Source organism: Panicum virgatum, chromosome 5N, assembly GCF_016808335.1.
Source record: "Panicum virgatum strain AP13 chromosome 5N, P.virgatum_v5, whole genome shotgun sequence".
NCBI lineage: Eukaryota > Viridiplantae > Streptophyta > Magnoliopsida > Poales > Poaceae > Panicum > Panicum virgatum.
In genome coordinates this window covers 62,467,087-62,575,528 of record NC_053149.1, presented here as the reverse complement: position 1 = coordinate 62,575,528, position 108,442 = coordinate 62,467,087, and the positions used below count along the sequence as shown (strand labels likewise).

General features: G+C 46.5%; 11 protein-coding genes, 1 long non-coding RNA gene and 2 pseudogenes across 38 annotated transcripts; 9 read left to right on the top strand and 5 right to left on the bottom strand.

Moving 5' to 3' along the window:
• The first annotated feature begins 4,275 nt into the window (after positions 1–4,275).
• Positions 4,276–7,361, top strand: LOC120673180 (carboxy-terminal domain RNA polymerase II polypeptide A small phosphatase 1-like). The gene is made up of 6 exons (XM_039953909.1): positions 4,276–4,776; positions 5,606–5,734; positions 5,822–5,942; positions 6,036–6,117; positions 6,633–6,786; positions 6,875–7,361. Exons 1-6 carry the CDS (start codon positions 4,456–4,458, stop codon positions 7,007–7,009), a joined length of 942 nt encoding a protein of 313 aa, XP_039809843.1. The 5' UTR covers positions 4,276–4,455; the 3' UTR covers positions 7,010–7,361.
• Positions 7,362–7,522: 161 nt separating this feature from the next.
• On the bottom strand, positions 7,523–9,641 carry LOC120673179 (pentatricopeptide repeat-containing protein At5g39980, chloroplastic-like). The gene has a single exon (XM_039953908.1). It carries the CDS (start codon positions 9,596–9,598, stop codon positions 7,613–7,615), a length of 1,986 nt encoding a protein of 661 aa, XP_039809842.1. The 5' UTR covers positions 9,599–9,641; the 3' UTR covers positions 7,523–7,612.
• A 912-nt stretch (positions 9,642–10,553) lies between these two features.
• Positions 10,554–15,646, bottom strand: LOC120673613 (serine/threonine-protein kinase MRK1-like). The gene is made up of 8 exons (XM_039954549.1): positions 15,109–15,646; positions 14,160–14,765; positions 13,177–13,471; positions 12,806–13,085; positions 12,437–12,544; positions 11,847–12,125; positions 11,488–11,631; positions 10,554–11,136 (listed from the first exon to the last, which is right to left on the bottom strand). The coding sequence occupies exons 1-8, from the start codon at positions 15,401–15,403 to the stop codon at positions 10,963–10,965; spliced, it is 2,181 nt and encodes a 726-aa protein (XP_039810483.1). The 5' UTR covers positions 15,404–15,646; the 3' UTR covers positions 10,554–10,962.
• Positions 15,647–20,979: 5,333 nt separating this feature from the next.
• On the top strand, positions 20,980–29,049 carry LOC120675043 (replication protein A 70 kDa DNA-binding subunit-like). The gene is made up of 7 exons (XM_039956134.1): positions 20,980–21,039; positions 21,247–21,320; positions 28,067–28,216; positions 28,336–28,606; positions 28,689–28,791; positions 28,876–28,962; positions 29,046–29,049. The coding sequence occupies exons 3-7, from the start codon at positions 28,073–28,075 to the stop codon at positions 29,047–29,049; spliced, it is 609 nt and encodes a 202-aa protein (XP_039812068.1). The 5' UTR covers positions 20,980–21,039; positions 21,247–21,320; positions 28,067–28,072.
• On the top strand, positions 28,932–31,105 carry LOC120676428. The gene is made up of 9 exons (XM_039957690.1): positions 28,932–28,962; positions 29,046–29,127; positions 29,244–29,376; positions 29,458–29,612; positions 29,735–30,223; positions 30,317–30,389; positions 30,484–30,560; positions 30,673–30,763; positions 30,868–31,105. Exons 3-8 carry the CDS (start codon positions 29,347–29,349, stop codon positions 30,746–30,748), a joined length of 900 nt encoding a protein of 299 aa, XP_039813624.1. The 5' UTR covers positions 28,932–28,962; positions 29,046–29,127; positions 29,244–29,346; the 3' UTR covers positions 30,749–30,763; positions 30,868–31,105.
• A 3,034-nt stretch (positions 31,106–34,139) lies between these two features.
• Positions 34,140–39,401, bottom strand: LOC120676892 (probable 2-oxoglutarate-dependent dioxygenase At3g111800). Its single transcript, XM_039958225.1, has 4 exons — positions 39,263–39,401; positions 38,282–38,836; positions 36,448–36,781; positions 34,140–34,749 (listed from the first exon to the last, which is right to left on the bottom strand). The coding sequence occupies exons 2-4, from the start codon at positions 38,806–38,808 to the stop codon at positions 34,480–34,482; spliced, it is 1,131 nt and encodes a 376-aa protein (XP_039814159.1). The 5' UTR covers positions 38,809–38,836; positions 39,263–39,401; the 3' UTR covers positions 34,140–34,479.
• Positions 39,402–43,627: 4,226 nt separating this feature from the next.
• LOC120672668 (calcium-dependent protein kinase 3) lies at positions 43,628–59,023 on the bottom strand. Of its 2 annotated transcripts, XM_039953191.1 has the most exons (7): positions 58,200–59,018; positions 52,911–53,054; positions 52,689–52,841; positions 51,799–51,914; positions 51,517–51,684; positions 44,178–44,408; positions 43,628–44,091 (listed from the first exon to the last, which is right to left on the bottom strand). In XM_039953191.1, exons 1-7 carry the CDS (start codon positions 58,855–58,857, stop codon positions 43,942–43,944), a joined length of 1,620 nt encoding a protein of 539 aa, XP_039809125.1. In that variant the 5' UTR covers positions 58,858–59,018; the 3' UTR covers positions 43,628–43,941. The 2 variants fall into 2 exon arrangements, with proteins under 2 accessions (XP_039809125.1, XP_039809126.1); XM_039953192.1 differs by lacking the exons at positions 52,689–52,841; positions 52,911–53,054 and having other exon boundaries at positions 43,638–44,091; positions 58,200–59,023.
• A 1,174-nt stretch (positions 59,024–60,197) lies between these two features.
• LOC120674300 (selT-like protein) lies at positions 60,198–64,852 on the top strand. The gene is made up of 4 exons (XM_039955468.1): positions 60,198–60,464; positions 60,569–60,639; positions 62,277–62,592; positions 64,493–64,852. The coding sequence occupies exons 1-4, from the start codon at positions 60,288–60,290 to the stop codon at positions 64,682–64,684; spliced, it is 756 nt and encodes a 251-aa protein (XP_039811402.1). The 5' UTR covers positions 60,198–60,287; the 3' UTR covers positions 64,685–64,852.
• Positions 64,853–70,124: 5,272 nt separating this feature from the next.
• Positions 70,125–75,296, top strand: LOC120671839 (protein FAR1-RELATED SEQUENCE 12-like). 4 transcript variants are annotated; one of them, XM_039952094.1, is made up of 5 exons: positions 70,125–70,426; positions 71,591–72,595; positions 72,677–72,770; positions 72,887–74,574; positions 74,649–75,296. In XM_039952094.1, the coding sequence occupies exons 2-5, from the start codon at positions 72,435–72,437 to the stop codon at positions 75,085–75,087; spliced, it is 2,382 nt and encodes a 793-aa protein (XP_039808028.1). In that variant the 5' UTR covers positions 70,125–70,426; positions 71,591–72,434; the 3' UTR covers positions 75,088–75,296. The 4 variants fall into 4 exon arrangements, with proteins under 4 accessions (XP_039808028.1, XP_039808027.1, XP_039808029.1 ...); XM_039952093.1 differs by lacking the exon at positions 70,125–70,426 and adding an exon at positions 70,437–70,594; XM_039952095.1 differs by lacking the exon at positions 70,125–70,426 and having other exon boundaries at positions 70,843–72,299; positions 72,461–72,595.
• A 3,476-nt stretch (positions 75,297–78,772) lies between these two features.
• On the top strand, positions 78,773–81,590 carry LOC120674265 (probable phytol kinase 2, chloroplastic). Its single transcript, XM_039955416.1, has 6 exons — positions 78,773–79,164; positions 80,379–80,446; positions 80,520–80,651; positions 80,745–80,860; positions 81,053–81,167; positions 81,242–81,590. The coding sequence occupies exons 1-6, from the start codon at positions 78,841–78,843 to the stop codon at positions 81,417–81,419; spliced, it is 933 nt and encodes a 310-aa protein (XP_039811350.1). The 5' UTR covers positions 78,773–78,840; the 3' UTR covers positions 81,420–81,590.
• Positions 81,591–83,194: 1,604 nt separating this feature from the next.
• LOC120675999 lies at positions 83,195–88,295 on the top strand. 23 transcript variants are annotated; one of them, XR_005675586.1, is made up of 7 exons: positions 83,490–83,769; positions 83,928–84,004; positions 84,091–85,027; positions 85,247–85,303; positions 86,162–86,259; positions 86,605–87,907; positions 88,005–88,295. It is a non-coding gene; the product is annotated as an uncharacterized LOC120675999 (long non-coding RNA). The 23 variants fall into 23 exon arrangements; XR_005675579.1 differs by having other exon boundaries at positions 83,195–83,769; positions 84,091–85,303; positions 86,166–86,275; XR_005675585.1 differs by having other exon boundaries at positions 83,482–83,769; positions 84,091–85,303; positions 86,162–86,782; positions 87,018–87,907.
• A 978-nt stretch (positions 88,296–89,273) lies between these two features.
• Positions 89,274–91,142, top strand: LOC120675758 (annotated as a pseudogene).
• A 591-nt stretch (positions 91,143–91,733) lies between these two features.
• Positions 91,734–93,803, top strand: LOC120674137 (annotated as a pseudogene).
• A 163-nt stretch (positions 93,804–93,966) lies between these two features.
• On the bottom strand, positions 93,967–97,617 carry LOC120674138 (BAG family molecular chaperone regulator 4-like). Its single transcript, XM_039955268.1, has 4 exons — positions 97,030–97,617; positions 95,981–96,243; positions 95,742–95,888; positions 93,967–94,517 (listed from the first exon to the last, which is right to left on the bottom strand). The coding sequence occupies exons 1-4, from the start codon at positions 97,202–97,204 to the stop codon at positions 94,320–94,322; spliced, it is 783 nt and encodes a 260-aa protein (XP_039811202.1). The 5' UTR covers positions 97,205–97,617; the 3' UTR covers positions 93,967–94,319.
• Between the last annotated feature and the right edge of the window lie 10,825 nt (positions 97,618–108,442).

Below are 108,442 nucleotides of genomic sequence, written 5' to 3'. Positions count from 1 at the left end.
ACCCCCCGTAGGGGTCCGGGACCTCCTGCGTCCATCCGGGCCTCCCGCACTGCGTGGGGGTCCGGAGCCGCCACGTGGCCCGAAGGCACGGGCTCGAGCGCGAGCCTTCCGCTGGAAGACTCACACGCCCACTGCATTTAATGCAGTTGGACAAGGCGTGCTCTGCCGACGCGGCGCGCGAGACAGCCTTTGTCAGGCCTCACTGTGCACCGCGTATTACCAAGGTGCACAGTGCAGCCGCATGTGCCACACCCGCGCAGAGCCCGTCTGCAGCATTAAATGGATACGACGGCACGACACTTTTCTATCATGCCGCCTACGCCGCAAGCTACACAGACCGCTTAAGCTACGTGGCAGGCGTCGCCAAGCATCGTCCCGACAAGACATCGCCTGAACATGATGGACATGATGAGCGAGGGACTCCAGGAGCAGGCAAAGGAATCCAGGAGAGATATCTCCTTTGCCTGCGACGCCATAATGTATGAGCAGTGCGTTATTTTTATACTATATCGTTGGGCCCACCTGTCGGGGACCCAACAGCCATGTACGCGCCCCCTTTGAGATATAAAAGGGAGGCGCTCGCTGTGCACGACAACTCTCTCCAGACAGACTCAAGATCTTGCGAACTCTCTCGAGGGAAGGCAATTCAACACACAGTGGACGTAGGGTATTACGCTCCGGCGGCCCGAACCACTCTAAATCTTGCCGTGTTCATCGTGTTCCTGGGTGAGATCGAACTAAGACTAGCTAACCCCCGAGTACACACCTTCTGGGCTAGGGCGGGTGCCTTCCGCCACCCGGCTGTGGTTTGCAGCACCACGACAAATGTCGCGGGATTTTTAGGGTACCCACAGCCGGGTGGCGGAGCGCACCCGCCTATTCCCAGTGAGGGAGTACTCGGGGAAGTACTTGGCGATTAGGCTGATCGGACACTGAGACAAGCACACAAGAACTCACGATTTAGAGTGGTTCGGGCCGCCGGAGCATAATACCCTACGTCCACTGGGAGAAGTATTGTTCTTAATTGTGTATGAACCTATCCTCTGCCGGGTCTTGGCTTTTTCCCAGCTTGAGTTTTTCTTCTAGCGGGCGCCCCCTTTTATAGACCAAGGGGTGCGGATACATAGGACGTTGGGGCCCCGACAAGTGGGCCCAACGTACTGTGCAGCATACTGCGCAGAGTACTCAAATGGCTACAGTGGTTACGAATCTTTCCTCCGATATGCTTCCATGCCCTGCTGACTCTCTGACGAAAGGAGGTCTTCTCTTGTCGTGTCAGCAAGGTGCCCGTTGGGGGAACGTAGCTTGCGGCGTGACCTGCTGAGGCTATTACGTAGGCGTCATAATGGGTGAAGCCGAGCCGTCGTATCCATCTGTTATGGCAGACTGACAGGCGCGGCGTGGGCGGCGCCAGCAGCTCCACTATGCACCTTGGTAATACGCGATCAATAGTGTCCCCTGGTCAAAGAATCGCCTCGGCTTCTGCTGCATCAATGCGGATGTCCACCTACCACAATGAATACAATGGTGGGTGAGGCTTAGTATGGAGACCAAGCGACCTTGTATACGTGTCCGTGCCTGTAGACACGTGTCGGCTCCGGACCCCCCCCCCCCCCGGGGAGGGGTGCCGATTCCTTCCCTCGGTGAGGGGTCCGGTTACTATTCAGGGGGTCCCGGCCCCCCTGTGGGGGTCCGGGACTGCGGGGGTCCGGACTTCCACGGGAGGTTCGGAACCCCCGGTTGTTCGGCTGAGCGCCTGCTTCTCCCGGAACACGTGGTGCTCCCGGACCTTTCCCAACTAGGGGACGGGTCCGGGACCGTTGTTGGGCGAACAGGGCTTCCGGTCCGCAGGGGTCCGGCCGCTGGACGTAGTTAAGGATGACTACAAGGCTCTTCTCGCCTAGACACAGTAAGAGAGGGTACCCCAGTCCTGGGGTACCGACAGATAGACTGTAAATCGCGAGACGAATCTAATGAATCTAATTAATCCATGATTAATCTATAATTAGCAGGTGGTTAACGTAGCATCACTGTTGCAAATCATGGATTAAGTAGGCTCATTAGATTTATCTCGCGATTTACAATCCATCCGTGCAAAAAGTTTTGTAAATATATTTTATTTAATACTCCATGCATGTGCTAAATATTTGATGTGATGTTTTTTAGTGTAAATTTTTAGGATAAACAAACCCTAAGTAACATTGTTTCCCTTGCAGTTACTTATTAGACTAATATACTAGGGAAACATATGTGTAGACAATGAATAGTATGACAAAGCGTAATGAATGCAGTTGAGGGACCATAATCAATAAATTCTGAATTCAAACACCTTCTCTTCTAGAAAAGGAAAAATCTCACTACAACAACTTCGTCCATGAATATGAGCACTAAGCACTTGTTGGGTTGCTGGATTGAAGTTATCATATGGATATCATTAATCATCTGAAAGAAGACTCGCAGCGGGCTATTTCTGCAATTCACTTTACAATAACACGTGGTGGATATTACGTGACCCCAGCTAGACGAGGTCCTCTGTCCCTGTCCAATCGACTTTGGTTAGGTACTTGGGGTGGCTGTACTAAACAACTATTTAAGTACTTAAATAGTATCATGACCTACACTTGCTCCTAGAACACAGTGCACAGAGGGGATCAAAGGTGCTTTGATATAGGTTGTGTTTAGTTCATTTTGCATTTTGAGTTTTTCAAAAGAATTTTTGATATTTGAAGTATTAAATATAGACTAATTATAAAACTAATTACAGATCTTGTCTATAAACTACGAGACGAATCTAATGAGCCTGACGAGAGGATCATTAGAGCATATTTACTGTAACAATTTAGTGTATAATCACGTCATAATTAGGTTCATTAGATTCGTCTCGCGATTTACAGTCTATTTTTGTAATGCGATTTATTTTTTAACTATATTTAGTACACCATGCAAGCGATTTACAAAAATTTTACGTTTTGGGTGTAAAGATCTAAACACGGCCATAATCTCCAGGAAAAGAAATGTTGAGAAAGCAATGCTCTTGGCCTTTCAAAAAAAGAAAGCAATGCTCTTGGTTCAGAGCACGTCATGTTCAGGGGAGGGAGAAAGGAATATTTGTGCCCTGCCAGCTAAATTCTGTACTCTGTATTGCAATAAACTAATAATCATTCCTCCAACTTTATTGTTGCAAGTTCATTTCCGAGGTGAGTACTCTGTATTGTTAGAACGGTCCAGCCTAATTGACTAAACTTCTTCTTTTTTTATGTTTTGCGTGGAGACTAAAACTTTTGTATTGCATGCCATTAGTCCAACAAAGACAATGTCAATCTTGATTGCTTGAAGTTTAGCATATAGTACAAGACAAGAACATGTTACGGAAATCCGCTGGACTGGATTGAACTCGTCGGCTGTGTTTAGTTCCGCGAAAAGTTTCTAAAATTTTTCACTGACGCACATCACATCGAATCTAACGATACATGTATAGAGTATTAAATGTAGTTAAAAATATAACTAATTGCACAGTTTGATTGTAAATGATGAGACGAATCTTTTGAGACTAATTACTTTATGGTTGGACAATAGTTGTCAAATAAAACCGAAACATGCTACATCAACTTTTTCACTAAGGGGGCGTTTAGTTCCCCAGGCAAAATTTTTTGGATGTCAAATCATCCCTTTGACCGGATGTCGGGAGGGTTTTTCGGACACTAATTAAAAAACTAATTTCAGAACTCACCTGGAAACCGCGAGACGAATCTTTTGAGGCCTTTGACCGCATCATTAGCACATATGGATTACTGTAGCACTTATGGCTAATCATGCATTAATTATACTCAAAAGATTCGTCTCGTCGTGTATATCCAAACTATGTAATTAGTTTTATTATTTAATTATATTTAATGTTTTATACATGTGTTTAAAGAGGAGGTGAAAATTTTTGGGTGAAAATTTTTGGGAACTAAACGGGGCCTAACTTTTCGCGAACTAAACACACCCCTCCAGCATTTCTAGCTGTACGAACAAAATGGGTCAGCATCACTGTACCACCACCATAGATATTTCCATCCATCGTAGCAAAGCGAATAACGCAGAGGCAGAGAGAGCAGGGAGGCATCAGGCCAGAACTCGTAACAGCGAAATGCGAAACAAAAAAAATGGAAACTGCGCGTGCGCGTACGATAATTACCACTCGCGGCACCTCGGCGGTCCAGCTGTACTGTCCCTGACAGGCGGGGACCTCTGAATCTACCACCAATCACCAATACCCTATTCCGCTAAGCACACCCGCACACAAAAACACCACGTACACGGGCGTGCGCGCGGAGACCGGCCACCACCACCACCACCTCCTCCTCCGGTTGCCTCCGGCCTCGCCTCCCCCTTCCGTCCCTCCTCTTCCTCCTGCTCGAGCCTCACCGACCGTCGGCCCCCACGTGGCGCGACACCTCGTCGCCGGAGGCCATGGCGGCGGCGGAGGTGTACTCGCCGACCGCGGCGGCGGCGGCGCAGCAGCAGCAGCAGCGGGGGAAGGCGGCGTCGCAGGCGTGGCAGGCGGTGGTGGGGTGGATCGGCTTCCTCCTCCAGGTCCTGCTCCAGATCCTCCGGGGCACCCCATCCTGCGCCCAGCTCCTGTCCTTCGTCGGCTTCCGCTACCCCCTCCTCTCCGGTCCCGCGGCCTCCGAGCCGTCGCCGGAGGTGGCGTTCATGCCGCTCCGCTCCGAGATCCCAGCTGACGTGGCCCCTGCACCAGAGGCTCCGCCTGAGCCTCTGGGCCGCCTCACGGTACGGAGATTCGGCTTTTGATTGGATTCGCTGGAGTTTTGGGCGTCTGGGGTGGGGAAAATGGCGCCTTGGTGTGTGGGGGGGGGGGGGGGGGGGGGTATGGGTGTCAATTGGATACTACAGTTGACTTGGGACGGTGGGAAGTGCCTGTTGATCTTATTGGAGGATGCGTCGGTATTTGGGGATGATTGAGAGTGGTTGATTGAGTTTAATCCAGAGGTTTGGCATCTTAATTCAGGTAGTTGAATTGATTGTGTTGCTGTAGAATAATTATTATCTCGACTGTGTAGCAGGCCTTCGTTGAGGATTATTATGTGTTAGAAGTTGTCATAATGACTCCCTAGCATGGGCAATTAGTTGCTGCAATTGCAAAACAAGTTCTTGCTTTATGGTAGTATACGGTTGCATTATCTCCTCTCTGAATTGGGGGTAATATGTTTCGCGTGATCTTCCTGTGAAGCTCTGGGAAATAGTTTCAGAACACTGGTTCTCTGATGCTATGTGTAGGTGGGTAGATACTTGAACTTGACATGTTGATAGGAGCTGGATTATGAGATACTATCATACCAGCTGCTTATGGGTGCTCCAACACATGGGCTGTTATACTGTAAGATATGCTCATATCAGCAAAGAACTTTAATCGCTCACCAATGTAAATGATTAAAGTTGTGCTGGTATTGCTTCACATAAATGGAGCCAAAACTGAAATGATAGTTACATTAATGCTAAGCAGTACTACCTGATCGCCTTGAAATAGAGTCTGCTTGAACAATTTTCTATTGTGTTTCTGCATCGAATATTTCTGACAACATTACGGTTCTTTGTGTAGGTAGTGCTTGATTTGGATGAGACTTTAGTTTCTGCATATGAATCATCTAGTCTTCCGGCTATTGTCCGCACCCAAGCTGTTGAAGCAGGATTGCATTGCTTTGACATGGAATGCATATCATCTGATAAGGTACCAAACTTCTACTTTTGCTCTTCGCTATGCTTAATCATTTGAATCACAACTGATACATGAGCTTTGCTTATGTAAACTTTAAAGGATGTTGAAGGAAAACAGAAGGTGAATCATGTAACTGTTTTTGAGCGCCCTGGTTTGCATGAGTTCTTGCAGAAAACTAGTGAATTTGCAGACCTTATCCTTTTTACAGCAGGTTTAGAAGGTATGTTGGCTGCTTTTCTTTTTTCTCTTCACCAAATGAGTCCGACCAATTTCGGTTCATATCCTCACTTAACCTATCCATGCTTGTCCTCAGGTTATGCTAGACCTTTAGTTGACCGCATAGATGTTCACAACAGATTCAGACTCCGTCTCTATCGGCCATCAACTGTCACCACGTAGGTTATATTGCCTTTTCTATCAATGCAATCATGTGTACCACCTCTGTGTTATTGGTGCTGCATATTCATGTGTTGAGAACTGTTACCTTGCTTATTGGGGATGTGTGCAAAATTAGTTAGCACTCCAGCACCTTTCTAACTGGAAAACAATAGTAGATCATAGCCAATGCTTGTACACAGCTATAATGATGATGTTCATTTTATGCACACCAAGTGTTTCTGCACTCCAATTTTCAACATATGCAATGTGCCCTTTGGCTGTCTTCATCTATGTTTGTTGCCTGTGTTTTTATCGTTCTTTCTGCTAAGTTGCTTCCTGAGATTCCTTTAGAAATGAACCACGGATGCTTCCTTTAGCATGCATTTTTGCGTCGATTCACTGAATTGCTGAAACTTAATATGCCTGTTTCTTGATTTTCTCTCTTCTTGCCTGACTGATTTGGTCCGGACCATAGTTTGCCAATGCCCTGAACGGTCATTTTTTCTTATATCAATGGGTTGCATGATTGCAGGGAATACAGAGAACATGTGAAAGATCTTTCTTGTGTGTCAAAAGATTTCTGCAGAATCGTTATTGTTGACAACAATCCATTCAGTTTCATTCTTCAGCCTTTGAACGGAATACCTTGTGTTCCATTTTCAGCTGGACAACATTCTGATGATCAGGTAACTGGTGATGAGCACCGATCCTTCAGGGATCTGAACTTCAACTCTCTAAGATTATACTGATTTTTCCTTGTATTAAACATTTCAGCTCATGACGGTTATATTTCCACTTCTGAAGCATCTTTCTCTCCAGAAAGATGTCAGACCTGTATTGCACGAAAGGTTTCATATGCCAGAATGGTTCCAAAAGCATGGGATCCCTCAAACTAATCAGGCAGTGTAAGTTCTGCTGCCGTCTTATGGAACTGTTTTGATAAAGGTTGAAGTGACTACCACGCCATAATTCCCCTAAGAGGGGGAGCACTTGTACATTATCTATATTCATTTAGGGTTCCTGATAAATGGAGTCACTGTTCATATGGAGTTGCCACATCCGAAGATAAGAAAATTGTAATGTAGCATAACATCAGATTTGTATTTGTGTAGTGGAGCATTTTTATATCAATTAATTGTTGTATATCAGCTCTTGTTGTAAAATTTGATTGCTGACAGTTCAGATAGTCTGATGAACAGTTCATGGGTCAACGACATCAAAGCTTACACCATGAGAACAAATGTCCTAGACATTTTTATCACCACTCCATCAACACTAATGTACTTCTGAATCTAACCATTTGATATGTTATGATAAATATTTGTCCAAGCCCAATAATTAGTGCTGATAGCATGTTGGATCCATCTATTATTCATTCGCAAAAGGAAGAAAACAAACACTAGAAGCTACACGCACCAATTATAACCAACTTTTGTCAGTGCTCTTTATTATTTTATCTGTAACATTGTCGTCAGATTCTCTGGACGTTATATTAGCGGGACATGGAGCATTTTATCTGAATTTCTGGACATCAAAACCGTTGGAGCTCCTTATCTGGCTTATTATCTGGGATGCCTTATCAAACTTGTATGCTCTCTCATAGGTGCCGGCAGCCACAAGGTAAAGCTCCCGCTTGTCGATGTTTGGGTCATGGCTAAGCTCGCCGACCAGCGTCTCCAGCGCCTCGAAGTCCTGAGCTCCAAGCAGGCTGATCATCTGGAAGTGCACCCGATCTGAGAACACGCAGCCTTCCTCCCTCATTGTCTGGTATAGTACCGCGGCCTTGTCGAATTCCTTCAGCTTTCCATAAGCATTCATCGCGGTGGCGATCGTCTCCGAGTCCGGCAACTGACCCAGCTTCCTCATTTCATCAAACACCTCGATCACATTCCGGTGCCTCCGGTTCTTGGCAAACAAGTCCATCATGGCTCTGTGCACCGACGAGTCCTTAATCTCGCCGGTGTTGGCTGCACGGCGGAACAGCCATGCTGCCTCTTCCACACGACCGGCGCTCGCCAAGATTTTGATGGCAGTCTCCTTGGGGATGCCGTCCTGATCTTTCAGGTCGTGCAACAAACGCTTGGCCTGCGAAACAAGCCCGGCACGCTCATAGCCCACTACCATTGTCTGGTACAGCACCGGGTCGATCTCCGTGCCGGCTTCCCGCAGCTTCTCAAACAGCTTGGCAGCGCGGTCCAGCTTCCCGGCCTTCACCCATATGGAGAGGATGGTGGAGTAAGTGATGGCGTTGGGCTGGACGCCATTGGCCTGCATGTCCTGCACCAAGCTCCCGGCTTTCTCGTCCTCCAGCGACTTGCCGTAGATGGCAATCATGGTGTTGTACGTCACCACGTTCGGCTTGATGCTGCTGCCAGCGCCACCATTGCCATCAGAAGCGCTGCGCATGAGACCGAACAGGTGAACTGCCTCGCCGAACAGCCCGGCGTCGCCGTAGACGCGGAGCATGGTGTTGTAGGTGACCACGCTCGGCGCCACGCCGGCCCGGCGCATGTTCCAGAACAGCCGGTCCGCCTCGCGCGCGAGGTCCAGCTGCCCGTACGCGTTGAGCACGATGTTGAACACGGAGAGGTCCGGCTTGACGCGCGCCACGGCGCGCATGTGCGAGAAGAGCGACACGGCCGCGAGGTGCCGCCCGCGGCGCGCCAGCGCGGCGAGGATCGGGGAGTAGGACTCCGCGTCGGGCGCGACGCCGTCGGCGGGCATGTCGTGGAGCAGCAGCCGCTTGGCGTCGCGGAGCAGGTCGGACTTGCAGTAGGCGGCGACGGCGGCGTTGTAGGCCTTGCGGTCGGGCCTGATCCCCGCGCCCCGCAGCCGGGAGAAGAGCGCGAGCGCCTTGGGCGCGTCGCCGCCGCGGAGGGCGAGGTGGATGAGGTTGGAGAAGAGGATGAGGTCCGGGGCCACGGCGTCATCCTCCATGAGCGGCAGGAAGGTGAGCGCGTGGTCGAGGTGGCCCGCGCGGGTGAGCGCCGCGAGGAGCGTGGAGTAGGAGAACGCGTCGGGGGTCACGCCCCTGTCCCGCATCTCGAGGAGCAGGCCGGAGGCGAGGCGGAGCTCGCCAGCGCGGCACGCGGAGCGGAGGAGGAGGTTGTAGGGGATGAGGAGCGCGGGGGCCGTGAGGTCCGGCGCGAGGAGGTCGAGCAGCGCGACGCCGCGGCGCGGCTCGGGGAGGCGGGAGAGGAGCGCGCCGAGGAGGCGCGCGGAGACGGGGCGGTGCGGGGCGAGCACGGCGGCCAGGTCGGCCGCCGTCCGCGCGGCAGAGAGCGCGGCCACGAGTGCGGGGACGTCGAGGGCGCGGTCCTCGTGCTGGCGCTGCTGCAGCTCGGCGGCGGACTTGTGGCGGTGGTGGAGGGGATGGGAGGTGGGGAGGTTGGGGTTCACCCAGACGGATTTCGCTGCCGGGACGCGGCGCGGGGAAGGGAAGGGCAGCGCGGCGGCTGCGGCCGTAGCCGTGGCCGCGGACGCGGCAGTGGGAGGCATGGGCCGTGGGCGTGCGCGGCCTCGTGGTCGTGGGGGCGGGAGTGGCGGTGGCGGTGGCGCGGCAGGGGAGAAACGGATAGGAGATTTTTGCCATTGGTGGGGACGTATCACATCGGCACAGAGTAGGATTTTTTATTTAAAAAACTTAAACTGGATTTGTTTACATAAAACCCCCTTGAATTGGATCGCGAGTACTGATGGTCATCGGATTATTTACAGAAATCCTCCTAAGGCTGTGTTTAGTTCCCATGGAAAAAAAAACTTTAGCGATGAAAAAACATTGTAGCAATTTTCGTTTGTTTGTGGTAAATATTGTCATACCATGACCTAACTAGTCTCAAAAGATTCGTCTCGCAACGTACATCAAAACTATGCAATTAGTTTTTTATTTACTTATATTTAGTACTCCATGCATGGATCATTTGCTATATTTAATGTTTCGATGTGATGGAGATGTGATGGAAAGTTTGGAAAGTTGAGAGGAGTTTGGGGTTTCTAAACACACACTAAATAATTTGGACTCTGGACGAGGCCGTGGAGATCCTCCGGAAGCTGAGGGCCGCTTTTTTTGGGTTCAGGGTCATTGTTCTAGCGGGAAGGCTTGGATTCGAGTGTGGGCCCGCGCCCTTTGCTTCCTTCCTTGCGTCTTTTTTTTTTTTTGGAACATTCCTTCCTTGCGTCTTGGATCGGATGGCAATTAGTTGTTCGGAACATTGCGGGCTTGCGGCAACCTCGAAATTATGAAATTATTAGAGGTACAATAATCTATTCAGACAAAAAAATGAGGGGGGATATTTAGATGATTTTGCGATGCTTCGTGACCAATAAGATGTTATGCTTGGTTTAAGATCACCATATGCCGTTGAACAACATACAGCAGGTCGGCCACAAACGTAGATCCAAAGTTCCAAACTGTGCAAGCGCAAACGGACCCTGGACTCGATAGAGGCACCAATGATGAAACCTTGGACATTATTTTCTCTTGTTATCATTAACGAATCAGATGGAGTACAAGAGTGGGCTTTCAACAATTGTACAGATACACACCGTGGAAAATTTCTGATATTTACATACACTGATACACTCAGGACTCACAGGGCAGGGGTTCCACACCGAGAATTACCCTGAAGACAAAAAAAAAAAAGAAAAAAAAAAAGAAGAAGAAGAAGAAGAAGAAGAAGGAATCCTGTAACCACAAAGGGCTCTACAGCTAAAGGAATAGAGTAATGTTTCATGTTAAGGGGAACTCCAAGAAAACCGATACTTTTCAGGAACTTTACAAGGCTCCAAATTAGGAGAAACACAAACTCATCCTTATGTGTGAAGAAAGCTGTCCCAAAGTAGAAGCAACGGATGGCTTCTTGTTAGTACGCAAAAGAAAGCCATGGATGTTGTAGTGCTTCATCGGCTGTTGGTCTTCTCCTGGGATTTATTTGCAACAAATAGGACAAAAAATCAACAAATTCTGAATCAGGACATTGCAAGTGTCGTCGCAAGGATGATTTCTCCGGGATCAAGTACTCCAGCTGATCTGTCTCCTGGATGTAAATAAGATAACGCATGGATGTGTTAGCATCTACTGCTGTACAACCACTAGTGATAGATATCCACATAGTGAAACTGAAATTATAATGAAAATCCTAGTTCTGTAATCACTTATTAAACTGACAAAAGGCTGTATATTTATGACTGAAGTGTATCAAACAAGAAGCCACATAATAAAGCGAGTTCAATATTTGGTAAGCCAGGAAAAAGTGCAACTAAAATTGTGAATATGAAGGAAACAATCAAAAAACAATTTGTGAAATATAGATTATTTGGTTACAGAATACTATTTAGCCTTATAATTCATAGGCTGGCAAGCAAGGATGAAAAATTAAGAATGTTACCTCATTCTTGGTAAAAAGATCGTAATCATCAGTGAAATACTTATGTGTCTCCTGTCCCAATTCTAGCATTTCCATGTCAATTGGACCGACTATCCCAATCATTTGTGCAAGCATCATGGGCACAGGCTCATTAGGAAATAACACCTGTTATATGTAAGGACAGAAGTCATAACTCATCCATGGAAAAGAAGCACCCCAACACTAAAAAAGGGCATAAATTTATAATTCAAATTGCAGTTATATGTTGGTATACCATTCAAACAAGAAAGGAGGCTTTGGAATTGCCAAGATACTATTAAGACCAGTGTGCATCAATCCTATAAGCTACCAAGCGTATGAAGTAAACAAAACATACTTACCTCACCAGTGTATAGTTCAGCAAGGATGCAACCAAGAGACCAAATATCAATCCTCTGATCATATGGTAGGCCCAGAATGACTTCAGGAGCTCGATATGAGCGTGATTGGACATAGAGGCATAAGTTGTCTGTCAAAAAGCAACTACTTCCCAGATCGATGACTTTGATTTCGCATCTGCTGTAGCTTTTGATAAGAATATTCTCTGGCTTCAGGTCACAATGAATGATCCTCAAATGATGCAAGTAAACCAACGCCTCTAAGCATTGCCGAGCTACAACCTACAAGAAAGGGAAACTTTCAAATTTCTAGAACTTTGTAACTTTCTGTATGAAACTTAATAATACTCGATACTCAAAAGTGCTACTCATATTTAGCAAAGCTACCATTTCAGGGTATCAAATAAGTTTGCTCAGTAACAGTCCAATAGTTAAAAAAAAGTGTGTGTTTAAACATGTGGCTTGTTTAATGGTTTTGGCTAAGGTGCTGACTACAGTGTGGAATGCAAATGTTTATTATGTACAGGCATGATCTCATTATAAGTAACTTCAGGAGAAGAAGAGAACATCTCAATGGAGGATGGATAACATACCTGTATCCTAGGCAAAGTAAAATACACCTCACCACCAGATTCATGATTATATTTCTGAAACTCATAAAGATTTGCTCGTAATAGTTCGGTGACGATAAAGAGGTGTTCCTGTCAATATTTGCTTGCTGTCAGCACCACACAACCTCATCAGAATTGAAAAATTCCACTAAAATCTGCCACCGAACATGCCCACAAACAATCAAGTACACTAGTCAAAGTAAAATGGTATATTGTTACAATAGATTCTTTTTAAGATATTGCAATATTGCTTGAGAGTTGAGACCTAGTCAACTAGAGTATATCCCTTGAGATGCCTTCTAAGGATCCAAACATGTTAAGTCAAAGGGAGTAACTTAGCCAAACATGTACCTGATGGTAGAAGTAGTCATAGAGGCGCAAAACATGGTGCTCATCTAGTGGATCATATTTGTTCACGAACTTCAGGAGTTTTATCTCATCCAAGCTTTGGTCGAAGAAGTCCTTATCATTTTTAATTATTTTAAGGCAAACATCCATTCCTGTCTGAAGATCATGTGCTTGCACGACCTTGCTGAATGCAGCTGAGCCTAGATATTCGGTGACATAATATCTTCCAGCTATAACTGAATTCAAGACAATAGGAAAATCTTTGCTTTCTTCAAAGCCAGTCCTGCAGTGGATGCCTAATACATCAGTATAAAAATGGATCAAACAACATACAATTCAACAAAGGAAAATCAAAGAAAAATGAGATTGCGAACCTGTTCTTGCGGTGGATAATTCTCAATTCAAATACCTCATATTCTTGGTGAAAATTAGCGAGAGCAAGACCAATATTTGTCTCTGGATCTTCCTCAGCTTTAAGAGCAGTTGAATGTTGAATATCTGAATTTAACAGCCCAACATTTTGAAACTCATATGCATCATCGCCACTTTCAGGGAAAGGTTGTACCCTATTACCTTCTTTCAGATATTCTTTATCACTACTGCTTTTCAGATTTTTTTCCCTGCTGTCATCAAGCTCACCATTGTCCATGAAATCATGTACACTATGATCTATGAAATACATCAAGAGAGTTAGACCAGCACATGAGCAGAAAAAAAACTTTATACAGGAGACCAGGATAAATGGACAACTGGCACTAAATTACACACAAATACAGTGATAGACAAACACCATTTTAACTCGATCGATCAAATAGAAGGTTGGGCCTATCCACGTTACAGAAACAAAACCATCCTATTTGTATTGTTGGCCATCCTAGGTTCAAAAATGAAGAACATTACCATTTACCAGCGTAGGAAAACTCTGCTTCTTTCAAATTCCTAGATATCATTCTGAGAAGCATAATAAAAAAAAGTACATACCGAGGAACTGTAAATATTGAATAGAAGAGCTGCTAATGTCTAGTATAACTCCATAAATATTACATAAAAGGGCTGCTATGTCTAGCATAGCATTTTTTTCTCCATTTATTAAACAACACATTAACCAAGTTGCAACAGAGATTCGACTAGCACGAGACAATTCTTGGTATCTAACCTCGTCATTTTACTATCTAATCCCCTTTTCCACCTACATTGAATTAAATAAATAAATTCACATTATCTTTAGCTGTACATTGGGTTAAAATGGACGAACCATAAAATTAACTGGCACCCAAGTTGAGCTGGAACCCCCAAAGAAATGGAGTACAACTAGGTGAAAAGAGGAACTCTAATTGAAGGCTTAAGAAGTACTTACTCGCAACAGCATCATTATCAAATGAACTGAGCATTTGAAGCTCCTTCTCCACAACACTCAGCTCTGAATCATCATCTCCTCGCCCAGGATCCCTCGGCATATCGCAATCAGGCACAACATCTCCACTCTGCTTGAACTGAAACCCATCCTGGGCACAATCATCCAGTATCTCTGTCTGGTCATCCATGATCTGGTATCTCCCGTACACGGTGGAGCTTGAGCTCCTGGCTACCTCAAGCCCGTCAATCTTGAGTCCCCCTCCACAGCAACCACAGAGTGGCGATGAGCATGTGTACACCTCAGCGCACCCCTCACAGCTGTCATTGCCAATGTGTTCGTGACGGTGGCTGTGGCCTGCCCCAAGCTTGCCTATTTCTATCAGTTCTGAGCCATCGTGAACCCCGAGTACAAACTTGTCCTCCTCTTTGCCTTCGTCATCCTCATCGTCCAGCTTGCTAGGGAAGAGGTGGTCGTCGTAGAGCCAACCCTCTTGGAAGAAGAGGTCGGTGGTGTCGTACTGGCGCGCAGTACCAAACTCCATCTCCGATGACGACGCGTCCGACTGCGAGTGCCGCGGCGACCATAGCCCATATGGGTTCAACAGCCCTAATCGCCAGAGCGAATTTCGTTCAGAACAGGAAAATGTGCAGAAATTCCGATCATTAAACGTGCCTTAAACGATAAACACTGAACCAAGCAGAGACGGAAATTAAAGTGGTTCCGAGGTTTAACAACTCTCCTACAAAATCTAAGATATCAATTATGCTACAAAATTCATCCGCGCAGAAAAACAACTGCGTTGATCCATCCATCAGCTCCGAATTGGGCCCCAAGCCAACCATAGCCGCGGAAATGTCGGCGCACAGATCGAGATTGCGCGAGACACCCACGGAAAACAAGGAGAGGAGGGTTTAAGGCTAGCGACAAAAATGCCTCGTGCCTCGGGTACCTGAGGGCGTGGAGCGCATGCTGACGAAAGCGGACGAGGACGCCGAGCCGGAGCTGGAGCCGGGGCTCTCGGGCGCCGGCGTGCTAGCGCCAGCTCCAGCGCCGCCGCCGCCGCCTGAGGCGGAGGCGGAGCCGGGCATCCGGAGCGGCGGGAGCTGGGGATCTAATGCCGCGTCGCGGGCGCCCTCACCGGCGGCGGTGCGCTCGAGGACGTCGTCGCGGAGCGCGGACGCGGCGCCCGCGAAGCCGTGGTCGGTGAGGAACGCCATGACCTGGTCCAGCCCCGGCGCCGCCATGCGCGCGCGCGGTCGGTGGGGCGGTCTCGCTCAGGCGCGTGGGCGGCGCCGTGGTGAGGTAAGCGGTTGCGTCGCCATCGGGAGCAGCGGCGGGCTTGGAAGCGAGAGGACAGAGGAGTCTTCGACTTGGAGTGACGACCGGGCGAACGAGACGGACGAAGGAGCCGAGGCAAGCAAGTCAGAGGCGCACGGGACGGGATCGCATCGCACCTGCTGCGCGTCCTCCGCATAAAAAGGTCGCCGCGGTTGCGTTTCGGCCCAGCCCCTCCGCCGGCGGTTGGCCATGTGTAGACACACACACTAGACAGACAGTACAGTATAGTTTAGCCCATCAGATTCTGTAACACCCGGGACACCTGTGTTGCCCCTGTCTTGATGGCCAAATCCGCCATTATTAAGCTTAGGTTTTGCGAGTTGAATGGTTACTAAAGTGGTCACGGAAAATTCAGCATATTGTATAGAACAAGCTAATTAGTAATTACGACGTAAAACGTAGGACATTGGGGCAAATTGTATCTTTCTTATGAAGGCAACGGTGTTTTGAAGTCACAATGTTTTCGTTTTCTCTCCCCTGCGTGGATGTACTTTCCTTTTGAGGAGTTGCCAAATGCCAATCGCGAATTTCCTTTTCTTTTGAAAGCAGCCAATCGCTCCATCGATATAAAATAATAAACGCGGTGGGGTACTTGATCCTTTTGCTTTTAAACTTTTCGACGAGGGAAAAGGAGAAGAGTCCGCGTGGAGCCCCTGCCCTATCGGCCTGGCGACGGGGGCCTCTGTTCCAGTGGGCCTGCAGGAAAAGCCAACCGACCTGGATGGCCCGCCGGGACGCCACACCTGACACCACCGCGGGTCCGCCCCGGCCCGGCCGGCTCCTCCCTCGCGCCTCTTTCCAGTTTTCCACTGCCCGCGCCGGTGGGCGCGACGCGCGCCTGGGTTGGTGGTCGGGTGCAGAATGCGCGAGGGGAGGAAAAGCGAGCCGACACGAGGCCACCGCTCCCCGCGCCCGCTCGGGCTCGGGTCACGTACGCCACTTTTCCGTGATCCGCCTGCCGGGCCCCGGGGTAGGGGACCAGACCGAGACCAATGCTCCGCGGCGCGCGGGCCGTGCGGCCGGTCGCGGTCGCGCTGGCCGCGACGCCAGTCACGCACGCAGGCCGGATCCAGATTCCGGGGACGCGCCGAGGTGGCCGCGGCCCGTGGGGATGTTGCGCCACCACCGTCTCTACTCTCTAGCGCGTTGTCTGCTCTCCGCTTCGGTGCGCGAGCGATGATTGGCCATCATGCTGTGTCTGTCTGGAGTGGCTACGACTACGATCGTTTCGGTGCGAGTGGGGAGAGACATCGGCTACCGCATCTCCATGTGAGCGCAGGAAGGAACCTTGGCGGCACGTATCGAAAGTTAGTTTTGTTTTTAACCTAGTGTTCCGTAGCAGCGCGTGTAGCCATGCTCGAGCAAAAGCTTTACATGAGGTGGTCTTTGATTAGTGAGTACTAAAATGCACCATTTCCTCTTTGCCGCGCCTCGGTAGCTTAAACATTTAGCCACAACTAACCCAAATCTCTAAACTTACTTTTCTGTCGAGTGCTGATGCTTTTATTACCAAGCTGCAGTCATTGTGACGAAACTACTGGCGCTCTGAACTTCCCCTGTAAACTTACTTCTCAAACGTAAAGCAAACTTTGAGTGTGGCAACACCACCTGCTGCTTTTTTCTACCATGTGATGCGTGCTGCATGACTTCACTGCGTTTCAAGCGCTGTGTTGGAGGGAGCACTACTGGAGTCTCCCTTTTGCACTCCCCGGCCTATCTTTTTAACTGCAAATCCCAATCACCTGGTGCCCGTCAATTAGCAGCCGCCGATCCGTAAACAGTGAGTGGGTGCTAAACATCCGATGGGATGGACTGTAGTTTGTACTTGTGTGTACACAACAGCAACTGCAGGCGAGCACCTACGCATCATCTCAGCGTCTTGGGAGAGTGAGGCCATGGAACTTTCCGAGAAAGCAGCCTCGCCGTTGATGCTGACAAGCCCACCTAATGGCGCCCCGTACGCACCATACATTCCCATTGCTGTTGCTGGGAAGTGAAGCGATGACTGGCCGTGCAAGTGTAAGCAGGTGTGATGTCGGCGCGCTGAGATGATTGGGAAAATTGGAAGTTTCTTTTTTAGATAGAGGAAAAGGAAAATGGGAAGTTATAGAAGTTCATCCTGGTGATTGGCAGAATTTGCACCAAGCTATAGCCAGAAGCAGAGACCGATACCATCTAGGACCTGACGATTTACGATTAATAAGGCAGGAGGAAGAGCTGCAGCTGCAGACAGTGAGGGCACATCGACAATGAACACACGGAGAAGACTGCAACCAAGAACATGCCGAGCAACAAAGATCCACGGGTGATCATCAGCAAACCATCTGGAGGGTGTTAGGCGCACCTTCCTCGGACAGGACATTGGAAAGCGATAACTAATTGGCGCGGTAGTTGTGGAAAGAGGACCCTTTTTTCTTTTGATATTCACTATGCTCACCTCACGGGTTTAGGAGAATTTTTTTTAAATAAACTCCCATCATAATAGTTGTATCAACCAAGGAGAAAATCATGCACCGGGAGGATAATGATTGTACTGGCACCGCACTGTCCAACGGGAGAAAACGCACTCAGCTTTGTCCCTGTGGTTGGTGGATGACTGATGGGGGGTGCACTTAATTCTAATTCCTTGTTCCAGGCCACTAGCTCCAGGGCTAATTACGTGCATTTTCAGGTCCGAAGTACCAGTTGCAGTGAATGCCAAAAGCGAGGAAAAGAGGACGTGATAACGTTGCTCCAAAGTTCTACAATGCGATCGAATACTGGATGGTAGCAGTAATGTGATCGTAAGGCACTTTGCTTAATTGGTGCCAGATGCTTTTTTTGTGATCCAAGTACCTTTGGGAGACAAAAGCGAATCTATCCTCGAGTTCCTAAAAATGCGAACCAATTCAACCAGGTCCTGAGTGTATCTTTTTGGACCACGCAATAGTACCTGGGATCCTAGCTGGGTTTCCAAGATTTATGAATGGCTGCAATGTGTTGGAGAAATAAGAGCATGGCTTATGATTCAGCCGGCTGCCGCCTGAATCAACGCCACCGTAGAGAGCAATAAATACAATAGCAGCAATGACAGCATGCAACCCAGCACATGCAGCGAACCAAAGTTCAGCGTGGTAGCAGTTCGGCCAATGAGAGCCGCATGCATGCGCATACGTTCGCTTCGGCTGGCGTTTCACGAACCGCCCGCTGCGCACTCTCTCTCCATTTCTCTCTCTGCCAGCGGTGATTTTTCTAATGTGGCACTGCTCCCAGCCCGCCTTACTTGTTTTATAATACTTGCTCTAAAGGCGAACTCAATACACAGTTCACAGAATCGCCTCAAGTTTGGGCTGCCCGAGACCAGAACCTTGAACATTTTCAAATTCCAACTCTAAGAAACAGAAAGTGGAACGCTAACTGCTTCATCGGCAGATAAAACAGAAAGCGCAGCCTTCAAGGCTGCACTCGGCTCGAACGAGCTGCGGCTCCTGGCGTCGGCGGTCGCGTGGGCCAGAGAACGACGTCGAAATCGGCGAGAGGTGACGTGACGCGGAAACAGCAAAGCGGTCGCGGCACGCCCGAGCACCGGCTGTCGGCCTGCAATCGAATCGATCTGGAGCGGGTTTGCTTTAAGTTTCAGAAGACAAGGAGGAGGCCGAGGAGGCCGCGAATTCAACCAAGAAAGTGAAGGAAATGGGCAGAGTTGCACCGAGACCGTTGGCTTTTGCAATTCCCTCCTGATGCCGATATCCTGTTACCACGGGTCCACGGATTTTACTTTATTTTGATGTTCTATGCTCGCTATACAGAGCCAGCAGCTCGGCTTCAGTCAATTGCACTGTTGCACAAAATCACAGTTCACAAAGGTGTCTGGGTGGAGATTTTACGAAAGAGAGATAGGCCCCTAGTTGCATTCAAAATTCTAAAACTTTAAAAGATTCTAAATTTTTTTAACACATGCATAAAGTATTAAATATAGTTAAATAAAATAACTAATTACACAGTTTATCTATAATTTGCGAAACGAATCTTTTGAGCCTAATTAACCCATAATCGGATAATAATTACCAAATACAAACGAAAGTGTTATCGTACTTTACATCCAAAACTTTATGCATCTAAACAAGAGCCCGGATATATGTGAGGCTCTGATGTGAACCGCACCTAATACTAAAAAGTGTACTGGACGTTTCAATGACTGAGGATCAGCAAATAGCCATTGCAGGAAAGCAGAACTTGTCTTTTCGAAGAGTACCACAGTGACAGTGTCACAATCACAGCATTTGCGCGAAGAGACAGGAGAGTACAATGCATTCCTAGCAGCATGGGTGTTTCTTCCCTGCATTTTTGTTAGTGGGTATGTCTGCCAGATGAATTGAGTGCCCACATGGAATTTATGTCCTCACCGCCTCAATGGTTTACCGCGCGCAGTCCCGCTGTTTTTATATTTAAGAACGTTAACCACTGGATGGAGATTTTGGCCCAATAGTCGAATTTTATGCACAATTTTGAGGTTTTGTATATTTAAGAACGTTAACCACTGGATGGAGATTTTGGCCCAATAGTCGAATTTTATGCACAATTTTGAGGTTTTGTTTATATTTGGGCTTACTATGGTTGACCCAGTGTAAAATGCGGAGGTCCAGATATGTTTTATCTGAATTCGTCGTCTATACATACACATTTCTAAATGTCAAAGACCCACGCTTTTTTGCGTTCTCATTGGGCCACGTCAGCAAAAAAAATATGGATCGCGTGATGTGTATCGAACGGTCTGACAACTTTCCGTCAGCCGGTCAGCCCCCCTCGCATGCTGGAATCTTCTCGCGTCCTGCTGTGTCGCGTGCTCCGCATCCCCCCCCCCACCCCACTCCACACCTCAGAGCCCACAAAAACAAAAACTTATCTTCTTTCATCCCCTCTTCCTCTTCCTGCCCTCTCTATCTCACACTTGCTCCTCCAACGAACTCCGCCATTGACGGCTTCAGCCTCCGCATGCAGCTGCTGAAGGTGAACTCCTGAGCATTTTCATTGGTCTCGGCATGCACTAACGACGAGTCTCTTGCTTCCCTCAATCTGTTATGGTCATTTCCTTCCCCCTCTTCAATACCTAGGTTTTCATAATGGCTGCCTACCTCTATTTGCTTCTTTTGCTCAACTTTTTCTTTCTCCACCAGATGCACGCCACCCAATGTTAAATCCCCAATAAATTCACCGTAGCTGTTCTCATTATGTCATTCTGCCACAGATCCAACTATATCCATTCAATTTTAGAAGGAATGCTTAGATCTGTACTGATAATGGCTACCTACCTCAGATTCGTCTTTTTACCCAAAGTTTTCTTGCTCCTCCGCATGTGAACCAACCAATCCTAGATCCGCTATTAAATTCCCCCATAGTTGTTTGGACTAATTCCCCAATGTCTCTATCAGTTTAGTTCTAGCTGTTGTTGTACTCTGCTCCACCAGTCACATTTACTAGCAGTTTTTCTTTATGCGCAGTTTGGTGTACTTCCTCTTCTGGTACGCAGAATTGGTTAGGCAAAAACAACTACTCCCTGCAGGTATACTTAAACAAAGATTAGTTGCACCCATTATTAATAACAATCAAACACAGCTTCACTTCCCCTTCTAATCATAACTGTTCTTTAAAAAATGGGATTGAAAAAAAAACTTTTCATTCCTCTGCATGTCAGTTGCATACTAAATAGTCACATATTGTTAATTCATTACCATTTTACTAATTCAAATACTAATTGTATTGTACACAGTAAGAAATGCCCTGTCCGGAGAAAAAGCCCCAATAGAATTGGTCGCATCTTCCACGACAACTTTCACATTGCTGGTAATCTACTACTGACATTCTTCAATGCTTTCTAATAATTCAAATTGCACTCTTTTTTTTTCCCAACCCATATGGTTTCAAATAGAAATGTCAAATACATTGCAGGCTGTTATCCATCTATCCTTTGCCAGAATCATGGCTAATTTATATTTTTTTAAAAAAAACTTTACATATATGTGCACAGTATCTGTATACAAACTTAAATTGGATTGGCAATAACAATAAGCATGTTGTCTTCTATTAATAGAATTCAAGTAAACAACATGCTAAAAATAACGTGACATATATACTGTTACTTACCTTCTTGGAATTTTCAAATTAAAAACTCTACGGCCATTTAGACTTAATATTCCTTATTCTTTCCCTTTGCTTACACCAGATTGACCTCCTAAAATTAGATGTCCTAACTTGCTGCTATTTAATTAAATTACCTTTCCTAATTCCTTTTGTCTAATACACATTTCTATCTTCTATTTTTTTCTCTTTCCTTTGATTGTATTTACTTTTTTATTTTTTTATAACTTTTGTACAATAGCTCTACAAAGCAGTTGTGGATCATCTGGCACTGTTACAAGAACACTATGTTTGTACATGGACCATCTCCAATCGCACTCCTCCATGCTGCGGCTTCTGAATGCCGTTTACCATATGCATCTCTCATAACTGAAATTGCAGACAGTTCGACAATATTATGTGGTGTCGAATTGGAATTGCCGCAGTTGGAACTCATAGGACCACGCCATGAACTTTTTTTTCTGGCAAACAGCATATTTAGATCTTAATGATGCATATGAAAAAGCATGCCTCAAAGCAGTTTCCTTTCTGCAGCTTTTTTATAACCTCACAATAACAAATTATTACTGTGATGGACAAATTACTTACAGAGAAGTTAGAAATGAAAATTTACCCACACTCACACCAGATTACTACCCATCAAAAGTGAACTACGTATGCAATGGTAGTAGCACGCTGCATCCCAAAGGTACACACAACTAAATATGTTCTTGCCACTTTTTCTTGAATCAATATCACTTATTTCTATGCCTAAGAATAGTACCTCACAATTACCATCAATATTTCATGTCACTTTATTTTTTTTATTTTCCCCTTTATTTTATTCCCTGTTTTATTTTTTCCCTTTTATTTTATTTTCTCTTTCCCTATCTATGTGCTTTATCTTCCTGCTGATACATTCCCCTGTAATTAATAGTAACTGTTAATCAGTTACTCATGTATCCAACTATGTAGACTAATATTTGTATCGTATCAATTACTAGACATTTAATTTTACTGTCACAATGCCAACAATTGCCAATCCAATTTAAATGTACTAATCCCTTATATGGCTAACTATTCTTGCATTCCATCTACTATACAGGAATTGCAAAAATCTAATTTTTATATATCAATATACAAGCATCATAATGATGCCTACGGCAATGGACACTTCTAATGATGAGAAAACATCATCCAGTATGTGCATTCTCTGTTTCAATATTACATATACGATATTTTAGCTTTTGTGTTGACATGATGCTCTTTGCTACTAACAAAGCATACACCCATGATAATCGGGGATGTACTTTCAAACGACGAAGGACACATGCTGACACAGGGTCCTACAACCCTTTAATATCAAATGCAGCTGACAACCGTGCTAAAAGAATGAAAATTTTAAAACAGAAACGAACTCCTAAGACAGGTATAATATAATTAAGCTTAGTACTACTAATACTCACTTCAAATTTAATTAAACTACAAATTACTAACAGATGGACCATTTTTTATTCATGTAACTTTTACACTTACAAATCCATTCATCGATGGCCACCATATTTATATGTCACATGATACTAGACGTCTTATCTGAAGCCGAGCCATCTCGACAATGCGGATATTTCACACAGGAGTATATAGATACACTAAAAGGTACTATGATGCAGACCTGCATTTACTATTTACCTAATGTACCATTAAATTTGGTAATCTCAAAATATTTAGTTCACGATTATTACCTCTTACTCTCTAATTCTATTTCCACATAAATTAATAAACCTTTTTTTTACAAAATAACTTTACTTCTCATTTGAAAAATACTTACTCACAATGTATACGCAAATACAGCTTCATATCCTGAAAGGTCTTTCTTGGGATCCCCTGATTATGTGTGCAAACACTGTGAAGCTGTATTCTGGTATCAAGAACGCATTAAATCAGATTCTTGTTACCGACAAAACAAAATCACCTATAATTCTTGCTGCAAGGGAGGGAAGATCAAAATACCACCACATCGCCCACGTCCTGAACCTTTGGCGTCACTGGCAAAATATGATGGTGGTCCTACGAGCAATAAATTCATGCGTAATATTCGGCAATACAACTGCTTATTTGCTTTTACATCAATGGGAGCAAATATAGACAGAACTATCAACGACGGCCGTGGCCCTCCAATATTCAAGATCCATGGTCAGGTTCACCATCGAATTGGCTCATTATTACCATATGATGGATCTCCACCGAAATTCATTCAGCTGTACATATATGACACTTCTAATGAAGTGCAAAATCGAATACGGGCTTTGCATCCATCTGATCAGGGAGATGATCCTATAGATCCTTCTATAGTTGAAAAGTTAATTAAGATGCTTGATGAGCATAATCCATTTGCTAAAAAATTTAGAGCTGCACGGGACAGATTACAAGGTTATGAAAATGAAGAATTTGTTATCAGAATAGTGGGTGCCTCTGAAGGTGATCCTGTGCAGTACAATCTACCAACCACAGATGAGCTGGCAATGCTTGTAGTTGGTGATTTCTCTCTTGAAAATTTTAAACGTGATATAATAATTGAGTCCAAATCTGGTCATTTGCACCAAATTTCAAGTCTGCATCCAGCATATATGGCTCTTCAATATCCACTTTTATTTCCCTTTGGTGAAAGAGGTTTTCAAGTTGGAGTTATCTACAGTGGCACCGAGTCCAACAAACGCAAAAGGCGGTCCACAATGACGATGCAAGATTATTATAGACATCAATTCCATTATAGAAAAGGCCAGCCTAATCCTTACTTATGTTATGGTCTTCTTTCTAGTCAGGCTAAAGTTGACGCTAGAGCTGCAATTGATGAAAACAGACTCTGGTACATTTTAAAAAACCAAGATAAATTCAGAATAGAAAATTTCCAAGGAATAGCAGATGCAGTGGGCCGTGGCTGTATTGATGGCAGCGAGATAGGAAAACTAACAGTATTACCAGCTTCACATACTGGTGGCAGACGATACATGATCCAAAACTATCATGATGGTGTAGCCATCTGCAGAGTTTTTGGTCCACCAGATTTCTTTGTCACATTCACTTGCAACATAAATTGGAAAGAAATAAATTTGGGAATTCTTGAACCTGAACAAAAACCATCAGACAGAGCTGACATAGTTGTGAGAGTATATAATATGAAATTAGAAGAAATGCTTGATGATATAAGGAGTGGAAATTTTTTTGGACCTGTTGCAGCAGGTATGATACAATTCCTTATCATAAACACTAAATTCTCAGTAATTTTTGGACCTGTTATACTTGAATTTCTCCAGTAATTGATAAATATTAATGTCATGGCAGCTCTACATACAGTTGAATTCCAGAAACGTGGGTTGCCTCATGCTCATCTTATCTTCTGGCTAGTGGAAGACACAAGTAATCCAACTCCAGCTTTAGTTGATCGGTTCATAAGTGCTGAAATTCCTGATCCAAATGAAGACCCTCTAGGTTATGCTCTTGTTGCAGAGCATATGATTCATGGCCCTTGTGGATCTTATAATCCTAATGCTCCATGCATGAAAAATGGCAAATGCTCCAAAGGTTATCCAAAAAACTTTCAAAATGAAACCATAATTGATCCAAATGGATTTGCTACATACAAAAGGCCTGATAATGGCCGTTTTGTCCAAAAAGGTCCACACAAACTGTCTAATCAATGGGTCGTACCCTATAATATGTATCTGCTTAAGAAATTCCAAGCTCATATAAATGTTGAGTGGTGCAGCAAAGGTATATTCATCAAATATTTATTCAAATATGTTACTAAAGGGCCAGATTGCAGCAAAGCTTACCTCCAGCGCCTTCGAAATGGAGAAGATGTCCCTGAAGATGAAGAAACACAAACAAGAAATGAAGTTAAAGAATATATTGATTGCCGATATATATGTGAACAGGATGCTTGCTGGCGGATATTTGGTTTTGATATACATCGCCACTATCCAGCTGTTGAAAGACTTCCTGTACATTTACTGGATGAAAATAACATTCTGTATCATATAAACACTAACATGGCAGAAATTATTTCAAACGACTTCTTAAAGAAAACTATGCTCACCGAATGGTTCACTGCAAATAGAACATATGAAACTGCTAGAACACTAACATATCTTGAGTTTCCTTCCAAATGGCGTTGGGTTCGCAAAACGAAGACATGGCAACCTAGACAAGGATCTAAAGGCAAAATTGGCAGACTTTATTATGTGCATCCTTCGGTTGGTGAAAGATATTACCTTAGAATTCTTCTTATGAATGTGAAAGGTGCTCGCAGCTATGAAGATATTAGGACATATAATGGCATAACATACCCTACTTTTAAAGCAGCTTGCAACGCCAGAGGACTCCTTGGCAATGATCAAGAATGGTATCATGCTTTCGATGAAGCTGCTGCATGGGCAACTTCAGCGCAACTAAGACAGCTTTTTGTCACAATGCTTCTTTACTGTGAAATAGCTGATGAGTATGCTTTTTTTGAAAAAGTTTGGAGATTAATGGCAGATGATATACAATATCAGATTAGAGAAAATATTGGCAACAAATTATATACAATATCAGAGCCCATACTAAAAGACTCTCTTCTTGATGATTTAACAACACTTTTTGCACGCAATGGTGGAAATATTCGAGAACACAATATTCCTTCCAAAACTAATCTCTCTTCTGGTCCTCGTGGCAATCGCTTAATTGAAGAAGAGTTGAACTATGATGCTACTGAACTTTTACTTAGATCTGAAGAGATGATAATAACCTTAAACGATGAGCAGTTGCATGCTTTCAATACAATCATAGCTGTTGTAAATACAGGCACACCTGCTTTCTATTTCGTATCAGGATATGGCGGAACCGGCAAAACTTATCTATGGAATACTATAGTTACTTATTTACGAGGCAATGAAAAGATAGTCTTAATTGTTGCCTCTTCTGGTGTTGCCTCATTGCTACTTCCTGGTGGTCGCACAGCCCACTCCAGATTTAAAATTCCATGTGAATTAGATGATGACACTGTCTGTGACATTAAACGGGGAACAATGTTGGCAGACCTCATACAACAAACATCTCTCATTATTTGGGATGAAGCACTTATGACACATAGAAGAGCTTTAGAAACACTTGATAGAACATTACGGGATCTACTGTCTACCAATAATCCTGACCTTCGTTCTATACCTTTCGGTGGTAAAGTTGTTGTCCTTGGTGGAGATCCACGACAAATATTACCTGTAATAGAAGGGGGAACACGTAATCAGATCATAGATGCTGCAATTATCAATTCTCCATTATGGTCTGCAGTTACGATCCTCACATTGCATAAAAATATGAGATTACAATGCCCTGATTTAGATATTAAATCACAGAAAGAATTATTAGATTTCAGCAATTGGGTATTGTCTATCGGTGAAGGAAATTTAGAATCGCAAATACCTACAGATAACTCAGATGAGATGTTAGTAAAAATTCCTGAAGATCTACTGATTAAGGGTCATGAAGAAGCCATCCCTGCTATTGTCAATGCTATATACACAGATCTTATCAACGAATACCAGAATATAGATTATTTGAAAAGCAGAGCCATATTATGCCCAACAAATGACTCGGTCGATGAAATTAATAACTACATAGTATCATTGCTTCCTGGTGATGGAAAACAATATTTAAGCTACGACAAGATTGTGAAAGCACCTGACAGCCATGAGTCATATGATATTCTATACCCAGTTGAACTACTCAACTCACTCAATGGTTCTAATTTCCCAACTCATGAGCTTACTTTAAAGGTGGGTGTCCCAATCATGCTTTTACGCAATCTGAACCAATCAATTGGTCTGTGCAATGGCACAAGACTAATAGTGACAGCACTGGGTGACATGGTAATACAAGCAACAATCATCAGTGGTACCTTTGCTGGCCGTAGTGTTCTAATCCCTAGAATACAACTTACATTAAAAAATCAGAAACTACCATTTGTGCTTCAACGAAGACAGTTTCCTGTACGTGTATGCTATGCAATGACTATAAATAAAAGCCAAGGTCAGACATTGGCTATGATTGGGATCTTTCTTAAAAGATCAGTTTTCACTCATGGACAATTATATGTTGCCATCTCTAGAGTAACATCTAAAAAAGGACTGAAAATTCTCATACAAGATGACAATGGTGAATATTCAGATACAACAAAAAATATTGTATACCCTGAAGTATTTACTGCCATAAATTACAATACACAGACAAGCTGAGATTATAACATGTTAATGTAACTACACAGTATCAAACTGACATGATTAATAGACAGGTAACTTCTACCAAAACCATTTTTTCAAGAGTTCAACCATAAATTTTATTGTTTATATGTCTTTCTTCTTCCAATGCCATACCCTCTTTGCAGCCATCCTCAATTATGTAACATAGTACTATTGACATATTGTTTTCCTTTTCAGGTCAAGATGGTTTTCAGCCCACTTTCAACCTTACAGCCCAAAGATTGGCACAAAACAATTCATGTGCGTGTCTGCAGAAAATGGGAGTATCGTGGAATCAACGAAGACAACCCCTTGCAGCATATCGATTTGGTTCTTGTCGACAGCCAGGTATACTGAAAACAATTTCCTTCATATTACTACTTCAATAATTACAACCATAACTAGATTGAGGAAAAATTACATTATATTTATTTACAACAAATATTGTAACGAACATTTCATTTCAGGGAAACACCATGTATGCTGAGATCCCAGCAAAAGAGGCAGACAAACATGGTCCGATTATACAAGCTGATAGAACTTATGTCATAAGCCGCTTCAGAGTTTGCAATGCAAAAGATGCTTTCAGATCTGTTCCTGGACCATATATGTTGGAGTTTACCTGCCATACCAAAATCAGTGCAGCAACTGAAGAAATAACTGAACCCAAGTACATCTACAACCTAACTCCATTCAGCAAACTTCCAGAGTTCATTAACGACAAAAAAAAATTCCATGGTAAGAAACAGTAACATACTTTTTCTTTTCCGAAAATAAACTTATATCATCAATAGATTTCTAATTGTATTTTAATTTCCAGATATCTTGGGCATACTCACAGAGATAAATGAACCGCAATGGATTCCATTCTCAAATCAATCCAAACCTAGTCTGCGTCGTGATATCAAGCTGAAAGATGAAATGTAAGCCAACACTGTGATGACATATTTTATGACAGTAACATCTCAATTTACTTTGTTAACAAAATTTACAACACTTGAACTCAGCGGTGAAGAGATCAAGCTAGTTCTTTGGGGCTCCAAAGCAACACAATTTGATATTATTCACTGGATGCCTTGTCAAACTTTACCGTGGTATGTCCATTCTAAATCATTCCAGATTGTTTCTCATAGTATCTTTCATGATTCAATATCCATAACCTATCTTATTTATATAGGTGAACTTAATGTCAGTGGCTACTCAGCTTGCCATTGGTACATAAATCCTGATATACCAGAAGCAGCACATCTATTAAATAGGTAGAAACAAACAAATAACTTCTTTATATGCACCTACTACTTAATATTTATTAATTCTTATTTCTACAACAAATGTTTCTTATAAAATTTGTTTGCACATATATCCAACATTTCAGCACACTGGGACAATCTTTCAAGATTAAACGAGATGGCATTCCAATTACTGAGCAAAACCAGCCAGAGCCTATTGCTGTACCAGATTTACTAACACTCAGAGAAATGGAAGAGATAGATCCTTATGAATTTCCGGTAATGAACCCATCAAACAACAAATTGAGTGCCTCCACTATATGTTTATTCCTACACTTCATCCTTTTCCTTCTAATGCAGAAAACTGGATGCCGCTGCACTGTAACTATCATCCGTTTAGCTGAAACACAAACTTGGTGGTACCCAGCATGCAATTTCTGTCGCAAATCATGTCAACAAGATGGTTCTTCCTACATATGCTTAGAATGCAATACCATTGATAAATACTCATACAAGTAAGTTTCCGCTATCATTGTCTAAATTCTCAAAACTATAAGGTAATCAGTATCAAGCACCTTCTTCTCATTTACTTCAAAATTTCATCTAATTCAAAATCAATTTCTTATTACAAAATCAGATACAAACTTCCATTCATTGCTTCTGATGGGACTGAAGAATCTGAGATGATTGCATTTGCTACTGTTGCTCATCGTATTGTTGGTAAACCAGTTGAAGCTGTGATGAGATCTTATAGAAACAGGGACAACATTCCCGCTGATATTGCAGCTATAGTCTCGTCCAAATTCACCTTTTCTAATACCATGGCCGAAGCTAGCTACCGCAACCCTAAGAAATCATACCAGGTCAATAGTATAATTCATAGCTATGGCAAGCAACATGCCCTTCCATTCCACCCTCCCAATCAAAGCCAGCTAGTAACCCAAAATGCCAACTTCTATGCCCAATCAAGTGGAAGTGTCCTTCCATCAAACACACCTAAGAGCAGTTCTGAATCACCTATCCTTGACACACCTACTAAGATGCTACCTCTAGAACAGTTTTCTCTTCAGACCCCAGCTAAAACCTCTGAGCTTCCTCCAAATGCTTCAGAAGAGAACACCAATACGTAAGATTTTGAGCTTCCATCTATTTACATTGTTTTTAGAAGGGGAAAAATTCTTTTTTGTGTACAATACTAACACCGCTATATTTTAAACAGCCTCTCTACAACACCACCTGCAACAAAATCATCCAAGAAAAGACTCCACATGTCCGAAAAAGATGATGAAGTGGTACGTCCCTATGTATACTATATAAAAAACAGCCAGACAATATTTAATCTTAGATTTTCTAAAACTATTAATTTTGGTAATATTTTTCTATCAGGATGAAGAAGAGTCACCATCTGAGACAGCAACACTTAACAGGGAGAATGATGATGAAAAAAGTTCTGATCTACAAAGGTATCATGAAATCCATGCTGTTATTTGTTCGATTTAAACTGTACTTTCAGCAGAAATAAATACATAGTTGACATACCATATTCCTTTCTGATATATCAATAAACATATACAGCTCTTCACATCCAAAAGCAATGTCGCCACCAGGGAAGCCCAGCACAACCAAGCTTCCAAAAACTCCCAAAAAATAACAATGTTAAGACAAGGTACTGCATTTTACTTTTCTTTATTAAAACATATTACACTCAAATATTTAATGAACCAATTTCCTTTTCCTTGATAACTAATAAACCAAAAAAAATATTTACAGGAAAGACTGAGAAGCTGATGAGCAAGCATCTGCAAGTGTTGCGCCATTGCCTGACCTTTGATCAACTCGGCAAAAAAGAATGATCAGACCAAAATTATATCTACTTCTCCATTGCACTACTATAAACTGCACTTTATGTTATGTACCTACGTATTTCTAGAACTTAAGACATTCTACTCGGTCTGCTTATACCAGCTGACCGACTACCTATTATATTGATAACCTTATTTAAACCATCTATTATTGAAGAGTTAAACCTTATTGATAACTTTATTTAAACAATCTATTATATTGATCATCTATGCACATAGATACTTCAATACTTTCTTTATTGCGCATCCCATCCAATATTGATAACCATCTATATATGTGCCGTATCAAAACTTTATAGTTAATATATTCTTTCCAAAGCTTATTCTTCTTTCTTGCCAAAGATTACATATATACAATTACAAAATACATAGGCGCGCGCAAGCGCGCGTAATGTACTCGTAATACAAGAGCGCAAACAAGAATTTCATCGGGGACGAGCAGGGACGAGTAATAAACATCTCAGCTGATATTGGCCCATAGCCCAGGACACATATTATCTAAACGGGCCTGTAGGCCCATGATAGATTCAGCTAAGGAATAAGGAAAGCCCACGTAGGCAGAGAGTCTATTTCCATACACTATTCATAAAAGAGAAATTGGTGTTCTTGGCTTCTTGCCCCTACTTTGCAGTGCAAGTGTAACTATACATTTATACCTATTTTTTTAAAATTTGTAATTTTAAGATTACTATTCATAAGCTAACTTAATTTTACCCCTACTCAACGTGTTTTTACCCTTGTTTTGATCGTTGACTCGAGGCAAAATTGTGTTAACTTGTTAATTGGCCTTGTTTGGTTCCCTCTAGCGCAACTTGTGCTACGAGGAAATTTTGTATGCATGGAGTACTAAATGAAATCTTTTTGCGCTACGAGGGAAACTTGCGTGAGGCATTTAATACCTCTAATTAATGATCAAACTTTGCTATAGTAGCGCAAACATGGCAATTGTAATGGTAAAGTTATAATTGCACGACAAAATAAGGGAATAGAGGCTTCTCCACTTCCCAATAGTAATATCCAAATAGAGATCCCATTTCCTTTTGTTTTGTTTTTCTCAAGATTCTTGAGCTCAGTCGTTAGGACATCAATTCATCCACTATTCCATTTATTTTTTAAAAAAACACTAGCAGAAGACCAATCAATAATTACTGATGATTTGCTCAACATGATTTGGTCGAGTTGGATTAACAATGTTCATCAATTAATAAGGCCCTTTAGGTCTTTGACGGAGGGAGCTAAATGATTATTTTAGGTTAATATATAAGTTAAAACTCCAACCAAATGCTTTGAAAAAACAATTCCAACCTCATGCTTGCAAAAGGCAATACGAATTCTACAACGCACTAGTGATGTATGGCCTGTATGGCGAATTGTTACATGGCCAGCACTTCTCCGGTGCTTAAAAAAATAGAAAGATATTTTTTTGTCCTTCGTTGAGAAGAACGAACCTATATATATCAACCTAACCATAATATTTCTCCGTTGGAAAAATGATGAAACAAACCGACCAGTCATCCTTCTTTTTTAACAAAGAAAATATTCTTACACATCGTCCCCGGATTTGCGGTGAGTTGGGCACACGGCCGGAAAATAAAATAGAGTTTACTCAGGAGCTGACCACCGATAAAGTACTGATCGCCCACATCGATCCATCATGCTGATAAGAAAGCGCCACGATCCACCGCACGGCGCCGTGCGCGCGGGCGCGGGCGCAAACGCTGGCGTGCGCGATGACGCACGGCACCGCCCGGGGGTTCGGCGCGCCGGGGGTTTGGTCAAACGCTTGCCTTGCCTCACACAAGAGAGTGTTTCTGCTGCTGTTGCCCACGTGCAGGCCGGCGCCCGCGTGCTGTTAATCTAATCCAACCCTAGCTGCGGCCGGCCGGCCGGCGACGCCGCCGCTCGAGGGTGATTTTAGCAGCCGCGAGCGGGCTCATCGACCGGCCGCGCTGGTGTGTATGGTGTCCCATCGACGATGGTTTGGGGGCCAACGACGACGACGACGAGAGCCGCGCATTTTCCACTCGATCGAGCACGAACGCATCTGGTTTGGGGGGTCACGAGTGACAGTAGCAGGCAGCAGCATATGCAGCATGTCTGAGATGAGACTGACTGACTGAGAGCTAGTACTACTAGCTAGTGGAGGTGGCCATCAGTCGCCGGTGTGCCCAGCCGGCTGGTGCAAGTGGTTTCCGATCGACTCAAAATAGACGCACATGTGGAATTGCCGCTGATGGCTGACTGCTCGATCGAGCCAACTACAGAACTACTGGAATAGCTAGCAGTAGGGCCGCCTGTAGGAGGGGAGAAGAGAAAGAACAGGCCGGCAGCGGCAGGCGCATTCCGTAGAAAAGCGGGTAGATACTCTTTCGGCCTGCCGGCCGGTGCGCTCGATCTTGAGCTGTGCTGCTGCGCCGACGTGGATCTATTGCCTAACCCCAACTTTAGCGCCTTTCCACGGTCTACCTCACTGTGTGTTGTCCGTACCTCATCAGCGCTCAGCTCCAAAGCACTCTCCACTGTCACCGGCCGGGCATCGTTATTCATATTCTCCATGTGTAGTGTAGGCAACTTTGATCACCGATCGATTGGGACCCCACAGGCAACAGCATGCGGTCCCATCGATACCTAGCTACTCCGATTCATTGTCGAGCTGAGAGAAAACGTGCTGCAGCTCCTGTGAAGATATGTACTACGGCAGTGTACTAGCCTGCTAGCTAGCTTTAACCCGTAGCTCCTGTGGCGAAGCAGTACTATCTATATAGAGCCATAGAGGAAGTCAGGGAGCCCTGCATCTCAAAGTGGCAATTGATGAAACACGGAATCTATGCTCACTGTTATAAGTACCAAATAATGTTCCAAATGCAGGGGGCTCATCCGTTCATAGACATGACGTGTGTTCCCAGCTGGTGGTCAGTGCGCGAGGCATATAATCCTGAGCCGCACATCAAAAGATTTATTTGGATAGAGTTGATCAGCTAGCTCTAGCATATTTCATTTCAATTGTATATATGCATATGCATGCATGCATGCATGCATCGATATTGTCTCGACGACAGTAGTTACGTGATCCAATAGGTCCAAATGCACGTAACAGAGAACTGGCCACTGCACCATCGAATAATGAACCGGATGCTTCGATTTAATTTTCTGATCGATCAACATGCATGCACAGTATACTGATATATGCGACGACTATATATTGCTTAAAGATATATGATTCGGCTTACAGTACTACGGTACAACAGTGAGCAGCCATGCTCATCGACTTTGTACACAGCTACTGATGCAGCAAACCAGCAAGCATACGATCATAGCAAGCGTGGTAGTAGGTCGATCGATCGGTCTTACACATGCGTTATTACAATCAGATTATACACGCGGGGAGATAAGCTAGCTAGCTGACAGCCAGCCATTAGGATACATACATGCACTACACGCCGTTGATTATTAACTGGACCGGAGCAGGCAGGCAGCTACCATACAGTAGCTAGTAAGCTGGTAGTCGTCGTCGACCTAGCTAATCTTCTGGCAATACCTGGCCCTTGAGCGCCTCGATCTGCGCCTTGCCCTTGGCGCCCTTCTTCCTGATGTAGAGTCTGTACTCGTCGAAGGTCATCGGCGGGTAGAGCTCCGCCGGCCCGCCGCCCGCGGCCACGGTCAGCTCCGGCGCCGGGGAGATGGGGACGTCGCCTTTGGGGTTGTAGAAGAGCGCGAGGGAGATGCGCTCCTCCTTGGCGTTCACGATCACCCGGTGCTCCACGCTCTTGTACAGGGAGTTGCTCAATATCTGCACATGCATGAACAGATTTAACAGTAATTAATTATATATCACCCCTTTCGTATCCAAAAGCTGAGGTCTTGGCATTTTATAAACATGAATATATAGTAACATGCGTACGTTCATACTCAAAAGATAAAAAGGTAAGTTGAAGTATTTTAATTTATCACGTAAACAGTAGCATGATGCATATAGAATTCGAGCATGAAGCTGAAGATTCCTATAGTTGGCCGTCGATCTGGTCTAGAGTTGAAGTTGTTTAGTACAGTATTTGTTATACGATTACAGTACATCTGTGTACATGTGGAGCAGGGAGATCGACTAGATGATCGACGACTAACCCTGCATATACAAGTGGAAATATACATCTCTAGAGGGCTACCCGGCCGGTCGCGGTGCACGGGACGTACGACCGGCGATAGATGAACTGGCGCTGCACCGGTGCATGTGCTTTCCGCCGGTTGCGCGATCATGATCCGTCGGTCACCGCCGTAACATGCTTGCGCGTGCGTGCGTGTTAGCTCGTCGCTGCTTCACCAGCACGGCAAGTCTATACGATTGCGCTGCTAGATGGATCACCGCCCATGCATGTGTTCTCACGCATGGCGTCCGGGTTGCGCGAAAGATCGCCGGCCGGCCGCAAGAGTTGAAGCTAATCATATCTAATAATACTATCCATTGGAAGTCAACTGCTGGAGGAATTAATAATTAAGGTTTCTAGAGCAGAATGAGTGCTGTTTCTGACATACACATATGTATATAAGATCCGTTGGATCACGTTTCGCTCTTTAATGTATATATACACTTGCGAAAGTTTATTTTTTAACCCTGAACTATCATGATCGTTCGATTTTGATCCTTAAACTACAAAGTCGGATATCCTACACCTCCAACTACCGAAACCGTTCGAAAAACAATCCTGGCCTAGACCTAAGGTGGTTTTGCTAAAGTATAATTTTCGAATTATTTATAGGATTTTACACCTCTCTCAATTAAATAATGGAGAAAGCATAGTTAATATTATCTAAAAATCGTGATATTTTGTTGGGAGGTAGCACAAGAGACAAAGAATCAATTTCAGCTAGATGTGCTACATTAGACATAAATGAATTTTTAATTATAAAATGGTAAAATTCAAAATTCATTGAATTTTAGGCCAGCTAAATCTTTGCTAAACATGCATTGGTAACTCATACTTTTTTATTTTGTTTGATAATATATTTTTAATTGATCCTATATACTACATATACATCATATACCGCCGGCCGGCCGGCCGGGTTCGATCTAAAATTTCAACCGGGCGACCGGCGCCGGATACAGCTAGCTAGCGGTACGCGTACGAGTGTGCAGCACGCGCGCGTGAACCGGCAAGACCAAATGCTTCACGTTTGTGCAACGCAACACAGCACACAGGTAGGTATTCGTGACGGTCACGATCACGATCTTCGTCGCCGACTAGCACTGCCCCTCTAGAGCTACACGACTAGCTAGAAGTGTCATTATTATTGAGCTTCATTATGTCTAGAAGCCGGACGACGACGCGCGCGCACGCTATTGTAGAAGTAGAGATCCACACACCAGTAGCTTAGGCCAACGTGCAGCTGGTGCGTGCGTGCATGCATATGCACCGCCCTAGGTATCTCCGTATCTACTCCCCGGCGCCTGGACTTAGCCGATAGTAATTAATATGCGCGCGCGGTTAGTTACCTGGACTTGGTCGCCGACGTTGACGATGAAGGCGTCGCGGACGGGCTGCACGGTGACCCACTCCCCGGCGCCGCGGCGGACCTGCAGGCCGCGGACGTGCTCGTCGGCGAGGAGCACGGTGAGGGCGCCCGGGTCCGAGTGCGCCGAGAGCCCCAGCGTCAGGTCCGGCTGCGGGCACCGCGGGTAGTAGTTGGCGCGCAGGGTCGCGCCGCACCCGGCCCCGCCGAACGCCCGCTGGAGGTGCCCCTCGTCCAGCCCCAGGCTCACGGACAGCACCCGCATCAGCAGCTCGCACAGCCGCACCACCGGCCGACCGTACTCCTCCGACACCTCCCTGCACAGATATAAATATATTATATTTATATTTATACCACACGCACACACATGCTGCTGTGTGCTCGCTGTGATCTGTTTTTACTACGTGCAGGGATCGAGCTCGATCGGTACATGATTGACATGCATGTAGTGACTACGAGTAGGAGCACGTACGCATGGTCTACTATACTACGACAGGGACACCCCTCTTTCTGATTTTAGCACGAGCGCGACCGTCGATCCTTGCAAGTTGCGATAACGCTACTATAGGCTTGGAATGGTATGCGCTGGCTCTGTGGCTCTGGACATTTTGCATGAAAGCACCATCGACCTACTTTTTGTTTCATGCACGTGCTGTATTTCGGGTGCTGAGTCACCATGGTGTAACTTATTTTCAATTGGAGTAAAGTGTTATCTACTACAATTTTGGGCTCCACGCAATGACTCGGGAACGATGGAGTTGTAATGGCAGAAGAGAAGTACGGCATGGGCAGGGACGACAGTTACATTAATTCATTTTTTTCAGAACAATCAATGCACTGTTCTATCCTAAAACGTGGCCAAAATGTAATTCAACGTACAAATATTAAGTTTAACGAAGGATAGCAAAGCTCTTTATTTAAGTATAGTTGTGTGATTTTCGCAGTGTGTCATTCAAAATCATTGTTAATTTTTTCAGGGATCGGATTTCCTTTTCCTGCACGACATGCACTTCCTTTTTATTAGTATATACTCTCTCTATTTTAATTTATATATCGCATTAGGTTTGTTCTAAGTCAAATTTGACTAACTTTGATCAAATCTAGAGAAAAATAGAGCAACAACAATACTAACCAACATATGCACTATCAACATATATTTAATGGTGGATCCAATTAAACAAATTTGGCACTGTAAATGTTATTATCCTTTTTCTATAAATTTGGTCAAAGACAAACTAGCTTGACTTTGGACAAACCTAATACAACATATAAATTAAAATAGAGGGAGTACAAGTTAAACAAAAAAGATCAGCTTTAACAACCCAATTATAACTAGGTTTAAAAGCATACTCGATCTATAGAAAAAGAATAAATTTTGTGATCGTGCCCAGATCATGAATTATTCTATCTGCTAGATGGTTGAAAATTTGGACTAATTAACTAGATAATAGTATGAATTAATGTAACATCCAAATTTTGAGTTCAACTCGATCCATGTAACATGGTCAAAAATCCAAAATTTGAGTTGAACTCGATCCATATAATAACATGCTGAAAAACTAAAAAAAGGTTAATAATCTCAGACGTTGCACGGTTCAATTCATCAAACCTACTCTTCCTAAGGAAAAAAAATCGATTTAGTTTTAACTCTTGCCTGAATCCAGAAATTATTTCATGTATTAAACGAGAGGTTCATCTCTGCCCTTAAAGATGAACGCATGTGCACGACAACATCGCAGCTAAATGCACATGGGCGAACTATAACTTGCAGCTTAGGATCTGGAAAAATGAGTACGAAAATAATGCAGAGCACGCACTTGCAGTTGCCGGGGTTGGCCGGCCAGAACTTTGCCGGGCTCTTGGCCGCCTCCGGCGCGAGGTGGAGGAAGAAGTAGTCGCCCCAGTCCAGGACGGCGCCCTTCTGCACGCCGAGCCGGCTGCCGTAGCCCTCGTACGTGCGCGGCGAGTTGGCGTAGCGCTGCTTCTCGGCGAGCGGGCGGCGGAAGAAGCCGCGCCAGGCCTCCCGCGCCGCGCGCATCAGCTCGGGGCGCACCCCGTGGTTGACGACCTGGAAGAACCCCCACTCCCGGCAGGCGGCCGCGACGGCCTCGGTGACGGCGGCGGCGCTGCCGAGGCCGGCGGCGGCGCCGTCCGCCAGCAGCTCGCCGAGGTCGACCACCGGAATGCTGACGTCGTCCGAGAGCTCCTTGTCCAGCGGCGGCGGCGGCACGGGGCGGTCGCACGGCGGCTTGACGTAGCAGCGCGGGATGGCGGAGAGGCCGCTCTCGGCGAGCGCCTGCACGCGCACCGCGGGCTCCGGCCACTCCTGCATGCAGTCCGCCATCTCCGATCCGTACGCCCGGCGCCGCGGCCTGCGCAGCAACAGCGACGAGAAGAAATTAACGGTCGGCCCGGCCTGATCGACGACGAGAGCGAGGGATGCTACAGTGCCAGACGGATATATTGCTACAGTGAGAAACGAGCTGACTGCATATGGGTTTCACGCACGCGCGAGAAAAGTGGGGAGACGCGAGCCAGCTAGGGGACCGGTCCAGACGACGACGACGATCCCGTTATAGCTCGCACGGCGCGAGGAAATCAAACGGGACAGGGGCACAGGGCACGAGATGGGATCATGGGAATGCCGGCGACGGCGACGGCGACGGCGAGGACGACGACGACTCGTGGGTTAGTATGTGGCGTCGTGAGGGTGGAGGCATGGACGCGTGCTGTGCCCATAAGAACACGACCGATCGAGCTAGAACAACACAAGAAAGAGTGGGCTGCAGAGGACGTACTGTGGCAGATAAAAAAGCTTGACTTCTGTATCTGAGCTGAGCCTGCCGCCTGCGGTTGTGCGTGCCTGGTTGCTTCGATCGGTTAGCGAGAACCAAGAGAGGGGTATATATAGCCGGAGACGAACTGATGGAGAGAGAGAGAGAGAGAGAGAGAGAGAGAGAGAGAGAGAGAGAGAGAGAGAGAGAGAGAGAGAGAGAGAGAGAGAGAGAGAGAGAGAGATCTTCGAAACGAAATGCCAGATAGATCAGAGTGAGGGAGATGAGAGAGAGAATAAAGGAAGGGGGGAGAGAGGGAGAAACGAAAAAGTTATCTGGCAGCTCTGCTTTGGTTTGTTTTGTTTTCTGTTGTGGTTGTGGCCGGGCTGACAATTCGCTGCCCTCACCTGGTCTGGTCGACCAGTTGGTTGGCCGCGGCCGCGGGGGGCGAGAGGTACACAGCTGGGCACCGCAGGGACCAAAAGGAAGGAAACGTGTTTTTTGTGCGGATTTTAATTAAGATCCTCTGCGGCTGATGCGGACTGCCGGACTGGCCGACTGCGGGGCGCAGCTGGACTCGGTTGTAAAACGTACTGGGACGGTCTCTCCACCGGCCCGAGAATTCCACGGTGACCGCGTATCTCTACATCCTAGCTGCCGCGTGATTCCAACGCCTTGCCTGCAGCTAGCACCGCCGGTACGGCGTTTATATTTATATTCTTATTGTTTCCATTTTTTATTTTCCTGTATACAGCCGGGCCATACGGGTACAGTACAGGTGACAGTGAGAGCTTCGCCGCGTTGCAACCTCAGGCGGCGGCTCATATCAAGAGTTTTTTTTTTTTTTTTTTGCGAAAGGCTCATATCAAGAGCTGATAAAAGACGCAGAGATATGGTTTGATGATAAGCTCCCAGCATGTCTTCTGCTAAACGTGCGAGCTATCCTACAGCTAGCATCCATTTAATAAAGGAATGAACTGGTTAGGCGATGCCTACTACAAGAGATAAATACTCTCTTCATTCTCTTTTGATAGCTATATTTTAAAAACTCAAATATTCATAAATAATAGCTATATTTGCTATTGGCATGAGCTATGACAATAAATAGCACTAGTAAGGAGAAGTTCCCAGTTAAAACTTCTGATGATCAACAAAAAAGTATATTGTACATTTATTATATGATAAGTAAGATTATTTTTTCTTGATTACTGTGTCAAAATAAAATATAGCTATCAAAAGAGAATGGAGGGAGTATTTTATATCGTCCTCGCAGCCTGTACAACTGGGACGAAAAGACTGGGCTGGAGCTACTGCTGATATGATCAGCCAGCCAGCCAGCTCCAACTAGCAGCTAGCTGATGAAAGGTGTGGGTGCCGGAATGAGGGGCCTTGGGACGCTGGGAATCGCTGGGGCGCTTCCCATGGACCGCCGAATGGCTGTGCTGATCTACCAGCCTAATCACCCTTTTTTTCTACTAGCCGAACAGGGCGAAGTACGATGAATGTAATTGATAGAGTATGAAATATGCATGATATTTTTATAGCTATTTTTCTGCAAATAATGTGTTTTGTCTGTGTATATGAGGATTGCCAATGAAGTGAGCCACCACTCTAAAAGAGCTCGTAGTAGTCTAACCTCAGCATCGGTATATAGACGACATTGTGAATGCTCCGCTAATGTATTGTCTTCTTATGTCCAAGAGACCAAGACCGTGGTGGCTTAAAAAAAAACTGCAATTGAATATGTAAAGTACATATACACCAAGTTTGTCCGAAGAAGGATAATTGAGCAAAAAAATTGTGAAGTAGCATGGCCAGAATCGTTTCATGGAATTCTAAAATCATAATTGCACCACCGTTGCATGTCACCACACATAAGTACTACTACCTCCCTTACAAACTATAAGTACTACTACCTCCCTTACAAACTATAGGTATATATTATGTCTAGACATATAGTAAAAACTATGAATCTAGAGAAATCCAAAATGATCTGTAAATTAGAACGGAGGGGGTATTTCTTGGCATATATATGAATATATGATCACCTTTTTTTATTTCTTTTGTCCCTTTTAAATGAATTATTCTAAAGTGTCATACATGTATCATATCTGATGTTTGCGGGGCCACACATACACACTTATTACGATTTCGGCCGGGTGGAGTGTATCCATCGTTGCAATTAGTGTCTGGTTTGCCGCGGCATGCATATCCATGCATCCTTCCCAATTTGATCGCAAGCGACCGCATTCCGCACCCCATTCTGGCATTCCTGTGATCTTGTCGTGTTGCCTTGCCTCCCGGTCGCCGCATGGGCCGATCGAGTGACGGTTACATTAATGGATGTTATGGAGTTGCTTAATTAGGCGATGGAGCCTTCTAACTGACGGCGACACCGTTATCTCCAATTCTCCACATGGCACGCACAGCTGCGGAGAGCAAATTGCCAAGTGCCGACGGAGTTAGTGGCGGCCCGGCTGGGGTCGCCGCAACCGCAATCCCCTATTACATGACAGATTAGCTTGATTCGGGATAGGGTAAAGCATGAGACGACAGGTTGGCAGAAGCCGCCAGCGGCAGCGGGGGAGCGAGACGGAGCGGCGCCGTGGCGGCGACACGTGGATGGGGACTCGTCAGGTTTTTTGTCGCGGTCCCATGCGGGATTTCGGATTGTACCCCTACATGCTGCGGCGGCCGAGTTGTCCGTGTCTACTTCATAGCCCTGATGCTTATATACCGTTGGTCCGCCGCAATCGTAAAGATATTTGCTAGCAGACAAAACAGGCCGTCGGCAGCCCGACGAGCTCGCCCCGATCGGAGGAGGTGGAAGCTGTTCCGGCTCGAAGAACAGCAGGCGAGATTCCCTGCCATCCGAGCACTGTTCAGCCCCGTGGCACGCGATCGTGATCTCAGTTTTTGCGCCACCGGCATGGCATGCTGCATGTCGCTGCCCGGCCGAGAGCAGAGCGAACGAAAGCATGGCATCCTGTTCCGGCATGGCAAGCCGTCCGTGCCGCGTGTGTAGCAGTGTAGCTCCTCGTGCGACAATTCCCCGGGAGATTGGCACGGATCCGATCGGGGCCGGGACGATCGGTGCATTGAACTCGCTCGAGGCGACTGGGGGCCGGACGCAGCCATGCTCCGCCGGCCCCGACACGTCACGTTTCGACAATGGACATAACTGCCTTTGCCGATAGACATCACCGGCCGCGGGAAGGATCCGGGGTCCTCCGGGGATGAGATCGGTCGCCACATGGCGTGCCATCCGGACCGGAGCCACCGGCGCACGTTGCGGCTGCGGCCTCGCGCTTGCCCCCTCCTCTGCGATTTGACGTCTGCCGGCGCCCCGCGGCAGGGGAGGACCGCGCCGCTGCCGCACGCCGCGTTGTCTGCGGGCGCAGTGCTGACCGGTGGAGCAGAGCCAGTTGAGGCTGTCTGGCTGAGGACTGAGGTAGTGGTAGTGCCCACTGGCCACTGCCCAGTGGCGGGTGAGGTCAACTTCAAACCGAGTCAACTTTACATGGCTGACCATGCCACTCCCAGGCGGGCCGTGCGCGCCGGCCCGCTCGTGCAACCTCCCACCTTCGTAATCGTAACACAAGTCGCGGCCGCTTTTTGACGGCGGCGGCAGTGAATAACTAGATGATGCTACTACTCGTGCTGGCGCAGATGTTCCTCGATAGTTGGTACGGTGCGGTTCGAGTAGGCAGCCACACTGCTGCCGCTCAGCAGCGGCGGCACGGCACGGCAGCTCGGGTAGTCGGGGGTCCTCCGGTTCAGTTGGGTCTAGCGAACAACGAACGGCACATGAATCATGAACGCTGTGCCGTGGTGGAAAAGCACTGAGCGCACATGGATTTGTTCTTGTTCGGCTAATTGGTGAAGGAAGGAGGGGGCGTTTTTTTTTTCAGAAAGGGGGTTTTCACTTGGCCGGCCTGCACAAGTGCAGATGCCTGTCAAATGGAGCCGTATGCTTCCCGGCTTGATCTGGTTGTGGTTCCCGCCGGGAATTCGGCCACATTAGCCTTACCAAATTATGCTCCACGGCTGGTGCGGCCAGGGGTTTGTGCCTACTTGTGCACTCCAGCATGATGCATCACCGGTGAAGCATTACCCTGCTCCGGAATTCTGTCACGTGGCTGAATGCTGGCGGCCGCTGGTCGCCGGCTTCTCGGTCACGACTCACGAGAGCATCAGGGTCAGAGCAATTTGCTTGGCAGATAGAGCGGCATCCGATATTGTCTGCGTTCTGCACCCGCCCAGCGTACTAGGTGAACATCGAATTGCATCATATCTCATATTTCGGCATCACATTGCGGGTAGGCCGCCACTCACTAGCACATTCGGCATTTGCCAATACAAGCAGCACATAAAAATGAACTTTGCCACTGCCAAAACACGCTAGGTCAACAAGCTGCATTTCAAGACTGTAAAACGTTGTGTTGTACAACACTTGGGCATCAGATGCCACGGGATCAAACTGGAGAAAGCAGGCGCGCAGCACCTGGTACAACATTTTCGGGCTCGGTGCTCGTCAGCGAAACTGGGAGGGCTAATTACACAGGTAAGCCAATCAGGAGGGTTCACCTATCTAAATTTTCATGCAAGATAATCATGGGAAAAAGGAGGGCCAAAGATCTGCTGCTTAGTGGAGAGGCCGAGGGCCTAACTACATGCACACATATGGACGATGGTCGCAGTTTTCACTCAACACCCAATTTTACTGACCCGTCCTTTATAAGCTTCATGCTAAGGCTGTTAAATCTTCCTCTTGAGTAGTGCCGGGATGCCTTTCTCCAATCTGTACCAGTCTTCATCATTGCTACGAATTCGTCATAGCTAATCTTGCCATCCTGCAAATGTAAATAGAGAGGATATTCATTCAGATGAACAGAGAACCAAAATAACGGTTGTATTAGATGTGTGGGAGTATAATAACCTTATCAGTGTCAACTTCGTGCAATATGTCATTCACCACTTCCATGCTATCAGCTGCTCCATCGTCCACAAGAGCCTCTCGAAGCTCCTCCGGCTCAATGAAGCCATTGCCATCCTTGTCAAAAAATAGGAAGGCCCGCCGAAGGTGCTCGTCATTTGCCATCCTTTGTAAATGAAGCGAGACAGCCAAAAATTCTCCGTAATCAAGTGCTCCCCTACCATTTGTATCCACCTGAATACCACCATGGTTGATCAAAGATGTGCAGTGTATACAATTCAATAAAAGAAACGCAGTGTGCAAGTCAACTAGTCACAATTCAATAATCTACCCTCGGCTCTCACTACCAAGACAAGCCAAAGATTCTCAAGTGATATCTCAGATCATTTGGATGTATTGTCAAACTGAATTCACCAGAGAACTCAAAAACTTAAAGCAACTCCCTGTCAGGACTAAGGCGGGGTGAACACCATTACTCTGGGCGTGTGAGTTGTATCTGGCCATGGGCCGTTGCTACGCATAAGTTGTATCTGGCCGTGGGCCGTCTTACGCTTGGGCCTCCCGGCCGGCCTGTGACCGGGGCTGTATAAATACCCGTCAGGGTCGAACCGTGAGGGCAACGAATAACTGGATCGAGGAACATTTCCTCCGAACTCCATTCCCCATCCCGTTCTTCAACTCTGTTCTTCCCATTTCTAGCCTTTTCCCTTCGAATCTCCTTCTCTAGATATCCGGGAACGTTACAATTGGTATCAAGAGCCATCGTTTCCCCCTACCAGCCACCGATTCCACCCAGAAATTTTTCGTCGGACCGCGCGCTCCACCGATCTGGCGCCGCGCAAGCCGACAAAGTTTGAAGCCCAGATGACGACATCCATGGATGCTCTTACGAAGAAGTTCGAAGGAGTTGACGCGGCCCTGGAGAAGGTGCTCGACAAGCTGACCGCCATCGAGGCGTGGAGGTCGACAGCGACCGCCTCCATGGACAAGCTGCTCACCCAGTCCGAGCGCACGGCGAACCGCATCGACCTCCTCGAGTCAGCACCTTCTACCTCGACGGCGCCGCCTCTTCCGCGTCCGTCGACTGCTCCGCCGCAGCACCCGCCGCGGTGGACCAACCCCTTCGACTTGAACATGGCTCCACATCCGGAGATGCGCCCACCTGCATCGTCCGCGGAGCGGCCCAGCGGGCACGGCGTTGTCAACCACCACCGGGATGTTGGCGGTGGGATTCTCGGATCCCATCCGCCACACCCGGTCACGGGTATGTCCCTGAACAACCTTTCCCCCGTTCGGCCTGAACCTGCGTTTTCTCATCCCCCTGTTCATCATGAGTTCATACCGGGATTCCAGAGCCCTATGCCTAGATCGAGTCCCCTGCCCAAACTTGATTTCCCGAAGTTTGATGGTGAAAACCCACGCATATGGAGGGATAGGTGTGAAATGTTTTTTGAGGTTTATGGAGTTAGCGAGTCTCTGAAAACCCGTTTTGCCGCGCTCAATTTCTCTGGCGCGGCAGCATCTTGGCTCCATTCTGTTGAATGCAAAGGTCGTGTTACAGAGTGGGAAGAGTTTTGCACCTTGGTCTGTGAGCGTTTTGACAGAAACCAGTACCAGGATCACATGAAAAACCTAGATTCCCTTAGACAATTGGCTCGGTGGATGAGTACTACAACCGCTTTGTCGAACTCGCACACCAAATCCTGTTGTATAATCCTGCTTACGATCATGTGTTCTTCGTTACTCGGTTTCTTCAGGGGCTTAAGAATGAGATTCGTTCAGTTATTACTTTACACCGCCCCAAAGATGTAGAAACTGCTGTGGCTCTTGCTCGATTGCAGGAAACGGAGCTCGAGAATACGAAGCCCAAATCATTCAACAAATCTGAAGCCGGCAACTCTTTGAAGAACACAGGGAAATCGGGGTATTCTGCTGAAAAATTCAAGCACAAGAGTGACACCAAGCAATCTGAGGACTCAAAACATTCTGAAAAACTGGAGTTCTTGCGCTCATACAGAAAAGAGAAGGGGCTTTGTTTCAAGTGTGGAGAGAAATGGAATCGCCAGCATCAGTGCCCTCAACAAGTTCCACTACATATTATTGAAGAATTGTTGGAGGTATTGGATTACTCTGATGGCGACTGTTCAGACAACTCTGAAAGTGATCTGAATCAACCTATGGAGTCTTCTGTCATGTCTGTGTCGAATCCAGCTCAACAACAGCCACTGAAGCGCAGAACCATGTAGCTTAAGGGTCTCATGGCCAAGCAGGAGGTGTTAATCCTGGTGGATTCGGGCAGTATTGCTTCTTTTGTCAGTGATCAGGTGGTGGAACAGCTGAAGTTGCCTGTTAGACCCATTCCTTCTGAAAAATATACAGTGGCTGATGGTGGATCTGTTCAATGCTCAGGCATTGTAGACAAGTTGCAGTGGTGGCCACAGGGACATTCTTTCACACAAGACATGAGGGTGCTACCACTGGGAAGCTTTGATGTCATTCTAGGGGCAGACTGGCTAGAAGATCACAGCCCAATGTGGATACACTGGAGACACAAGAAAATGAGATTTGTGCACCAGGGCAAGAGAATCTTGATACATGGATTGAAGCCTGATTCAGTCATTTGTCGACCCATAGCTGGTCACAAGCTTAAAGGACTTCTTAGACGCAAGGCAGTTACACATGTGGTTAAACTGCAGAGATCTCCTCCTGTACCAGCAAATTCAACCCACATAACAAGCATTTCTGAATCAGACACACAAGTACCAGTTCCTCAAGAAATTCAGATAGTCCTTGACCAGTTCCCACAAGTCTTTCAGGATATATCCACACTTCCTCCACAGCGTGGGTGTGACCATAAGATTGAGTTGATCCCAGGTGCACAGCCCATTAATACCAGAGCATACAGATTGCCTCCTGATCAAAAAGATGAAGTGGAAAAACAACTAAGGGAGATGCTTCAGAAGGGACTAATTCGACATAGTTCAAGCCCATTTGCTTCACCAGTGCTGTTGGTCAGGAAAAAGGACGGTTCATGGAGGTTTTGCATTGACTACCGCAAGCTGAATGCATTGACCATCAAGAACAAACACCCAATGCCAATTGTTGAGGAACTGTTGGATGAGTTAGCTGGATCTGCATGGTTTTCTAAACTGGATCTACGCTCTGGTTATCACCAAATACGTGTGGCACCACAAGACATACATAAGACAGCCTTCAGAACACACCAAGGCCTTTATGAATTTGTAGTGATGCCATTTGGATTAACAAATGCTCCTGCTACATTCCAAGGGCTGATGAATGATGTCTTTGCCCCTCTGCTAAGGAAAGGAGTCTTGGTATTCATGGACGACATCTTGATATACTTTGAAAATCTTGAAAGTCATGCCCAATTATTGGCAGCGGTGTTGCAGTTACTTGCAGATCACAATCTCTTTGCCAAGACATCCAAATGTTCCTTTGCACAGCCAACAATAGAGTACTTGGGACATGTCATATCCAGAGCTGGGGTTGCCACAGACCCCCACAAAATCCAAGCAGTGCAAGATTGGCCAGCACCCAGAAATATTAAGGATGTCAGAGGATTCTTGGGCTTGACAGGGTATTACAGACGCTTCATTAAGCATTACAGCCTCATCAGTCGCCCTTTGACATTACTGCTAAAGAAGGACACACCTTTTGTCTGGACATCTACTACACAAGAAGCATTTGATGTCTTGAAACATGCTCTTGTATCTGCTCCAGTTTTAGCACTACCACAATTTCAGAAGCCATTCATTCTTGAAACTGATGCAAGTGATCATGGGGTGGGAGCAGTACTTATGCAGGAGGGTCATCCTATTGCCTTTCTCAGTCAGGCTTTATGCCCCAAGAATGCAGCACTATCCACTTATGAAAAAGAGTGCCTTGCTATTCTGATGGCAGTGGACAAATGGCGCCCATATCTCCAAGTAAAACCATTTATCATCAGGACTGATCACAAAAACTTACTTCACCTGACTGAACAGAAGATTCACACAAAGATACAACAAAAGGCTTTGTTCAAACTCATGGACCTTGACTATTCAATCCAATACAAGAAAGGCAATACAAACACAGTAGCTGATTCATTGTCCAGGAAACCTCACCCAGCCATTATGGCTGTATCCTTGTGTACACCAACCTGGGTGGAAAATCTTACAGCTGGATATGAGCAGGATGAGTTCACCAGACAACTCCTCACTGAATTAAGCATCACTCCTGACAATGATAAAGGTTATCAGTTGCTGAATGGAGTGATCAGATACAAAGGCAGAGTTTGGGTGGGGCATAACACTCTAGCTCAGCAGCACATTCTGCAAGCACTGCATAATAGTGGAATTGGTGGGCACTCAGGCTTCCAGGCTACCTACCAGAGAATCAAACAGCTGTTTGCATGGCCTAAACTAAAAAATTCTGTTCAACAATTTGTGGCAGCTTGTGAGGTCTGTCAACAAGCAAAAACTGAACATGTCAAAACTCCTGGACTACTGCAACCCTTGCCTGTGCCCACAGCTGCTTGGTCTGTAGTAACAATGGACTTCATTGAGGGACTTCCAAATTCAAGCAATAAGACTGTGATTCTAGTGGTGATCGACAAATTCTCGAAGTATGCACATTTCATACCCATGTCACACCCTTTCACAACATTGCAGGTTGCACAAGCATATCTAAACAATGTATACAAACTGCATGGTCTTCCTACTGCAATTGTTTCAGACAGAGACAAGGTATTCACTAGCAAGGTTTGGCAAGAACTGTTTCGGCTATCTGACACAAAGCTTCTCATGAGCTCGTCTTATCACCCACAAACGGACGGGCAATCTGAACGGCTAAACCAGTGCTTAGAGACCTTTCTGCGTTGCTTGGTAAATGCTTGTCCTAGGAAATGGCTGGATTGGTTACCACTTGCTGAATATTGGTACAACACAGCCTTCCATACAGCTCTGGGAAAGACTCCTTTTGAGGTATTATATGGGCACACTCCTAGACACTTGGGCATCTCAGTCACTACTACATGTCAAGCACCAGACCTGGAAGCATGGTTAAAGGAACGGGATATGCTGAACCGTTTGATCCACCAACAGCTGCTGCGCGCCCAGCAAAGAATGAAGCATCAGGCCGACAAAAACAGATCAGAACGGACATTTGCAGTGGGGGATTCAGTGTATCTGAAGCTGCAACCCTATATTCAGTCCTCGGTGGCACCCCGTAGCAATCAGAAGCTGGCATATCGCTACTTTGGTCTTTTCAAAATCCTGGCTCGAGTGGGTGCAGTTGCTTACAAGTTGGCTCTACCTCCGTCAAGCAAGATCCACCCGGTCATTCACGTCTCCCAACTGAAGAAGCACGTTTCGCCGACGGAGCCGGTGAGTGCTGATCTCAGTTCTGTCATTACTGACCCGTTTCTGGAAGTCTTGCCAGTGGCACTTCTTGGTCAGCAATTGGTGGGACACGCGGGTGCGGTCGTTCCGCGCGTCAAAGTTCAGTGGACCGGGATGTCAACTGAGTTGGCGACCTGGGAAGATGAGACAGACCTCCGCCGCAGATTTCCGGATGCTCCGGCATGGGGTCATGCCGGCTCTCAAGGAGGGGGGAATGTTAGGACTAAGGCGGGGTGAACACCATTACTCTGGGCGTGTGAGTTGTATCTGGCCATGGGCCGTTGCTACGCATAAGTTGTATCTGGCCGTGGGCCGTCTTACGCTTGGGCCTCCCGGCCGGCCTGTGACCGGGGCTGTATAAATACCCGTCAGGGTCGAACCGTGAGGGCAACGAATAACTGGATCGAGGAACATTTCCTCCGAACTCCATTCCCCATCCCGTTCTTCAACTCTGTTCTTCCCATTTCTAGCCTTTTCCCTTCGAATCTCCTTCTCTAGATATCCGGGAACGTTACACTCCCTCAAAAAGAATCATTACAGATGGCTAGGGGAAATTATATAATGAGTAAGGTGACACTCTCAACTTCTCAATTCAACTATCAATGAGTGTGGAATAACTTATTTTAAACTAGATGAGGAAAACACATTGGTTTGAGATAAGGACAATTATCAATTATCTCAGAAAATGGTTGTTTGATGGAACCAAAGTTCGGCAAGGCGACGCCTTAGGCGCGCCTAGGCGCGCTTACGCGCTGGGCGGAGGGGTGCCGCCTCGCCTAAGGGGTAGGCGGAGGGATAGGCGAGCGGAGGTCACCAGTGGGGGAGAGGAAGACCGGCGGCCGGCGGGCGGAGGTCGCTGGTAGAAGAGGACGAGCGGACGACGAGCGGAGGTCTTCGGTGGGGGCAAGGAGCGGCGGGCGGCGTGCGCCTGCAGGCGGCGCGCTGACCAGAGGAGACGGGGAGAGAGAGATGCGGGAGGGAACCAGCGGCGGCGGCTGTATGCGTATGCATTGCGAGAGACCGAGCAGAGGAGAAAGGGATAAGCTGATAAGGTGTTTGGGACTTGGGCTTTGGGCCGTTTACTGTTTTATGGGCCTTTCTCTTCCCTGAAGTCCAGTTATCTGCTGTTTTCTTTTTCTTTTTTAAACATATTTATGTGTATATACTAACGCCTAGAAAACGCCTTGCTAACGCCTAGGCTGGCCTAGGCTCGCCTAGGCTCTAGGCGGTGGGTCACCGCCTAGAAAACGTCTAGCGCCTTGCCGAACTTTGGATGGAACTGTCCCATCTTGCCTGAAGCCTGCCAATAAGCAGTCAACTAATTCCTATATATCATTGGCAGTGGCATTACCAGCTCACACAGTGTAGGAAAAATCATGCACCAAAATGAATACATCCTAGCTTTGTCAACCGGGAATCTCTTGGCATTCAAAGGAATGCCAAACACAATTTTCCATTTCAATATCCAAGCAAACAGAAGGAAAATGGACATGTGATTGAACGAAACTGTCTATTTGACCTCACTAGGGTATGATTAGGACTCAAGAGTCTGGTCAGATGGATATTTGATATTATATTTGAATACAACTAGGGCATATAACATATAAAATATGTGTATAAAAGTCACCCTGGAAAAATTCTAGGCCACAATACTCACCCCAGGAGTTAGGAATATTTGGTTGATGTGATTATAAAGTGGAAGATGGCATCAAAAGGCGTGCAGTACAATAACTGGGAAAGATTATGAAGTTGGTTCAAGATGTCTTTCCATGAAATTCCCTATCATGTCTGCAGTTCTTCAGTGTATCACATATTTCTTATACCATCACCATTTCTATTAACATTTGGTTTGTTCACGACCTAAAGATTCTTCCAAGGAAATACAGAAATCTAATCTTGCTTGTTTCTATGCGTACTGGAGAAGGATTCTTTGAAATACTTACAGCTTCAATGAGCATCTGCACTTCCGATTCCGCAAGATGAGAACCAAGTTTTTCTATTCCAGTCTTTAGTTCTTCATAAGATACAATCCCATCATTGTCAGTGTCCATAGTTTTGAACATCTCCTTTATGTCTTCAACTTCCTCAGCAGACAAATGATCAGCAATCACCTAGTGAAATACATAAACCAGATCTTGTGAGTCAATTTTTCATTGGTATGGTTGAGATAAGAAAGAATTGAACATGCGACTAGGATGAAAAGGTTAGGTGAGCAAGATACAGACCCTTAGAGCCCTTCTTTTGAATCTATTCATCCTAGAAAATTGTTTGAGCCTCGATTTCACAATATCACCAAGAGGAACATTAGGAGCCTTTTTCGCATTTTGAAGCCAAGGATGTTCTGTGATTTTTAAAAAAGAAAAACATTGTCAAGGTTCCTCAAAGAAAAAAAATGACAAATCAAGGGTAAAAAAGTATTTATACGATAACCACAAATTTACGGAAGGAAAACAGATTAAAAAGGGTCTAGAAATATTTGTAAAAAAAATACATGATTGGTGCAACAGACATTGTCCTACTCAAAGGGATACTTCCATATAAACATCAAGCTGTAAAGAGGTGCACCTCCTTTTTGATCCAAACATTTCTTAGGTTTTAGGCTCTTAGCACTAACATTCCATAAAAAAAGGGCAAATCAACGACAGTGCACAGCATAACTAAATTTGGTCCAAGCCTATCATATTAAATGTTCAATATGTCATAAACTGTCTGATAAACAGAAAAATGTAGAAGCTAACTTAGCATGTTCTAAGCATGGTTCATTGTTTTAGATAACATGGCATGCCATTGAATTGGAATAACTCTTTCTTTTAGGGGGCAAAGTTGAATAGAATACTACTGTTTCAAAGTTGATGATGCAAACATTTCAATCAGATCCTGCAGAACAGCTGGACAAAAAGGATAACCTAAGCCTAGTTACCACATCAGCAATGGAAATGATGTCAAGTGAAACTGGACACTATCACAGAGTTCCACTATTGGAAGGAACCAAAAAAACAATAGAGAAAGCTTTATGCCTCACTGATTAAAGGCTGATGAACCTGACCATTTCAAGAGTCCAATTGGAAATATAGAAGTAGCATATTAAGGCCTGCTTTCTTTAGCATGGACATACCAAGAACCTGCTTTGCAGTTAACCTGAGCTTTGGATCAGGCTCCAACATGTGTCGAACTAAATCTTTTGCATTATCTGAAACATTAGGCCAGGGTTCGCGCTTAAAGTCAATATTTCCACGAAGTATGGCTTGTGCAACCCCTTGTTCGGTCTCTGGAATTTTTGAAGGTCAGGATTGTGACAGTAAATATAAGAAAATTACTAGCTCAACAAAGAAATTACCAGCCCAAAATGGAGGAACTCCACATAATAAAATATACAATATAACTCCCGCACTCCATATGTCTATTTCTGGCCCATAGTTTCTCTTCAATACTTCGGGAGCCATGTAATAGGGGCTTCCCACAATTTCTGAAAATTTTTCACCTAAAAAGGTAGAACAATAGGATAAGAAAGACTAAATAAACTAGAGTTTGGTTGTATAGTAGACACGTGTGCCCAGCAAGATTGTAAATAAACAACAATACAACATCATAATTAGCGACATCATAGAGGACAATACCAGTAATGAGGTTTAAATGGAAACACTCCATCGCCTTCTCAAAGAGATAAAAGAAACACTTTATCTTAAAGCTTGGTCAGTGATAAGGCATTAAAATTATAATCAATGGTGGCATGTTCAGATCCTCAACTTTCATGAAGTCCAACAACAACAACAACAACATAGCCTTTTTTCCCAAGCAAGTTGGGGTAGGCTAGAGATGAAACCCGAAAGAAATAAGTTCAAAGTTCAGGCACATTGATAGCTAGTCTCCAAGCGCTCCTATCCAAAGCTATCTCTTCAGAAATATTCCAATCCTTAAGGTCTCTCTTAGCCGACTCATCCCACGTCAGTTTAGGTCTACCTCTACCCCTCTTTACATTATCGACCCGCTCAAGAACCCCATTACGCACCGGCGCCTCAGGAGGCCTTCGTTGGATATGTCCAAACCATCTCAGCCGATGCTGGGTACTCAATTGGTGCCACCCGACCCTATCCCGAATAACTTCGTTCCGGACTCTATCCCTCCTTGTGTGCCCGCAAAACCACCGCAACATCCGCATCTCTGCTACACTCAGTTGCTGGACATGTCGCCTTTTTGTAGGCCAGCATTCAGCACCGTATAACATCGCCGGACGAATAGCTGTCCTATAAAATTTGCCTTTTAGCTTTTGTGGCACCCTCTTATCACAAAGGATGCCAGAAGCTTGCCGTCATTTCAACCAGCCAGCTGAAATTCTATGCCTAACATCTTCATCAATGTCGCCATCCTTTTGTAGCACCGATCCTAAATACCAAAAAGTATCCTTCTGGACCACCACTTGCCCATCTAAACTAACGTCTCCCCCCTCATGCCTAGTCGCGCTGAAATCACACATCATGTACTCGGTCTTGGTCCTACTGAGTCTGAACCCTTTCGACTCTAACGTGCGTCTCCACATCTCTAACTTCCTATTAACCCCTGCCCTACTCTCGTCAACTAGCACCACATCATCAGCAAAGAGCATACACCAAGGGATCTCACCTTGTATATCCCTTGTGACCTCATCCATCACTAAAGCAAATAAATAAGGGCTCAATGCTGACCCCTGGTGTAGGCCTATGTTAATAGGAAAGTCAGTGGTGTTGCCATCACATGTCCGGACAAACATCGTCGCATCTTTGTACATATCCTTAATGAGGGTAATGTACTTAGTTGGGACTTTGTGCTTCTCCAAGGCCCACCACATGACATTTCTCGGTACTTTGTCATAAGCCTTCTCAAGGTCAATGAAAACTATGTGCAAGTCCTTCTTCTGCTCCCTATATCTCTCCATCAATTGTCGTATTAAGAAAATCGCCTCCATGGTTGACCTTCCAGGCATGAACCCAAATTGGTTTTAGGTCACACTTGTCACTCTTCTTAGGCGATGCTCGATAACCCTCTCCCAAAGCTTCATCGTATGGCTCATCAGCTTAATCCCACGGTAGTTAGTACAATTTTGAACATCGCCCTTGTTTTTGAAGATAGGTACTAATATACTTCTCCTCCATTCTTCGGGAATCTTGTTTGACCGAAAAATGAGATTAAAAAACTTAGTTAACCATACTATTGCTCTATCTCCTAGGCATCTCCACACCTCAATGGGGATACCATCAGGGCCCATCGCTTTACCTCCCTTCATCCTCTTCAAAGCCTCCCCGATCTCTACCTCCTGAATTCTCCTCACAAAACGTCTGTTGGTGTCGTCAAAAGAGTTATCTAACTCAAGGGTAGGGCCCTCACTCTCCCCATTAAACAACTTGTCGAAGTACTCTCTCCATCTATCCATGATCTCCTCATCCTTCACTAACAGTCGATCTGTCCCATCCTTAATGCATTTGATTTGGTTGATGTCCCTTGTCTTCCGCTCGCGGATCCTAGCCATCCTATAAATGTCCTTCTCCCCTTCTTTCGTGCCTAGCCGCTGATACAGGTCATCATACGCCTTACCTTTTGCTACACTCACAGCTCACTTTGCAAACCCTCTTCGCTAATTTATAGCCCTCGATGTTGGCTGCACTCTTGTCAAGGTGGAGGCGCTTGAAACACTCCTTCTCCTTAATAGCCCTTTGCACCTCGTCGTTCCACCACCAGGTGTCTTTCCCCTCCTGTTTGCCTCCCCTACTCACGCCAAACACCTCTGAGGCCACCTTCCGAACACATGTTGCCATCTTTAGCCATATGTCATCTACGCCTTCTCCTTCTTCCCAAGGCCCCTCACCTAGCATCCTTTCCTTAAACGCTTGTGCCGCTTCCCCTCTAAACTTCCACCACTTTGTTCTCGCAATCTTGGCACGTTTGTCCCGGTGGACACGTACCCAAAGACAAAAGTCCACCACCACAAGCTTGTGTTGAGAGACAACACTCCCCAGGTATCACCTTACAATCTAAGCAATCACGTCTATCCTCCCTCCTAGCAAGGATAAAGTCGATCTGGCTCGAGTGTTGTCCACTACGAAACGTCACAAGATGGGATTCCCTCTTTTTAAACACGGTATTCGCTATCAACAAGTCGTAGGCTAATGCGAAGTTCAACACATCCTCCCCCTCTTGACTCCTGCTACCATACCCAAAACCCCCGTGCACTCGCTCGAACCCTACATTAGTCGCACCCACCTGGCCGTTGAGATCTCCTCCTATGAAGAGTTTCTCGCTGGTAGGTACGGTACTAACCATGCTATCTAGATCTTCCCAGAACTGCATCTTGGTGCTCTCACTAAGGCCTACCTGAGGGGCATAGGCACTGATCACATTCAAAACCGAATCTCCAACTACCAACCGGATTAGGATAATTCGGTCGCCTTGCCTTCTAACCTCTACGACTCTATCCTTAAGGCTCCTATCAATCAAGATGCCTACACCATTCCTACCCGAAGTTGCTCCCGTGTACCAAAGTTTGAAGCCAGTATCCTCAACCTCCTTCGCCTTCTGGCCCTTCCATTTAGTCTCCTGAACGCATAGAATATTTACACGCCTCCTAATTGGTGCATCAACTAGCTCTCGCAACTTACCCGTTAGGGACCCTACCTTCCAGCTACCTATACGAATCCTAGTTGGCTCGGCTAGCTTCCTTACCCTTCGCACCCGTCGAGGGAAGTGCGAAGACCCTTGCTCATTTTTCACTACACCCGGGCGTAGATGTAGCGCGCCATTCAGGTGACGACCCGACCCTTGCTCACTTATCATCATACCCAGGTCACGATACGACGCGCCCTTGGGGGGATGGCGACCCGACCCTTGCTCATTTATCACCACACCCGGGTTCCGACGTAGCGCGTCGCTAAGAGGGTTACGCCCCCAACGAGTTTTTTGTGGGTTTCAAATCCATTAGAGTGGCTATTTTTATGCTGGTTTGCCAAAACCTAACGCAACCCTCCTCCTTTACCCGGGCTTGGGACCGGCTATGCTGAGACGACTCAGGAGAGAGAGAGTCTTCCAGTCAGCATAGGCGGAGTTCAACTTTCATGAAGTACTCAGAAAATATTTCCAAGAAGTACAATTTACAAATGTTCCGCGAAGAGGTAGAAATTAGAAACAAATGCATAATTTCTAGTAGCCACAATTGTGTGGGGTAATACTTTTTACAGTAACTTAAGAGATGTCCCATAGGGAACAGAGCACATAAAAAAAAAAGCAACTGGAAATGGCATCATGAGAATCCTGTTGAATAATGTATAGAAAGCAAGCTATGATCACGGCAGAAAGGTGAGGTGGAGCAGTAAAGATCATGGCATGAAAGAGGGGACTGGAGCAGGGACATCAGTGACTTCGGTCCAAATGGGGAAGAAGTATCAGGTTAAGAGAGAAGGGAAGAGCTCATGGAAGAGCGCCGCAGGGAAGGGCATGACTGTCAGTGTTAACATAATCTAGGCCTAAATTGACACTTTGAAGGGAGTGGTAAAAGATGAACTGATATAGTTTTAGATGGTATTAGAGTGTACCAACCTCTTTTAATGATACACAACCTGAAGAGGTGATCTTTCAGTGGCATATATCAGGTTTGTTTCCTTAAAACACAGTGTGTGTAGTAAGAGATAAATCTGTTCCAAGAGCTGAGTACTCGAATGAGTCAGTTAAGTCAGAGTAGACAGTCCTTGTGTGTAAGAAATGGAGGTTTAGCTGCAAACCTAGATAGTAACAATAGCAAAATAGTTATTCTTATCTTTATTTTCAGTTTGGGGGGCATAGACAAACAAAAAGTAAAACAGAATGGTCAGGATAAACAGCTGAGAACAGAATTGCGCATAGAAAATCACTTTATCTTATTGACATCCCAAATCCTGATCAATAAGCTCAGCTCATCAGTGGAAGTAAGTCCAGAACCATAACCATTGCAACGGTATTTGGAAATTTCCATTGATATTAAATACTGCTAACTGCATCGACCCCTAAAAAAATATTTACTAAGTGCTCCCATCACACATTGGTGAAGGAGTTTTTGGTAAAATGAACACGATATTAATAACTAAATTTCAGAACAGAAGCACCACTAATTGGTCATCATAATCCCCAAATGGTGGACCACACTACAACCATCCTAAAGCCTTGACGTACCAACCAGGACCAACCAGGCAACCACTGAGCCAACAGCAATATGTTCATTCTTCAACAAACCAAAATGTTCTGTAAAGGGAAGAAAGGGCAAGATTGAACTTAATGTTCTGTAAAAGGTCATCAGCACCATCCAACATATCCTGATAAAAGGAGCTGTTAACAGTATCAGCTGGACCACTCTCAATTCTCAAATCTGCCTTCAAAAGTTTTACTGTTACCCAAATTACAGATGTTAATCCAGAGATGGCAATGAATGAACTACTGTTTTCGGATTACACAACTAACTATAACCACATTTTTCCCGAACTCCAGCTTAGAAACTGCATTTGCTGCACTGAACTTCGCTGCCCAGTTCTCCCCAGAACAACCCTACTAAAATCACAAATCCCGGGCGTGGGCGCGCACACGAAAGATTCTCCCAAATCGGGAAAGGATCTCGGTTGGGGTGACTCACCAGGCTTGAAGAAAATGGAGAGGCCGAAGTCGATGGCCTTGAGCGGCGAGTTCTCCTTCTTGTTCGCGAAGAGGAAGTTCTCGGGCTTGAGGTCGCGGTGGATCACGCCGTGGCGGTGGCAGAGCTGCACGACCTCGACGATGGTGCGGGTGACGTTGGCGGCGGCGCGCTCCGTGTAGTGCCCCCGCGCGACGATACGGTCGAAGAGCTCGCCGCCCTCGCAGAGCTCCATGACGAGGTGCACGGCGCCCTCGTCCTCGCACGCCTCCCGCAGGGACACGATGCTGGGGCTCTTGGGCAGGTGGCGCATGATGGCGACCTCCCGGCGCACGTCCTCTACGTCGACGGCCGTCCGCAGCTTCCGCTTGGAGATGGACTTGCAGGCGAGCAGCTCCTTGGTGTCCCGATCCATGCACAGGTACGTGACCCCGAACTCCCCGCGCCCGAGCTCCCGGTCCAGGACGTACTTGTCGTCGATCCCGGTGACCTCGCAGCCCTCCTCGCCCAGCACCGCGAGCCGCTTCTGCCCGCCGCCTCCCCCGGCGGCGCCGTTCCGCGGCTGGTGCGGCTTCTTCTTCGCGTTGTTGGATGCGGGGAAGTGCGAGGAGCTGACGTCCTCCCGCGCCACAGCGGCCGGCGAGCGGCAGCAGTTCCCCATAGCCGCGCGAGGTCAGGAGGCCGGATGCTAGGGTTTGCGCCGCATTGGGGGCGCTGGGGTGGTGGGGGAGAGGATGAAGGAAGGATCGAGAGCCTGCGGAGAGAGAGAGGGCAGGCAGAGGAGAGTAGAGAGCAGTAACTGTAACGGTATGGACGAGGCGCTGGGGACGCGGAGCCGGCGGCAGCTTTTAGGCAGAGGAGGAGGGCGGGGCCAGGGGAGGCCGGAGGGGAACATTCTCACGTGGCATCTCGGCGTGTGCGCGGAGAGTCACTGCCATGTGGGCCCTTGGTGGTTTTGCGGGTTGTGCCGTGGTGGAGGGGAGTTTGACTGCGCTCCGGGGCTCGGACGGCGTGGCGATAGAAAAAGGGAAATGGCGTTTCTTTTTATTATTTTATTTTTTTGAACTTGTAAAATAAAAATAAACCTCCTTGATTACAATTGCTATATTGTTACTCGAGATCACATTGATTAGAATTTTTAGATTTGGCAAATTTTATTTAAACTGGCGTTTTCATCAAAAGTTAAATTAGGCATTATTTAAGAGATAAAAGAATCATACTCCCTCTGTATTGGTAAAAGAAGTCGTTTTGGACATGTTTTGGGTCAAACATTGGGAATATAAATCATCAATAATTTTAAATTGTTAAGCTTGCAAATATGAAAATTATATGAATAGAATTATGTTGAAAATACTTTCATAAAAATATACATATCTCACTTTTCTATAAATATTTTTATAATAACAAGGGGTCAAGGTTATGTTTTGGAGACCATGCGATTCCGGCGCGGCCATACCCATACGAGCGGCCAGCTAGAATGATTGGGTTGGCGCCTGCTGCAGAACGCGGCTCTCTGTCGCGAGGTTGTCGAATGCAGTTAAGCAGTTTTGATCGCGGCGTGGTGGTACGAAACGGCCGTTGCTGCCTGTGCGTGTGGCCCATGGGAGGACAAGGTAGCAACAAATGCTGTCAGCCCGTGTGAACGTACGTATACCTACGCTTGTCGATCGCGTCTGGGCCGTGGTGTCGCTGTCCGTGCTAAGAATCCGGGCCACTGTAACGTCGTGAAAGTTACAGTGACGACCCACGATCGGTGCGGCTCGTTAGAAAAACTCCAACCCATCAAGGCCATCAAGTTAGGCCGTTGATCGCTGTCTGATTGTCTCTTTGGGCCAGGCCATCAAGTTAGGCCCACCCGAGGTGACTACTAACTAACCTAACCACTGGGCCAAGACTGGAAGACGAGTCGGGCCTCCCGTCCTCTCTCACACCTCCGTGCTGGGCCAAAGGCTCGACCGTTCTAGCCCGGCCCGCCGCGTCAAAATTCCGAGATTCCTGTGGTCGTCGGCTCGTCGCCAAGTCAGTCCGTTCCCTTTCGGCAGTTCTCTTCTTCCGGGGAGAGAGGAGGAGCAGCGGAGCAGCGCTGCCGCGATGGACCGCGTCCAGTTCGTGCTACTGGGCCTCCCCATCCTCCTCTTCTGCTCCGACGTCGTTACCCTCTTCGCGCCGCTGCCGCCGGCGGCCCCCCAGCCCGACCACCAGTCGCGCCCGGGCCCCTCCGCCGTCCTGCCCGGCGACCCCTCCGCCGCCGACGCTTCTGCGCAGGCGGTTAGTATCGGTCCGCCATCTGATACAGTGATTCGGTTTCCGATCTGCTGATTTGAACCGGCGTGAGTCATGTGATTTGGTCCGGCTCTCTGTGCCCATCTCAGGAGACGCAGGTGGATGGACCTGGCTCCGGCACCACCGTCGACTTGAAGTTTTGCGCCTCCTGCTCGTACAGGTAATTACATGTACATCTTGTTACTGTTGAGTTGCTGAATTGGCTTGGGGTTGGGGGAATGGATAGGATAGTCATGGTAATTGGTACTTGGTAGTACTTTCTAAGTGGGAGGACAAATACTTGAGATTTTGGTTGATTTACTAGGCTGGAAGGCCGTATGAGTATGCAGGCATGCTTAAAGCCGTCGCCGTACTGGAATCTAGTTTCCCAGTACCACTATTCAAGTAAAATTCCATCTGGGAATTTTATTCCACAAATTCCCCCATGTCACCACATGTAAAATTCCATCTAGTTTCCCAGCTTGTCTTTGTTGGAATGATGTGTTGATCTCAGCTCTCAAATGCGTTAACTTCTCGGGAATGAGCTTGGCAGGGCTAAGATCAATCAATACGCCTGGGGTCGTGCTAATTTCTTAAATAGGTCTTCAAAGAGAACTGAAATTAGTGTTAGATCTTCGAAGAGAGCTGAAAATTGGTATCGTGTAACAAGTTCAATTCCTGTGTTACTTTTGGCTGTATTCTTTTAAGGCAATCTAACAGTAGCTGATGGTTGTGTCAGATATGCTTCCCAGCAGATACTGGTTAGCCAGGCTACTGACTTCCATGCATTCATCTCACTCGCATACCCTTAAATGCTGGTTTTCAACAATTCAACTTTTCGGGCATGCACTCGACCTGTTGTGAACATCAGACATTATTATGTCTTCAAAATTTCTCTATGAGTCCATAAGCATGGCTACTCTCCACTCTCCAGGGAATGGAATACCTCTTAGGCCTAACTCTCGTTACTGATCTTATTTGCATCCAACTATGCTGTTGAATTATATGGGAGCCAGGTAAAACAGTAAATGCAATGCAGAACTACATGATACAGTAACACAAAAAAAACAGAAATTATAACTTTTTATGGACTTGATTGGGGTTTTTTGGCCTTGATGGTGCTGGGTGCACACTGTTCTGTACTTCTGTTAGGAAAAGGAAAAATGAGAAAGTAGATCGGACTTGCGTGTTCATGTACCATTTATTTCTTCATTCTATGGCCTAATTGCGTTCTGTTTATAGCTAAGAGAAAATCTAATAAAAAAACTCGATAGCGAGGAAGGATGTCTGCACTGACTTTGCTTTAACAAGGGGCCCACCGAAGATTGGCTGGGGCAGGAACCTTGCCAGCGTCTGCTTCTTTGGCAGTCTGGGACCCATCCACATCCGTTGCACAGGGAGATGGGCACAAATGCAGCACCAAGGGTTCGAGCCCTGGGTGGGTGGCACCTCTACCGGATGCACTACCACTAAAATACTTGCTCATCTGCAAGAGAAAATCTAGATAAAATGTTACTATATGTGTGCTGAATGTATCTTCTCATGCCATCCCTTAAAAAGAACATTGAACATATGTTGGTGCGAAAACCTCTTTATCCACACACTTTAATAATAGTCTACTAGAATCTAACGGTATGATTTTTGCAGTATGTTTCTGTAATTTTTTTTACTCTTTATCATGCTCTTTCTTCTGTAAAAAGAAAAATTTTCCATGCTTTGTTCTTCAATGAATGACTAAATTTACTTTCCCTTGCTTAGTTGCCACCTATGGATTGATTGTATAAGGTAGGTTGCTGATTTTCAAGTCAAATTGTGTAGGGGAACTGCAATGACCATGAAGCGGATGCTGGAAACTTCATTTCCTGGGATACATGTTGTGTTGGAAAATTATCCTCCACCATTCCCCAAACGTGCACTCAGCAAAGCTGTTCCTCTTCTTCAAGTTGGAGCCATGGCAACATTAATGGCTGGTGATCAGATCTTCCCTAGATTCGGAATGGTTCCGCCTCCATGGTACTACTCACTGCGTGCTAATAGATTTGGAACCATGGCATCAATCTGGCTGTTTGGCAATTTCGCTCAGTCATTTCTACAGAGCTCTGGTGCCTTTGAAGTTTATTGCAATGGGCAATTGGTAGGTTCCCTATGGATAAACCTAACTTGGATGCACTGTTATTAAGCATTACTTTCATTTTTGTCGTGGTGCTACAAACCACAGCCGGGTGGCGGAAGGCACCCGCCCTAGCCCAGAGGGTGTGTACTCGGGGGTTAGCTAGTCTTAGATCGATCTCACTCAAGAACACGATGAACACAACAAGATTTAGAGTGGTTCGGGCCGCCGGAGCGTAATACCCTACGTCCACTGTGTGTTGTATTGCCTTCCCACGAGAGTGTGAGAGTTGCGAGAGCTTGTGTCTGTCTGGAGATCCTCCTGTGCTCAGCGAGCGCCTCTCTTTTATATCTCAAGGGGGCGCATACACAGCTGTTGGGTCCCCGACAGGTGGGTCCAACATTGTAGTATAAAATAACATACTGTTCATACATTATGGCGTCGCAGGCGAAGGAGATCTCTCTCCTGGATTCCTTTGCCTGCTCCCGGAGCCCTTCGTTCATCATGTCCTGGCGCTGTCTTGTCGGGATGATGCCAGATGAGGCTAGTGGCGTCGCCTGCCACGTAGCTTAAGCGGGCTGTGTAGCTTGCGGCGTAGGCGGCATGATGGAAAAGTGCCGTGCCGTCGTATCCATTTAATGCGGCAGACGGGCTCTGCGCGGGTGCGGCACAGGCGGCTGCACTGTGCTCCTTGGTAATACGCGGTGCACAGCGAGGCCTGACAAAAGCTGTCACGCGTACCGCGGCGGCAGAGCACGCCTTGTCCATCTGATTAAATGCAGTGGGCGCGCGAGTCTTCCAGCGGAAGGCTTACGCTCGAGTCCGTGCCTCCGGGCCACGTGGCGGCTCCGGACCCCTATGCGGAGAAAAATGGGGGTCCGGGCGGGCGCAGGAGGTCCCGGTCCCCTATGGGGGTCCGAGGTCCCGGCTGTCAGCCCGGGTCTTCCCTCGCTTAGAGGCACGTGGCGTCTCCGGACCCATCCCCAGGCGGGGAGCGGGTCCGGGGCCGTTGGCCTGGTGAGGGAAGAGCCTGGCTCGTGGGGCCTGGCTACTCTGTCCCTTCCACGCAGTTACGGATAACTACGCAGGTCCTACCTTGCTGCAGTAAGAGTGGGTATCCCTGTTACAGGGTATCGACAATTTTTATTTGCAACGCTATATTGTCTCATAAAGCATTTTGAGATATCTTCTTTCCTTCAGTGTCTTTCTTATTTCCTCTTTATAGAAGTTGTTAACATTCTGGAACCTTCAATCTTAAAGTAAGGCTTGAGTTAAACTAGACTTTCTTGCTGAATCCCTGCAAGAGCTCAGGTCACGTTTGTTCATAATGCCCTCATATTGTGGCACAATTATCAGTTGTTGGTAGCAAAACTTTGGAAAAAGAGACGAGTTATTCTAGACGAAATGAGAAAGCATGTTATGTTTGTTTGTATCCACATCTGTGCCAAGTACTCTCTTGGAGTCAAAGTACTATCTGTCCAAAATTTACTATGCCATCATTACTGAAGTGTCCAAATTTCAACATGAGATTGGAATTGGTACTGTAAATATAATGAACAAAGAAGAAGGGGAATTCGTTGAGTCAGTTGAATTTGTAATAGCAGACACATTTTAGCCTGTTCTAAAATGACAAGTGAATGAGTGAATGGTCAATGGTGTTTCACAAAATATCCTGCAACCATGTTTTTGACTTCATATAAAACTGCAAAGCTTATTGAGGAATTTTCTTATGCAGTCCATCTGGACCACTGATACAAGTCTATGATGTGCAGTCATAGACTCGGTTCTTTTAAATGGAACTATAACCTTGTTCTGCTTCTCATAGTTTGAATGGTTCATAATTTTTCATTTTCCAAAACTGAATTTCTTATGCAGCTGATTTGGATATGCCATGCTTATGCTAGCGTTTTGCTCCAATTTTCAGGTTTTCTCAAAACTGTCTGAGCAGAGGTTTCCCCGTGAGCTTGAGCTACATGAGCTCATTGGCAACAGGATACAGGATTCTCAGGAGCTCATTAGCAACAAGATACCGGATTCTCAGGTTGGGGAAAACCTGGAAAAGGATCTGGTCTTAGATGATGGCAATGGCTATGATGATGATGCCGCTATACTCTAGTTTCACCCATTTTGTTACTAAATAGACAGTGTCACAACTTTATTGTCAAACACACAATGTCCTAGAATTCTAGACTCTTATTTTCCCCACTTATGTACATGTGTATACCATGACTATATGTAATAACAAGCTGAAGTCCTATGAACTCTGAACCACCAGAGATTGCAATGCGGGGCGTGTGTGTGTGTCCAACTCCCGGCAGATTCCTGGAGTCCGGTAACCTGGTTCAGAGCAGCATGCGGAACGCAGGTCAAGACCACAAAGTACCGGAGTAGCACATGGAATCGGGAGACATCTCTACATTCATGCAGATGGATTCATCAAACTGATGCACCAGGTAATCGACAATATGTATTGCAGCAATTACTCTATTCCAAAACCTTCATATGCATATGAAGATGGCGAGGAAGCAAGTGATCTTTGCTCCTCCTCGTCTTGTCAGCCATCCCGTCTTCTTCCTCTTCCGCCTCCTCTTCCTCTTCTCCACCTCATCCTTGGTCGCCGCCGTGCGGCTGTCTCCATTGATCACCATCACTGTGATGAGTTGCTCAGTGTTGCAGGTGCACAAGGCGAAATTGACAGACATGTTCGATGCGACGCGTATCCGAACTTGGGATGTGTATATATGTAAGTGCGGATGGCTGGCCAGGGGATTTCTCGGAAGTCCACAGGTATGGTACGTACAAAAGCTGGGTGGTTAAGAATCCTTCAAAAAAAAACCTGGGTTAAGAAACGCGGTGAGACTAACGCCTCCGTCAAGCAATGCAAGTTTTCACACCGTACAGCTGTCCGTACGTTGATCTTTTGTCCGCGCCTGGTGCCCAAAGCATTTGTTTGTGCGGTAGTAGATTCGATTCTGGAGCGCGAGTGGGAAACAAATTCACTCCGAGTAACCGCATCGCAGCTGTCTTTGCTCGCTTGCCGCCTTGGCAACATTATTCCCGATTCGATCGATATGCAAGTATGTTGGGCACTTGGGCTGACTGGTTTCTTCTGCAAGCTGTTAGGCCCGGTAAATCTATTTATTGCTCGAGCGATTTTTGGCCGGAGCATCGCAGAAGAGCGCGCGCGAGCCCTTCCCCTGTTCATCTTCTACCTCCAGATAGGGGAGGAGGCGGTGCAGCCAGCGAGCAAGGAGGGGAGGGGGGGGGGAGCGAGCAAGGAGGGGAAGGGGGCGGGTGGTAGGTGGGTGGAGTGGCCGCCGGCGAGGCGGCCGGGGTGGTTGCGAGAGGTGGCGGAGCTTATGATTCCGGATTGCTGGGGGGTGGGGGGCTCCATGGCCACCGGACCTAGAGGAGGGCTCGGCGGTGGTCCGGCGGCGAAGGAGGTTTGGCCGAGGGAGGGCGCGGCGGCACGGGAGCACCGCCGGCCGGCCGGGGGCGGACCCCCGGTGGGCGGTGCCGGCGGCGGGGGCGAGAAGAAGACGGCGCGTGGCGGCTGGACGACGCGACGGCGAGCTCGGTTGGCGTTGGCGGCGGTGGAGGGTGGCGGAGGAGGCGCCGGGGGCGGCGCCGGAGCCCGTAAGATGGGGGAGCAAGGGCGGGGCCGGCCGCCCCTGCCTTCTGCGACGCGATGCGCCTCCCTTGCATATGCGGGGAATAGATCCCCCGTTAGGCCGGCCACAATGGGAGATAGCGAGACCTACGGAGAAAGCTGTAGAGTGTAGAGTGAGGAAAATTGTGCTATCCACGAGCTAGGACCCACCTGAAGTATAAAATCCATACCGTTCCGTTGCCTTCGCGCGATGTCGGTAGAAAAATCTCTTTCTATCCTTCCTCGCCCTCCGTCTTCGCCGCTCCCCAGCAGAGCGAATCTCGCTCGCCATCTCCATATAGTTCGAGCTCCCTCATGAAGAAACCAATTTCTCAGGAGGGAAGCAGTGGTGCAGGTGGCTGCGCTGGAGAACGACGGTGCCGTCGAGCAGGCGGTCACACAGAGAACAACGACCGCAGGAGAGAATGGCTGCGCAGAGCACAGGCATCGAGGATACTCGGCGGATTGCATCGCAATGGTTCCAATCGAGTTTCAGGCCAACGCCTTTCAAAAAAAAAGTTTCAGCAATTTTGAATCCATTGGTAGATGGTGGATTTGTAATAACAAGAATACAGTATGGAATTGTGTCTGTGCTGCGACCTTGTGGTCCATCTGGAAGCTGTGTAACCAATTGTGTTTTCAGGGAGGGAGATGGCAGGGAGGGGGACAAGTCCTATGCTCGATTGCCAGGATGCTGAAGCGTTGGCGCGTGCTATAGAAGTCGAACAAGCAAGCGAAGTTGGAACAAACTGCGCAACACCTTATGGAGGAGGGGTCCAAACCGCCGACAATCCTATGGGGCATCTCTTGATCTCTTCACAACAATAGCAAGAATCAAGTTCGGATCGGTCACGTGGGATCCCTCCCGGTTGGTCTTCACAACTGCTCCTCCGATTGTGCCGACGTTGTCTGATGTGCATGGGAGTGATCCCGTGGTTCAGCCTGTGGTTGCTGCGTCGCTATCTCTAAACTGTAATGGCGGGCGCGCCTAGAATACGCCAAACTCTAGACGCTAAAACTTTGTATGCTTTGTTCTTGTAATAAAGCAGGGGAAATATTTTGTCTAAAAAAAAGTTTCAGGTCAACGCACATATATGCTCTATTCCTTATGATGTACAGATAATTTTGATTTGCAGGGTATTCAGACATTCCGCCGGATGAATAGAGCAATGCAGATTGCAGAACAAGGGAGGCTAATCTAAATTTAACATAGAAGTACTTGACTAGTTGGAGTCTTGATAGTACGCAACACGACATACTTGAGGCTAATGATATGAAGTATAAATTAAAGTGGTACGTTAACATATTATTAAGAGACTAAATTATTCTATGCTTGACCGCCTCCAAAACTTTGAAATATGTGTTGTGTTCAACCAAGTCGGCGTTGAGACAACGATGCATATCTATTTTCTTCTATCTTTCAAGCCCTAACAAACCTAGGAATTGGTCCCTGTCTATAATTAATAGCGGTGTAGAGGTATAGTCAAACTCGTAGTCATCGTCATTTAGCAAACTGTGAAAGTATTCCTTTCGTCATCCACATGTTGTGTGATAAAATACATTCATACATGATCTCATCTAAGTGAGGCTCCGTGGAATGGCAAAGCACCACATATAGCTCCATATCTATTATTGATCCCTCTTGACGTTATGCAAATAGTTTCTCTATTGCGTCGAGGCAAATGGATTGTTTCCACAAATATTACCCACAGGGTCTACATCTTCGCTGTCTTGATTTGAAGAAAAATAAGCTCTTCTCTTACCATTGATCTTGGTAATAAAAGGTACTCCAATAGTTTTTCAATTTAGAAGTTGTTTTTTTTTCCGCTCTTTGGGTGCATGCAAATTGTTACCTATCTCCCCTTCTATCAACTCCTTAAATTGGATAATACTTCAACCAAGCACTTACTAAGGTTTTCCTGCTCTCCCCAATACACATGCCTTTCTTTCTTTTGGCTTTCTCGAGGGCGGCTCTCACTCCAATCTCATGTATCAACAGGATCTATCAGATGAAACTGCTCTTGGGACACCGGAGAAGCTGAACCAACAGGGTTGCTCTCATCAGCTAACAAATCACACTACCTTAGAAGAAGGCGATGGATCCAAATGGTGTTGCTTGTCCGCCTCCCTGTTGTTGCTGCTCATGCCTGATAAGCAGGGCCAGCTCTCGGGCCATGCAACAGAGGCAACCGCCAGTGCCAAGGAATAAGGGGCCCGACAGCCTATATATAAAGCATGCCTTCACAACTCTAAGAGCATCTCTAAGAGCTCTTGTATAATATTATCTAAATTTGAAGTTATACAAGCTTTGTAAAAATATAGAAGACATCCTCTAGCATGGGCAAACCAACAGACTCTTTAAATCTGTACTCTCCATATATCATTTTGCCAGTGGACCCCACGTGTCATACTCATTTTCTTATCTTCTTCCTCACCTCTTTCTCCTCTCGCTCCGTCGCCACCGGCGGGATTCTAGAGGTGTCGGTTTCGAGGCCGCGAGGGAGGTGGGGCTGCGCGGCACCAGGGGCAGAGGGCCGCGCTGCGCCGACGACAGAGGAAGGCAAGGGCACGATGGGTGTCGCCGGCGGCGGATGGAGGTGGGCCGCACTGCGCCGACGGCGAAGGAAGGCAAGGCCACGGCGGGCGGATGAAGGCAAGGCCACGGCGGGCGGCGTCGGCGGTAGAGGGAGGCGGACTGCGCTGTGCCAGTGGCGGCGGCTGGTAGGCCGAGCTCGATGGCGACGTCCAGCGACTCGGCGCAGAACATGTCGAGCACGAGCGCGCGGACCGCCGGGAGCGAGCGGAGGAAGTCCTGCAGTGGCGCGTCCATGAGGCAGAGGCAGTCCGACATGTCGCGCGGGGCTTCGTCCGCCGGAGCCGGCGGCGGCGGTATGTGGAAGGTGACAGACGGGTTGGGAGGTGGGGTGGGGCCATGCAGGCGGGATACAAGAGCCGATGGAGTCTGCATTTGCCCAGCGGCGCCCCCTGGATACAAGATGAGGATAGAAAACGATGTAGATACAAGAGCTATTAGATGGGGTTTTTTTGTCTTCTTTTCTTTTTTTTTAACTAACTTTCCCAAAATAGAAGAGCTCTTGGAGATGATTTAATCATCGTATCTTTTACTTCAGAGCTGAACAAGGCATCGGAAAAACGATGGCGACGCAACTTCTATCTTTGGAAACCGTGGCGTCATAAACTCATAAGCATCGTCGGCTAAAACAAAATCGGCAAATTAGAGAAAAGATCGCCGGCCGCCAGACATTCGCATGTGCTCTACTATCCTCACGTGCAACCTAATTTGCTTGTGGTACTTGGAGTAGATGCCCATCGTATCCATCGCACCTTCATATTGAATTCGGTGAGTTTTTTCATTAATTGTTTATTTAGTGTTTTAGATCTTAACAATTTTATAAACTGTAAACTAATTTTATTTTGACACTCTTTTGACACTCTGTTCTTCAAAATTAAATTTGTATCATTAGCATTACTATTCCTTTTGCCATGTTATAAATGAAAAATATTTAGTTTAAAGGGTCCGCAATTTCTAGTTGGCTCGGGGGCGAAATCGTAGAGCCGGCCCTTCTTTGTGTGAATGGTAACTCTGTTTATGGGTAGCTTGATTGTCCTCCAAGTGGATTGAATAAGTGTGAACACTCAGTGTTGAAATTGGAAGGAAATTGTGGTTGCTCGCTGTAACACCCCTCAATTAGGAGTGTTAAACCAAAATTTGAAGTTTCAAATTACTCACAAATGGGTCAAATATGTCAAGCCCACGTGTTCCATTCTCCCCCTCTCCCGTGCGTGGTCACCGTGGCCAAATTGGCCACGGCGCCGCTCGCGCATGCGCCGCGCGCCTCGCGCTGCTGCTCGCCGCTGCCCTCTCCCCCCTCCATCGCCTCTCTCTCGCGTGCAGATGCCGCCAAGGCCGTGCCGGCTGAGCCTGCCTACGCCGCCTACCTGCGAACGCTCGCCACGCCCGCCATGGCCGCCGCCCGCACCTCCACGCCGAGCCGTCGACCGAGCTCGCCCCACCCTCCACCAACCCCCGAAGCCGCTTGCTCTCGTCCCAACGAAGCTCCCGGGCCCGGCCATCACCTCCACGCCTCGCCGGAACGCCGCCGCAGCGGCATAGTACCGCCACCGGTCGCTGCTCGCCGTGGAGCCGCCGCCACTGGCCACCCCGAGCCCTCAAACCACCACCCACAGGTAGCTCTCGCTCTCCTCTTCCTCCTCCACCCCTCCCTCGCCGCCAGCAAGCCCTCCCATGGCCGGAATCGCCGTTCTCCTTTCTCCCCTGCTTCAAAATCACGACTAGGGACCCCAGACAACAATAGAAAGAAGTGCAGGGGCCTTTCTGCGAAGTCCATGACTCAGGTGAATAGTGCTGCGAAGGGTTCTTTTGCAATAGTTTGGCTGAAACTTTGAAAAATTATAGTAAATCATAGAAAAATCAGAAAAATGCAAACTAAAATTTGTTGGATTCCTTGTTCTAAGATCTACAACTTTTCTTACAGGTTGATCTTAAGTTTCTAAATAGTTTTTGCTCTAGTTTAAATATTAGTTTAAGTGGCTGTAAACTTTGAAAATGCATAGTAAATCATGGAAAATCATAAAATAGAAAATAAAGATGTTTTGGAATCCTTTGCATAGTAAATCATAGTAAACTTTCGAAGCCGACACCTCTAGAAATATGCATAAATAATTATGCTTGCTGATGAATCATGAAAACTTCATGCTAGGGTTGTTTTCTATTGTTTTGTCATTAGTAAATATTTTATGTTCGGAACATATAGGTTGCTAATCAAAAATAATTATTGTTAGTACTTAGGCATGTTGTATTAGAAATATTAGTTTCTTTCCATATATAAAATATCATAATAAATCCATGTAAAATAAATTGTTAGGTATAATTATATGTTATAATTTGTAAGAATTAGTTGTGCTATTAAATTGTATTCATGCAATTTAATTTGTTTCTAGCATTTGTAGTTTCTCTTGTTTTCTGCCCTGTAAATGTAACATTTGGTGTACAATCTTGACATAATAATTCTGAAGGATGCTAATCATGATAGAATGGACTAGGAGCAGAGTGTATACTATACCAGTAAAAACCTAGTTTAATGTATGCTAAAGTCATTAGCTAGCAATTTTCCTTTCCGCTACGACGATCGGTTAAATTGTGTAGCTTTGTTTATTTGCATGTAGGTTTAATATAGAAAATATTTCATACAAGATGTGTGTCATTGCTATCGTGCTCGACCTTGTTACTTTATGTACATAACTAATTTGATTATTGCTCGATCAATGATTGCATGTGTATGTGTAGAAATATGCATTGCATTAATTGGTATCTCATATGCACTCATGTAGAATCGTAGCCGAGGACGTCGTCTATGAGTTGGTCGTGAAGTCCAGAACCAGCAATACAGGACCAGGAAAAAGTTCGTGAAGACCCAGCCCAAGGCCGCAAGTAATACTAACCTCACTCAGCAAAAGTCAAGCCCCGGTGCACATCCTATTATTTCAAATTTATGACACCTATATATGTTTCTATTACTTGTGCATTAGGTTTAGGAATTATTTGGAACTCTAGTTGCATGATCCCGGGTCCGACTGGAGTGCAATCTCCATTCTCGTGCAAACGTGCAAGCACAGGCTCCATGCCGCTCGATTATCATCAGACGGACACTGGTTTTTATTCACTTAACCCCTCCCACCTAGCACCCGCAGCCCAATGAGCATTATGCGAAAAACCCCCTACTAAAAATGATACTCCACAAATCAATCCAAGTAAAGAATACTCCAATCTCCATCTCGTTCGTCGCCCGCCGCCGCCCTGGGCTTGCGGCCCTCCTCCGCTCCCAAGGGTGCCGACCACCGCAGCCCTCCTCCCCTGGGGCCGACCTTCATCTATTACGTGGCCGTTCGATGGTTGAGCCGTCGTTATCTTCTCCCACTCCGTGTAACGGGGCATCGCCTTCTTTTGACGCAGTCATCTGCGGCATCGGCGTCGTCTCTTTCTCGCCGGCGAGAGACGAGCGACGCTAATTCCTGCATGCTTCGGCCATCACCATCTGGGGTACGTATGTGCATGTCGTCCTTGCGTCTGGCGTCTTGCGTGAAAGAAATCTGTTTGCAGCAGCTTCTTGCATCACGTTCTACCTGGGTTGATCAGTGTTGCATGGTTTTTAATTAGGTGCATGAGTTGTCACCAATGCTAAACCTTGATTGCTGGAGCAGGATAGGTATTATTAAATTAATGGATGAAGTTGAAAGGGTTGAGTCTCCTGCTGAAGGTGGGATTAATGGAATCCAAGGCACCAGTTTCAGTTCTTCAAATGTCACAGACACCATTACGACTGGCATGGATGAAAGGTAGTAATATTAATACCTACTTATTTATTGCATTACATTTTCCACAGTCAGACATGTAACGCAAGGTTTTAAATTTTTTAGAATCGAATTACCTTGTGATAATTTGGATGATGTCGAACATAGTGATAAGGATGGTGGATTTAGAACGCCAACGAAGAAAGCGAGTGTCCCCAAGGTGAGTATATTTTTTATTTAAAAATTATACGTTTACAATATGTTTATATGATTTTTTTTGTTCACATTATATAATTCTTTATTCACAACTGATATTCATATTATGTGTTTTTAAAGGTAGGGATGCTATTCGATGATGTGGAATCAGTACAGGAGTTTTACATGAACTATGCACATGACATCGGATTTTCTGTTCGTATCGGTCAACAAAAACTTGATGACAATGGAGTGGTTCAGTGGAAGCGGTTCTTATGCACAAGGCAAGGATATAGAAAACAACAAACTACCGCACCTGTGGATCCAACCAAGAAGAATAAGAAGGCGCAAAATACCAGAGAAACTAGATGTGGATGTGAAGCTTACATGTATTTTAAGCGCAATAGTGAAGGCAAATACAAGATAGGAGCATTGCATGAGGACCATAACCATGAGCTTGTGACACCCAGTAAACAGCATTTGCTTAGATCGAAGCGCTTTGTAAGCGAGAAGGCAAAAACAACATTGTTCAATTGCCACAAAGCAAGCATTGGAACATCACAAGCATACATATTACTTCATGTGGGTGCAGGGGGATTTGAGTATGTGGGTTGCACAAAAAAGGATCTACAGAATTACTATAGTGATTTTAGAAATAAAATCAAAGATGCTGATGCTCAGATGTTTATCGACCAGTTTGGTAGGCTCAAGGAAGTGGATCCAGGTTTTTTCTTTGAATATGAAGTCAATGACGGTCGGTTGGTTCGTGTGTTCTGGGCTGATACAACAAGCAGGAAGAACTATTCCCATTTTGGTGATGTGGTATCTTTTGATTCTACTTATAGCACAAATCAATACGACATGAAGTTTGCACCTTTCACTGGAGTCAATCATCATATGCAATCTGTTTTCTTCGGGGCTGCTTTTATAGCTGATGAAAAGATAGAAAGTTATGTTTGGTTATTTCAGACCTTCCTACGGGCAATAGGAGAGAAGCATCCTAAACTCATTATAACAGATGAGGATGCTAGTATGAGGGCTGCTATAGCCAGTGTTCTTCCAAGTACCATGCATAGGTTGTGCATGTGGCACATAATGAAAAAATTTCCTGAGAAAATTGGTCCTCATTTATTACAGGATGAAGAATTTTGGAAAAGGGTTAACTTATGCGTATGGGGTTCAGAAACAACAGAAGAGTTTGAGAGCAGATGGCTTGCTCTACTGTCAGATTATAATTTGGGGAACAACGATTGGTTGGAGGGAAGGTACCGCATTCGGGAGTCATGGATCCCAGCATATTTTAAAGATATTTGGCTTGGAGGCATTCTTCGAACCACATCAAGATCGGAGAGTGCGAATTCGTTTTTCAACCGTTTTATAGGTCGTAAGCTTGCATTAATTGAGTTTTGGCTCCGGTTTGACACAGCTTTGCAATGCCAGCGTCAAGAAGAATTGATACATGATAACACAACCCTGCATACAAACCCTACTCTATTGACTACATGGGAAATTGAGAAACATGGTAGCTATGTTTTCACACATGAGGTTTTTGAAAAATTTCAAGAAGAGGTGTTAGCTGCAAGGGAGTATTGTGATATCCAGAGCACAACTGAATTGGAGGATAGAAAAATTGTTACCATGACCGACAACTATAGAAGAATTAGAGAGGTAATTTGCTTCAGCACCGAGCAGATATATAAGTGCTCGTGCATGCTTTTTGAGTCCATTGGAATACCTTGTCGTCATATCATACGCATGTTTAGAGGTGCAAGACTAAATGAAATTCCACAGCACTACATCACGAAAAGATGGATGAAAAATTGTAAAAGGTAAACTTCTGTACATACATATATGGTTGCACATGTATTTATTCGTAGCTGATATTTTTTTACTCTTCTTTCAGAAACCATGCATTTGATAGCGACGGTAATTTATTAGTGGAGAAGGCCACTAGTTCTATGGCTGCATCTATGAGAAGGAAGATGTCTAGCACACAGAATAAATTTGAAGATATTTTTCGAAGGGCGAAAACATCAGAAGAAGGCATAGATGTTTTGATACAAAACCTGGAATCACTTTCCCTGTTGTTTGATCCTAGCACTCAGACTAGACAACAGGAACAGGAAAATTTTATTGGCTGTAGCATTCCTAATGACGTGCAGGTTCACCCACCTAATGATACTCGCGCAAAGGGAAAGTGCAAGAGAATATTGGGACATGCAGACAAAAACAAAAGGCAAAAGGATTCGGGTTCACGCAAGTGCACGATATGCAAAGATGTCGGGCATGATAGACGTAATTGTCCAAAGAAAGAATCAGGGGCTGATACACATGAAAGCTGAAGCCTGAACTGCAATTTGTTTCCTGCTACATAGGAAAATAGCATCTCAGATTTGTTTTTTTTTCATGTTCAAACATTAGCTCCTCTTGGTTTGGAACTCTGTAATCTTTTGAGCTTTGATCCCCTCACTATGATTGCTACATATGCTGTCTCATATTGCCCTCTTCCACGTTGAGACGATGCAGAAAATTCACCAATGTGTGCACTTGATTTCCTGGTTTCAGAAGCCACCAATGTGTGCACTTGATCATGACGAAAATAAGATGGCAGCAATTCATTTATCTGAAACATCCTTTTCTTGCCCACACCGCCTCTCACAGAAACAGGTTCTCCACCATCGTCATCCTCGAAATCCATGAGCACTTTGAGGTAGAACGTGATGCAAGAAGCTGCTGCAAACAGATTTCTTTCACGCAAGACGCCGGACGCAAGGACGACATGCACATACGTACCCCAGATGGTGATGGCCGAAGCATGCAGGAATTAGCGTCGCTCGTCTCTCGCCGGCGAGAAAGAGACGACGCCGATGCCGCAGATGACTGCATCAAAAGACGGCGATGCCACGTTACACGGAGTGGGAGAAGATAACGACGGCTCAACCATCGAACGGCCACGTAACAGATGAAGGTCGGCCCCAGGGGAGGAGGGCTGCGGTGGTCGGCACCCTTGGGAGCGGAGGAGGGCCGCAAGCCCAGGGCGGCGGCGGGCGACGAACAAGATGGAGATTGGAGTATTCTTTACTTGGATTGATTTGTGGTGTATCATTTTTGGTAGGGGGTTTTTCGCATAATGCTCATTGGGCCGCGGGTGCTAGGTGGGAGGGGTTAAGTGAATAAAAACCAGTGTCCGTCGGATGATAATCGAGCGGCACGGAGCCTGTGCTTGCACGTTTGCACGAGAATGGAGATTGCACTCCAGTCGGACCCCATGATCCCTAGGTTCTCTGGAGTTATACTAGTATGTATAGGACGATAGAAATGCTATGCGTAATAAGATCTCGGTAGAAGTCGAGTGATTTCTGGTCACTCGCGAGATATAGGATATCTCATTATTTTTAGTAGATGGAATATTGGAATAGGTTGAGAAGGAAAAGAAAATGGAGACCGGGCGGGGAAAGGTTAGCCCCGTCTGTGTCGGTTAAGGACCGTTCGTTGTCTGGCCCTGTGATTGAGTTTGAATTATACTAGCTGCATGCCGGGAGTAGGAAGTAGTCGAAACCGGTAAGCCGAGTACCTCGTTTCGAAAGTACAGAACTTCATCACCACCCCTTAGGGCGAGTCGGTAGTCGCGGAGAATTGAGATGCATATGTTTACTTTTGGTGGTCTCTCGTTGAGCCCGGCTGACTATATGTAGGTGGGGCGGTTCTGTAGTTCGAGGCGAGGAGGGGAAGGGTTGGTCCGTATGGTCCGACGGGACTAATACGTGCCAGGTTGGTTAGGTCCACCTTGCAAGATTAAATCGGATCGATTCGCCGTCAGTCGCTCTCGGATATGAGCACCTTGATCGCAGCACCGCATCATAGTAATGAGATGGAATATTAATGTATATGTTGAAGGAAATGTTGAGATTACTAATTGATTTTCTATTATGTTTGTTTTAGAAAGGGTTCTGCAAATGCCTAGAGGATATTAATTTATATAGAATGTGAGCTAAAATATGGAAAGTAAGGATCCACCATTAGATGCTTTTCTGCAAATAAATCCACCAGGCAGAAAGCTTTGCATGTCTAGATATGTGGGCTAAGTATACCCAAAAGTCGGGTAAGTCTTGCTGGGTATTAGTATACTCAGGGTTTGTTGTTTACCCTGTTTCAGGTATAGAAGCTAACCAGGTTTCGCATCAGTGGACTCGATGTGGCGTCCTCACGTGTTCATAGTTATCGTTTTGTTTTATTGGTTCTCAATCAAATTTCCTTTTCTCAGTTCATATTCTCTTCCGCTGCTGTCATTTATTTTATATAAATTCTAAATTTAAAGCTGTTTTTGTAAATCTTTATGTTATTATCTATTTTTGTGAAATTATATTATGCTGGTACCGTCTGTGCTCGCCGTCGCGCGAGACTTCTGGTGTGTTTCGATCGGCCTGTAGGTTGGAAACAGGCTGTCAGGTTACACTTAATTAAACTAATGCGCCTGATGCGTTCAAATGATGGCTATTACACTTAATTAAACCGTTTAATTTGGCGGTTCTGTCACACTCGCCCCTCGGTGGAGTCTGAGAGACGCTGGTCGCTGGCAGCGTGGCCGCCCTCGCGCACGCCTCTCTTTGTGGGCCGAACCAAATTGGCTACACCAGAATCGCGTCCAAAAGCATTAATAAAAAGACAATAGCGTCATTTTCCTGACCTTACTCCAAAGTCCAAACATAATTTCCAAACTCCAAATTCCAAACACATGTATTTACTTTTCCAAAGTCCAAACACATGTGTTTACTTCGTGTGCAACCTCGCTTCGCTGACTATCACTTATTACTGTACTTGCTGTACTTTGCTGTTAAATCTACTACTAGTTGGTTTGGTGAGCTATCTATTTCCGTGCGTCCGTTGGCATCTTTTAGCTAGATTATGTTTTGCAACCATACCATCTAGTACGAGCTGGGGTCCGTTCAAGATAGATGCCTTCAAACTGTCCCAGCACCATTTATGTTGACTGTTGAGGGCTTGAGGTCTTTGTTTTCAACGCCTAACTAATAAGCTACACACATTTCAACAAACAACGAAGCTACAATAGACTATACTCAAAACTAGTAAATAGCTAAAATTCTAATTTACTATTACGTAAATAATAGCAAAAAAGTGATCAAATTCAACAGCTTCTTCCTACAGCCTCTCCAAACCAACAGCCACTGACAAGGGACCCCGCTGACGGGTCTAGTCAAAATCGGTCGGCCGTCGGATTGACCAGCCGATTCCTCACCGGTGGCGAGGTTCCGGCAAGAGAGAAGAGGCCGGCGAGCACTCGAGGTGAGGGGAACCATTCCTCACCTATGCTCGGCGGATGGACGTCCGAAGCCAGCTAGCAGCGTGCGGCGGCGGGTAGCGAGGTCGGGCGGCAGCGGCGGCGCGACTCGAAGCGATGAGGCGGCGATTGGGCGGCTTAGGAGGTAGGGTGAGTGGAGGAGGTGGTTCGGGCGGTGATGAATTGGGCCGAGGCGAGCTGCAGCGGTGGGGTCCGTCGGCGGCGAGCTCAGCTTGAGTAGAGGTCGGGCGGAAGGGCACGATAGCAAGGGCGGGAGGGCATGAGGTCGGCTGAGCGAGCAAGCAGGAGGGCGGGAGGCCGCGCGAGATGTGGATGGCGAGTCGCAAGGGCTCGGTAAAATTGCCTAGCAGGGAGGACGTGATGGCGAGTGAGATGGAAAGGCGAGGAGGATAGCGACTCGGTTGAATGATTAATTGGCGTGCTTTTTTCCACCGATTTCAAAGGGTTTACCGAGTGAGTTAGTTGCTTTGAGGAGTTGAATTCAAACTGTATCTGCGTGTTTAAATTTAATAAAATTAAAAACTTGTACTGATTCGTGGTCTCTGGCTGCTGCTTTTTCCCTCCACGCCCTTGACTCTCGATTATTACTAGTTATTACGGCGGCTAAGTTCTCTAGCACAAAAAAAAGAAAAATATTACGGCGGCGGGACGGCGTCCGGCCCTGCCCCCATATAACTCCAACGCTAGGGTCGTCATCACTCATAACTTCATTGCTCAACAGTCACAGACCACGACGAGTCGACGAGGGCCGGGACCGGGACCGGGACCGGGAGGGATGCTCAGTCTCGGCGCCCACGTCTCGGCGCTCCCCTCCTCCCCGCCCCACGCTCCCCTCCACTACTCCAGACGCCTCTCGCCGTCGCCCACCGCCCCCGCCGCGGCCGCCTCCTCCGCGCCTCGCTCGCTCTGCTTCCTCCGCCGCGGCCCGAGCCGTTTCGCGGCGGAGCGGACCCGGAGGCCCACCATGGCCGAGGCGATCCAGCTGGAGGCCGCCGCCGGCCTGGCCCACGACCTCGGGTGCTCGGCCGTCACAGCCGGCGTCGCCCTCGCGCTCCTCAAATTCTTCGAGGAGCTCGCCAAGCGCGGCGTCTTCGACCAGGTAACCGCCCTTCGCGGGCCCCTCCCTTCGCGTGGCCCCTCCCTTCTGCGCTCATCTTCGCCGATTTAGCGCTTGAATCAGACTACCAGTAAGTACTAGCGTCAGAATTTTCAGTTACTATTACCAGCAGTAAGAATCCCTGCTGCATTACGTTGATGAACTAATTTGAACAGAAACGAGTTGGGAATAGTTCTTATTCTATCAACTGGCGAAAAAAAACCGATAAAACCGATAATCGGGTTTATAGGTGGTAGCTGGTTTGATAAAAATTCTTGATAATTTTGAATCCGTACTCACCCCTTACCTCCTAGGCCACATACATGTCTTCTCATTTCTAAGCATTATGATGTCTTGTTTTTCATATTAGATTGTTTGAAGATAATCTAGATTATTTTGCATACGGTTTGAGAGGGTTTTTTCCGAAAATTTTCCAAGAAATCCGATAAACACGTTTATCAGCAACCTCCGATTTTTTCCCCACCCGCTAAAGTTAACCCTGTGAAGTACAACTTGCATGTTCAAACTACACAGTGATTCATTAGCTCGTTGCTGCTGAAGTTACAGACGCTGTGCTATCACAGCATCACCATCAGTCCAGTGAAGTACCACGGTACTTGCGCCAGAATCTTCTGTAACCAGTACTTGCAGCAAGGAAGCCGCTGTTTCATTGGGTTGTATTATAACCATGCAGAGTGAGTTGGTGGGAGGCGATACTGTCCTGTGAACTGTGGATTGAGTGATTCAGTGGTCCTTGCTTTGCAGAAATTTAGAGTACCACTGCAACGAGGATTTGCAGATTTGCAGTGGACTCTATTGTTCAAGCGACACAGGACAGGAGCCCTGCACTGCCAAGTGATAAGTACTAGCTGTGCCTTTCAGAAGTATTTGTTGAATTATTACTGTGAGTAGGATATTTTCGGTGGAATTGGCGATCAACTAGTAGCCAAACCCACACAAAATGACTATGGTAGAAAGATATTGTGCAGTGCCGAATGATGAGTTTAGGTCTATTTAATTTTAGTTAGGACAAGAATGAGAAATGAATAGTTCAGCAGCTGCTATTCATTAGTCACATTTACAAAGAGTGAAAAAGTTCGCGTTATATTGTTGGAAAAGAACTTTGAGAACCTTTGGAGTTGCACCCAGTTTTTCAACAATCTAAGGCCGACTCAAAGTGCATTGTGTATTGAAAATTTTGCTTTACTTTTGTGTAGAAATTCAGCAGGAAACTTGTTCATATAAGTGTTGGACTGGTGTTCTTGCTCTTTTGGCCTCTTTTCAGGTAATAACATCCTCAGATGCCCGAGTCGTTGTATATCGTCATTCTCGTGTTCAGATACTAACATTTCATACAGCTCTGGAACATATGCTCCTTTCCTTGCTGCGCTAGCACCAGGGGTTAACATTATAAGGATGCTTCTACTGGGGCTGGGACTAGTGAAAAATGAAGCTATGGTTAAATCAATAAGCCGCTCTGGAGATCACAGGTTCAGTTGCAACCTGTAGTTGGTCATTTGATATGGTTTCTGCTCACACCTGTTCCTATTTTGATGCTTTAACTGAATTTCACTTGAACACAGGGAACTTCTCAAGGGACCACTCTATTATGCTACCACTATAACTTTTGCCACTTCTGTATTATGGAGAAGCTCACCAATTGCTATAGCACTTATATGCAACTTATGTGCTGGGGATGGTATGCCCACAGATCTGCGTTTGACTCTTTACATCCTAGAATAAACCTATCACATGCAGCATAATTGTGTAGCTCTTTTACATAGTTATTGGAATCTTTTTGACATTCTCCTTTGTTCTTGATAAAGGCTGATATTCTAAATAGTTTAATGCTAACAAACATGAGATTTTGCCCCTATCTATGCATTCCCAGGTATAGCTGATGTATTGGGGAGACGTCTAGGTAAAGAAAAGCTTCCATACAACCCCAACAAATCATATGCTGGAAGCATAGCAATGGCGGTTGGTGGTTTTCTGGCTTCACTTGGGTAATGTCTGATCAATTATTGAATTCTCCATTGCATCTGCTTCTTTTTTAATCATTCAGACTCATATTATTCAGGTACATGCATTACTTCCACACTTTTGGTTTTATTGAAGAAACATGGAACATGGCGTTAGGCTTCCTTGTGGTGTCTATAGCTGCAACACTCGTTGAATCACACCCAATCAGCACAGAACTGGATGATAATTTGACTATTCCTTTGACATCATTCCTAGTTGGTAGCCTCATTTTCTGATGTTTAGCCTCAAAGGGAAGCTAAGATGTTTTTCTCTATCGTGTTCTAACATGTAAAAGATTACGGACAGTTTTAAATTGTGAGAATTATACCTGAGTATGGTGAATATATTTTCTGTGGTGTCTGTAGCTGCAACACTCGTTGAATTACACCCAATCAGAACAGAACTAATTGCCTTGTTTTCTTGATGGAAAGGGCGTGCTGCGTCTGTCTTTCTAAAAAAAAAAATCAGAACAGAACTGGACTATTATTTGACTGTTCCTTCAACATCATTCCTAGTTGGTAGCCTCATTTTCATGATGTTTACCCTCAAAGGGCAGCTGAGTTGTTTATCTGCGTTATGTTCTAACATGTAAAAGATTACGAACTGTTGTCATTTGTGAGAATTGTACCTTGAATATGGTGAATATATTTTCCGATTATTAACTAGAATTACACGTCTTAATATCTCCGGCCGCACTGCTAACCAATTCTTTCTATAGACCCTTTCAAAAAATAAAATTTTCTATAGACAAACCTGTGGTCAAACTTTAAAAACTTTGATTTCTAACCTTTTTTTTTCAAAATATTTAGGTTGGGAACATGAAAAATCATGTGTAGATTTGTCTCAGAAGTATCAGTTTTTATAATTATGTTACAAAATAAATTAGTGATCAAAGTTGCTTTCTAAATGCCTAGTTGCTATCTAAAATGTCCTATAATTGTGGCCAGAGTGAGCATTTACCATTTTCTTCCTTTTTCAGATGGCATGTAAACATATAAAGCATATGATCCTTTGGCATGTGTATTTTTCTTGTCCACCCACATCTGCTGAGTTATCTATCATACCTAAAACTTGCTTTATGTTTCTTTTCAAAAAAAAACTTGCTTTATGTTTCTTTTCAAAAAAAAACTTGCTTTATGAGACAAGTTCGTCCACATACTTTTCAGAGTTCATCACATATCTCCAAATGAACAGTATCAAATAATTTTTATTGTTGCATTCGTCTCAAAAAGGTTATGATGGGCAATGTTATGATGTTATTCCTGCTTGGCAAGGCAAAGTGATCAAATGATCCATGCACGGATGTACCCAAATGGTGCACTGCATCTGTTCAACTATATTAAGTTTACCTGACCAAGGAAGCTAAGATTTTGTTATCCCAAGTGGCGAGGCTGTTCCTGCCGCAAGATATTAACGGTGCAATCAGTTCCCTTATCTATCTATACTATAAAAGATGAAAAAATTGAGAATAATTATTACTCACTCTAACCCACCCACCTCTCTCACAAAATATCTCTCTTAGGTCCACATGAAAAATCAACCTCAAAACACCATAAAAATCCCTATTTTTTCTCACCAGATCGTCGCGCTTACCCGCTTCTGTACCGCCCAACCCCGCCTCCTATCTCTCCGCAAAATCAGCCAATCAAACCCATCAATCAAGCTATTCAGGCCTTGTTTGGTTGCGTCTAGCACAAATAGCACAAAAATTTTGACCAATAATTAGGGGTACTAAATAAAGTCAATTTACAAAACTAACTCCACAACCTTGCTCTACTTTGCGAGACGAACCTAATGAGGCCTTTGACCGCACGATTAGAGGACGGTATTGTAGCATCACTGTAGCCAATCATCGATTAATTACTGTCATTAAATTCGTCGTGAAAAATTACACATATCCATGAAAAAGTTTTGCAAATAAATTTTGTTTAGTACTCCATACATATGAGATTCCTTTTTCAGGGAATTGTGTGCTATGCTATGCTAGTGAAAATCAAACAGGGCCTCAATCCCTGCGCGCACCTCCCAATCTCCCCCTCCCTGCGCGCACGCCTCCTCCCAATCTCCTCCCCCTCCGCAGAGCCCATCCCTCCCGCCGCCACCTCTCAGCAGCCTCCCCTCCTCTTGCTCCTTGCTCGGGAGGCCGGGTCCCGCTGCCGCTCGCTCGGGGACGCCTCGCCGCCGCTCGTCGTCGCAGATCCGCCGCCCGCGCCCCGCGCGGGCTTTCGCCGCCTGTCCTCGAGAGCAGGGGAGGCCGGAGCTCGCCCGCGGCGGCGCTGCTCGCCCGCGGCGGCGCTGCTCGCCCGCGGCGGCCGCGGCGCGGTCTCCAGTCGCCGCGCCGTCCACGTGCCGCCGGCCCCCATCCCCGGCCGCCGTCCGCGACGCCGCGACGTCCGCTCACCGCCACTGCGCCGTCCTCGGCATCACTGTTCCGCGCCGCCGCTTCGTCCCCGGCGTCGGCGTCGTCGCTTCCTCCTCCGCGCCATCCTCAAGGTACCAGCGGCGCCGCAACTTCGCAAAGGAGGAAGCCTGTGCCCCAGCCCCGATTTGATGGCCAGCAGCAACCTCCCGCGCCTGATCATCAAGGTGGGTGTACGTTCTGATCTCCCCGCCGCAGATCTCTCGCCGCCTCCAATCCGATTCGTTGCGCTCTCGCTTGTTCTGGATGACCACTTTTTGCCTGCTGTGCGGTTGGATTTGTGCAAAAGCTTAACAGATTGTGGCTCTCAAATCGTTGCTGATAGGACACAGGAAGTTCACTCAATTCTTTGCTTGCGTGGGATGCACAGATCAGGGAGGTGCTTCTCTAGCAGCTTAGCATGTATGTGGCTGGCGGCCGACCCGTACTCTACATATCGATTGTAATTACATACTGACTTAAGTTTCTGAATTTTTGTGTTTCTTCAGTTCGATCTTTTGGCATTTGTTTCAGTCTTTCAGTCTGTGAGTATAGATCATGAGTATAACATGGCATTCGTTACCCAATCATCCTACAAGCCTACACCAGTCCGCCCCTTCCGTTTTTTATCTCCAACCCGTCAGGTAATTATTTCATAATTCACAGCTATACTCACTCTTTTAATCTTGAAAATATATCACTCAAATTGTGAATTGTAAAAGTTCAATTCTCTTATGATTGAATATCAATGCTGACATGGATGATTTTACAGATGATTAGATAATATCAATTGTACTAATTTGTACCATCATAAAACCTGCAAGGACCTGCACCGTCAGATACTACACCTATTTGATGCTTTTTTTTCTTTCTCAATTATTTTGCGCTGCCTAATTTATCCCTTTGTGTGAAACTTCCATGGTGCATGTGTTCAGGAGTGGACTTTTTATTTGGCTTGATTATTTCTGATATCAAACTTTCGGATGGTCGGTAGATATCATTAACATCCTTGCTAGATTTATGACTACTCGAGTAGTCAGATAATAATTGGGCACATCTCTAGGCGACCATACTAACCTCTTACGCTGGGATGAGATATTGGCGAGTGAGATGGTTGCTCTATGCCGCTGTACTCCAAGGAAGAAGCAGGTGGTACTCCATATTTCTCCAATTTTTTTTCCTTTTCAATTTCACTTCATCCCCGAACAGCAATGGCTTCTTCTCCTGTCTGTGCATGGCTTTTAATACTTTTTTCTGCTTTGGATGAGCACTCTAGATATGACAAGGTCCCTAACTATGAAATGGTTTAGTGAGTAAAAAGGAATCTGCAAATTCTTTTACATATTAGTTTACGATAGGTATCTACAGGAGAAAATAAATATATTCAGGGGATGACAGTGCGATGGATAAATGCCTTGTTTCTCGATGTGGCCCCTACTTGCTCAGGTAAAGTGATCCATGGTCATCTTGCTGTCTTCTATTGAATTGATTTCCCGTGTTCTCAACAATGAAAAATTGCCCATTCTGTTTAAGTTTGTCTGATCTGTTGCTTGGTAGTCAGAATGATTCCACCATTGATTGTTTTCTAACTAGCCAATTATTATTTCACTTCTACCAGATTCACTCTCTATTTATAATGGGCTTTTTTATTTGTTATTGTAGCAGCAAGGGGATCAATGGAGTGGCACAATCCTGGGCATGGTCTACACCAGGATATAGTGTGTAAGTCTACACCAGGAATCTGGCATGGTCATGATAACCTTTTAGAGTTATTCATGATATCTGAACTGCCGCATGTTGCAACATAATGTTCTATATTGATGTCAGCCTAATGTCACAAGATGATGATAACATGTAAGCATGTTTGTAGTGGTTATACCTTCTAATAATTTAATTATCTCATATAGTGGTTTATAGATCCTAATAACTTAATTACCTCACGTGTAAAGCTCTGAAATTTCTAATCTCTGAACCTAGAAGAGAACAATATCAGATTTTGCAGTAAATGTGAATCCCTGAACCTAGCAGAACTCTAGATGTCTTATGAAGTGATCAATTTTTCTGGCTTTTGCTTCCAGCTTTAGTGATCATATTAGAGCCTGTTACCTTTGCATTTTCCTCATTGATTCAACCTTCCAGGTTCCAGCATAGTAAGTATCAGATATCACCTTCCTATGACTATGGATAAAAGTTTCAACTAGCTGTGCAAATTTTCATGAAAACAAACTTATGTAATTTATGATTTTTGTTGCCCATAGCAAACTTTTCTGCGTTGAAGGATTTCTGGTCTCATATCTGTCTATACTATATTTCCAAGACCACCTTCAAAAATTTTGCATGTACAAGTATAATACTTTTAACATTAAAACTTTTAGCACTATCATGACATCTTGCCATTCAAAGCTAAAAAAGGCATATTTAAGGTATGTTGCATAGCTATGCGTATATAGTTCACATCTTTCTTGTGCCACGTATTGTTGCAACTATTCGCCATATTTTCAGAATCTACACGGTACATTGTTGTCCTAGCTTTACCACTTTCTGTAGATTGCATAGCTAACTTGGCCATATTCTTTGTAGGCAGATATATCTGCATTCACCACCACCATTGCCTAGATTGGCAGGAGGATGCTGAAACCACGTGACCAGCGATCAAGTTAAATGCGGCGACCACCATGGTCTTGCGCACCCTAAGTCAGCTGTTCTTTCTATGTTTCCACATTAGAAGTAGGTGCATGAAAATGGTTTCAGTTTTTGTAACTTAATCGAATAATCTATAATTTTTAATATCTCATGATCAATATCTATTGCATATATGCCTAATTGGCTTATTCGTATCCGCTTCACATCTCCTTTAGTAGTGGCTGTAATTGACCATGGTGCTTAATTTATTTGCAATCATTTTCGGTGTTTATTATATATATGCTATACTTTGTTGTATTGGCAGTATCCGCCTGTATGCATGGCCCCAATGCTTAGTGCTACAAGTCTTAAGACCTTATATTTTTATTAAACTTTTGCAGATAGCAACAGTGGCTGTATTTTTAGAGGGGGTTGAGTTGGAGACGACCGTTGCCCAAGACTTGTCTCAATTATATCGAGAAGATGGCAGTTACTTTCAAATGCCTAACTGCTAGACCATGCTGAGAAGAATCCTATTAATGTGGTGCCTTCAACACCTAGAGTTTGGATATCGCCAAGGTAAGTAACTTGTGCGACCTAGATTGCACTGCAAGGGTTCTTAGCTTTAGCAGCTCATGGCGCACAATGCGTCAAATATTTGTTGGCCCCTTTAGAAATATTTGTTTTGAAGAAATTCTTATGTGTGACGAATTGCAGTTTTTCTTGGATAATGCTATGGTAAGTAATTTAATAATTAGAGAATTGGTTCCACATATGGCGTTCACTGTATGTCTTTTCCTCCTGTTTCAATCAGATTTGTAGAGCACCACTGAGGTGATTGAAAAAAGAAAGAAACATTGGGGGCAAGGTAAATCACATAATCAAGCTAACTGTGATTTTCTGGAGCTCTTCTTTGTTTTCTTCTTTTCTATTTCGACCATTGTCTTGTAGCAGCATGAAGATCAAGATCGACGGCAAACTGTAAGATAGAAGAATCACAAGATGATGTCATATTAATTAGTTATCTACACAAGGATTGCCTATTTAAAAGGTCTTAAAATAGGTTCTCTTTGCCTGTGTGCTTATTCTTAGAAATACTGCTCATTTTTCATGGATAGATTCCACTTCTTCTGTAATGTCGAATTGAAAATAACTTCATGTGTATGTCAGCTTGTTGCTTGTCCAAGGAGCTTGTGACATGCAGCTACTACAACTTGATTCAATAACACAATGCTATATGCTTCCTTTTTCCATTTAAGCTACTGAAGATGGCATTGTTGCCTCTGTTTCAGGGCCTCGATCACTCTGCATTGAATGGAAACAGAGCTGTTTATTTTCCCTTATCACAACTATATAGAGTCTCCATTTCTTGAAACAATAGTAGTTAGTTTATTTGGCCTTAAATAACTGGAGTTATTTTGAAGCATGGTAGGATAGTAAAAGTTGTTATTACAGCTTGCCTGCACAGTATTAACAATGTTCCCCTGCTGCATGTATGGTTAATAGAGTGAGCCACATGATCAACTAGACAGTTTTGCTATGATATTAATAAAAAAATTAATTTTTAGCTGTCGTTTGATGCAATCCAATTATTTTTAAATAGCATCTCGACTAGCCATCTTCTGCAGTAATTTGATGGGGTTTATTTCTGTCATTCTCATGGACATGTGGGATGGCAAACAATTTCATCAACTGCTACGTGTGGTTAGTAACACTCTTCGTCAAAGTTAAATGCTCTTGCTATGATGTGACATTAGCCATCTAACTAACATTTTTGTTGTGGTGATGCCTTGTATACCAGGATGCGAGAGTTCTAAGGAAGTGGTTGGTCATAGATCTACTGAAGTGGTTATGGAATGAGAGCAATGATAACATTCCTGAAGATATAGCTGGAGCTCTAAAGACTATATGTAACACTTGCGTGGAGAAATATATCTAGATAAATTAATCACATTCCATGGCTGATCTGAGCAAGAAATATGGATAGATTTGTACATTTTTTAAGTCTTGCATGCTGGTGTTGGTCATATTTTAAATTCTCATATCAATCAATAATCAACAATAATGGATTGAGACAAGTTCTTATGCTACATTATTATTGTTATTGTTATTAATTTTATTTTGTTGAATTTTGTGATTTATATATTCCTGATTTGTCTACTTGGCGAAACTCTTACACCATGGAGTATATTATATAGCTCCGTAGAGTTGATATAAAATTAGTTTTAAATATGTGACTGGAAACGTGCAAAACCACTAAATATTGGCACGTGCATAACCACTAGTTCTGATAATAACTCTTGAGGGTTAAACCAACTTGGTGGAATGTTAATCCGGGAATGCCGTGCCAGAGGTAGACATCCCCCCCCCCCAGCATTTCAGTAACCTGGCTAAGCACCGAGCGTGCCTAATCACTTCATATGAACTCCATGTTGGCCTGTTGGGATTCTACATTTGCGTACTCCTGTTGGATCGCGGATCAAATCATTACCGTATTGAGTAATTTGTTACTTGAATTCTCTTTTTTTTTGTTCGAGTAATTTGCTCCTCGGAATTCGGCACAACATACATTTGTGTGTCATATATACAGTTCACATAGTCCAAGTTGTGGTTACAAAAATAGAACGGTGACACGCTGATAACAACCAGTGGGCGTTGAGGGCCAATACTTAGCTAGGAGTAGTTAGCTGTTTCTTCATGCTCACCCTAACACTGCCTCCAATGCTTTACGATAAAAAAAAACGGTCTCCATTTCGAGGACCTTTGAACTCCGATATGAAAACAGAGGATCTTTGAACTGGGAATAACTGAATGGTCCAATCTCATCTCCCTCCCATGGCACAAATCTTCAGGCTTCACAGTTGAGACTATTCCAACGGTTCCCCACATCTCGTCCCCACCAGGCGTCGTCGGTTCGAGCGATTACGCAACCTGCACTAGATTACCCCAAAAAAATCTAGTGGCCGAGCGCTATTAAACGCCCACTTCGGGCGCCATTGTTCACGTACCCCTCGCGCAAAGCTTTTGCCCCAACAAGGAGCACCAGCCAATGCACTTCGCGTCCACCAGAATGGCGTCGCCGCCGGAGCCGGGGCCGTACATGCCGGACCTCCCGGCGGTGCCGGCGTGGCTGAACAAGGGCGACAACGCGTGGCAGCTGGTGGCGGCCACCTTCGTGGGGCTCCAGTCCATGCCGGGGCTCGTCGTGCTCTACGGCAGCATCGTCAAGAAGAAGTGGGCCGTCAACTCCGCCTTCATGGCCATGTACGCGTACGCGTCCACGCTCATCGTCTGGGTGCTCGTCGGCTTCCGCATGGCGTTCGGCGAGCGCCTGCTCCCGTTCTGGGCCAAGGCCGGGCCCGCGCTCACGCAGGACTTCCTCGTCCGCCGCGCCGTGTTCCCGGCCACGGCGCACTACGGCCGCGGCGGCGTGCTCGAGACGCCGCGCACCGAGCCCTACTACGCCGAGGCGTCGCTGGTGCTGTTCGAGTTCGAGTTCGCCGCCATCACGCTGGTGCTGCTCGCCGGATCGCTCCTCGGCCGCATGAACATCAAGGCCTGGATGGCGTTCACGCCGCTCTGGCTGCTCTTCTCCTACACCGTCGGCGCCTTCAGCCTCTGGGGCGGCGGCTTCCTCTACCAGTGGGGCGTCATCGACTACTCCGGCGGATACGTCATCCACCTCTCCTCCGGCATTGCAGGCTTCACCGCCGCCTACTGGGTAGCTAATTAAACTCGTGCACACTTGCTGTAACTGCTGCGTCGTACTGTGTAAATAACAACTACTCAATGCAATTGGCAGGTAGGCCCGAGGCTGAAGAGCGACAGGGACAGGTTCTCGCCGAACAACATCCTGCTCATGATCGCCGGCGGTGGCCTGCTGTGGCTGGGCTGGGCCGGGTTCAACGGGGGCGCGCCGTACGCCCCCAACGTGACCGCGTCCGTGGCGGTGCTCAACACCAACGTCAGCGCCGCGACGAGCCTGCTGACCTGGACCTGCCTCGACGTTATCTTCTTCGGCAAGCCGTCGGTGATCGGCGCCGTGCAGGGCATGATGACCGGGCTTGTCTGCATCACGCCCGGCGCAGGTATCGAAGCCTAGTTTCAGTTTCATCTCGAAATCGAACAGCGTGACGACGTTCCGTGTTCGCCATTCGAAGACAAGCGCATGATTTTGCTTTTGCGTGGCGCAGGGCTGGTGCACACGTGGTCGGCGATGCTGATGGGCATGTCCGCGGGCTGCATCCCGTGGATCACCATGATGATCCTGCACAAGAAATCCTCCTTGCTCATGAAGGTCGACGACACCCTGGCCGTGTTCCACACCCACGCCGTCGCGGGCGTGCTCGGGGGCGTCCTCACGGGCCTCATGGCGACCCCGGAGCTCTGCGCGCTCGACTCCCCCATCCCGGGCGCGCGCGGCGTCTTCTACGGCGGCGGCGTCCTGCAGATCGGCAAGCAGCTCGGCGGCGCGCTCTTCGTCACCGTCTGGAACCTGGTGGTCACCAGCGCCATCCTCCTGTGCATCGGCCTCTTCATCCCGCTTCGCATGCCCGAGGACCAGCTCATGATCGGCGACGACGCGGCGCACGGCGAGGAGGCCTACGCGCTCTGGGGCGACGGCGAGAAGTTCGACATCACGCGCCCGGAGACCACCAGGACCGGCGGTGCCTCCGGCGCCGCGAGGGAGGACACCGTGGAGCAGCGACTCACCAGCATGGGTGCCAGAGGCGTCACCATTCAGCTGTAGCTCCGTTTCTATCGCTTGACTGGCCATTGGCCCTCGTCTTTCTGATCTACAACATGTTTGTTTCTTTCATGTTCAGTGTTAGCAGATGTAAGCTGTCGTAATCGCCTTTCCTGTTAATTAGGTTAGTTTGTTTTGAATGAGCTGAACGTTGATAAGCATCAGTGTCCTTCTTCGTCCTTAACTAGGCTCAGTGCTCGTTAATTTCTCGAGATCTGATGTGTGTGGGTTTACAAATGTGGGTGCTTTTTTAAAATCACTTGTCAATTGTCATCATGAGTATTCAACATTGTACAATTCCACAATACAGTAGATCAGTTTGCAGGCAGATCTGGAAGTTTATACTAGTAGTTGACTAGTTGAGTAAATTTCTAACTGTCCCAGTAACAGATCATTGAAATCTTAAGAAAAGAAATGGACAACTGGAACAAGAAGACTGTAAACAATGTTGAAAATAGCATTCTCTGCCTCCTGAGTTCTCGACAATGTCAGGAAATTTTGAGGAAATCAGGAGAAAAAAAAACCACGAAGAGGAGAAATTGGACACGGAAGCTAAAAGAATACAGGCCACTTGAGCCTCCTGACTGATCCGCCGGAGGCCCCGATTCCCACCGGCCTGCCGTTGGCGTTGGCTCATGCGGCTCACGAACTCTCCCCCGAAAAACTTCACCAACCAACACCTGTCACGACCTCACGGGCGTCGCCGCGTCGCGTGCGTCTATTAAACCACGTCGGCGAGGAGCCGCGTCGCGGTGCGCACCTCCGTCACGGCGCGGCTCGCCGCAGAGTTTCATCGGCCGTCATCGTGTCGTGCGCAGGCAACCGGCAATGGCCACGCCTCCCCAGCCGGGGCCCTACGCGGCTGACCTCCCGGCGGTGCCGGCGTGGCTGACCAAGGGCGACAACGCGTGGCAGCTGACGGCGGCGACGTTCGTGGGCATCCAGTCCATGCCGGGGCTCGTCGTGCTCTACGGCAGCATCGTGAAGAAGAAGTGGGCCGTCAACTCCGCCTTCATGGCGCTGTACGCGTACGCGTCCACGCTCATCGTCTGGGTGCTCCGTGCTCGTCGGCTTCCGCATGGCGTTCGGCGACCGCCTGCTCCCGTTCTGGGGGAAGGCCGGCCCGGCGCTGGCGGAGGGCTTCCTCGTCGCGCGCGCGTCGTTCCCGGCCACGGCGGGCCACGGCGCGCCGCGCACGGAGCCCTACTACCCGGAGGCGACGCTGGTGCTGTTCGAGTTCGAGATGGCCGCCATCACGCTGGTGCTGCTCGCCGGGTCGCTCCTCGGGCGCATGAACATCCGGGCGTGGATGGCCTTCACCCCGCTGTGGCTGCTCCTCTCCTACACCATCTGCGCCTTCAGCCTCTGGGGCGGCGGCTTCCTCTACCACTGGGGCGTCATCGACTACTCCGGCGGATACGTCGTCCACCTCTCCTCCGGCGTCGCCGGCTTCACCGCCGCCTACTGGGTACGTGTAGACAAGCCCCTGTTTCGGTCGTTGGTCAGCCCGTCAGGGTAGTTGGTACGACGCCCGTACGCGGGAGCATAAAGTCAGCGGTAACTGCCAATGTTGATCAGCGAGGAATTGGAGTTTCTCTTGGTACTCGGTAGGACATGAATCCGTCTGGTACGCTGCTAACCAGGCGTAGCTGAAAATCTGGCAGGTGGGCCCGAGGCTGAAGAGCGACAGGGAGAGGTTCGCGCCGAACAACATCCTGCTCATGATCGCCGGCGGCGGGCTGCTGTGGCTGGGATGGGCCGGGTTCAACGGCGGCGCGCCGTACGCCCCCGACATCACGGCGTCCGTGGCCGTGCTCAACACCAATGTCAGCGCCGCGACGAGCCTCCTGACCTGGACCTGCCTCGACGTCATCTTCTTCGGCAAGCCCTCGGTGATCGGCGCCGTGCAGGGCATGATGACCGGGCTTGTCTGCGTCACCGCCGGTGCAGGTAACATTTCCTCCGCTCGAGCTGTGAGTCTGTGACTCGTCGTCCAGTCTGGAGAAGCACGTTACACTACATGCAACGTAGTGGTAGCTAAACTATGTGAAAAGAGAGGCTAATGAAACCTAAATTATGCGTCAGAGCTTATAGTTGAACTGGCTACCTCCTTATCATTTTTTTGGCGCATTATACTGACAAAAAATTTGGAATTTACGAATTGCATTGGGTTGCACGACGCACATGTCTGCAGGGCTGGTACACACATGGGCGGCCATACTGATGGGCGTCTGCGCCGGCAGCGTGCCGTGGGTCACCATGATGATCCTGCACAAGAGGTCCGCCTTGCTCCAGAAGGTGGACGACACGCTCGCCGTGTTCCACACGCACGCCGTCGCGGGGCTCCTCGGCGGCGTCCTCACGGGCCTCCTCGCCACGCCGGACCTCATGGCCCTCCACTCGCACGTCCCGGGCGCGCGCGGCGCCTTCTACGGCGGCAGCGTCGCGCAGGTGGGCAAGCAGCTCGGCGGCGCGCTCTTCGTCGTCGCCTGGAACGTCGTGGTCACCACGGGCATCATCCTGGGCGTCGGCCTTGTCGTCCCGCTGCGCATGCCCGACGAGCAGCTCAGGATCGGCGACGACGCCGCGCACGGGGAGGAGGTCTACGCGCTCTGGGGCGACGGCGAGAGGTTCGACGTGACACGCAATGAAGCGGCAAGGACCGGCGGTTGGAGCAACGGCGTCCGGGAGGAAACGGTCGACCACCTGGTGGCCGGCATGGGAGCCAGAGGCGTCACCATACAGTTGTAGCAGGAACGGGCGAGTTTTACTGCTGTGCTGAACTGGACGAGACCACATTTTTTTTCGCAACAACACAAATTTGAAGGATAACAAAATGTAACATAAACAAGAAATTCAAGGTTTATTCTTTGTTAATAGACATTTTTACCCTACCGTACTAAGATTTGGTCAGACTCGTAAGCTCTGCTGAAGTCTCTTCTTCATCCTGCTATAGCCTGTAGCAGCGGACGATCAGACAACACAGTTACCCTCATCTCCGCTTTAGAGTTTAGGCTAAATCCATGGGAAGCTATTATTATTACTCAAGTTTCTGATAAAAGAAAGACTAAAAAGAGTATGTACATAGCCACAAGCTCACACACGGACGAGCTAGTGGCTCCAAGGGATCTGGAAAGAGATGTTATCATTACCCTTGCAAAAGCCAGCCACGACAGTGGAAGCAGATTGAAATACGACCTAGAATGAGCGATGCATTTCACACGGTATCATTTGGTACCATTCACAGGCAGTGGGAACAGCAAAAGGCATCCAACGTGGTGCATATACACAACGCCTTGCTGCCAGTTAAAGGAATGTCCATACTGATCTCTCACAAGATCCATGATACATCAATAGCTTCATCAGAGCCTAGTCGAACTGTTCCCAGTCAGTGTCAACTTGGGTCGAAGAAACACGTGGCAGGGGTGCGCTCAAGCTGCCCATGCCGTTCTCAAACGTCTCCCACTGCGTCGTCACTGAAACAGCTTTGTTGTGATCGCTGAAGGGGTTAGCATTTCTGGCTTTCAGCTTGTCCAAGGTCTCCACGAGGGACTGGACACGGCGCACCTGAGATGTCGAACACAAAGCTCTATCAGGCAACTGTTGTCATTTCCACTTGACTGTAATGAAATGGTTTTTTCCATAGAGAACAAGCAAAGACTGCCAAAGGTTGTACACACTGATACAATCTGCTAACCATATACTCCTTAGTATACTCAACCAACACATTGTGCTTATGAAAGTTACAAATATAACTCCGAACAACCCTAGGACATGCTTCAAAGTGCATAATATGTTCAATTAATTAACCTTTTCCTAAAAGTTATTCATTACAGGTAAAGCCAGAAAAATAAAAGGTATATGAGGAGATTGTACAGGCTATAGATGTAACATCTTATGTTCGCACAATTTTGAAATTAATTGCTGCAACAAATTTTGCATAATTGGAATAAGCTGAGGATTTATATAACAGTATAACACCATATCAAGGGTTCGTTTGCTCTTAAGCACCAAAGTTGGTGTAGGACCTTTAGATACGACAAAATAGACAGCTAAGTCCCATCTTTTTTGGCAAGTAATGACCCTTTTCCAAGAGGGGGCCAAGAGATAAGGTGAAACAAGCATAATCTGGCCATGAAGTTTATAAGGTAGAAAAATCAATACTCTGTCTATGAGAACTTGGGGGCAAACACATACAAGTTCACTACTTCACTACACGAACTGCAAAAACTAGCCATCAGAAGGCCTGGTTAAACTAATAACCACAATAACTCCTGAAACCATACTACAGGTTAGAAAATCTACCAAATGCCAAAGTCACATGCTTGGCATGCCCTATGCAGACTTTCAAGGTTCACCGATCACATTGATCACCACAAGATCCAAAGTTAATCATTTGAGGCTTTATGCAGTCCTCATTCTTAGGATAGATATATATGCCAATCATCTATTACTTCAGGGAGGCTTTATGCAGTCCTCATTCTTAGGATAGCTATATAACGCCAATCATCTATTACTTCAGGAACAATTGGTATTGCGCAGCCTCTAGCGCATCTTATATGAATATGAAAGAAGATATTATTGTGAGTTGTGCTTTAGCCAAGAAAAAAATTATGGGAAGAAAATGACTGTAAGATCAGGTCATGCCATGAATACAACTCCCAAGTCCCAACATGACTGTAATAATCTATCTTGAGAGCAATGCATCAAAACGTTTCGACCCTTGTAACGCATTCTTATCGAACAGTTAGCGCACATGAAAATAGCAGCACGAAGTGTTTAGTTGTGTACCTCAGCCTTCCTCTGTGCCCTTGCTTCTCCTTCAGCTTCGATGCCATCGAGTTTCAGCAGCTGCATCATAAGCAGCTCCGTCAAGACAACAAATTCTTTATCCTCAACCTTTCTCCCTCCAAGCACGCTCTTCTCCAAGTCACACACCTATTAAAGAAAACAGCATCACTGCATCAGCACCAGAAAGCACATGACACATTATTGCTCCAATAAATAAGTCTGAAGGAATGTTCCTCCACCTTAGCAGAGAGCTTATCTACTTCAGCTCTGACATGTGCAACGGCCTGACATGCCTTCATCATGCTCTCATCCATAATCACTGGCTCAGCCTTCTGCTCCACGGTGGCAGGGGCAGGCTTCTCAAGAAGAAGCAACTTTGCTCCATCCTTGACACCTGCTGCGTGCAGGAACTCACTGTCACTCTTCTCCTTGCCACGGAAGAAAAGCCTCTGCCTCTCAGGTTCCACGCCAGTAGTCTGAACAAGGATCCTCTTCAGTTCACCTTCATAAAAGTTACAGAGTGCTTATTAGGGTATTGTCATTCAGCACCTTGAATCAACCAATGCAGAAGCACAATCATTTATGCAGGTTTACATTACAGGTTATTTTGGGCATAGTGATCTCATTCAGCTACTTTCTAAAGATAAATTGAATACAGATTGACTACCAAAAGTAATGCTCCCCAAGCTGGTAAAGAGCTCAAATATTTACAACAGAACAGCCCTAGGAGAGGTAAGGGTTTGTTCTATTGTCCATGAGGATATAAGCTAGCGTGGTTCAATTGATTTGATCATCACAGAAAACAAGTAGCTATTAATGTACATTTGAACACTACTATTTGTGAACCTAGTGGTGAACAGTGAGGCTAACTAGTAATCACTGCAGCATAAGAAGTAACCCGTACTTATAATACAGAGACAGATCGTCAAAAGGATTGGTACGAAAAGTTAAAAATTACGCCGCGCTTGTTTGTCCTGTCCAGCAAGGTAAAGTTACAGGAGCAAGGCCATGACCAATTTACCAAGTACGCAAGCACTTTTGGTCTCAATATGAATACTTCAGACCTCTCTGTTCTTCGTCTAGGCTCGCCTAGTTATGAATGAGGCCGTCTAAATCAATTGCTGGAGAACGAGCTGAAGAATCTTGTAGATTTAAGTAAATAAACTAATAATCAACTAGATTGCCATCAAGATCCAAACCCAAGCACTTCTGTGCTTCACCAATGTGAATACGCGACAGACGTAAAGGGATCAGAACACGAAGAGGGGGTGGGGGAGGCGCAGCGTACCGAAGGTGGCCTGCGCCGGCACGACGACCTCGCGGAAGGTTGCGCCGTACGAGACCCTGATCCTGATGGCCGGGCCGGCAGCCTCGCCGTCCCTGCGCTGCACCAGCATCCCGCCCGGCCGGACCTCCCACTCGCCCTCGGCGTCCCTCCCGGCCGACGATCTGCCGCTCATCATCCCGCCTCTCGTCGGCGACGCCTTTATCGCCCCGCTCGCCTCGGCGACCGACCCACCGGGTTGGGGCCCGCGCCGAACGCGAAAGCGACGGGGCGAGGGAAAAAGAGGTTTGGTGGCGCGTGGCTTTTGCGAAGGGTGGCGGGGCGGCCTCCCGGGTGCCTTCCCTCCCGGAGAAGCAAGGGAGGAGGAGGAAGGCAGTGGTGGGATTTGGGGGGAGGGGGAGTCGGTGCTGGGTTGGGTTGCAGGTGGGAGGGAGGGAGTAGAGGATTTTGCGATTTGCGGAGAGGCTTGCCGAGCTTTGGATTCTCCGAGCACAAGAGCTTTGGGTTGGGTTGCAGGGGGAGGAGGGAGGGAGGACGGCAAAGCGGAGCAGAACTTGCTCGGCTCGGGGTGGATGTCGTGTGCTGCTGACTCCGCCGTGGATAGGACGGGCTCCCCGAGGCCGAGGGAGGGGATTGTGGGGTCTCAGAGGGCCGGGCCCGGGCCTCGCTTGGGCACAGGCAGCCGCTCAGGCGGGCCACTCGTTGGGGCCGGCCTCGACGCCTGCCTCGTGGCATGTTCGTGGAACTGTGAATGGAAATATGTAACTCTATATCGCCCAATCAAAAATAGTTCTGCGAGAGCCTCAGCTGCTCAGCATCGTGTTGGCCAATGTCTTTGCGCCGCGTGGTGCTGCTGAATCGCGTGTGGACGACGCTATTACTCAGCCCGCGATTACAGCCCTCGAGTCGCGCTGGGAGGCTCTGACCGCTCAATTGATGAGCTGCTTCGTGTCCTCTCTTCACAAGTTCCAAAACCTGTGTACAGGTGCACGCGGCGGCCAGATCCTTCCTCGCGGCGGCGCCACTCCCCGCGGCGGCGCATCCTCCCTTCCCGAGCTCGCAGGCGGCCAGCTCCGCGCGGATCCGCGGATCTCCTCCCTCCTCCGTCTTGGTGGAGCTCCCGCAGATCTGTCTGCGTCACGGCCCACAGCTTGCCTCCGTCCTATTGCACTGCGCAGCGGTGGCGGGGCCGGCCTGCGCGGCCGGCGAGAGCGGCGGCCCGCACGGCCGGCGCAGTGCAACAGCCGGGTACAGGACGCTAAAGAAAAAACGGGGATTATGAGAGCATCGCCACACATCGTCGGTTCGCCAGTCGCGTCAGCTCTACGCGATGCCAAACGGAGATCTATGCGCCGTCCTTGATTGCGGAAAGAATCACCCCCATCTGGTTCGTCTCTGCCTCCTCGCACTTGCCTTCCCCACCATCGTCAGGGTCCTCGAGCCGACGCTTTGGCTACCTCACGGTCATCCTCCTCTACCATTCCCGACGTGGCCTTCCTCCTTCCTCTTTTCCCCCACCCCTGATATGAGAGAGGAACAGGCCCCTCGATGCGAAGGATGGGGAGTGGAGCATGGTGTAGCAGGATCCCTGGCTGCCAGATCTTTGGAAGCCCGACCGCCAGATCCGCGGCGCAAGAGCTGTCTCCGGTCATGGTAACTCGGCACACGGCCTTCCCTGAACCCATCAACCATTGCTGTGCATGGCTGCCTGCGTCAACCATGCAGGGCCCTGCTCACGGTTGAAGATGACTGTCGGTACTCTATAGCAGGGATACCCACTTCTACTGCAGTAAGGCAGGACTCGCGTAGTCACCCGTAACTACGCCATAAGGGGCGGAGCAGCTGGGCCCCACGGGTCAGGCTCCTACCTCACCGGGCCAACGGCCCCGGACCCGCTTCCCGCTCTGGGACGGGTCCGGAGACGCCATGTGTCCCTGAGGAGGGGAAGCTACGAGCCAACAGCCAGAGGCCCGGACCCCCATAGGGGTCCGGGACCTCCCCGCGTCTGTCCGGACCTCCCACGCGCGTAGAGCCAGCATACCGCCGGGGGGGGTCCGGAGGCTCCACGTGTCCCGCAGGCGCGGGCGCGGGTCTTCCGCTGGAAGACTCGTCCACCCACCGCATTCAATGCGTGTGGTTGAGGCGTGCTCTGCCGCCGCGGCACGCAGGACAGTCTTTGTCATGTCTCACTGTAGACCGCGTATTACCGAGGTATACAGTGCAGCCGCCTGCTTAGTATCCGCGCAGAGCCCGTCTGCCGCATTAAATGGATACGATGGCACGGCACTTTTCCATCATGCCGCCTACGCCGCAAGCTACACGGCCCGTTCAGCTACACTACAGGCGACGCCGCAAGCTACGCCTGGCGCCGTTTCGACAAGACAATGCCTGGATATGCTGGACGGAGGATTCCCGCGGGCAGGTAAGGAAATCTAGGAATGAGATCTTCTCCGCCTGCAACGCCATAATGTATGAACAGTACGTTATTTTATACTACATTGATTGGGGCCACCTGTCGGGGACCCAGTGGCCATGTACGCGCCTCCCTTGATATATAAAGGGGAGGCGCTCGCTGCACAGGACAGACTCTCTCGAGCACACACAGATTCACGCTGGACTCAGCACAAGCTCACTCAGTCTCAAGCAATACAGCACACAGTGGACGTAGAGTATTACGCTCCGGCGGCCCGAACCACTCTAACTGGCTGTGTTCATCGTGTTCTTCCTGGAGATCGAACTAGTCATAGCTAACCCCCAAGTACTCACCTTCTGGGCTTAGGCGGGTGCATTCCGCCACCCGGCTGTGGTTTGCCACACCACGACAATGACGTCGGCTAGCTTCCTACCTTCTGCTCAGCTCTCAATCTGATAATCTCCTCGGCGTTGACGACAAAGTTTGGAGAGGTAAGGGGTACGGTGCCTTTGCCTTGCTGATTGGTTTATTTCCTTTTCTGTTTATTATTACATTTAATCTCTTCAATGCTTTTTGTGGTATATGGTGATTGGTGAATATATATTAACATGAGCTCTGTCCCAATCCCAATCGTAGCACAATCCGCCTCATGCCCAAAGATTTATGCATCATATGACTCAACCGATTAGCCAGGAAAATTGTGCCAAGTTCTTCCGCTGCTAATCCTTCAGGGATGTTTTGTTTGTGAATAGATTTGATGCTCACTGTCTATCCATCCTACAAGAAGTTAATTGGTAAAGATTGTTGCAAACCAGAAGTCTTTAGCATCATGCATATATGCTGAGTTTTTCTCATATCATATTATCTACTCACCAACTGCTTCAACTTTATATTAGGATACAATACTGTGATATCTAATTTAGCAATTCACATAGTTCCGCTTTTTGAATATTGCTTTTTCAATTGTCCTGTTGTACAATTATCTGATCAGAAATAAAGTATTGTCTTATCGTTAACTACATTGTTCCACGTAATTGCATTGCCTCCATCAGATTTTATTCTAGAGAATATATGTATATGCCTTCCAAAGGTTAGTGGTGAGCGCATGAATTCTTTCCTGCTGTCCTCGGGTATCCAATGCAAGGAGGCAGAATAGTGTATTTTTGAGGAAGTATGCTAATAAGGTTCAACGATGGACAGTCGGCATATGTTTGGTGAACAATCAAATCTATCTATAGGATTCAGAAGAAGCAAATCAAGTCAACCGATGGCTTTGATAACGCCTTTTGGTTTTTTTAATGAAATTGATAACCCCTTTTGGTGATTATGCATCGATTGTTCATCTCTTCCTCTATTCGTAAAGTTAGCTTCAGAAGATTTCTACTTCTTTTTCCCTCAAGTTTATTTTTTTTTTGGCTGCCTGATATGTGTTGAAACTCAAATCATTCTCATACGGTTCCATGCTAATATCAGATACTTGCATATTATAGGTTTTCTTAAGCCCTCAGCCATTGTATATGTGTTCAAAATTATATATGTACCCATCATGTCTACTTCAGCCTGTAGAAGCAGATTTTTTTTCCGACCATGAAACTCACATATGGGATGGGGCTTTCCTCTGCTTTAAAAGGATAGTTTTTTTTTAAACGAACCAGGCAGGAGAGCTGCCAATTATATTAAAAAAACAACACCCAGATTGGGCACAACCAACAAAAAAAAAGACGCACCTGCCGGTTGGATTGGGATATCAACACGGACACACAACTCCACTCAAGCTCTATTCTACAAGACCACCACTCCACGCGAGGACAGGAGCAAAACTGAAGCACTACCACAGCACCCACCCACAACCCACACCCTTGTAGTCGTCGAAAACCTGAAGCGTGACCACGCTACAGTAGAAGTCGAAGGAGGCAGATAACACCACACCAAGAAGGCCACTGCCATGCAGGACCCAACGTTGCGATGCCGCTGCAACAACACACTCCACCCGACGGGGTGAAAAAACACCAGATCCGAGCCACTCGCAGGCTGCCTCGCAGTCGCCACCACAACAACACAACGCGCGGGGGCCTCGCCGCACCCGCCTTTGGACTCCACCTCTCATTCGTCGCCTCGAGGAAAACACTGCAGACGGGGGCCTCGCCACGCCCGCCACAGTACTCCACGCTCCGGATCCGTTTCTTAAGTCGCCGTCGAGAAGGAGAGCAAAGATGCCCCGCTCCCTACGATCTCCAGCAACAACCAAGCCAATGGCGCAGGTCGACTTTACCTCGTCGGTGGATGTGGATGGGTCAAGCGCCGAGCCGAACTCTCTACAGGTCTCCATCTCCACAAGACGCCACTCGCCGAATCTCAAAAAAAAAAAAAAAGCCTAGTCGCCTGAGCAGGTAAACGGGATTCCGTTAACTGCTTCGACAGGATGAGATTTTCGTCGAACTCTTACGTTTGCAAAGGGGTCATCAGCGGCTATGCCGACACAGATAAAACATTATTTCCAATTATGGATCTCTCTCTCTCCTTGAGTTACAATTATGGCTCTAACTCTTTTAACTTTTTTACTCCTACATATTGGCATCCGAAAGGTCCATGTGCCGTCCGTAACTATCTTTATCTATTTCTAAAGTAAGGATTATTTCCTTGATCTGTTTTAGGTTGGGACCGCATTTGGTTTCATGGGCTAAACTCGGGTGGCCTCTCCTCACCTAATCGCAACCCGAGTAAATCAATCCGAATGCCAATCGAAACTCGACAATCAATATCTCGCGTGGTCACAGCACAACTTTGTACCCACAGTGAAAACGTATAAATTAAATTAGTGGTCTCATATAAAAGTTTATATTACCCGTAGCAAAACACAGGTACTATGCTAATAAATACGGAGTACTAAATAGGCTACCAAACCGGTATGGATAAACCCATTACGACGGCTTAATTGTCAGGTGCAACCAATCCCATCGCGCGGTGCTGTCACAAGTCCTCAATTTCCCTTTTGGGCCTCCACGGAAATCCGTATATGCAGGTGTTAGATGAGCCAAGTATTTTTCTTTTTGAGCAGGGGCCATCTTAATTAGCAGAATTAAAATGTAGTGATACTTCGTTGGTTCCAAATTATTAATTGTTTTGATTTTTTTCGATGCTTGCTCCGCACCTATACATATGTATGTAGAGAAGTAATCGACTGATAATTTGAAGTGGAGGAAGTACTACAAAGAGATGTACACCAGATAAGAATAAAGGTATGTTTGAATGAGCTAAAGTTTAAGTGTTAAACTTCAGTGACTATTAGCACTCACATTCTTTCTAGAATTTTTAAATCTTGGCTACATTTTAATCCACCCTGTTAGTCCACCACACCACCTATTTGTACACCATAATGTTAAAATTTATTCTCTCCGTATCAAATTATTAGTCGTTTTGATTTTTTTAGATTTATAGACTTTGTTATCCACCTAGATATAACACATATGCATAGTAAAGTCTATGAGTCTAGAAAAGGTAAACAAGTAATAATTTAGAATGAAGAGAGTAGCATTTTGGATATTAGTATTTGGATCTAAATAGTGTGTTGTGCCTATGTAAAGAAGTGTCCGTCTCTCTATTGTGTTGCCATTAGCGATAGAATAGAAACTAGGGTGTTTGTTTTCCCTAACTAGTCCGTTACATTATATGTTTAAACACCAAATTAGAATGATTACATATAGACTAATTACAAATCACTTGCATAACGGAGGGTAATTCACAATATGAATTCACTAAATTTAATAGTCTATAATTTGACCATGTTGTGCTACAGTAAACATGCTAATGGTGGATTAATTAGATTTAATAAATTTATCTTATAGATTTATCTCGTGAATTAGTTCCGGCTTATTCAATTAATTTTATAGATTATATTTTGCAATTTTTTGGCACCCAAACAACCGAGGTGATCCGGATTAAAAATTAACCCCTGTGTTGTGTTCTTGCTCTGATAGATCGAATAGGAATGGTAAATCGGAGGAGAAATAGACGGGGAAGAGGCTAGCAGGGAAGAAACAGAGGAAGACGAAAAAGAGTTGAGAATGATTCTATTGTTTCTTTCCTGTCTTCCACCGTCAGGCAGCGACGGCTTTTATACGTACACGAGTTCCGGCCCTCGCCGTCAACAATCTTACACGAGCACTCGGCCCAAAACCCAAGTCAATACAGCCCAAAGCGTAAAGCCTACTTAGCCACTAATGCCATGGTTCATAACACTGTCCCCTCCTCGAAACCCAGCTTGACTGCAAGCTGGGGCAGCTGAGTAACGCCGACAGAAATCCTTTTGCTCCTCCCAGGTTGTCATGGTCGAAGGAAAACGTGACCATTGAATCAGCAGCTGAGTAGTTGTAGATGAACCACGAGACACCATTCTTGTATCCAGCACAGCAATAGGAGTAGGAGGATCAGTCTCCACATCAGGTATGACAGTCAGATCAGTACTAACCTGCAAGTGGGGAGCAATGTGCTTCTTTAACTGTGAAACATGTACCACTGGATGGATTTTGGAATCACTGGGCAGGTCCAATCTATAAGCCACCGAGCCCACATGTTGTAAGACTCTGAAGGGACCAAAGAACCGATAAGCCAGCTTATGATTTGGTTTGACAGCAACTGATGTCTGAATATAGGGTTGCAGCTTCAAGTAAACCATATCCCCAACTGCAAATTCTCTCTCAGATCTACCTTTAGCAGCTTGAGATTTCATCCTTTGCTGAGCTCGCATGAGTTGATGTTGAATCACTTGGAGCAGTAAATTCCTTTCAGTCAACCATTGGTCCAATTCAGGAATGGAGGTAGCCTGAACATTAGTGATTCCAAAATGCCTTGGAGGATGGCCATATAACACCTCAAATGGAGTGTGTTGTAATGCTGAGTGGTAAGATGTATTGTACCAATATTCTGCAAGAGGAAGCCACTTAAACCACTGCTTGGGACAAGAGTGAACTGTGCACCTCAAGAAGGCTTCCAGGCACTGATTAAGCCTCTCGGTTTGGCCATCTGTTTGAGGATGATATGATGAGCTCATCAGCAATTGAGTGTCTGACAACTTGAACAATTCCTGCCACAACTTGCTTGTAAGACCCTATCTCTGTCAGATATAATAGATTGTGGTAAACCATGTAACTTGTACACATTGGTCATGTAAGCCTGGGCCACTTGTAGAGTTGTGAAAGGATGAGAGAGAGAGCAATAAAGTGGCTGTATTTGGTGAACTTATCTACCACCACCATGATCACATCATGTTTATATGAAGCAGGAAGACCCTCAATAAAATCCATGCTGACAACAGTCCATGGAAGGGAAGGAACCGGCAATGGCTGTAAAAGACCTGGTGTTTTGACATGTTCCACTTTTGCCTGTTGGCAGACATCACATTGCTGAATGAATGTCCTGATATACTCCTTCATCTAGGGCCAAGCATAAAGTGCTTTAATTCTATGATAAGTGGCATGAAACACTGAATGTCCTCCAATGCCACTGCTGTGAAAGGCCTGAAGAACATGCTGATGGGCTAACTTGTTGTGACCCAACCACACTCGACCTTTGAACCTGATAACTCCCCCTTCCAATGAGTAACCATTTGTCGGGTACCATGATTAGGGGCACCCTAACCAGGGGACTAAATCACCCTTAAAACGCAAAACACATATCCGGCAATCCGGCCCACCAAGGCCAACAGTTTCTTCCCGATCTGAAGGAAAGGAAAGGACTCAAAGAAGCCCAATCCACGGCCCAAGTACACAGTATGGCCCAACCGAGCCCCCTCAAACCCGCGGAGCAATCTCCGCCTCGCTCGAGGTCTCCCTGCCGAGGCCCTCGACAGCTCCCCGTACCTCTGCTTCGCTCGAGGGTAGCGAACCTACCCTCGGGGGAGCACGCCAACTCCGCCTCGCTCGAGGGTAATGAGCCTACCCTCGAGAAGGCGGATCGACTCCGTCTCGCTCGAGGCCACCCCTCGACGGAAAGGACAAACGGCCATCCGCTCACCCGCCCGCCCTACGGAGGCATTAAATGCTAACAACTCCACCGCAGCGCCCGGATCAGATGGTGTCAGGCCGCCACTCCGCACAGCAACAGCGCCCGGAGTCCCGTCCGCCAACTCCGATCACTGCTCCACCATCCCCGGCGCTGTAGCGACACTGTGGGAACCTGCGACGCACTGTGCGGACGTGCTCGACGCTGCTCCCTCCATTGTGCTGCCTACTAAGGATGGATTCGGATGTTTATTCGAATGTCAGATTTTTGGTCATTTTTCTTCGATTATGGACAAATAAGATATAGAATTTACTATGTAAATTCATAGCCTTGTATTTAACATTGATCTTGTAAAATATTCATAAAAACTAAACCTCAAATTTATCATATATATTCTCAAATAATAGATATAAAAATTCAAGTACGGATCGGATACGGATTCGAATCTTTTTTCACCTTTTTAATTGTAGGGAGCAAATAATACATAAAAAAATCTATACAAAATTTTATTCTTATGTGTAATAATATGCTTGATAATATAAAAAAAATTAGCATAAAATTTTAAGCATATGTATTTTAAAATATCAAATTTGTTCTAAGAATTCGGATGTCTAGATCCATCCTTACTGCCTACTCCTCGTACTTTCTCTGTTGTGGAACCCTCGAACGACATGGGCACGACCCTCGGGCGCGGCCCGAACCTTGACCCGATCAAGACCCCCGCCTGCAGGACCCTCGGAACGCTGCCACATCAAGTGCAGGGGACGGTACCCTCTACAGGAGCCACCATGCCGCCCGTAGGAGCTGCCAGGATGCCGGCGTGATCTCCGCAAGACCAAGGACGACTCCCAGGACAACCTTCACGCCCGGCGCCGTGCTCTTCAGTGTCCCACAGTGTACTTTCTATGGTAGTCACCCACTGCGCACCCCAGATTTGGGGAGAAGACGACGACTTCTCCCCCTCCCGTACGTGTACTCCGCCCCTCTTTGTGTCTATAAAAGGAGGAGGCGGGCTCTATCTTCAAGATCTCATCTCCAACACTTAATGCAACTCGCAGCACACACAACCGCTCTCCTGAGCCCCAATATTGGCACTTGCCTCAATCGCCTCCTCTAGCAGAGACTTGGGAGCTTCCCTCCCTCTCTCGCCTCGCTTGTACCCCCTACTACAGGCATCCCCGGTGCAAGATAGTACAGTGCACTCGCACTCCTTTGCTGGACGTACGGCCCCATGGCCGGAACCAGGATAAACTCCGTGCGTTCCTGTGTTACCTCTTGCATCAACCATCCAGGGTGAGGGATCACGCAGCATTTTACTAGTTGGTGCCGGACCACCGGGTCAGGACACCGACACCATTGCTGCTTGGTGAAGCCACTGCTAACTCAGCCAACAGCTGTCGATCCTCCTCATGGTCCTCATATCCTTGCAACAAATTATCCAACCAGCTCGGTGAGCAATTGGATAGAGCATGAATACTTTCTTGTGGGCAACGTGAAAGTGCATTAGCTGCCACATTCAGAGCTCCTTGCTTGTAGACTATCTTGTACTATAAATCCATTAATTTCAGAAGGTCTTTGCGTTGTAATTTTGTATGAACTCGCTGTTCAGTCAAATATAGAAGACTCTTGTGATCTGTTCTGATGATGAACTCCCTGTGTTGCAAGTATGGACACCATTTCTCCACTGCCATAAGAATTGCCATACATTCCTTCTCATATGTGGAGAGGGCCTGGTTCTTGGGACATAAAGGTTTACTGAGATAAGCCACATGGTGATTGTCCTGCATCAACACAGCACCCAGTCCTTGATCACAAGCATTAGTTTATAGTATGAAGGGCTTGGCAAAGTCTAGAATGGCTAATACTGGGGCCTCTATCAGAGCTTGCTTCAGAATTTGGAAGGCCTTATCTGTGACTGGAGTCCACACAAATGGAGTGCCCTTAGTAAGCAGTTGAGTCAAAGGTCGACTGATCATACCATATGTCTTATAAACTTTCTGTAATACTTGAGTCAGGCCCAAGAAACCCCTCAATTCTTTTAGATTAGTTGGAACTAGCCATTGCTGCATAGCCACTATCTTGGTTGGTTTAGTTGCTACCCCTTGGGCAGAAATGCAGTGACCCAAGTACTCAATCTTCTGTTGCCCAAAAGAACACTTGGACAACTTAATCAGGAATTTATGCTGCTGAATAATTTCAAATACTTGAGCCAAAAGTTTCACATGTGTCTCCAATGTATCTGAATATATATCAAAATATCATCCATGAAGACTAGGACTCCATGTCCCAGCAAGGGTGCAAAAATGTCATTCATCACACTTTGCAATGTAGCAGGTGCATTGGTTAACCCAAATGGCATCACAAGAAACTCATAAAGTCCATTGTGGGTCTTGAAAGCTGTTTTGTGCTCATCTCCTTTGACAATTCTAATCTGATGATATCCTGCTCTAAAATCAAGCTTAGAAAACCATTTAGCACCAGCCAGCTCATCTATGAGTTCATCAACTATTGGCAAGGGGTGTTTATTCTTCACTGTAATACTGTTAAGGTGCCTGTAATCAACACAAAACCTCCAGGTACCATCCTTTTTCTTAACCAGCAGCACAGGTGAAGCATAAGGACTTGAGCTTGGTCTAATCACTCCATTCTACAATATCTCAGATAGTTGTTTCTTGATTTCTGTCTTTTGTGCAGGAGCATACCTGTAAGGCTTGACATTAACAGGTTGAGCTCCTGGAATAAGGCTGATATGATGATCACAACTCCTTGCTGGTGGTAGGGTTGTGTGTTCTTGAAATAGATGTGTATACTAGGAAAGAAGCTTCTGAATTTCTGGGGCCATAGAAGGAGAATCAGGCAGCTGAACTGAATGGACATTCATATCCTGATCTTGAGGTGCTATGCTGGCAGGAAAAAGTTTCATCTCAATGCAGTGAGCCACAGCTCCTCTCCTAATCAGACCCTTCAGTTTTCATGCACTGTGTTGTTGGTCGAAACCCACCG

Coding starts and splice junctions, on each gene's coding strand:
- LOC120673180 (XM_039953909.1), top strand. CDS start 4,456: ATGGCGGCGGCGGAGGTGTACTCGCCGACCGCGGCGGCGGCGGCGCAG. Junction 5,735..5,821: donor AATGCATATCATCTGATAAG/GTACCAAACTTC, acceptor TAAACTTTAAAG/GATGTTGAAGGAAAACAGAA. Junction 6,118..6,632: donor CGGCCATCAACTGTCACCAC/GTAGGTTATATT, acceptor GCATGATTGCAG/GGAATACAGAGAACATGTGA.
- LOC120673179 (XM_039953908.1), bottom strand. CDS start 9,598: ATGCCTCCCACTGCCGCGTCCGCGGCCACGGCTACGGCCGCAGCCGCC.
- LOC120673613 (XM_039954549.1), bottom strand. CDS start 15,403: ATGGCGGCGCCGGGGCTGGACCAGGTCATGGCGTTCCTCACCGACCAC. Junction 13,472..14,159: donor TGATAATGATGCTGTTGCGA/GTAAGTACTTCT, acceptor TGTATTTCATAG/ATCATAGTGTACATGATTTC. Junction 11,137..11,487: donor ATCTTTTTACCAAGAATGAG/GTAACATTCTTA, acceptor ATTTACATCCAG/GAGACAGATCAGCTGGAGTA.
- LOC120675043 (XM_039956134.1), top strand. CDS start 28,073: ATGGTTTTCAGCCCACTTTCAACCTTACAGCCCAAAGATTGGCACAAA. Junction 28,217..28,335: donor TGGTTCTTGTCGACAGCCAG/GTATACTGAAAA, acceptor ATTTCATTTCAG/GGAAACACCATGTATGCTGA. Junction 28,792..28,875: donor ATCAAGCTGAAAGATGAAAT/GTAAGCCAACAC, acceptor ACTTGAACTCAG/CGGTGAAGAGATCAAGCTAG.
- LOC120676428 (XM_039957690.1), top strand. CDS start 29,347: ATGGAAGAGATAGATCCTTATGAATTTCCG. Junction 30,224..30,316: donor TCAGAAGAGAACACCAATAC/GTAAGATTTTGA, acceptor TATTTTAAACAG/CCTCTCTACAACACCACCTG. Junction 30,390..30,483: donor CCGAAAAAGATGATGAAGTG/GTACGTCCCTAT, acceptor TTTTTCTATCAG/GATGAAGAAGAGTCACCATC.
- LOC120676892 (XM_039958225.1), bottom strand. CDS start 38,808: ATGGCGGACTGCATGCAGGAGTGGCCGGAGCCCGCGGTGCGCGTGCAG. Junction 36,782..38,281: donor GCCAACCCCGGCAACTGCAA/GTGCGTGCTCTG, acceptor ATATCTGTGCAG/GGAGGTGTCGGAGGAGTACG. Junction 34,750..36,447: donor ACGTCGGCGACCAAGTCCAG/GTAACTAACCGC, acceptor ATGCATGTGCAG/ATATTGAGCAACTCCCTGTA.
- LOC120672668 (XM_039953191.1), bottom strand. CDS start 58,857: ATGGGGAACTGCTGCCGCTCGCCGGCCGCTGTGGCGCGGGAGGACGTC. Junction 53,055..58,199: donor CTCCATTTTCTTCAAGCCTG/GTGAGTCACCCC, acceptor CTACCTTTTTAG/GTGAAAAATTTTCAGAAATT. Junction 44,409..51,516: donor TGCAGATGCTCATTGAAGCT/GTAAGTATTTCA, acceptor GGTGGTATTCAG/GTGGATACAAATGGTAGGGG.
- LOC120674300 (XM_039955468.1), top strand. CDS start 60,288: ATGGACCGCGTCCAGTTCGTGCTACTGGGCCTCCCCATCCTCCTCTTC. Junction 60,465..60,568: donor CCGACGCTTCTGCGCAGGCG/GTTAGTATCGGT, acceptor TGCCCATCTCAG/GAGACGCAGGTGGATGGACC. Junction 62,593..64,492: donor TTTATTGCAATGGGCAATTG/GTAGGTTCCCTA, acceptor TCCAATTTTCAG/GTTTTCTCAAAACTGTCTGA.
- LOC120671839 (XM_039952094.1), top strand. CDS start 72,435: ATGCTAAACCTTGATTGCTGGAGCAGGATAGGTATTATTAAATTAATG. Junction 72,771..72,886: donor AGAAAGCGAGTGTCCCCAAG/GTGAGTATATTT, acceptor GTGTTTTTAAAG/GTAGGGATGCTATTCGATGA. Junction 74,575..74,648: donor TGGATGAAAAATTGTAAAAG/GTAAACTTCTGT, acceptor CTCTTCTTTCAG/AAACCATGCATTTGATAGCG.
- LOC120674265 (XM_039955416.1), top strand. CDS start 78,841: ATGCTCAGTCTCGGCGCCCACGTCTCGGCGCTCCCCTCCTCCCCGCCC. Junction 79,165..80,378: donor AGCGCGGCGTCTTCGACCAG/GTAACCGCCCTT, acceptor ACTTTTGTGTAG/AAATTCAGCAGGAAACTTGT. Junction 80,861..81,052: donor CAACTTATGTGCTGGGGATG/GTATGCCCACAG, acceptor ATGCATTCCCAG/GTATAGCTGATGTATTGGGG.
- LOC120674138 (XM_039955268.1), bottom strand. CDS start 97,204: ATGATGAGCGGCAGATCGTCGGCCGGGAGGGACGCCGAGGGCGAGTGG. Junction 96,244..97,029: donor GCCGGCGCAGGCCACCTTCG/GTACGCTGCGCC, acceptor ACTTTTATGAAG/GTGAACTGAAGAGGATCCTT. Junction 94,518..95,741: donor GGGCACAGAGGAAGGCTGAG/GTACACAACTAA, acceptor TCGACATCTCAG/GTGCGCCGTGTCCAGTCCCT.